Source organism: Ixodes scapularis, unplaced genomic scaffold (assembly GCF_016920785.2).
Source record: "Ixodes scapularis isolate PalLabHiFi unplaced genomic scaffold, ASM1692078v2 PGA_scaffold10__122_contigs__length_95168666, whole genome shotgun sequence".
Taxonomy (NCBI): Eukaryota; Metazoa; Arthropoda; class Arachnida; order Ixodida; family Ixodidae; genus Ixodes; species Ixodes scapularis.
The window spans coordinates 76,729,879-76,874,057 of NW_024609836.1; the positions used below are offsets into that span (position 1 = coordinate 76,729,879).

Genomic DNA, 144,179 nt, shown 5'->3' on the forward strand with positions numbered 1-144,179 from the left:
CCCAAATACCCACGAGATCAAAGGGACAAAGAAAAACAGTTGTTGAAGACACACTCTGGATTGCACCAAATGCAAATGTCTGAACCAGTCTTTACAGCGACTCAAACCTTCAAGCAGGCATCACTACGACAGCTGTGCACCGAAAGCACCAAGTGACATACTTGTGCACATAGCAGTGTATTTGGCAACCAAGACGCAACCCAGGCATCCAACAAACATTTATTCAACACTCTAAAACACGTTGGCTATCCTTTGTACACTCTAGGTTCACGCTGGTATGGCATGACACCACTTTCCTCGCTACGGTTTTCGACATCTCGTAGGACACTAGGCTAACAACACTAAAAAACTTGCATTTTCTTTTTTTCTTGCCACTACTTCATTCTTTCAGAAACAAACCCCGTCGATCACACGGCCCGAGGATGCAACGAAGATGCAGACCAAACGCCTCTCCAAATAACGGGCAAAAATTGATGGGACGACGCTTTGCGCGATTTATTGGTACGCGTAAACCGTAGCTCGGACATTTGCCTGCAAGAAAAAAAATTTTAATATACGAACTTCGAAGCTTTTGGAACAGTCATTTTTAACACCCCGCATTATTGTCTTATTGGCAAGCTAAACAAGACTAATTTATGAGTAACTTGGCACTGCTTTAGGGCAGAGAGAGACTAGCCTTTTGATTTTATGTTATGGCACGACCCGTCTTTGTTTTCTCGTAGGGCAAACAATAAATAAGTTAAGACCGTCTCTTAAAGTGACGACTGAATGCCGAGAAAAAAATAAATGGCGATGAAGCAACCCCCAACCTGCAACGATGCTCCCCGAAACGTTTTGTGAAAGCCCTGGAGCAAAACATGGCAGTGGATGCTAAAAGCAAAACGGAAACTGTAACCATTTATGGAGTTACAATAACTTTCCCGTGTTTGTGGTTATATTCCCCACGTCCGAGATTGCGGCAACATTCTTGCGCATCGGGTTACGGAAGTGTCTTCCGTTTATTGTTTTACTGCAACTTTTTTGCAAGTGGAAGAAACGCCACTTATATTGCTGTATGAAGAGAAACTGGTAGCTTAGCTAGACCAAACACCGGGGTAATGTAAACCAAAACCAACAATGAAGTAAACTTCCGACGGATGTGCACGCATCAGTGGTCCAAGATGCGCAGGTTGCCCGAAACAATCTTGTTCTCCAACACGGCGGACGCAGGTATGTCGATGCGGTCCCCGTGGTTGGCAATGATGATCACGGTGCCCTGAAGTCGAAGAAAAGTGTTAGAGAGATCTGGAGCCACCAAACCGTCTTCTCGGGTCCTTTTTTTTTTTTTTTTTGGCCATACAACACTATTGTACAGGCACACCACGACAACTTTTCCGAGTGTTTGTCGTGATACACAGGCGCAGGAATAGTACTTGTGTAGCAGTGTGGGAATACAAATTTCTGTGAGCCAATTCAACATTTTCAGCCAACCAAACAAACAATTTCGACAAAACGTTAAAGCTGTCGGCTAAATGGGGTACTCCTAATCGAATCTGGTGCCCGATACGCGGGTATTCAAAAGTTTCGAATATTCGTGCTTGCCTATAAGTATTACGTATGAATTGCCGTTGTCGATAGCACATCGGTACTTCTCTGCTTTCACGCTTGTTTCAATGCCCCAGAGCCAGCACGGCCAACCAAATTTTGATTTGATTACCCATGATAACAATGCGAAGGAAGCGTGCACTCACCCTCAGAGAAACTCCCTTCCCAAAGGTGACGTCGCCGGATACCGTCAGGTGGTCCAACTCCAAGATGTCCGGTATGCTCGCAAAGCGCTGGAGGAACTCCCGCACCTGCGGCACAGGCAGATCCACGAGAGTCAACCTCGGAGAATGCCAGCTACTGCCAAATTCACCAACCTCACTCCAATTGAGGGGCCCCTCTACTTCCTCGAGGAAGGCGCGAGGGCCGGTGCTGAATCAATGGCGACGACGGATCCGCCGTCGCGACTGGCCAGCACCAGCCCTCGTGCCTTCCTCGAGGAAGTGGAGGGGCCCCTCAATTGGAGTGAGGTTGGTGAATTCGGAGGTTAGAGTACACGAAACCAGCTACTGATCTGTGTACCCCAGCATGATGAAAAAAAAAAGATTACTCTGTTTTGTAATGGCATCTGGGGACACCGGTGAAGATGCGAAATTTAGACAGTGCAGCAAGACTACCGCCGGGGGCCATTGCCGTAAACCGTGCAGTAATGATTATACCCCCTCACGCATGGCATGCGCTGAATTCACACTAAACTTCTTTTCTCAAAGTTGCCAGACCTCTGGCTGCGTGGTGGTCGTGGAAAGTTTTTGCATTTGTTTGCCCAGCTGTTTTTCGTTTCAGGAATAGCAACCTTTTGCATAGAAATAAACGGAAAAATATTATATCGCGAGTTTTGTCAACAAAGACTGATAAAAAAAAGAACTGGCACTCGGTCTGCAATGCAAGCATCGTAGCCCCGAATCACGGTGTAAGATATATATGGGTGGGGACACGCAGCACGGCGAACGCCGAGACGCAACCAACCAGGTAAAGTCCTCTTCGTGTGTGCCCAAGCAGCCTCGACCGACGGCGTCTCTATTGTCCGGACAGCGCAAATGAGAAAAAAAGAAGCAAACAAAACCAAAGAAAGTGTCTTGCACCCAGGCGCATGCTCTTTCCATTCGGAGCGTCTGCTCTGACCTTGATGGACGCTCATTCGAACACCGCGCCAGAGATTTCTCAGCTTCAACGCATTCGTAAAACTGTTATTGCTGCTGGTGAAGCACGAAATTAAGCCCAATGATAAAGCAGCGTACAAGTAATGCGCGTAGCGCAAGCGTCAAGTTTCACATCACATGGTGCACCCGAAAAACGACTTTAAAGAAAAGCACATCTCCCATAGAGAAACGTTAGAAACCAGGCTCGCGACAAACTGCTGTTATACCTGGTGGCGTCGCTTGCAGGCAAGACGAGGAGAGGACTTTACCTGGAAGCCGCGACGCGCGCAGTGTCCACGCCCATATGTCTCGCACCGTGCTTAAAGGGACACTGACAGGGTATTTATGCTCGCCGAGGTTGTTAGTTGTACGTGACATATGAGGGCTCAACTACCCAGAACAGAATTTGCGGCTCGAAATTCAATTTCTTTCCGCCCGAAAACCGCCGATCAAGAATTGGCCGGTTCGAGTCTCGCTCACTCTCTTTTTCGCGGTCACGGGCCGTTTTCTAAGGTATCGATGCGACCACCAAATTTAATCAAAGTCGTGGGTCACTGAAGGCACACACTCAATATTAAAAATAGAAAAAAAATATGAAACCCATTTTTTGTGGCTTCTAAAAAACTGTAAATACGTTGATTGAAAAAAAAAGTTCCACAGACAACCGGAAGCATTCTGTGCGTTCGTCGTTTCGCGTATCGTGGGGCTCGCGGGGACGGCGATGGCAGCGGACGACGGGCGTGGGACCTCTATTTCAGAACTGTCGTTCGCGGTACCGGCGAATTCTGTCTACCGTTAAAAGAGAAATTTGGGACTGATCAAAAGAATTGGTATTCATCCCGTACGACACGCCCGGCCACCAAGCCGATTTGCACGAAGACGTCGCCGAGCCGTCGCTCCCTTCTCGTGGCTGAAGACAACGCTCGCGCAAACGTCAAGCACGACGTGTCTACTTCGAGTTGAATATGCACGCGTACGATTTCTTTACTAGGTGCGAATGTCCCCAAAGCGTGGTGCTTCCCGACTTCGACCCGGGAGTGCTTTTGCTAGAGAAAAATCGACAACAAACTTTCAAACTTACAGTTTACCGGCTGAATTATTACTAAGGAATGAGATCCACCAGAAACGAGATGCCCCAGTAGCTCAGGCGGAAAGACGTCCGCTTCACACGCCGTAGGTCCAAGTTCGATCCCCCGTGAATTGTTTTTTTTTTTTTTTGCAAACAATTTCTGATGTTTACATATCTTTTTCTTTTTTTTACAATCATCACTGAAGAAACAAATAAAAAAATAGCAAACAAATGTTGTGGACGATACTTCGCTGAATTAAACGGTATGGGATTTCCGTTTTGACACCTGCGAACTCAATGTAATCACTTTCCACAAAATGCAAGGAGCATATAAATCAGGTAGCGTCCGCTTTCCGAGGTGCCCGTAAATGTTCTACAGGAATTGCAGCCAGCCATTGGTCCCGATCCCGTTGATCTTTCGACAATGCCACTTTTTTTCGGATGCAGGACATGTGAGCCAGCTCTTCACGCAACATCTTGGGTTTATTCTTTTCGGAGCCGATCATGGAAATTCACCACGGGCACTCACTACTCATCTCTAACTCCTCAATGTACAAAACAACTCATCTTGGAGTACATAACAACGAGCGGAACAAACATAACTGCAAAAGAATCGCACGGCAAGCAGTTCCCGCACGCCGCATGTCGCGTTGTCTGCTACCGGAGAGGAGGAAAAAAAAAAAAAACGCACGGTCGGGTGTAGCCACGTAACTTCCGCCAGTCACTCTTTTCTCTCCACTTCTCCGACCTCCGTCGGGTTTCGGTTTCGGTTTCGAGCAGTTGCGTCTTTTGGCTTTATTAAAGAAATACGCTACTCTGTTGCAAAATATTAATTAGGTAGTCCTCCGACACCATAATAAAGCGCCTGGCAAAAAATAAAAAAAAATTTTTGGGGGGTGTCAGTGTCCCTTTAAACTAAGTTTGCACGAGCACATATGCTTGCCATAGATGCCGAAAGCCCAGAGCTCACACTTGAAGCTTAGTTCTGCTACATTCACACTCTGAACTTGTTCACACACTTGCATTTGCTTACAACAGAGTTCTTGTGATCTCTTACGAAGTGCTAACACGCTTGCGCCGTCTACGAGGCAACCCTGAAGCTGCATTTCACTAACGTCAAGGTTTTGCGGTTTTGCGAGATCAAATGTACATACCATCTACGAGAAATGGTCTTTTATGACATTGTCGGAAGTTTTTGACCCAAAAGAGAAAGAATGATGTGCCAAAGAAATAGGAAATATAAGGAAATGCCAAACGTTCCACGGTTACCCTTCTAGATGGCGCCGGTATGCTCCCTTGTCGTAGGCAATCACGAGATATTTAAAGGCATACAGTCGTAAGTAGTCGCAGGTGCGTGAACCGGCCTATAAAGTGATGTAAAGTGCATAGTAGAATACTGAGCGTGCACCCACGTCGCGGTAAGCGCCCATGCCTCACTCCTGAAATGCAGAAATATAAACGAAGGACGCATTGAGCACCCACCCCGGCAAAACATCCGAGCCCACCGAGCTGACCGAGGCGCTCCTCCGCTCCTGCTGCTTCCCCGAGAACCCGGTGTGGAGCGGTGAAGCTTTACGCGCGTCCGTTGGTGCAGTGCGGTAAAGCTTGACGGGACGGCGTTGACACAAAGGTGGTTCGACGATAGCGGAGCGGCTGCTTTTGAAATTGGGGCACCTCCGGGCCCCCATATCACCGCAGTTGTGTCTAGTTAACCCCTTAACCATTTTGGACGAGCCTAGCTCGTCAAAGTGGAGCCGATCCCAAACTGTTCCGGACGAGTATAAGTGGTGGCTCGTCTGCTTTCTCCGAATTCAGCGCTCGATCGTTTCCGGACGATCCGGGCTCGCTCGCGGCTTAGTTTGCTGCTGTGTCAACACATGGCAGCACAGACTATCTAAAATTTCGCAACCGTTCCGCTCGTGGCTAGAAATTCGATTTTGAAGGCAACAATTTTGATTTTGAAAACAACATTTACGCGGTTGAGGGTCAAAAATTCCCAAAAACTAAGAACGTTTAGAGGGTTAATGTGGACCCCATCAATATGAACACCCTGCTATACAGTGCAATTCCCTTATAGCGATAATAATAAAACACGAAAAATCAATCGTTATAACCAATTATAGTTGTACCTAGACTAGAAACTGAGTGCTTCTAGTCAAGAAACTCTAGAAACTGATTGTTATAAGCAGTACATTGTTATATAAGGTATCGTTATAAGTGGATTGCACTGTACAGACGAAATGTTAAACTGGGTGAATATGTGCATTTCCGTCTCTTTATTACGAACCACTCGCATTATGGAGGACGTTTGGCGGGACGTCATCGTCCACATCTAACGAGACGCAACTGTGCAAAGTTCCCTAGCCTACCATGTGCCCCATTTCGCTTTTCCGCTCTCGGAACTGACGAGCGCGCGCCCGTCTCCATTTTTTCGCAACCGTCTCCGACGTTTGAGCGTGAGCGCTTCCCCGGTTTTTTACGGCGGTCGAAACGAGCGGGCGGGCCGGCGGGCGTCACCTTTGCGAAGTGGTTGTCCCCCAGCTTGATGAGGGGCACGGTGGGGAAGGTGCGCTTGGGGGACATGACCAGGGTGCCGAACTTCATGTGGTACAGGTTGCTCATCACCAGCAGCAGGTCGGAGGTCTTCTTTACCGGAAGGAAGCGGCTCCGGGGCACGTTGATGCCTGCCACGGGGAGGAGCAAAGAGGGAAGCCGTCGGGAAAAACGCCGCCGTAGTCCAATGCCCATACAGCACGCAAAAGACGCAACGTTCACCGCAGGCACGATGACGCGAGCGTCCGGGGCCACGCCCCGAGCACGTTTGAAGGCTCCGTACGTACCGCAATGTCTCGAGAGATGTGCCACTCCCAAAAGATAACCCACCCCTATGTTTCGCGCAACTCGTTATTTTTTTTTCAAAAACGCCGAAAGACCTCTAGTGATTGTGGGGACCTGGCCAATGGTGACCTCGGCAGAAACGGTGTTACTTAAGCACAGCAGGAGACGAGCGAACATCACCGAATGGGACGGACGGCCGTCTTTGGTTCGTCGCCAACCCTCCCGGTGATTGCAAGTTTTGCAGGTCAGGGACTCTAAAGCTAGCATTTTTTAAACTTTTGTTTTGCCGCACAGCGAAAGTTAGTTCACTCCCTATTTTCGCCCAATTCGCCCTCGCTTTCAGGTGGGCTATCTCTCGGGATGTTACGGTAGACGTGCTCTGAGCATGTCTGCAGGCGGTTTTTGCGTGACCAATGTGGCGGAACTGTGGTACGAGGGAGGAACGTGCCTCAGAACACTGTTTCCACACTGTCTTTTGTATGGCGTGTTCACGAATTTAAGCCAGTTCACAGGTGCGTTTTAGCGTTGCAGCGACGCAAGGTCGTCTCCGACCCATCCCCCCCGTCGGCCCTGCGTTGCGGCGAAGCGACACGGATAATGTGTGCGATTGGGGTAGTTGGTTCACACTTAAAAGAACAAACAGTGCAAAGACACGGACAGGGTGAAAGAAGACCATGCTGCTGTTTGTCGGCCATCTTTTACTTTGTCTGTGTCGTTGCGCTGTTTGTACTTTTAAGAGCGACGCGCAGCGGAGCGCTGGTATAGCATGAAATAAGCACTGTGTTTAATAATGCCAAACTAGCGCACAAAAAAAAACCACAACATATCTGGGGTTTTGTGTTTTTGGTGTACCCCGACAAACTTGGACGAGTAACTCCCGGGCGGCTCTCATTGAAATCTGGGAAATCCGAAAAACCCAAAACTGGAGTTGTCCTTCGACGAGAAAAACCCAAGCTTTGCAGGACGTATTATTTGTCTAGGGTTTTATCTTGTGCCGAGCCCGAACACAGCCTGCACCAAACTGTGCACCAGGCTGCTTATCTCTTGGGGAAATCTTCCTTCTTACTTCGTTTTCTTATTAATACCAGGACGTTTTTCCTAGTGTCCGGGTCACATAGGTATGCATTCTTTGGGGGTTGGGGAGTTTCATGGCAGTGTCCCGTTTGTCTTCAAAAATAAACCCCAATAGATGCCAATTTTTTTTCGTTCGCCGCCGCAAATACTAGACATTAAAAAACATGGCATCCATGGAAAAGAACTAAAACCCCACAAAGAAACACCCCAGAAATTAAAAAATTAACTCTGAAAAGCGCTTTTCACTAATGGTTCTTTTTTTTTTTCTCCCTCCCGTTTGCTCGTACACGACTTTTCGCAATGCTGGAAGTTTACTAGTTCGGCTGTGCCTCCGGCGTGGTCTAGCTTACAATACATTAAAAGCGTAGTTGCTTCTTTTCAATCGCCGCCATTCCGTCGTCACTAGTATATTGCACGTCTGTTCCGCTGAAATCCTCTTTGTTTTTCTTCATATCCACATTCTTCTTGCCTAACGCACACAACTGTACCGTACAGATGCTCTCAGATGCACTCCACGTACAAATTTACTCCTACTTTGCTTCGTGCATACGCCTATAGTTTGTCCGTCTGCTCAAGGGACAAGGCTACAAACAACCAGATGAAACCAATGAGAGTAGTGGCGGTCCGACAACTGTTGCCGCAACCCGCTCCAGACGGAGCGGGACACAAAATAAGAGACACACCCATCGCCGGTGAAACACCAACCGAGCGGCCTGCCACGTGAAAGCAGTACGGTAAGCTCTTGTTCACGAAACACAAAGGAAGGAAACAAAATGGCTCACCGATGGCTTTGGAGAAGTCCTTCATAGCTGCCCCTGCTGCAGTCTCAAGCTGGACCACGTTCACCCCCGTATCGAGTGTCTAAAAGGAAGGAGAGAGTTGGGTGAGTCGGGTCCAGTTTCAAACCAGATCAGATTATATTTCCTCCAAGGTATCCCAACTGGGATACATTGCATGAGGGGTGGAATAAATACAACATTCAATGCACAAAAATAAAAGGTAAGCAGCAAAACATTGAAAAACATACGCTGATCACACTTTACAAATGGGATTTACAAATGTCGTGAAATTTCTTGGTATCAGTTTCATGGACGATGTGAGCAAGTAAGGAATTCCAGTTGGCAATAGCAAGTAAAAGGGGGCAATTTTGAAATTTGTTAGTTCTGGAGAAGAGAGGCTGAACTTTGAGTGGATGATCGCGGCACTTTGAAATGTAAGATGGATCTTAAAGATAGAGGCTATGAATTTCCGATGATGAGTAGTAGATGCCATGTTTGTTCACCCCCATTCTAACGCCTAGATGTTTCAACTCGAGGCTGGTTTTAATAACTGCGACACTCGAGGTTCGTGAATAGCAGTCATCCAAAATTTTTTCACCCAAACCTTAACGTTTCAGAAGCAAATGCTTGTCCGGAACATAGCGAACATTTGCGTTCGTTTTTGAAGTCGCTCATAACGCTGTTGGAATAACTAATTATTAAAATATATGCACAGGCCAGAATTGTTTCGGTGCTAACCGGCAGATGGCCCAATGAATGCGAGAACACTCAAACGTAAATGTGTGAACCAGACTTCACACGCCGTGGTGTAAGACACACGTTGCAAAAGATTCTGGCTACTCTCTTGATGGTGGCAATTTCCACCTAAATTGCAGCTGTTAACTATTCATATTATTAGAAAATAACCAGCTTATAAGTATTTAGTTTGCTTTAGAGTACATGGTAGACCTCTGGAAGTCATCAAATACAATTCAAACGCAACCTTGAGACCCTAGATACCTGCAAGAAATTACCTAATTAAGACGTTTTGCCATTGTTTTTTTTTGTTTTTTTATTAAAAGCTATATCTTATCTTGGTCCTCAGATTTCGAATTGGGGCTAAGAAATACATTTGTGTGCTGAATTTAAACAAGCTGTGTGACTAAATTTAAAAAAAAAGTACTTAAATATTTGCAGGTATTAGTGGAGCTGACACTGTCACCAAAAATATTCCATTTCACCAGAAATGTCACAAATAAAACGCACTGGTTGAATAGGAAAGAGAAAATAAAAGTTTAATTGGCAAAACTTGTGAATCTCACCAAAACAAAATGTATACACCACCTCCATCAAAATGTCCTGAATGACGATGTACAATGCTTTGCGTGGCAACTAAACCAGATCCAAACGCAGGCTTTTGTTTCTAAATGCACAGCATTTATAGGGCCGGCTCTCCGGGTTTTGGCATCCGCAGATGCAGCCTAAACTATGTCCCAAAGGCGCTCAAACACGTAGCAACTGTAGGTCCTCTGATGTTGCGTCACACCATAACGTCATGTAACATTAACTTCACGTGACACCATGACGGAACATTATGACGTCCCGTCATGTGACGGCATGACATTATGCGGCCTTGTGACATCTTGTCGTGTGACATTATGGCATGATGCAACATTGTGACATCCTGTCGTGTGAAACAATAACATGATGCAACATTGTGACACGTCAGGACTCCATGCGGCATTCTGTTACAGTTAAAGCTTCACGTCATGCGACCCCATGACAGTAAATGCTATGCATTTGAACACGTCAATGAGACAGTCAATTTCTTGTTGTTTTTTTTTTGGTTGATTGAGAACTACCACTTCAGAAAAAAGGGAGGGGAGGGAGGCAGTGTGGTCACCTTGTGGTTCACTATGACCTCCATGTCGATGCCATTGGACTGCACCAGCTCTGACATGGTGCTCAGCTTCATCCACAGGTTGTTGGTGTTGAAGATCCTGTGGGCAAGGACGAGGGCATGGCAGTTGCCGCGGCAACTGGCAAGAGGGTGGCCCGCTCCAAGGTATACTCACTTGAACTTCTTTATGCTCTTGAACTCGTCTATCTGAAAGGCATAAAAGCCACGCGAATAGTTTTAGGACTTGTCCTGTGTGCTTCTTCGTCCTTTTCTCCCGTCTCTTTTGCACTATTTTTAATATGGATTATTAGGAGTAGGCTCGACGTAACCAAAGACAAGGTGAAACAAAATAAGAACAAGAGCTGCTAACGACCGTAAGATCTGTACTGGGTTTAGTGTAAAGTACTCGTGCAAAACTGAGTCAGTAACGAAGGTACTATACTCCGTTTTACCTTATGTTGTACCGCAGCGAAGGCTAGAAGCGCGAGCTCATAGCGTTGGCAGCTGCCCTTCGTGCATAAGAGCTTGTGCCATAGAGCAAGGAGCTCGCGCTTGTAGCCTTTCCTGCGGTACAACGCAAGGTGAAACGGAGTATACCACCCTCCTCCATTAGTAAAGGATAGTTGACAAGAGATGCGAATGTCAGTAATGAAAGTAGCAGGACTAGTACTAGTTGAAAAACTACTAATGGTCCTATCAATCATCATAATTAAAATTTACTAGTACATTTTACTAATGATAGTGCTGAAACTGTTAGTATAAATGCATCTGCAATATAAAAGCACTCACACATTTCAGTGGACTAATAGTAGAAGTAATAAAAGCTAACTAGTACTGTCCGTAACAATTACCATATTATTCCGACAGATAGCCCACCTAAAATCGAAAGCAAATCGGTTGAAAATAAGGAGTGAACTAACTTTCATGTGCAATCAAAAAAAGTTGAAAAATGCTAGTTTTAGATTTTGTGACTTGCAAAACTTGTAATCGCAGGGAGGGGCGATGAACTAAAGACGAAAGTCCTTTCCAGTCCCGCCGTAGCTAAGTAACACTATTTCTGCTGAGGTCACCACTGGCCAGGGCCTTGGACTTGCTATAAGTGGGCCATCTTGTGGTGTTTTTAAAGAAATAGCAAATCGCATCAAAAAATAGGGGACGGGTTATTTTTCAAGGGTGGGGCATTTCTCTAGATTTCACGGTAGTAAATTACAACTGATTAGAGCTGTTAGTGACAATCAGGGATGGGCAGTATTTCAAATACAAGTATTTTAAATACGTATTTCAAATACTTTGTGTATTTTGTATTTGTATTTAATTACAAATGGGGTAATGTATTTGATGTGTGTATTTAAATACTAAAATGTGGGTATTTCAAATACAATTGTAATTAAATACAATTTTGTGAGCGAAAATACATCCCTCAAATTTATTGTCACTGTCCAGAGCAGGAAGAAAACTACGTTCTGCACCGAATGCAGTGTCTCTCAGTCAAGCACAAGCGTTTAGTGACTGTGATTACGGTGCTACTCCAGGGCAAGAATAGTGACGAAATCAATGTTCACAGGCAGACTGGCTAAATAAGTGCCTGTGACAACTTGTGATGCTTTCCAGCCTGATTTCCATCCATATTTTTGCCTGGAACATTCTAAATGCACGGGTCGTCCAGATTTTCGTAGCTGGTGTGAGTTGCAACAAAAAAAAAAAAATCTCTAGCTAGTGCTGCGCGTCTTGGTCCTCTCAGTTCTTTGTTGGTCTATACCAAAATGTATAATCGACAAAAAAAAAGCTGCTTGCAGCTCTGTACTTATTTCACCTAGTACGTCCAAGCTGATTACATTTTTTTTGTGATTATATTTCTATTATGTTACTATAGTCTGTTACAGGTTAAGAAGATAGCGGCAAATGCCCCTCAAACGGACTCGTATATCCCCCCGCCATCTCCGCATCCAATAGCATCCCATTGTTTCCGTGACGTTGCGGTCGACGCGCGAGGAGGGTTTTGCCTCCCTGTAAATATTTGCATTATCTTTCGACTTTAACTTAGCATTGTGGAAGCCACAAGAGGGAGATTAGAGTTTTCCCCCTCCGATGAAAACAAATATGACTTTCGGGGATTAGCTTCCCCCTTTGATGGATACAAAGGCTGCTTTCAGGGGCTCGGTTTCCCCTCCAATGAATACGAAGGTCATTTTCTTAAAAAGTGTAATCGGAGGCAAGTTGGAATCTATTGAAGCGGAACAAGGAGCGTTTCCAGTGAACTCTTTTTTCGACTGCGGAGAGATTTGAAACAAGCGCATGACGCTTGTGGGAGGAGCTTCTCCTACCTTCTTGAACTCCCGAGTGCGCGATGTAAAATTAAAATGAGATACCCAGAAACCCGTTGCAGGTGCCCTGAAATCGCTGACGCAAATTTCGAGGAATGCATTTGGAAAAGTATTTGGAGGAGACCAAATACATTTGGTTGTATTTGTATCTTGTACTTAAATGCTTTTTCGGAAATGTAATTAGATCTGTAATTAAATACATTTTTGACGAAGTATTTTGTATTTGTATTTCGATACATATTTGCATGTATTTTGCCCATCCCTGGTGACAATAATGGTTGGCTCTGGGACTATGATGGTACAAGAGCACCCCTATGGTAGTACTTGGATCAAAGGTTTACTGCTACTCTTATCAATTTTCATAATCATACAGGGGTGCTCTTGTACCCCTGTATGATCATACAGGGGTGCTCTTGTACCCCTGTCGGGATCATACAGGAGTGCTCATACAGGGGTGCTCTTGTACCCCTGTCGTGGGACTCGTACCCCTGTATGATCATACAGGTGTGCTCTTGTACCCCTGTATAATCATACAGGGGTGCTCTTGTACCCCTGTCGTGGGACTCGCACCCCTGTATGAGCACCCCTGTCGTGGGACTCGTGTGCACAGGGGCACACAAGTCCCACGACAGTTACAATAGCAGTAGATCCAAGATTAGCACGACTAGGAAGCGGCGAATTGAACTGACGTTTTCTTTGGGCACTTGAGCAATTTCCAACAGCCTGAGTCGGTTTTCGTACTGGATGAGGGTTCCTCCCTGCAAGAAAAGGCCACTGTCAGCATAAGGCGGAGGTGGTTGTCGAAAAACCGTGCCATTCACAACTGACACCCAATTGATCCCGCGATCTTTCAAATAAACGAGCAATTACCGCTGCCATGCTTCTGGCGGTTGTGTAGTTCATGGAGATAGCCAAACCAAGTGAGATCACTTTTTTGGAGCAAAATGGAGACCGACTTAGCACAACACAACCTCAAGGTGAGGACAACTTACCGAAACAATTCACAAGTGAAAAGGGCACGGGCGTGTGCTCCGACTGGCACTCAAAGTGTGCGAGCGTGCACTGCCGACCGCTTTGGTTGCATTGCCTCAGGAAGTTGCCCCACAGTAAACAGGACCCTACAGTCACTGACAGGATGAGCTCACAAGACGCCGAAGCTATTCTCTGTTCATCCTTAGGCCGAGACTGCAGCAAAAACTACAAGCGCAAGCCAGCCCGCGCTCCTGGCTTTAAGACGTGCATTTCTAGAGCGAGTACTCGTTCAGCGGAAGAACGCTTCAAATCTCTAGTGCTTGTAACACTGGCTGCAGTCTCAGCATAAGGACGAACAGAGTATAGTGTTGTGCGAATATTCGAATTTTCAAATAGTAGTTTCAAATAATAAGCTATTCGATATTTTCTTCGAGATGAACTGCGATATACACATTTTTCGAAGTGTCGATCGCAGCAGGTTAGCCCCGTTGAGTGCGCTTCTTACCAAGTACCAGTGCATTGCGGGAAAGCAACACCCGCAAAGCTCGCTTTTGCGAAAGTGGCTTCTCCGCAGTGCACCGATGCTTGGTTAGAAGCGCACTCAACGGGGCTAAACTGCCGCGATCAATGCTTCGAAACAAACAAATGCCGCGAAACTTTGGAAATGTTAATATCTACATTGCATTAAATTTTAAAAAATTAAACTGGCACACGTGAGTATATGTTAAGCAGAGATGCCCCGACAACCTGTGTTAATTATACCTGACTGAAGGAAAAATAGTTGCATGTTGCATATAGCAAGAATTTTTATAAATCCCCTCTATTAGCTTTAGCTGGGCATCTCTATAAGCATTGAAATTTCAGAGACCACAGTCAAGAAATATAGTTGTATTAAAATTAAAATTAGCTTGGAAATGGATGAGTGGGAGCTTGGCAACAAACTTCAGAAGTTCAACGGGGTCTTCGTTTAAGCGTTCTGCAGCAGTGCAAGGCTTAGAGAAACATTCAATATTTGATTCATAAGAATTTGGCCAAAATCACTTCGCTTCAAATTCACCTCGAACTCTAAATTCACTATTCACAAGCGCCTAGCCTAAGGATTATCGAAAGCAGAAAGCTCACGCTGGAGGCATAACTACTGAAAGACCCCCCCTCCTCCCCCCTGCCGTTTAGATCCTCTGTGATTATAGTAGTAAAATAGAGCCAAGAATACAAGGAGCAGCGATACACAGGACACCAGTGAGGACATATACCTGGGTCCTTTCATTTTCAGGTAAATCCCGATATATCCCTATACTTACACACTGAAAATGTTTCTTGAAATTTGGGTCAAACCAGATTTTTTTTTCCGAATTCGGAACAAAAGACTTACCATTTTCAGATTTTTAAGAAGCAATCCAAAATATATTTAAATAATGCTTTCTAGATAAAATTAATTTTTTGAGAAAACAATTTCGACAATGGAGTGCCACCCCAGACTAGCGAATGCAGCACTGACGTCGCTGTGCGTTGCAAAGGAAAGCTTTGATGTTGAGAAAACATTCTTTCGGTTAGGATATGTCTGAAGACTGGACAGGTATACTATCGAGGCAGAAATGCTGTGCATGCAGATGATTTTGTTAATAAAAAAATCAGATGACAATTTAGATCACCAAGTGAGCTCATATACTATGTTGTAATTCAACTATCAGCACATCAATGACTTGTTTGTGTAAAACGTTTTGTCCTAAAACTGATCAATACTTTTTATTGTTGTTTTAGTTATTGATTTTCACATATAACCTGAGAAACAGGATTTTTATAATAGTTGCTAGAAAAACCCGATTTCTCCCCTATTACGTACTCGTGAAATGCAACCCAATTTCTACCACACAGATTTTTTAAAGACGTAAAACCCCAAAACGAAGGGCCCTACATATATCCTAGAAAGTTGATTGACAAAATATTCTTCAGAAGGGCTGGAGGTCTTTCACTCTGTGCTCGTTACTGAGAGAGCGAGGACATAGATTTCTATGCACATAAAGTGAACAAAAAAAAAATTCACAAATGGCACCAGGGCGACACTTGGCAACACTGTTCTGCTGCCCTTTGTCGTCTTTAAAAAGGCTTTAAAAACGACACCCTTCCACATTCTTTTCCAGCCCCCAAAGACTCCACGGAGGCTTCACAAAGTTGGCTTAATCCCCTATGGCCAGAGATGGGCGGCCGGGAGTGAGAACGGCAAGTTGGCTCTCGACAGCCATTCCAACGTGCGAGCGGCCAAGCGAATCACCTTGACGTCTGCCCTCGTCTTGTCGGTCACCTCCATCACGAAGTCGGGGGCCGCCGGGGTGTTCGTGGAGAGAAGCAGGTTGAGAATGTCTGAACGCATTCGGCCGGAGTTGAGGAAACGACGTTGTCGACACGGTCGGGGCGCCCGTTTCTTCTGTCTACACCCTCTCACGTTTGTGCTCCGGCAAACGTTCGTGGTTTGGACATCTTTTCAATTTTTAGACAGGGCAGGGACAAATTTTGAGTAGTAGTATTTTCGAACATTACGCTATTCGATATTCGCTTCGAGATGAACCGCGATATTCATAGTTTTCGAAGCGTTGATCGCAGCGAATTGGCCTCGTTGAGTGCGCTTCGTACCGAGCACCCGTGCGCTGCGGGAAAGCGGTACCCGCAGAGCTCGCGGGTGTTGCTTCCCTATAGTGCGCGGGTGGTACTGGGTGAGAAGCGCGGGGCTATCCCGCCGCGATTAGGGTATAGTAAGTTAGGCAGCAATGTCTTGACGACCCGTACTCCTTCATTCGTGCTTGCTTTGTTTGTTTGTTTCTTTTGTCAAATTTTAAATTGAAGAAAGAATAAGTGCACATAAGCAAGCAGATTTATAGACCTCTCAATTGGAACAGCGCTGCAACAATTTTGTTGTTTACACGTCAAAGTTAAAAAAATATGGCTATACTAAAATTAACCAAGCTTAGAAGTGGACAAGTGGAAGTTTGGGAACAACCATCACAAGTTCACCTGAATTTCCGTTTAAGCATGGCGCACGGTAGTGAAAGACCTGGGGAAACTCTTCAATATTCGATTCTAAAATCTTTGGGCAAAACCACTATTTGCTTCGAACTAAAAAGTCCACTATTCGCATACAGGATAGGACGCTGAAAACGCTGGTCAGAGACGCATTCCACGCACTGTACCGGTACCCGAATCGTGCAACAGTTGGCATCAAACGGCTTCCAAACCGGCGTCCTCCGCGAGCCGAGGAGGCGGAATGCACGTTGCGAGTTCCGGCGGCAAGGATACTGAGGTCTACGGTGGCCCCGAGGTTGTCAATGTTGGAGATGAAACAGAACTCCCGCCCCTCCGACAGGAAGTGTTCTAGGAGCCCCGACTGGCAGAAAGACGTGTAGAAGTCCCCGTGGCCGGGAGGGTAGAACCTGAGAAAACATGTTTACCGCCGTTAATGAACCAAACGCTTCCACACCAACAAGGGCAGCTTCACCGTTTACAAGGACTGGCCGGCCCAAGGAAAATGGTCCTACTCACGCTTCTGGGTCTGGGTTGATGAGGGTGGAGGCAACGGGCATCAGCGTCTCCCTGTTGATTCTCGGGTACCTGCGACGTGAGAGAGCACAAATGTCTTTGTGCACTTAGGCACGAGCGCTCCCCAGCCCTCTAATCTGATTTCTAGAAAACTCAACGGGCTCTCTCTAGTTTTTCCGTTCTCTAGAGACCTCCAAAGGCACTGGAGAAGCATGTGTCGCTCCATTCACCAACTTCCGCTCAACATTCCCTCCGCAAACGCGTGCTTTCGCCCCCTTTTCGCCAAATCTCCTGGAGTATCTAGGGAGGAGCACTTCCCAACCCTGTGATCAGGTTCCCAAGAAAGAGTACTGACTCTCCCTAGTTTTGCTGTCTCTAGATGCCTTCAAAGGGCATTTCTCCAAATCTCCTTGAGTAACTATAGGGGAAAGCACTTCCCTACCTTTACCTAGTTCCCTAAATGAACTCTACAAACTCTCCCTGTTTCCCTGTTCTTTAGACACCTCTACATTCCCTCCACGCACACAAACACACACCCATAAATCTTTGTAAGTACTTAGATAGGAGCACAATTCCCAACCCTCTCACTTGGTTCCCTAAATGAACTCTATACTCCCTAGTTTCCCTGTTCCCTAGACAACTCAACATTTCCTTCACAGATGCACATTTTGTTTCCCCATTTTTCCAAAATCCTGTCAAGTACCTAAAGCAGACCGCTTCCAAGCTTTCTCAACTAGTTGCCTGAAAGGGCTATATGACCTTTCCTTTATTTCCCTGTTCCCTAGATGCCACAACATTTCCTCCACACACACACACATTTTCCTTATTTTTCGCAAAACTCGAGTACCCATAGAGGAGCACTTCCCGGCCCCCTTACCTGCTCTGGAGGAAAGTGTAGATCTTGACACGGAATCCCTTGTACTTGCGCAGCACCTTGGACGTGTCTTCGTCCGTGTTGAACGAATTCATCAGCACCAGGGGCATGGCAGAGTTGTACGTCCGATTGAGGTGCTGGAGACAATGTGCGGCCAGTCTTTAGATGGCGCCGAGCCCACCTCCGGCCCAGACGCACTGAACAGACTACGCTTTCAAGTAACAAAGTTTCTGCCATCTTGGCGTTTCAAGGGACCATTAAAGGATTCAACTTTTTCCTCCTCGGCTTTCCTTGTGAACTCAAAAGCGAAATGAGAAATCATCCAATCGTGACGTGATTGGGCACCGGATGCGATGAGTCTAAGCTTCCACTGCGCTTTTTAAGCACACCGTGGAGCTTGTCATTCGCGAGTGATGATAAGTGCTGTGCACCTCTATCAATGCACGGGCGATGCAGGCCACCGAACATGCCAGTTGAAGGTGCGTACATACCAGGTCCTGTGGTAAACGACTGAAGGGAGGTCATTCTCACCTCCATCTGCTGCACCGTCATGTCGAGAAAGGTGAGGTCGTTTCGGACCGGGATGACGGACTTGGGGCCCTTGCACCCCATGCTGGTGCCCAGACCGCCATTGAGCTTCACCACCACCAGCTTATTCAGCATGTTGCGGATGGTGTCGTCGTCCGGCGGCGGCTGCAGCAGGCCGTAGTCAATCACCTGGGAGAGCCGACAACATCGCCGGTGACGTCAAACTCTTTATTACTTCAAGAACTGTAGTAAGAAAAGCTAGGCTCCTTGCATAGCATTACTAAATCACCATTTACACGTTGAACAGAGATACTTGTATGCACATACAAGGTAAGTCACATGTTCTTTCATCCAAACATACATGTTTCAACGACAAATGCAGTTGTGTCTCGTTAATATGGATGCCCCTCTCTATATGAACAACATTTTCAAGGACGAACGGGTAAATACATACACTTTTGTCTCGTTAATATGAACAACTCGCATTACGGATGGTTTCTTCTGGGGTGGGGGGGGGGGGGGGGGGGGGGGGACGAAGGTGTCCACATTAACGAGACATTGTTGTAGCATCATCTCTTTCTGCAACAACAAGCTTTTATAACTCTTTTGCACAACGCATCAACTACGCACAAAGCCCGCTTTTTTCACGAGAATATGAGCACTACGGTGTACAAAGATACGAGTTTAAATGCCGCCGGAGATAGACCGACGCTCAGAGCTCTCCGAAAGAGCCCAAGGCAGAATCGAAGCCAGCGACTGGCGGGCGGCCACTCACCGCGTCAGCAGGCAGGGGCTGGATGTGCTCCCAGTTCACGGAGGGTCCCGTGTCCTTGAGGAATTTCTGGAAGAGCTTCTGGAAGCCTCGAAACTCTGTCTCCACGAGCTGCGAGGTACGCACAGGGAACACGAGACATTTGTAAAGACTCCTCAGTGCATAGAAGAACCTCCTCCGTTCGACTCAGATTGAAGGGCGGCTCCCGTCGTCTCGTGTCGACTTTGGGACGGCGTAAGAACTGGTCTGTAACTACACACCCATCCAGGTTTTCTCTCTATATTTGGCGGGGAAACTAAATCGCTATGTGTAGTTGGTCACAGGTTGTGAAAATGCTGCTCCCACCTCTCTCCACTTTAGCAGAGCAAACACTGGAGAGGAGAGGTGACCTCCTCTCTAGTGTTTGCTCTTCTAAAGTGGGAAGAGGTGGGAGGAGCTTCCCCCGAACTCTTGACCTGTCACCGACTATGGTTACACACCAATTCAGGCTTTCCCAGTATATTTAGTGGGGAAACACTTCCCGCCCCATTTAGGGGGGAAACTGAATTGGTGCGAAACTATACACCAATTCAGGTTTTCTTGCTAAGTTCAGCTGTTGAACTGGGAAGCACAGATGCACATAATCTCGTTGTTTAGTGGCCCTATAAAGACTATGGCGTTGAAATTTTAAAAAAAGGAGCGAATCGCAGGGTAGTGGAGAAGAGAAACATATACCGAGAAGGAGATAAACATTGGTAGGGGTGAGGCAACAATGCAATCCCATATCCTCCCCCCCCCCACACACACACAGTTGTGGCACAAAGCGATTACAAGCCCAACAGGTTTACTTTCTGTCCCAATTACTATATACTATACAAAAAGTGATGCAAAAAAAAAAACTGAAAACAAAAAGAGCTAGTTTAAAGTTGCACGAGTTGGTTGAAAACGAAGCAGACTTTGTTTTCAACCAACGGTCGGAAAGGGGGGGGTCATCACACTTGTTGAGGGTGACGACCCCCCCCCCCTCCGACCGTAGCCTTGATTTCATTTTTTAGCTAGTGGCTGGTATGGCTAGCAGCCACTCAAAACATTTGCAGATTTTCCCGACTCTCACAATGTTTCCCACAAAATTTTTTTATGCCCAGCGTTTTCTAGGCGAACTGGATCCTCCGGAAATTCAAGGATTTCCAGGTTATCTCGTCAACAGCCACACTGGTTTTTTGTCTCCCACATTTATAACTAGTGATCATGATTCATATTCATCATCGATCATGTTTTGTGTGTTGTTCTTTTCCTCCACTTCTGCAGTTGTCTCAGCAGAGCTGCTGTATTTGAAAACGAATGATTGAATGAATCAGCAGTAAGGGACCCAATATGACCTTGATGTGCTATTCCTGCATTCTGTCTAATTTCCTGTTCTTAAGAAAAAAAAAAGAAAACAGAAACAGAGCTTGTTTTTAGAAGTCCCATTTCTTGGGTTCCGATGATTTGTGCATGATACAGGCGACCATGTTGCAAATCGGGCCCTAAGAACTGCTCCTTTGACAACCTAAAAACGAGTTGAGCGAATAAACGAATTTACTCCTTCATATTTGGAATAATACCATGCTCGCAGTGTGGCCTAAAACAGCTGGTATGAGGATTCAAGTCAGAAAATTTTTTTTCAAAGCTTTTCTTTTTGGGGGGGGAGGGGGGCGTGGGGGGGGGGGGGTTGCACACCTATTCCCACATCTCCTCTTTCACCTTACTTGAGCCCTGTAGAGGGCCATGCTCTTGGGACATGACCGCAGTATCTACAGCAATCAGCTAACGCCCGCAAAAAGCAAGAACGGCAGCACTTCGTCGCTCAAAGACTACCTGTTAGGCTGTTTCACACATTTGTGTTTAAGTGTGATAGACTGTGCTGGGCTCCCTTGCAACCATTTACGGTGAAAAAGCACACTGGCACAATCTACCAAATAGCCCTGAAACAGTACCAATATATATATATTTTTTTTTTTTTTTTCTCTTTTACGCCTTATTTTCAGCCCGAAAAAATTCGGAAAACACTCTCCAGTAAAATTTCCATTTATTTGGATGTATCCGAAAAACTCAGAATTTCAAGATCACGATGGCAAAATAAATATAAAAAAAGACGGCATCTCACAAATAAATTTCGTGAGGGCACAGGGTCAGTGGCACCGAGGAGAGGCCAATTTAGTTTCCCTTGAAATCTCTGGCTACCGACAAAAGGCAATTTACCTTTTAGCTCGTGAAGGTTCGTTCGGAACAATGGGTCACGGTACCTCTGGGTCACGACAAACGCCATTTTTTAGGTTTCTAGTTTGGCAAGTGCTGATTGTTGGGCGAGTTGGTATGGTATGTTAGAAAACACGATTGCACTTTGAAGACAGGGACATAGGAAGAACAGACACCAAAGAGCACTCTGTGGTGTCTGTTCTTCCTATGTCCCCGTCTTCAAAGCGCAATCATGTTTTCTAGTTTGGACCATATTATTTGTGTCCTTCTTAGACAAAAGAGGGGCAGGGTTTTCATAACAGTGATACTGATTGCCATAAACCCCTATATTTCAATAAAGGGAGGCTGAAGCTTCCTGCTTCTCAGTGACTACATCAAGGAGTTTAGTTATTTCAAAGAATTGTCTGTTATTGAGGCAACACTTCTCTGCAATATTTTTTGTGAGATAGCTAGTATTTAAAATGGCAAAGCACCAATGCCAAATGTAGCTGGTAAAATATTATTCAATACAGGGGAGTTCTGATGAATTTAGAGTATGTTTAAGTCCAAATTTTTCTTATTTTTTATTTTGAATAACTGCAAACTGAGTAAAACTAAACTCTGAATTAAAAAAAAATATAACAAAAAACAAAAATGTTATAAATCCCAATTTTTTGGTGGATGTGTGTAGATTTTGAACTCGCTAGTAGTATGCAGATTTGAACTCGGAAATGCTGCAAAACTTTATACGCAGATTCGAAACGTTTCAGAGCTATCCAATAGATGGCGTTGGTATGATCTCTCGCTGTTAGCAGCCACAAGTACCTACAACGCTTTCGATCAAACACAAACGCAAATGAGTGAGCCCTTTAGTCTAGAGACGGAACTGAAAGTGATTGATTGATGGTGCAAAACGTGGAATAAAACGCATCTCCGATCAATCAATTTCGGAACTAGAGAGAAGTGGTAAGGCCACAGGAGTTGCGGTCTCAGCTGAAAAACAAATCAAGAGGGAGAAGAAGTAGGCAGCTGGGTCACCTCTCGTTCTGCGGCGCTGGCTGTGAGACAGAGCTTCTCCAGCTCTTGGGCCAGGTGGGTCTGAGCATCCACCTTCGACATCTCCTTAAACTCGGTGCTGTCGCTCTGCTTACGGCTGTGCCCAAACATCTGCAAGCAAGAACAGCCACGGGGTCACACACGTGCGTGGGACGACTCGATTCCTCGGAGCAGAAGACGAGACGCTACGCATCTTTAGTGGATCGTCAGCTGCGCATTGTGGGCCCTGCGTGCACGTGCTCTACCCGACGGCACGAGCTCCTGCTAGCAAAGCAAAGCTCCTTGCTTTGCTTTGCTTTGCAAAACAACCTATGAAAGGTTCCCATTAAGCGCCGGTTTCACCGTGCAGCGCGGTGCGGAGGTAACGTAAAGTTGGCGCTGTGTCCATAGCACTGAGCTACAGTCTGTTGTAAAGTAAGATAGGCAGCTATGCGTGCATCCAGCATGTACTTGTTGCCCTTCGGCGTGCTTGTCTTCACATGCACCGAAATGTTGTCAGAAGTAGAAAGCTCATTCTGGAGGAGGAGCATTGACTACTGATCTCATATTGTAACAAACCATAGCACTGTGATGTATGTGCAAGCAGGATATGAAGGGAGATGAAGCGAAGCAGAAAGAAAAGTGGTCAATATTCAGCTTGATGTAAAAACGCATATTCTTCAGTTCTTCGTTGAGAACACAAGCGTCCTCCTTCCTAATGTTTGGCCAGCGGGGAAGAAACATTGCCAACCGACGCATCCTAAATTCAGTGGTGTATAGAAAACGTCTCCCATAAACGCATCTCCGCGAACAAAATGCGCTTGCAGATGTAGCCACAGAACGGGTTCAAAATTGTACTCCATGGAAGTAATGTTTTCATAGCAGGCATGTAGCCAGGGGGGGGGCGGGGGTGTCCCACGGGGCCTGCCCCCCCCCCTCCCCCCCCCCCCCCCAAATCTTTGTCCCGACCAAAACTAGATGTCAGGTCAGGTCGCCCTACACATGCATCACGGACAAAACCAGATTGCATGGGTACACTTCGCTGTTCGTGCCAGCCCCCCCCCCAAAGCCTGCAACAAAACCTTGAGTTGAGCTGGAAAACACAATTCGTCAGACCGATGCGCGCACGCCGATTCGTACCTGAACTTTTGGCAGAAACATTTTACAGCCGCACCGTACGTGGAGGAGGATCTCTTTCGGAGCAAACAAGGATACTGCTCAACTCTCACTGTCGCATCACAACAAGCCGCTACCCAGCAAAGAAACGTAGCGAGCGCACGGCAGGCGATGAAATGTTCACCAGGTGTCGACAATACTCCCAGATTTGCACAAAGAGTATCTACAGCACAGTTTCGATTTTTTAAAAAAAAAGAAGAGCCCGATCACAGTTGGTGAGACAGCTGCGAGCAGAAAGGTCAATAACAATCCCCCCCAAGTCTGCGCGATCAAGGCTAGCAGCAGGTAAAGCCGCGCACGGAAGCTGCTTTTCTATACGCCAAATTACGCACAAAGAAGCGGGGGATGCAGTAGCTGACTGCCTTGCATACTTACGCGGCAAACACATAGCCAACGTCATCCCGAAGCTGGGAAGAGACAAATCACCAGTCACAAACGGTGAACGTGTGTCTCCAATCAAAGGTGAACGCGCACTAAAAAAGAAGCCCAGACTCCACCACAGACTCATTTCTTTTCTTTTCTATTTCTCCTCTTTCAATGCCTGCACTGCACAAACGAAAGCCATCATCACAGATGATGATGTCATCAGTCTTCTGCTACAAGCTCCTAGTTGGTCACGTGACAAATGTTAGAAGGCAGGAAATGAGACTGGAGGGTATAGCAAATATTTATAATGGTAGTGCAAGGTATTACGACAGACTAGTTGGCAAACCCTTTTAGAAAAATGGACACAAGGTAAAAGTGGGCACACAAGATGCCTTGTTTATGCACATCATTCCTCCTTTGTCCTTTTTAGCGCTGTCTTGTTTTTTTTAATTTATATTACCCTATTTTACAGCCTACAAATCACCCACCTATAAATAGAATGTGTATTTTCCGGTGCTTATTAATGAGAAAGATCGCCGGATGCCTTTCTGTGTTTATTCATTTTTAAAACACCATTGCATTTTGGCTGGACGAGTCGTGACGAGGATAAAAACAGTAATTATCAGCAAAACAAAAAGCAATTTATTTAATTTATTTTTGTGCCACATTTGTTGCTGCCGTGTTTCTGAAAAAACAAATCTCATAAAAAGTAAAAAATATAATGAGACAACGTGAATAAATGCTGCTACTGTGAGAGTAATTAAGGTTTGTTACTTTAAAGAGATACGTTCTCCAAGGTCAGTGGCCCTGGACGACACTGGTGTTGCCTTCCAAGAACCACTAACACCTCTGAGCAGACGCCGAAATGACGCAGGATCCACGAGATAACATGTTCGACGAACCTCTACAGGGAGGACTTTCGAAGAAAATAGCTGTCGCTAGGGCGGAAACATTTAACAACTGGTGTTTTTCGGGTTTCGTCAGGGCAAAAATATTCAACCACAGGTGTTTTTCGGTTTTAACCAATCTAGTATTTTCGTCCCCGGTGCATGTTCATCGGAGTTTCTCGGTTAGAAGCGGAAAGTGCACATCCTACCTATAAACAGCCATTTTTCCAAAACATTTGAACATAAAGCAGGGAACACATAAGAGGGGAAACTGCGAGCGCGTGACCTTCGCCGCTCGCCGTTAGGTGCACCACAGGCGCACCGCGAGGCATTATCTGTATCGGCCAGATCCGAACTCCGCGGCACCGCAAGGAAGTGACGTAATAATAATAATAATCATTTTATTTGCACTTAGAGGGGCGTAGGTGGTGGTGTGTGAGGCTGGACAGATAGGCGAGAACCGTTACGCGGAGAGTCTGCCAGACCACCACCGTCGGCACCGGTTGCTATGCATACTGCTGCTCAGCATTTGTTTTCTGTGCTCATGTGTCCCCCTGCTTAAAGGGGCCATGCAATCATATTTAAGCGTCTACCTTTTTTGCAATTTCCACGTCTCTTGGGGTTTGGGCAACCCAGCGGGCATGGAGAGAGTAAGTAAATATCAGTGTGTCATATTTTAACCGGATGACGCGGAAACCTCCTCTACCTACGGGTGCAACCCGCGGTGCCGAAAGCGCGCAAAATGTAAAGTCTTCGGTCCTGGGCTTACTACTGGTCAGAGCCGCTAAAAGCTTCTTTTTAGTCGAAACACAAAATATAAGTGGCACGAACCATTTCAATTATTTATAAAAGTAGTTTTTGTTCAGTATATTAGGTCAGAAAAGAAACAACTGCAGTTCCTAAAATATGGAAGCAAGAAATGACCCGTCGACACACCCACCACCAAGCGGTTGAAAAGGCGGCACATACTAGAAAGAGGTAGTGGGATCAGGCACCGCCGAGCGCCAAGCATAGAAAGATCCCGGATGTACGCGGCGGCGCTTCGACTGGTTCCAAGCGTTCCGAAGGCCTTCGACGGTTAGGTTTGGCTTGTGGTTTGGCCATTTAGTTGTATGGCAGCGCGAAGTAGCTCCCGTTCTGAACTGATCTTTACCCCGCGTTTGCTGTCATTTGTGGCGAATGAAGTGTCATGCCGAATTAGTGTTTAATCGCGCAGCAAATGCAATGCGAGCCATCCTGGCTGCCCGCTTCATACGGCCTTTCCAGAACATGCTTGAGTGGCGCCCTCTCGAGCCGTCGACACGGAGTGCGGCAGCCGTGAGCGCTCGCTGAGCTCACTACCCCGTTACTCTAGTTCACGGCCACTCAAGCAACCAAAGACGTCATGATGGATGTTATTTCTTGATTGTTTTTGTAATTTTAATTTGCCTATAACTTTTAAAATAAAGCGAAATTCGAGAAAAGAAAAGTCTCATTAAGTTACTACGTTCAGTGCACTCAGGTTCGGTGCAAATTAAAAGTCAGTAAAAAAAGTCCTTACCTTTGTATAAGTTGCATTTATACAGGGTGTTTGACTTTAATTCCAACAGATTTTTTTTTTTTTTTTTTAAAGCAGTGCAAGGCAGATTAATATGATCTGGCAGGGCGACATAATATAGGAAGCTAATCCTCGCGATAAGTTGTATAATTAACCAAAATTTGTTGATTAACTTTTTCATTTGTGCAAATAAACATACGGTTTCAATTAGGAACTTGACGGGCGTCACCTAAAAACACCAAACCAGCCAGTTTTAGAAATGTTTGAAGCATAGGGCAAGCGTGGAGATGCACGAGAGTTTCTACTCATGCGCACGATGCAAAGACGCGGACAAAAGAGTCAACATCCGCGCTTTCGGACTGCCAGAGTTGCACCTGTCGCACATGTGGAAACTTTAGCGCACACTCCGTGTTCCTCGAAGCTTTGTAAAATTGACCGATTTATTGGTTTTAGATAGTGCTCTGCAAGCGTTTAATTGGAACCATAATTGAAATTTTTCGCAAATAAAAAAGTTGATTAACAATTTTTAGCATCCGACTAGTCGTGAGGATCGGTCCACTATATTATGTCCACCTGGCCGTGTAACTCACTTGCACAGACCACATTAGCTAACCTTTAACAGCTACTGTTGTAATAAATCCGTTTGAATCAAAATCCAATGCCCTGTATATTAGTATGGTCGGCGTGGCAAAACTGCTCCGATTAACAAGTTCATGTCTATTGTAATCGCCATATATGCGTAAGCATAAGTCAGTTTTAATATTTTTGGCCAGCAAATCGAACGAGAAATGTAATCCCCATGGCAAATTTTCTCAGCTAAGGCCCATGCCTACAGAAGAAAAAAATGTGTAAAGTCACAGCAGTTTAAAATGCACCGACAGAAATTTAAATAAAAAATGCCATTTCTACATTGGGAACTACGGTAACAGTAACGGGAAAGTCAGATAGTATGCGCCGGTCCCTATCGTTTCATCGAAACACGTTTCATGGACAACTTCCCATGAATACAATTTTCGTCGACACTTATGTTTCGTGGACGCATGCTTCTGCGACATTTCGTCAGCTTATTTTTTTACTAAGTAGGTTAGATTGGGGGGGGGGGGATTACTGGATTCATTTCGTTCGCTGGAAGCATACTGGAACAAGATGCGGACTCATCCAAGCAACTCCGGTAGAAAAATAAAAAACAAATTTGCGAGCCCTAACTTTTCAAACAGTCCGTGCTACTCCACGGACATCCTTTGCTTCATTCGGGGAACCTTTAATGTAATCTCAGGCCCGAGCTTGCACCAGGCCTCATTGGAACCGCTACGGGTTCGGCAAGCTAGGCTGCCATCGGATGCCGGCAACAGAGGTGGCGTGCACGGTAAGACGCTTTCGACAAAACGCCGCAAGCTGTATCGACGAAATGACTGAGAGAACCATTCGATGAAACAAACCGTGGACGAAAAGTCGCAGCGTAGACAAAATGATCTGAAACATCGCTCGCCGAACTGATTGCCACCGGTATGCTCCCCGGCAAGACTAGACTATTATCGCATAATTTTTTTTTGCTTCTAAGCATCTTGATGACGTCATAAATAAGATCTGAAAACGTGGAGCCACCTGTAGCGTGCATCCAGGTTTCCAAAATCATCACTCATCTACGTGTCATTCAACAAAAATTGAAAGCTGGGTGACAGTGTCGTCAAAAAGAAGTGTATTGACAGCAGGCTTGCTATGACACACTTTGCTTGGTGTCGATGGCTGGCGTTCGCAATGGGAAATCATCGCTTAGTAAACACGGTGGCTCAAGCCAAACGGTTTCTTTCGTAAAATGCATCCAACATGATTAGATCAGAAGGGCTCGAGCCACCCAATAAAATATAATACAGCTATACGCTGCATCATTTCAATGTGGTTGGTGGTAGTAGAACGCTTATACACTAGTAAAACTGCTTAACGTAACTTGATACCGACTTCCAAAAGCATGTGCCATAGTTCCCGGGCAAGGGATACACATATCTTCCCATATTAACTCGAGGCACCCTTTGAACCGCGTAAACACAGGGTGTAATCGAAGTTGAAGAGGTTTATAAATCTGGAAGTGTGGAAATTAATGACATTTCAAGCTAAACCAGATTCTCCTCAAATGTTATTTGCTTGCGGTCACACGGGACCATTCACCGAGATCCGGCAAAAATCACTTATACCGCCAACTGAAGGCAGGGGACCTCCTTCGTTTTGGATTTTTAATTGAATTGGTAATCTCGACGGCAGAGGTGCAGCAAAGAACAGCAATGTGAAATAGTAATAACAAAAAGATCTAAACTATGTGTTGTTATTTTAATGTCTCAGTATAGATACTTTTTTGCTCTTCTGTCGTTCAGAGTTATTCCACCATAAAATTTCAAAGAACTACTTCTGTGCGTTGAAATAGAGAAAAGAGCCATTCTGATTTGTATCAGGCTTCAATCCAAATCTGATATTTGGTGCCTGACATTCTGATGACCATCTTAATGCCGAAGGCGCTGTTTATCTTCTAACTTGTCGCCAACTGGCATCGAATCTGAAGATGATGACAGCACTAATAAATGCAACTAATACCATCCACAGTATAACCTGCATACTATTACAGTGCACGTAGCACAGCCTTGAAGAGTAACATCATTTGTGTAGACAGGGACATTGTTTCATAACCCTTTCAGGTGTGCCACAGTTGTGCAATGTTGGTGGGCTGCTCGTAAAATATATTCTTGGCGTTAATTATTTTGTTCACGTTGTCAAGGTTAATAGCGTGCCTTCCTCAGTGCTCCAACTCTGTCAAAGCTAGTTGCAGGAGCAGTGTGGTAGCTACGCCAGCCTTGACAATGGTGGGACGTCCTGGTTTTACCAGGACATCCCACCAAAAATGAGTACTGTCTCAAGCAGAAAAGACTTGAAAGAAAACTTCAGTAGAACACAGAGCAAGGTAAAGGCACACTGCGAAGCCGTGGAGCATCTCATTACGGACGTTTTAGTGCGACTGGGAGAAAAAAGGAATGCATGCCCCAAAATGCACATTTTGCGAAAACCTGCCCGGCTAAAGAAAAACTGATGTTTGTTCGACGAATGTGATGCATTAATTCCAAACACTAATTAACCCAAGAAAAAGAAAAAAAAAATTATCTGGACAGTGGGACAAAGTGCAATATTTCGCAAGGCATCACCATGTAACCCAGTTGCTTGTTACGAATAACAATAACTACCCAAGTGTACAATTGTACCGTGGCAGCGTCGTTACCTGGAAACATCCAGGCATTTCTGCTCTTATCCGAAGAACGTCGTTTTGCTGCAGTGTAGAGACTGTAACCGCCGTCATGACGAACTGCTAGAGAAGCAACCAACCGAGAAGTGTGCAAAGAACTGTATGTATTCAACAACTCGTATCTTGCCCTTTTTTACTTCGCATAAGCAGCTGCTGTTTGGTTTCAAGCTAACCTAAATACAGACTCATCTACACTGAAATAAGCCACATGTCGATTGGATCGTGCCCTCGTTGCTTCCCGTCGCCCTCATTTTATTTTATTTCATCTATTTTATCATTATTTTACACCTGCGTATTGGCCTGTGTTCCACTTGTTACAAACTACCATTTCTTTGAGTTATTTTTGCATTAGTATGTCTAGAGTATGAATGCATATATTTCTGTTTCTTACTTAGTGTTCTTGCGGACGTGCATCAATTAAAAGACGATTGCATTTGTTCTGGGGTACTTTAAATAAAGATTATTATTATTACTATTATTATTATTTTTCTCTCAGGGACCAAAGGCATTCCAGAGAAGAGTGGGGCACTGTACAACTCACAAAAAGTAAAAACGACGAAAACGCAAAAAATACAAAATTATCACAAACCATCATTTTAAAATAAAACACAGCTGTTGGGGATTTTCTTTACAATTTTTCTGCCCCGCCGGATGCCCCGAAAGAGCCTCAGCATCCAGAAATAGCTGAGCCAGCCGGGGTGGCATATGATCGACCTTGAGGGAGAGGGGGAAAGGTTGCGCTTCCGCTGCCCTCATCAAGAGCCTGATGCAGCTGCAGACAGGTTGTCGGAGCTACGAACCTTGCCACAGTTTCATCGCTAAAGGGAAAACAGTATTCCTGAAGCTTTCTTTTATTTTGTATTAGTGACTCAGTTGAAATTGAACTCTCTATGTCCTGAATTCAAATATGCACTCGAATTTGATATGAGGGACATTCATTAGTTTGGACACTGTTGAATATTTCGTTTGACGAGATTATGGGAAAGATTAAGACAGATTCAAACATCAAAATCAGAAAATAATCAAACTTCAATAAATTGGAAAATTACGTAACTTTATAAGTTTGGCTAATAAAGATTTTGTTTGCCAAGATAATGGACAAGATAAAAACAAATCTAATAATAAAATTTAAAAAAAATTTTCATACTTCAGTAAACTGGAAGGTCAATAGAATCAATAACATATATAAATGAAAACTGTGGGACAGGTTATAAGCTTCTATCTTTTTAAACCTTTGTCTACATGAAATGCTGGATGCCTTAAAAAAAAATAGCCTTAATCAACATATTTAGACCCCTTATTGGATACCTTAGTTATACTTCTACCAGAAAAAGTGACAAAGATTAGTTGCACACAGATGGAGACATGGCTTCCACAAAATAGCAACACAGCATAAAAAGTTTATTGCGAAGTAATAGAAAAAAAAAAAAAAACATTTGCAGACCTATTTTGTTCCACTTTCATGTCAATAAATTGTGCATTGCCAAACACTCATCCTCTGTCCATATGTAACGCTAGGGATCCGAAAAAGACGCCAAAGTTTCAGCACTAACCATTATTTTATTCGAAGGTTACAGTCGATTTTCTGAAATTTTCTATGTGGAAATGGCGGCTGACAGAGTTCTAATCTTGCTGTTGAAATTTTCAGAAAACCACTTGTAACTTGTGAACAAGATAACGGCAACTGCTGAAGCCAGTGCTACATTTGAACTGAGAATGAGTACTCAGCTATGAAAAGAAAACCGGTACACTTCTTGATTAAACGTTGTACATAGTCCCGACTTATTTAACGATAATACGCGGACAAAATGAAGATATTCCATATTAAAAAAAATTATGCACGTAGAATATACATGTTTGCAAGTCCGGCCTCAGGGCGCCGCATTCTTGCTCAATTGGGGTGCGCTTGGATGTGTCGTAATCCAATTAGGAAGCCTTATCTTGCTTCTTTGGGGTGCGCCTGGACGCATCATAATTCAATTACGAGGCCTTGCTCGGCTTCGTAATCGCATTATGACGCGTCTGAGCGCAGCCCAACTGGGCAAGGTGGCGGCGATCCTAAGGCCGGACTTGCAAAAGTGTATATACTTGATAAACACGGAGACGCAAGGTATGTGCTGCGTATGCATGTGACGTCACGTGACATTGTGAGGTCACGTGACTTGACACTAACTTTGGGTGTCATCGTGCAACCTTGTCATATCACGTGACGTCACGGTGTCACGCCAAACAACGACGTCAAGGTGAAGCGTGACGATCGAGCGTTCTGTGCTAAAAGGAAGCCGTATACATGCAGGACTATGACGTCAGTGCCCGGTTACTGCCATAGACCGAATAAAGTCATTTCTGGGTAGACTGGGCGCTCAGCAGTGCTTTTGTGGTCGGAGTCGCTCATTGCTGCAACGAATCGGCCATTCATTGCCCTAGCGATACATTGCGAAACTAAAATATGAAGCAAAAACCATGTGCATAAAATGGAGTACGTGCTAACGTTTTAAGTATGACTCCTGACGCCGTCGAACTGGGTTGAGCGGCTTCCTAGCCATTTGCGAAGACGAAGCCGCTCAAAATTATACATGGTGCAGGCCCTCCACCGTGCCCTGCTGCTGCTCCCTGCCACGGTACCGGCGGTGTCGCTCCCACGGTAGATTTCGTTTGAAAATTTGCGGTTTGCGCGTGACATAGCACTTGTTATGGCAAAGATTTGCACGTTCTGCTTGCCTACTTTGCGTCGAGCAGTTGACAACTATTGTCAGCACCTTCCAGGGAATCAAAACAGTGCAGCATCTTTCGCGCTTGTTGACGCATTTATTCAATCATTTGCATGACAAAGAAAAATAATCTATGCTGCCACTTTAAACAGGTGTTGCAATGCGGAAAGAAATAAGAATGCACGCAGTGTTTACGTTAGCAAAAGGTTCCACAGTGAAGATACAATGCGCGAAACGATTAGCGCAAACACGACATAGTGCTTTTTCACTTCTAAAGGCTATCGGCGGGCACCAAATACTTCTGCTTAGGATGGTTCATCAAGTGACTGTTTAAAGTTTCTTGGACTCAGATGCAACTATGGCGCAAGAACATACGTCTTCATGATTTAAAAACACACTACAGCCATGTCTCGTTGATTTGGTCCATCCTTTTGGTCACACCGCTATATTGCCCATATTTTCGGGGATTAATGTGTACCCATACAATTCTAACTTGTTACGTTAAATACAGACAGCCGGAGTACAGACTATGGACAGCTAGTTTGGGAACGAAATGGGTAAATATATGTTGTTCCCTTTTTATTGTGGTCTTTGTAAAGACATACTACAAATGCAAAAAAGGGAGAAAAAAAAGCTTGAAGCTCTTCAGTTAGAGAATTCACCCAGAGCTTCCCTATTGTCAGATAAGACCTGGGCACGACAATGGTAAACATTTTCACCTGGGTTTCCACCCTGAGTCACTTGCCCTCTTTTCCCTATCATGGTTGCAGATGACAAAAATGAACAACATACCGCTTTCATTGTTTATTACTTGTAATCTTGGTATTGATTCATGATTATGGATGACCAACATTATGGACAATTATTTTGGGGAATGGAGATGTCCATATTAACAATATTGTAAAACACAATAATTATAATTTCTGATATGTTTTACATAAAAGCAAACCCAGGGTGAAGTGAATATGTAGCCCTGGCGGAGTATTGTATGCAAAGAGCCCTATCAGTGAGACATGTCTAAAAATATATTTAAATGGTTATTGGTTGTGGAATCTCAAATACCAACTGGAATGTATATTACGATAAAACATCAATTGTTCAACCTGTGTAATAAAACACTAAAGCAAATATCAGTGTGTCAGATATTGCTCAGCAAAACGTGACATCTCAAAAAGTGAAACTCTCCAAGTAGTTTTAATTCTAGCTGCCAAAGGTCCTGTTATTACTGGTTCAAGGCAACAGATCTTCCCCCCAAAAAAACTGCCTAAAAGTTGTTGGCCACCAGCAAGCTAAGAGCTTGTCTGAACAAAGTGGATGCTCAGGGGCTTCTGTTAGTCTATGACCTTGCTTTATAAAAATCATGCCAGGAGAAACGAAACGAGCTGACATGTGAACAACATTGTCTCTCGAAAAGCACAGCCGAAAGATTTCAAGCCCAGCTGAAAGCTCATGTCACTCTGACTGGTCCATGAAAATAAAAAGTTAACACAATGCATTGTTACTCGGGCAAACTTATTCCTTACTTGCTAACAGAACTAAGCCAAACCTTTCAAGTGTATACCTTACTGTCGTAGATCACTTTGGTATTTCTCATTTCTCTTGGCCTCTTGATGAGCTTCCGACACCTGTCGCTTGTGCCGTCAAGTTGAACCAGGTTTTCTTGGTGTGGCCACCGAGTTCCCATGATGCCCAAGAAATGGACCAGCCACTTCATTGTTCTTTCTCATTTTTGCTGTATATGCGTTTTCTATCCTCTCAGGATCTGTACAGGACAATGTAAGAACACATTAGTTTGTTTTGTTGCAACGCACACATTTGCAGAAGAGAAACAGGGCTATGAAACATCCCGGCTGCTCCTAAGCTTGAGACTATCTTTTTGTTTTGGTTATCACCCTCTTTGCCCAAGCTATTTTCGTTTGACATTACAGTTGACTGTAGATTAGACTGCATAGGTCACAATGGCAGAACCTAGCATGCTGATGGTTACATATTCAGATTGATAGGTTGGCCGACAATCAAGTGCACTTCAGAAAAAAGTGAATATAGATACTACCTTTTGTTTATTGGGGTTCCCTGTCGGTAAGTTTGTTGGAGTGATTTCCATGCCTTGAGAACCTGTATGGATACATAAAAGGAAAACATAATGCAAATGCTGCTATTTTGTGTGAAACAAAAAAAAAAAAGAAAGAAGCCTAACGTGAGTTTTGATTGTTTTGAAGGGAGTGTATTGGTAGGTGTGGTCGTGACGTGGGCGAGTTGGTTCATGGTAATCGGAAATACATAGAAGGACAGACAGCACATCTCACGAAAGCTCTGCTGTCTGTGCTCTGCCCTTCTATGCGTAAATCATTCGTGCATTTAAAAATGTCTTTCGAAATGAAGTTATTTTACTACCCAGCTCTCTATTTATTTCCGAAAGAAATAAAACATGATAAACCAGTTGCAGGACTATCAAAGCATCTATGTGAAAAAACGGTTAAAGTGCAGGCGAGGTGGTGTAAGTTATACATGATGATTGAAAACCTGAGACTGTGGTTTGAAAAACGGAAAATCATGAAGTAGAAAGAAAAAGGGACAGACGTCTCAAAAAAAAAATAAAGAAGATGTTGTCTGTCCCTTTTTTTTTCTACTTCACGATTTTTCGTTTTTCAAACCACAGTTTCAGGTTTTCGATCATCATGTACATCTATGTGAGGTACATCTTTTTAAAAACAGGCAGATATTATAGGATATGCACTCTGTGAAATATAAAACTGGCAGAACAATATTGATATATAAACTACAATTCACTTGACGAGGATTTACATCGTTGTGCACGACATCGACGAGAGGTAGAGGAGGTGAGATTGCGCCAACGGATCGTAAAATATTTGCAGGATGGTCTTCATCCATTTTTAAAAAGCTTGCTGAAATGTGTGCAGCGTAATGAAATCACGGTGGCATTTTGTGAAGCTCAAAAATGAAACGATATATCTAATTACCTCAAAAAGTACATAACCCACAAATGGTACAATTTGTGGCTGGAAGATCAGCTTAGGAAAAGTTTCAATTGGGGTGGAAACTTTCAAACTCACCGCCATCAGTTGGGATCCGAGTGAATGGGTGCTTCTTGTCCCAGACGCTGCTTGCACACCCGTTTGCGTAACCGCACGAATGAGGTAGTTCAAACACACGAAAAACTTCACTCTCTCCCGAAATTATGAGGCTCACGCAGTACGATGATTGACGCGTCGGCGCTCGACGCACCGAAGGCGAGTGAAAGCAGCGAGGAGACGCACAGACGCCACCGCAAAGGTGCACCAGTTTTGGAAAGCGCAGAGCGCAGGCGTGCATGCGCACAGGCAGCGGTTCCGTTTTAGACGCGCAAAAAACAGAAAAAGACAATGTCTAGGGTGTGTGATGTTGACACAAATTTAGAGGGCCCCTGAAAAGAAAAAAGGTGTTTTTTTTTTAAACAGTCTGGTTGGGTCACGTGTGTTGAAAAATTAATTTTACGCAAGATTTAAATTCTGTGCGCAAAGTCCATGACGTCACGGAATGGTCATTCGCTCTTTCCCCCTCAATGAGACGGTCATACACTCTCTCCACCTCGACGTGATGGCCCAGAGCCGTATATGTAGAGAGTTTGGCCATTCGTTGGGAAGTATAGGAGACAAATGCGGAGGCGCCATTGGTTGAAAGCGGGCTGGGCGTGTTCCAGGGCGTCTTCAGAAATTCGAATATGACCAACCAGAAGCCGGAAATAATACCCTGGCGGTGGTTGCGAGAAACAAACCTGATAACTGCATTGAAGTAACTCTCTATGGCTGAAAATATGGTACACGTGATGTTTCAATCACGCTCATCCAAAATGATGGTGGAAGAGTGCGACTTGCGGAACGATCGACATAATCCGTACGCCAAGCGCCGAGGGCCGGGAATCTGTCGTCCGAGCGGCCACACTGTCCGCGCAAAACAGAGTTGAGCGGCGCATTTGTTTCTTACATCTTTCTGCATGATCATGATGAAAACAACACGTGCACCCTATATTCAACCACGAAGAGTTACTACACTTCACTCTTACGCGCTTATTAAAACCATATACGAACATAGAGCTTTGATCAGAACTGTTTCTCGCTACCACCGCTAGGGGATTCTTTTTGGCTTCTGGTTGGTCAAGAGAGCATGCCAAGCTCTCTCTCCGAGTCAGACGCACGCCCTGGCTCTGCCCGCGCCTCCCATTGACCAAACTCTCTACATATATGGCTCTGTGATGGCCAAGCCGATCCACCTCTCCTCCACACACCCGAAATGCAGATAGAAAATACAAGTGGAAAGGAGGTGACTACCAACTAAATCGCGTCTCACGCCGTCAGTATTGCTCTAAAAAATTTTTTTATGCAAAAAAAAAAAAAAAAACTTATGCGAAAAAAAAAAAAAATTTTGTATAAAATTAATTTTTTTTGCATGCTTGTCCCAACTAGAGCACTATATAGCTCCTACGGAGCAGAGTAGCGCAATCCTTTGAACCTCGTGTTTTGCCGACAAGATGGCCGACAGAGCGGCTCGGCGCGAGTCACGTGGTACTCAGGGTTCCAAGAGGCGGCCCGCCCTATGGGAGAATACATGGAGATCGATACAACACGGCTGATTAAAAAATGAACGGCGAGTTCACACTTTTCAAAACTAGTCTGTCGTGAAGTTAGTAAAGCACTAAACACTTTATCAAAATTTTAATAATATCGGATGCGTGTGCAAATTTTGAGAAGGCAATTTCCAAGGCAATGGCGTTTGAAGCAGACGATTTTTGCTCGCAGCGGAGATGGGCTTTTCGGGTTGGCCGGAGCGGGTCACGTGAATGGTGTGACGTCGCCGTGTCGTCTGCTGCATGATGCCGCTCAGGCAATTTTTTAAAAAAAGTTACGTCCTTGTATGGGACAAAACTTATCGCATATTATTCTAAAATGTTTCATTATTATGTCAAAAATGATTTCCATTCCGCACATCCCCACAAAACTGAAGAAACAACGATTTTCTCACGTTCTCCATGCATTTCTGACCGCAGTTGGAACCTCCGGGCGTTCGCCGCTAGTCGCCGAGAGACGGCGTTCTAGATTGCGCTACTCTGCTCCGAAGGAGCTATATAGTGCTCTAGTCCCAACCAGATTGTTTATAAACATTTTTTTTTTCTTTTCAGGGGCCCTTTAAAAAGAAATTATGTAATGTATTTAAGAATACATAATTTGTATTTAGTGAAATAGTTAAAAACAGAGCTAAGCAAAGTTTAATTAATTACTGTTCTTTTGTTGTTGTTTTTTTTTAGTAATGAGCGTTTTTCACCACACGAGCGCTGCTGTACACCTTGACGGTGGCGCCATCCGTGTTCGCGCAGCGCAACTCGCTTTTTGTCCAGAGGCTGATGAGTTCGACCGGTTCGACCACTGATCAGAGCCGTATATGTAGAGAGTTTGGCCATTCGTTGGGAAGTATAGGAGACAAATGAGGAGGCGCCATTGGCCGAAAGCGGGCTGGGCGTGTTCCAGGGCGTCTTCAGAAATTCGAATGTGACCAACCAGAACCCGGAAATAATACCCTGGCGGTGGTCGCGAGAAACAAACCTGATAACTGCATTGGAGTAACTCTCGATGGCTGAAAATATGGTACACGTGATGTTTCAATCACGCTCATCCAAAATGATGGTGGAAGAGTGCGACTAGCGGAACGATCGACATAATCCGTACGCCAAACGCCAAGGGCCGGGAATCTGCCGTCCGAGCGGTCACACTCTGTCCGAGCAAAACAGAGTTGAGCGGCGCATTCGTTTCTTACATCTTTCTACATGATAATGATCAAAAAAACCACGTGCATCCTATTTTCAACCACGAAGAGTTACTACACTTCACTCTTACGCGATTATTAAAACCATTTACGAACATAGACCTTTGATCAGAACTGTTTTTCGCTACCACCGCTAGGGGATTGTTTTCGGCTTCTGGTTGGTCAAGAGAGCATGCCAAGCCCTCTTTCCGAATCTGCCGCACGCCCTGGCTCAGCCCGCGCCTCCCATTGACCAAACTCTCCACATATATGGCTCTGCCACTGATCTCTATGTCTATTTGCTGGATCGCGTTTGACCAGCTCCTCCTATGGACCGGAATGCGGTCACTGGCGGCCATCTTTAGGTAGAGTTATATCATCTCTAGCCATCATAGTAATATGGCGGACAGCGCAATGGCGGCAGGCTGCCATAAAATAGCCGTAGATCTAGTACACTGTACCGTGGGTGACATTTCGTGCTTGATTGAAGTTGTTCGACAAAGCAGATTCTTGAAACCAGGCGTGAACGGTAGCCTCATCTTTGAGGACCCGGCAAAAGTTCTACGAAAGCGCAGCACCGGGGGAAAGCAGCGCAGCTCGCATCAAAAGCAGACTCCGTACCGTCGTCTGCTTTCGATGCTTCTTTCGATGCGACTTTCGATACGTGCTGTGCTGCTTTTCTCTTGGTGCTGCGATTTTGTGAAACTTTTAGCAGGTCCTCAAAAACCGGACTACTGTTCACGCCGGGTTTCAAAAACATGTTTCGTCAAATAATTTTAATCAAGCACGCAATATCACCCACGCTATTTTGACCGCAGCCTGCCAACCCACCTGCCAAAACGCTATCTGACATGGATGGATGATAGCGGCTGCAGCAGCTTACATTGGCTAGAGGTGATATAACTCTACCTAAAGATGGCCGCCAGTGACCGCATTCGCGGAGCGGGCAAACGCGATCCAGCAATTGTCATAGAGATCAGTGGGTTCGACCAACGAGGTAGGGTTCGGCCACTGAGTTCGACGACATGTTCCCCTTTCCTCCGTCCTGTACGTGCGCCGCCACCGACATGATAGATTTAAAGCGCTTTAGGTAGATTCACGGGCTCGTTCGTTTGAGCACGTCACGGCGCATTCAAACGCTAGAAGACATTCAAAACGGCCTGAAAAAAGCACAAGGTCATGGCGCACTCCTTCGCGCCTGATTGATTATATTAGCCGCCGATAACAGACGCATCGCGGTCCGTCACCGTACTTCACAAAAAAAAAAAAAAATGCTGTTTGTTTACTTTGGGGTGAAGAGAAAAAGGGGGGGGGGGGAGCCAGGAGATTGCATTGTGGCAGAAACATCACAGGTCTGATTGGTATAACAGACGACAGATGGGGGCAGTGGTCCATTAGGGGGGTAGGTAGCTGAGTTGCGCATTCAGCCTCGGCGGGTGGCCGTAGCGCCGGCTTTTCCGCGCGCCCTAGATGCTTTGCTCCTCACGTGACTAAATTTGGCGAATAGCGGCGCCGCGCGCGGCGCCGCGCATGGAAAACAGGAGAGCAGGAAAAGGAGGCGGAAGGCAGGGAAACATACGCCGCCGGCATGCGAGAAACGTCGGCGGAGGGAAAGGTGGCTTTCTTGCACGGCGCCGGATGCTTTGCTCCTCATGTGATGGGTCTCGGCGAATAGCGGCGTGGCGGCGCGGGGAAAACAAATGCGCAACTCTGCTCCCCCTTCGGGGGGCATATCGAGGAACTCTAATTAGGGGTAGGGAGCCTAGAGTATGTAGGCTCTAGACCTGTGCGCCGATCAGAGATTGCGTTCGACCTCACCACGCGCTTGTCGCGCGCCCCGTGCCTGACAAGTCGACCGAGCACGTCCTTCGATTTCTAGAACTCGTACTCTCATTCGGTGTGCCGCAAGCCGTCATCACCGACAACGGCAGGGTCCTAACCTCACGTTCGGCTTCGCGGTACTTCATTGACAGGCACATTCAGAACATGCTAACAGTACCTTATGCTCCCGAAGCTATCTTTGTCGAACGCACCAACGGAAAAATCCTTCCATGTCTGCGCGAAAGAACGTCAACGGCGACATCGACCATTGGAGCGACTATCTCCGGGCAACCAGCTTTCAAGTGAACCAGCAGCCGGACTCCAGACATCACCGTTCGAACTCCTGTTCGACTTTGTCTCACGTCGACCAATGAAATTTTCCCCGCTTCCCGACGAGGTCGGCGACGTCCACGCAAACTGCGACGCTGCAAACGCGAACCTCCCTTACCTTCACGGCATGACGCGTTCCTACGCTGCAAAACACCGACCAGCTCCATACAGCGTCAGGGACAGGGTATGGTACACGAACGGCCTTGGCCCGCTTTTCCACGGACCGTACGTTGTCACTTAAGTCATCACCAACGTGGACAAGCAAACCTACACCATTTCCGGGTTTACCCCGCAAGGCACACCGGATTGCATGCCGCCAAGCTGCCGCGCAACAGCTCTTTTTTTTTTTTTTTTCTTTTTCCCCCGAACAACTTGCAGTGATTGACATCGATTTCAACCAACTCGCCGAGGCAGATCCTCCGATTACACGCGTTTCACGCCGACGCCGCCCTCCACGATGGCTAGACGCATAACAAAAAATCACAACATTAAAAAGAAAAAAAAAAAAAAAAATCGAGGACGGAAACATTTTGAGCTCGGGAGTGTAAGCGAATACGCTGGCGGCAAAGACTCGTAAGAAGAGCCTCCCCGCCTCGATCGGATGGGAGCTCGACTTCGACTCCCGATGCTGGATCCAGGCATGTGAATGAGAAAGGAGGACCCCTAGAAACACGATGTGACAGGAACGAATACGGACGCGAATAAAGCCCTCTCGTATCAAATTATTTTACAAAGTTTTTATTAAATCGTTTTGCAGTCTACAAAACCGTTCAACCCGTTATAACACAGGCGAGCTCGTGAAGAACTTGTAACCAGAGACACGGAACGATCAAAATAACGGACAAGACAAGTCTCAAACACAGCTTTATACCCGTTTTCACGTCAAGAACCCTAGTAAAAAAAAGTTCGACTCCTCGCGAACCATTAATGATTTCCACCTTTACTATTATCATGACGTACACGTTCCAGCGGCAAAATCATCGCATTTTTCTCCGACAACCAAATCTCGTAAGACTTCGCGTCGCGTCGAACAATGCTCAAACCTTTCTTTTTTTTTTTTTTTTCTTGAGAAAACAGGTATAGTTTATTTGAACAACGAACGCTCTTATATATACCTCAAGACCCTCACCACCAAAAAAGAAACACTTCACTCTAAAAAAAAAGGGTATCGTCTTACACCCTTTTGTCCCATATAATGCACCCCAAAACTTCAGTTCGACGTAGAACACACTATAGTCAAACAGACGGCCAAACATTTTACGAGGGGCTTGATAATGGTGCCAATAAAGTATTAAATAGTTAAAGTATGTATCGAAGACCACAGAAAGTAAACACTAAGGTTTTGCAGTAAAACAACAAAAAAAAAGCGTTTTTTTTTGTTTTTTTTTTAGTCAGTAGGACGTACAGCTATTTTAATAAGTTGTACCACATGGCTATCAAGGCTATCAAGCCTCTCGTGAAAGTTAGTACTGTCAGATCGACGTCATTGAGCTGCACGTCGAACTGAAGTTTCGGGGTGTCTTATACGGGACAAAGGGTGTAAGAATACACCCTTTTTTTAGAGTGCAGGTCATTGAAAACCGGACACTCAGACAGATCCAAATGATCCATGGTCACGCCAACCAGCCACGCTGACGACCTCGCTTGATGACTGACCAGCCGCATGCGATAACAGGCAACTCCGTCACAACCTTTACTATATATAATATGATACACGCGTGACGAGATGTCCCTACACTCCTACAGCGTGCGATTCGCTTAACGAGTGTCGATGAAACGATCGTGTTGACAAAACGTGTATCCGTGAAACGTGTGCCCATGAAAAGTTGTCTGCGATACGTAATTCCACGAAATGAGAAGGTCCCGTTCATCACTCCTGCCTGAAAAGTTACATCTGGGTTCTAATGCTTTTTTTCTGGCACCCCTGAGGACCACCAGAAAGGGGGTTAATTTTTCTAGTTTGTGCTGAGCTTTGAAAGCTAAATTTACGCCGAACCTATTTGCCACTGATATAAAGTTATGAGAGGTTCCATGCTTAAGGCACACACAACATTCTTCACAACCGGTTTTTCCACAGGAGCCGGCACCTTGAGCACAACTCAAACAATTACATCGTGGTGATGGCCCGCTTCCAAACGACGCATCTTTTGCAACTCAACTGCCTCACCAACCCAAAGCATGCGGGATTCTTTACAGGCGTTATCCATCGCAGACGCAATTACACCACTCTTAACTCAAGTGACAGCTGTCAGCAGCCAACAGAGGCTTGGCTGATTCCTTGCCGTACCTCCAGCACGGGCCCTTTTCCGTGTGCAACAGTAGGTCTATAAGTACTTAATTCGACTGTTGCGATGGCAGGGTTGTGCGGTCCATTCGACAAGGCCCGTACAACCGTGTCAACGTGAACATAAGTCTCGTTTAAAAAAAAAAAAATCTCGGACAACACTGGAGCAATTCACGACCCGATACAGACACCTTGTTTTTGAATAAAAAGAGAACCATCAAGGTCTACGGCAGTGGACTCTAAATGAAACTCCAGATCGAATGCTGATAAAACTATCTACAGGGTGTCACAAAAGAAAATTTACACGGTCTTTTTTACCTCAAAAATAAACTAGGCATCGCCGAACGCTTATTCTCCGCCCAAAGGTCGAGCTAGAGGTCACAACCAGATGCCAAAGTTTCAGCACGATCCGATAACTTAATCAAAAGTTATAAGTAATTTTCTGAAAAGTTCAATGGGAAAATGGAGCCCATTTTTGCCTGTTTTCGGTTTCTGGTGCCATAGAGCCCCATGTGTTTGAGAACTCCGTCGGCCGCCATTTTCCCATTGAAATTTTCAGAAAACCACTTATAACTTTTGATTAAGTTATCGGATCGGGCTGAAACTTTGGCATATGGTTGTGACCTCTAGCTCTACCTTTGGGCGGAGAATGAGCGTTCGGCGATGCCTAGTTTATTTTTGCGGTAAAAAAGACCGTGTAAATTTTCTTTTGTGACACCCTGTACATCAATCCCAGTGGCAGACTGCAACTTCACAAGATTATCATCACACCACCTCCTGACCCTTATTAACAGCTCCGACTTATCCACAGAGTAATATAAGTCCTTGATGTCTACAGTTGTCACATCGCACCTTCTCCCATGATGCGGATTCAATATTTCAATCAATTGCTCAGAGTTTTTGAGTGACAAGGGACTCTTGCTCCCCTCCTGTAAGGCATTTCTGGATAAAAACCGACAAGACCTTCTGCCAAGCTCAATTTTCATTCACAACCATTTTAACAATTACACCAGGATGTGATTGTTAGAGTTGTGCTCAAGGTGTCAGGAACGTTTAATCCGGCTCCTGTGGAAAAAACCGGTTGTAAAGAATGTTGTGCGTGTGTCTTGAAATCTCTGATAACTTTAAATCAGTGGCAGAGAGGTTCGATGTAAATTTAGTTTTCAAAGCTCAGCACAAATTAGAAAGGTTAACCTCCTTTTCGGGTGGTCCTCAGGGGTGCCAGAAACAAACACGTGTACAACACGTGCCGGAACTATTGATGGCGTCCGCCTCAATTATCTCTCTAACAGTCTTATCTTTGTGCCTAGCGAGAACAGTGGAAGAAGCAAATAATGGTTTGCACCTGTATGCAGTCATGCGTGGTTTCAATTGACTTTGCAGAAAAAGAGAGTGTATTTGCGGTCCGCGGCGGGGCCACGGATTGGTTGAGTTCTGGTGCGGTGACGCAGTGTGTATCTACGCTGAGGGATTAAATCAGGTGAAAGTTAGCGCTTTAAAGCGCAATCATGTTTTGTCACGCACAATACACACTCGCCCAACAATCAGCAATGGTAGGAGAGTTCTGAGGGAGACCATCCGTATTTTGACCTCTGGTAATTGTGTAAGCACACCGTCCTTGGCAATGGACAGTGATACGAAGCGGTTTTCGTGTCTCTATAATGTGTTGTTTTGTGGGTTTTCTAAGAATTGTAAGGGCTGTGCTGGAGCTGGAGTTGCCGTTATCGCATGTGGCTGGTCAGCCCTCAAGCGAGGTTATCAGGGTGGCTGGTTTGTTTGAATCATTTAGATATGTCTGAATCATGAATCATATGGGGTTCTGTCTGAGTATCCGGCTTTTGGTGACCTAGTGAAGAGGAGGTGTTTCTTTTTTGGTGGTGAGGGTCTTGAGGTATATGTACAACGTTCGTTGTTCAAATAAACTACAAACTGTGTTTGAGACTCATTGTTTTGTTCGCTTTTTATCGTTCCGTGTCCCCGTTTTCTATGGAACTTCTACATTTATTGATATATTTACAGGAGTAAAAATGAAAGGGAAAAAGCATACAGACACAAGTGTATCTATTAATTTTTTATACATAATGTAGTAGGTAAAACTCATACAGAAGCAGAAAAAAACAATACCCCCCCCCCCCTCAAAAAAAAAAAAAAAAAAAAAGATGGCGGTGCCGGCGGCGCGCCGGATTTATTGTGCGGCGGCGGCGCGGCGCGGCGGCGCACAGGGGCCATAATCTGGACACTTGGCGAGAAAGACGGCGAGAAATCTGACGGCTATGATTGGCCGGCGCCAAGGTCAAGTGCGGCGTCGGCCAATCACAGCCGAGAGATTTCTCGCCGACTTTTTCGCCAAGTGTCCAGATTAGGGCCCCAGGTCGAGTTCGACGGCATGTTCCCCTTTCTACCGTCCCGTACGTGCGGCGCCACCGACATTATAGATATAAAGCGCTTTAGGTAGATTCAAGGTCTCGTTCGTTTGAGCAAGTCACGGCGCATTCAAACGCCAAAAGACGCATGCACCCATTTAAAGCGGCCTAAAAAGAGCGCAAGGTCATGGCGCACACCTTCGCGCTTGATTGATTAGATTAGCCGCCGATAACAGAAGCATCCCGGTTCGTCACCGTACTTCACTTTGGGGTGAAGAGAAAGGGGGGAGCCAGGAGATTGAATTGTGGCAAAAACAGCACACGTATGATCGGTGTAACAGACGACAGATGGGGGCAGTGGTCTATTAGGGGCGTGAACATAGCCAAGAGAAGGTCGCGGCCACAATAACTTGACAAAGCTGACAAACTACAATTTTTATTGATATTGTGTGCATTCACTATGTTTTATAGGGGATAATAGCAGAATCATGCAGTGACAACCAACACTAAAGAAAAAAATGAAAAAAGAAAAAAAAATACGCACCGTTTATCGTCTGTTTTCGGCAAAGGGACCGCTGCCGCCATCTGTGGGCTATTGCATCAATTAGACACATGTCGTGGTCACGCGGCTCGTGGAGTGAAAGTGGTGGTGGGGGTAGTGGTGGTGACCACGGTGTAAGTATTTCTATCACCGTGGTGGTGACAAAGTTGCTAAAGAGTCAAAACGACAAGACAACTTCCCCCGCTCGGCGCAGCGAGCAGACGGTCACGGCAGTCGTCTGCTCGCTGCACCTATCGAAAAATAACGCCACATGTTTAGGAAACAAAAAAACAAAAAAACATCGTTAACCTGCACGTTTCTGAACACGTCCGCATTTTTCGCAGGAAGGGTGCTTCGCTAGGTAAAAGCCACCACTTTGCTGCACATTCGGTGAAAGTTTGATCCATGTGCAAGCGCCGACTTTCCCGCTCGTTTTAGAGCGCAGATATTTATTGTGGACAAACCATAGGGTGTTTTCACGGGAAGATATATTGTTGGACGTTGGCAGGCTCGGAAACTAGTTGTGATTTATCGTACTCCAAGAACAGCGATCCTGACTGTGTGAAATGGACGTTGAATGTGTATACTCGTGCATTCCTCCCAATCAAGATATCTACCTGTTCTTTGTAGTTGATGTCTTCTGGCTGTGAAGCCAAAGCTGTGGGGGTACCCGTGCACTCGCGCACCTAGAGCGCCGATCAAGACTGTGCACGCGCGGTCTTGACTACTTCTGAAATGCCAGAAATAGCTCAAACCGAGTGTAGTTCTGAGCCGGGGAGTCTCGTAGGGCTTGGCCACCCGAGACTCCCCGATCCTTCCCCTAAACTCGTCGTAGACCGGACCATGCACGCACCGCTGTTCCACGATGATCATCCACATGACAGTCATCGTCGGTAACAGGTTAAAGGGGAAGCTCCTCCCAGCTCTTTTCACTTTCGCAGAGCGGAGGCTGGAGAGGAGGTCGCCTCGTCTCCAGCGTTCTTTCTGCTAAAGTGGAAAGATGTAAAAAAAACTTCCCCTGAACTCTTAACCTGTCCCTGAGTGTAGTAGGCGACTGCTCCCCGTGCATGCTCGGGATGAGTTCTTATGTAGTATGGTCTTCCAAAGAAGACAATCGAGATGGTGTGCAATGTGCGTGTTGGAAGCGTCGTGGAAGCTTGCCGCCAACACCTGCTCAGCGGCAGCGAGCTCAGCTGGCCGCCAATGAAGACCTTGGGAGGCCCCGAGTTTCAATCCTGGCTTCGCCGTTTATTTTGACTTTCGTCAATTTCGTAATGACTCATTCGATCAAGCACGGTTCATTCATTCGCATATTTTCGATTATTTCCTCTTTGGAAACCACGTATCTGTGAGCGCGGCTGCCGAGCGCGTGCTAACGGTGAGCTTCTGCAGTCCTTTCGCAACGTGCATTCCGCACCATCAAGATTGCCGGCCTGCTAGTATTGTGAGCTCCTAAACACCCTTTTCACAAGGGCGCAGCCATCTTGAATGTCGTCATTTCTGGTATTCGGTAAAACATCGTTTTGATCTCTCCACGCCGCTGGAAGGTGTTCACGAAAAATGCATGATCGTCACACATTCTTGTTTTGCCTCACCTGTACTTCAAGGATTTACATGACCCATCATATCCGTAGAGCGTAGAAGTTTATGTCTCACCACGCGGACATCTCCTCAACAGATTGCGATGTAATCCTTCAAATTAATCAATGTCTTCGAAAAAAAAAATGGCAAAGCTGCGAGTGGCGTTGCTTGTCATGTGAATCCTTGGATAGTTCGCCTTCGGCACGCGTCAGACAGCTCACAGTAACAAAATGGTGGACAACTATACGTCAGTGAATAACACCGGAATGCTTGGAATACATTACGTGGTCTCGGCGCTGCCTGAGTGGTCGAGCCGCCGCCGCCGCATCACACGTGGATTTAGGTCAGGATTCGTACGTTGAGGTGACCTAGACAAAGGCAACGCACGTTCCCGACATTGCACTCGGAGATGGCGTCATTAATTTTGCGTCCTCGTCGAAAATCGACCCCCCCGGGGCCGCCGGGCGCTCGAGAGATCGCCATCCTTCCACCCGGGGCGGACGACAACTTTCCTCTTCTTCTAATTCCTATATTAGAGCGACAAAGGAAACCAAACCTGGGTTCGATTTCCCCACCCCTGCCCGTTTCGAGCATTGCATAACACGTCAGTTTCTAATCTACAGAGTTTACCAAAATTGGTGCGTGTATGGTTTACAGCTGGAAGTTAGCCTGCCTCAGTGGACGTCTGTTGGTGTCTCAGCTGTAGATGAGCAATTTAGCCAGTGCGGTACAGCGTACAGCCGCAAGCCCGAGTTTTTAACGTGCGCCCCGCAGTAGTGGTGGTACAACGAACGCACGCCGGGACGATGTTCGTCCAGATCGAAACGAGCAAGGGTGGGGATAGACCATTTGCTATGTTACCCAAGCATCAAGGAGAATGCAGGGATTGGTATACCACGCGCCACACGCGCACGCCTTCCCCGCAGAAGATTCGAAGTAACTAACCGAAATAAAACGTTGACGAACGCGCGTGCATGATGCCCCTTGCATGATGCCCCTTGTTTTAGGTATTTGCTTTAGAAAAGTTACTACTGCTGAGGCCAGCACGTGTGGCGCGTGGAACACCAATCCCTGCATTCTCCTTGATGCTTGGGTGATATAACAATAGGTCTACTTAGGGTGGGGTGGTCTATTGAGCCCAGCATCCTTGGTCTCTGCAGCGCGAGCTTTCGCTCCATGTGCCCCCAGCTGCTCATTACATGACCATTACAAACACCGTTGACCTTGTCGTTTGCAAGGTAATAGCATCACGAGAGGGAACCGTAGGAGGGCGCCACCAAAACATCTCCAGGCTAACAGAACCGAGTGCGGTAGTGTCTCACAAACAGGTAGACAAAAAAGATGAGAACGACAGGGAGGAGCTTCGTACCTTCGGCGAGCGGATGCTGGGGCTCGGGCGTCCGAAAGACATGCCCTGCCGACGGCTGCCCTTCTCACGCTTTCACTGACGGGATTTCGTCCACCATGCCGAAGGCGTGCCGAAAGCGAGCATTTCAAGGATTCACATGTCGAAGGAACGAAGAAACAATGCTTCTTGTCGGGCACGTAGCCAGGATTTTGTTTCGGAGGGGAGGGAAGAGGGGGGGCGCCCATGACAAAAGCCTGTATGAGGGGAAAGGGGGAGAGGTTGTCCCAGCAAAATGTAAAGGAGCGGTGCAACGATATTCAATTGGAATGTTTTTCACTTTACACGAGCTTACTGGCACTAGTGGGACTCAAGGATACTCGCACGCAACGCCACTGGCCAAGAAACGCCTTTGTTGCGGTGTAATTTCAAGGACAAAAGCGATCATTTTCATTCAATCTCTCCTTTGCAAAGTTTGATGACGTAACGTGGGGATCGCAGTACACCCAAGTGACGATATTTGAATGCGGTTCATAGATTGGACCCGAGCATTGCGTGGACACTCGATTTGGGCTCGTGAGAATCGATAGCTCGAGAAGCATTCGGGTAATGGCCCATGTCCAATCGCTGCAACGACGACAATAGCCGAGCTATAACAATGTCTGGAACTCAGCGCGTGTCCAGTGCTTTGCCAACCCCGGCGCGTGGCTATGATGAACATTGGCGGCATATAATCGGCTCCAGATCACGCGGCCGCTTGTTCTGGCTGCGAGTTGAGGGGGTGAACGCTGCTCGTTTTTCTGTAATTTTTTTTTCTGGGACTTCTATTGCGTGGGGTGAAAAACGAACGCGTGTTTCATAGGTCATTAACGTCAGGGATCTGTTCTAAGCGGTATTTGCGCAAAGTACAAAAATTGTTGCATGGGGGGGGGGGGGGGGGGGGGGGGGAGCATGCCGCCTTCCCCCCCTCCCTGGCTACGTGCCTGCTTCTTGTGTATAAAACATTTACGTACTGATAAAAAGAAATCTAATCTAAGATGCTGCAAAAAAGCAATCTTATTTTCTATTTTTGTTAATACGGCTTTTGAGATGAATACGAGTAAGCTGTAAGGTGTGTTTTTGTTTTTTTAAATGAGTTAATTTTTTTTTCGTAGTTTTTCCTGTAGAATCTAAATACCACCATCATTCATTCCCAAAACGACACTAAACCTGAAAGAAATCAAATAATACGCAGCCGCTCGCCGCCGCCGAACGTCATTGGTTGGTCGAGCCGATGCCATAAAAGGAGCAGGCGCGATTCAACTGGAGCGTAAGCTCCTCGGATTCGCTGAGGTGCTTATTGCATCTTTTCTAGAAAGATGCTCGGAACTGCTAGACTAGCAACCATTCACTGGAGATAAACCTCTTCTTCTTCCACAACCATTCGTTCCGAGATAAGAAACGGATGGGTGTGGAAGGAAATCTTCAGTAAATGGTCGCTAGTCCAGCAGTGTGTTTGTCCTCTTTTCTCTCTTCGTATATCTTCCTATGTTCAGCTGGCGTCTTTCAGAAGCATGAATCATGAACTCAGTATAGACGATGCACGCTGGCTCTGCGAATCGAGGAGCACGCGCGAGGAACCTTTCGTGACGTCATGCTTTCCCTTCTCCTTTTACTGTCCCCTCCCGCTCCCGCGGAGGGGCGTGGTTTCAATGCAACTTCAAAAGCGCCTTTCTATACTCTGTTTCACTTTAAGATGTACCGCAGAAAGGGCTACAAGCACGAGCTCCTTGCCCTGGGGCATATCTCGGCGGCACAAGCTTTCGTGAATTAAGAGCAGCTGCCAACGCTATGAGCTCGCGCTTCTAGCCTTCGCTGCGGTACAACATAAGGTGAAACGAAGAATAGGTGATGCAGGCATAAAATAGCCTTTTTTTTTTTTGATAATTGTGATGCTTGGAGTTGGATTATTACAAATGAAGTGTTTTTAATCAAATTCAAAACCTCTTCAGCTTCCCCTTAACAGTACAAAGTCGTCGAAAATCGAAAAAAAAAAAAAAAAAAAGGATCGAGCATGTTTTGATTATATTTGATAAACTCGTAGACGCACATAATGGGTTGGGAATAAACGGGGCGCATGCTGCGCGTGCGTAACGTCAGCATGAAAGCATGAGACAATGTCGGTAAGGCCAGACTTTTGCTGTGCCGCGGTTCTTCTGAGCTAATTGTCGTTATTATTATTAGTATTATTTAGACGAGTGCTATTGCATCGAAGAACTGGATAAGTTTAACTCCTGCCGTCGGAAGTTTGACAAACATATTAACTCCAGTTCGAGTCGGCACGGAGCTAAGTAACACAAATTATTCGAACTGATAACCTCAATTTTTTTTTGCCTGTGCAGTTGTTTCTCTTTGACATATATGAAGTGTATTTACCTTACGGTGCTGAAAGGCACTGAAATCAACACTTTATTCCTTTCAGTCTTGAAGCCCCCTGCTCAATGTCTTGGACTTTTGTACTATGTCGTAAATGATTTCAATTTAGTACTACTGCCAATGCGTGATCGCTATTTTTTTATGTTCATGCCGTGCACTTTGAACTGTGTTTTATACTCTGTGTGTGCAATAGTGTAAATGTGTATGTATTGTCAATGCATTCGTTGTGTGCTTTTGTTTTGGTGTTTTTAGTTTATAAGTAATTTGTAGTGTGCCTAAGCTTCGGTCTGTCGACACCGAGACTGCAAGGTTGTTCCTGGGCACATAATGAAATTCATTCTTGATTCTTAAATATTATCATTATCGTCATCATCATCATAACTCTCTTCCTATTAGCTTCTAAATTCAACGGCTTGACACCACGAGACAAGACTGTTATGCAAAGCAGAAAGAGATATGACAATAAAAGGAACGCAGGATTACGTATTCCTCGCCGGTACCGAGATCGCCGTCTGCATTCGTGTTAGCTCTTAACCAACTGGTTACGAAAGCACCAATGCGAAGCAGACCGACTAACGCAACATCTAGAACGGTACCATTCAAACACATTCCGCCGTCAAGTTGTATACGAACAAATTATTTAAAAAAAAAACACGTAAATTACAATATAAAACACAGTTCGCAGACGAAACATTCGGTTACATCGCGCCTAATACTTGTTTCACTTTTCAATATTTCACTTTTTTCCCCCTTTTTTTCCTTACGTGTTATTTTGTGCTTTGAATTTTTAGTGCCCATGGGGTCATGCAGCGAAAACCGCGCTGTTCGTTTTAAATGCGATATGCTTCTCGAAGTGACATGCGGTGAAGCCAACTCGGGGAATGGCGTTATATGACTTACGAGTCGCTTCGCTCCCAGGGACGACATCCTCGTGACGTTACTGACATTACTGGTGTTACTGTCGTCCACCGACGGTTTCTCGTCGACGTTTTCGACCGAGGTTATCACGTCCGCCATGGTACAAATACACGCGCACAGAACAACCGCCGGACGACCTCCAAAGCTGTCGGACGATCAAGACCGCTCTTTTTTTGGCTTTATTGTAGCTTTATACGCCCTCAGCTGACAAACATGGCGTCCTCAATATGAAGAGATTGCGTAAAATCACGACCACATAGACGCGCGCTCGCTCCTCTGTTGCTTTCGAAGCTCACTCGGAATTTTCTTTTTCTTTACCTCTTTAAATATTATTTACGATGAGGTTACGATGATTCTAAAGTAATCTAAGAAATCAGTAAATTAATATATAAACAAACGAAAACGACCTTGAAACCGAAACCAACGGGGCAGACTCGTCTGCAAGTGGACTGGTATCTGTTACGATACAATTATCAGAAAGAGAGAGAGAGATAGAGAGAAAAACGTATTTTAATTGTTCGGGTAATCTTCCAGCGAACACTACGTTTAGATAAACCCCCGAACGTCAAACAATTAAACAAGAGCAGAAGGCAATATTACAGAGCGAGTGCCAACTGCGGCCAGAACAAACCGGCCACGCGGAAAAAGGCCCGTCACGCCGCAGCATAGAGATCACGCCGCAGCTAGTGTGGCTAGCGTCGTCTGCTAACTCTGCTAACGAGCAATCCCGCGACAAATCCATCCTTTTAAAACAAATTTACCAAACAAACGATAAAACCCTCCTTCGGGATAAAGCATGCGAGTGATGTCGGTTTGGGGGTCTTGAAAGGCTTGATACAGACCTAAACAAGCCAAAGAAATCGTGTTTAAATTGTAATTTAAACATTAAAAAAGAAAGAAAAAGGCGGAAGTTTAACTGAATACGAAAGTACGGCCAGACATGCGCAGCTGCCCCTAATACGTCACTGCGGTCGTGCGTCGTCTGCTAACAAAACGAAAAATCGATGGAGGGCACTGGCCAGCTGCTCGCGTGCCGAGCGGAGCGTAAGCCCGGTGGCCGTCGGAGTTCGCATTCGTAGGCCTCTAGGCGTAACCACTGTAGCTTGCCGCCAGCCGCGTCGCTACGATTTATATCCTTTGTTTTTTGCCGACAAGCGGCGACAAAACGACAGATGCGGCGACACCACAGCGGGCAAGTCAGGCACCTCTGATAACGCCGCGGTGATGGTACTACGCAAGTCGGAGTACCGCAAGAACTTCAAGTGGATCTCCAGCGAAAAGCGGCACGCCCTGTGGCTGGAGAACGCGCTGTACCGCCAGGACCGACGTCTGCGGGAGTTCGGACACCAGCCGCTCGGATGGGACTCCGACCCCGACGATGTTCCCGACTCCGAGTCCGAAGACTGCGGCCTTCCGCCGACGAAATTGAGGCAGCGAAGGCTCCAATTGCTGGAGATCGCGAGCGAACGAGAGACGCCACCGCCTCAGCGTCGGAGACGCCAGCCGCCCGAGCAATCGCATCGGCGACCGGGCACGTTCGTCGGCGGCGACCAAAACTCCGCGGCGTCGAGTAGGACCTCGCCAGACAGCGGTAAGGAAGCCCTCGTGAAAGAACCGCGCAATCAACGACATCAATCATACAAACCGGCGCAACCATGATGTCCTCGACACGATTTCCGCTGTAACTAAGGGAAACGCCACAGAGCGAGAGAGGGAGACGCACACTACTGTATTCGATGACGCACTTTTAGAGACAAAAACTAAAGATAAAATCTACGTACCCCCTGATCGTGCCGAGAAAATCGCTGCATGATCTCGGAGTTGACGTAGTCACAGCAAACGAAATAAACGCGATACTGAAGCACACGTTGCTACGTAGGCGTAATCGCACACACACACACGCGCGCACACGCAACAACCCTCATCAAAAGCAGACGACACGTTGGAGCGAGCAGGCGGTTAGTAGCAGACGTAGCAGCAGACGCACGTCGTAGCAGACGACGACTGGCCGAAGCTCCGCCCTCGAAAAACCCTCCAAATCAAAACCGTTCGTCGTAATCTGCTTGCTCGCAGCCGTCGTTAACCTTGCGCGTACGATCTACGCTGGCCCGTTTGTATCTTTTTTTGTTTTTCTTAGGTTCTCTTTATCTCTTTCGTTACAGACAGGAGACCGCAGGAAGTCTTCACGAGAAATACTGCGACGCAGACCGAGTGGGACTGCGGACGCGAGAGGGGGCCCTACGTAACTGACGGAGGAAAAGAGGCTGCGTCGTTACCAGGAAGGCAAAGCAGACACAGAACAGGTGAGAATCGCAGTGTACAACACCCATACTGTTTTTCCTCTCTATTGTTCCCAGTAGTGGCAAAGAATGGTCCTCTAGCCGGGAGTATTTTCTGCCTTTCGGCTTCTAGTGCCATTAGTGAACCTGGGCGGCTATGTTTGACGAATGTTTTGTTTCTCCTAAAAAGAAATGGAAGTGACGGAACTGACGATATCGCATATGATTGGCTAGAGGCTCAAACGACGAAAGAGGGAACTTTCGTCATTTGAGCCTCTAACCAATCAGACGCAATATCATCACTTCCGTTTCTTCTTAGGAGAAACAAAACATTTGTCGAGGAGAGAAAGCAGAACTGAAGGTAACCAACGGTGAACAGAAGTTTCCCTCTGTGTTTTTTGCTCGCATACACCCACACACAATGCATGCTTTGATGCTTCATCTGGCCTTTTGCCACTGCTGCAGATCCCCATTAATCTCCATTATATTTGGATTGGTCAAATAGTTCGGAGATTGGATCCTAAATTTGAAATTCATGCCCTGGTTTGCATCAGAGAATCTTGAAAGATTGGCAGACGCGTCAAATGTGCATGAAGGGTTAGGCATGCCCACGCCATTCGCGATGGTGCCTGGCACATTGACGAATGCTGGATAGATTGAGATCTATTTGCGACCTGTAGGGTACGCCACCGTCGGGCAAGTATGGCAGTCTAAAACAGGTCGTGTTGTGTTGGCTCAACGCTTGGGTTTCAGCAGGCTGACATTGGGCTCCAGATAATTTGCCCCAAGTTCTATTCATAACTTTTCAAACCTGCGGCAATGTGTTGGCGTAAGAGAGCTTCCAGAGGCTCAACCTTCTTTGGGGAAGCGACGAAAGGACTGCGGTGCCGACGAACGTCAATAGACGCACAGTGTCTGGTTCACGCGGTAGCGTAGGTTACATTCAGAGCAACCTGGGCCACACGCCGACATAACATTAACGGCAGAGTCACCAGCACAACTGTTTTGTCGCGTCAACGGCCAACATGTAATCACGGAAGCCACAAGGGACGAGCAGAAATCGCGAAAGGACCTGTTCTGTTTGGTCCAGTGTTTACCCATTAGGTGCCGTCCGTTTGGCTGGAGTCGCGAATAGTCGGTGACAAGAGACACTCCACCTCGAGCGAAAGCTTTCTGCTTTTTGTAAAACCTCATCGCACGAGCAGCCAAAGTCCGGCAGAAGACAACGAGCATGCGCTGGAGGCGGGGCCTCTACTAGGTTCCTAACCTGTCACAGACTAGAGTGAAACGGCAATGTCGGCGCCATCCGACCTGAACTCGTGCGACTACTCTAAATTATTTTCAATGCCCAGTGTCCCACGGGGCCGGCGGTGCTTCCCAGAGAGAACTTCGCGTCCACTGTCCCTCGCATGGACCCTTCGAGAACTACGGCTGGGCGGACGAAGTGGACACTGTGTCGGCCAAACGTACCTTCAACGTCGGCGCCTCCACGACGGAGGTACGTCGGCTCCTGACATTCTGCACGCCGTAACCTCCCGTCGGCGACGTGCAAAGGCACCGTTGCGTGTCACCGATGGGAGGTCACCCCACGTAACCATTAGATTTGTGGCTCTCGGTGTCAATGTGAGTATAGAGGCATATTCTGACGAACGAGAGTGAAGTACGCTCGTACGTAATGGGAAGCAGAAGGACAGTTAAGCAAATAGTAACTTCGGAACTAACATTAAAAATTACGTCCGTCAGAAAAGTGTGAACTTTCCGATACGCCTTGTTTCGGCAAGAAAGCGGCGGCCCGCAGCTTCCTAATGCAAGTCGCCGTGACCTACAATGTGCCTTTTCTGTGCCGAAAGTTCCTTGACCACTTTACGTGGGGAACCCAACAGTTTTGCTTAGCTCTTTTTGAGGATATGCCATTGCAGAGCAAAGTGCGTCACTAAAACAAAGCCTCCCCACCCGATCCATATGACAAACGTATCTATACCTATCTCGATTTTGCCATAGGAGCGGCACAATTCGTTGGCCGACAATCTCCAAGCCGCATTTTTTATCTCTTTCTCTGGCGTTGGTAACAATCCACCGCACAATGGGTACGCACACGAGTGTTATCAAGCGCTAGATAACCATAGCAATGAGGTCAAGATGAGTTTACGGGAACACGATTAGATAATGTCCTGTCTGCCACAACACAATTTTATAGAGTAGCACCGTCGTCCTCCTGTCTCATGGCGGGTTCTTCCTATCGCAGTCCGCTGCTGGACACGAGCCACTTTTACGCAAGATCTGCGACAACTGCTTCTCAAAACACGTCGCGATATTCCGGGTCTTGCCTCACGTACGCTAATGCGATGCAAGCTCCGAAGGCTTCTAGGAAATCATAGCTCCGCAATTGGTTGCCTGTGTTGCACGATCAGAAGTTTGTCTCTATGTACACATGGATGCGAGCAGAACATCTCGACTACTGTTAATGTGCCATGAACGTGGCGTGAAAACTTGAGATGCAATATTTTATTCTGCGGTTCCTTCAAGTATACACCGCCTGTAGGTTTGTAGACTTTACTGTAACATCCAGCACAGGGACACAGCATCTAGAGGTATCCTAGAAAAATTATGCGAATAGTCTGCTTACAAGTACTGTACACAACTTTATTTTTGCAGGCTCAATATTTTGCAAATTCGGCGAAGTGTGGATTTTAGGAATATTCCACAGGGCACGAAATTCTGCAAATCGGCGTGGCATGCTATGTTGCTCTTGCCATAGAAAAACATGTTTGCAGGATCTATTTTTCGTAATAAAAGTAAATTCACGAAATTCGCGAAAATTAGGTTCTCGCAAAAATTCAAGTCATTTACGGCACCTTTTTTTTGTTTGTGGTTTACTGGTTATTAAAGTCTTAATTACCAATTAACTGTTTTATTTTCATATGTCCACGGTGAAACATTTGTAAACCTCTGCAACAGTGCACGTGTCTCATGCGACTACGAACAGGTTAACAGGACTTTCAATGAATACATGGCTTATGCGTGTCGTCATCGCACCACGCTGGTGGTCTTTCCAACTTGTTCTCAGAATAACGAATTCGGCAGTGCGAAATATACGCTGCAAAAGGTACACGTTTGGAATCAAGGCCCCCCACAATGGCCACTGGTGTGTTGTCAATGGAAGCCATGTGTAACCCAAAGAACTTGGTAACAGGCTTTAGTTGAGCTAGCTGGCGCATATCGGTAAAGGGTCAGCTTGAACTTAAAGAAACTAAGAAAAAGCGGAGAGGACAGTTAACTCACTCTTTCGTTTCTGCAAAATCACGCGTACCCTTCATCACTAACCCAAAGGCACCCAACTTTGTCTGTCAGCACACAAACCAGCCGTGTCATTGCTGTGTACTATCAGTGAAAAACAGCGTGGTTATACAGAGGCAGGTACAAAATCTTAATATGATCTATGCTTTCAGCGAATTCACTTTTGGAAGGAGGAATAAATTGGCGAACCCTTCTCAATATAAAACAGAACCTGACGGCAAACGCACGGCGCATCTCTGCCACAAACAGGTCTATCCCTCGGCTCTGATGGCAGCAAGGCTGAGACATCGTTCGCCAACGCCGCCACCAAAGAGGAAGACCTTTCGGCCACAAAGGCCGCGATCGGCACCGCCGAAAGCACACCACCACGTCTGGATCTCGGAATACAGGGACCAGTACCAGTGAAACCGGCATACTGTCGATTCGCCCGCCACTGTAACAGCGGTTGTACTTAGTAACCTAGTGACTGCCGCGACCAGATACTGGTGGGGTCTATTTTTTCAAGTAAAGGAGTATTTACACCTCCGATGGTCGCGCGGCACCCCAGGTTTATGGAGCGTCTGCAACCTTTACGGAGACATGTTGGAAAAACAATTTGCACTGCACGATAAAACTTGCAGTACCTCCAAGCTTTGTTTCAACCTAGAATGATCCTCACGTGAAGCACGCGAGCACACAGGGAAAGGAGACCGAGTGTGCAGGCGAGCTGGTGAACACTTGACATGACTGAACTTTACCCCGGGCTCAGTTATGTCGAGCTTGTATGCTCCACTTCATCTTACAATGTACCGCAATAGATGCTACGAGCCATGCCAGCGAATTCTACACTGTGAACGTATCATCTGGCTATGTGCCTAGAGAGCACATGAGCTCGCGGTTGTAGCCCTGATAGTGGGTCATGCTAAGCTGAGACTGAGTGTAGGTCGACAGCATCACTGCCATTTTATACTGTCACAAAATTGCACCTCTCTGGAATTTCGTCATGCCGGTTAATGTGGTGTACTGGTTAGACATGCATTTGAAGGCTGAAAAGGTGAGAGGCATATGGAATTCACCATAGAAAAGCCATGTCTGCGCTCCATGGTGGGTGGAACAGCTTCAAAAAACGAGGACGATAAAAGGAATAGACACGACAGGACAACAGCTGTTCTTTTTATCGTCCTCCTTTTTTGAAGCCGTTACACCCACCATGTCAAAATTCTACCAACTCGTCCAGTTCAACACCTTGTTACAGTCTATGCTACATCTTGACCATATATATTGTAACCTTGGCGTGTAAGCTTGGTAGCCTACAAATGCGCCAGTCTGGTGCAGGTTCAGAATTACAGTACAAACCCCAACCACAAAGCTCTGTTCACTGCAACTGACAGTTCTCTCCAATCAGAGGGAAAGAATGGAGGGTTTGGTGGGAGGAGCCGTTCCCACTTTTCTTGACCTGCAACAGACTACCATTTGTGATCAATGTTTACACGAGGTAACTTAACAACCAGACAGAACCAAAAGGTGCGAGTTTCCGAGGAAACCGTGTTCCATGTGCATTATTTAAGACCCTGCAAGCGCGTGTCAAAATTGTGCTCTAAAGAGTGACGGACCAGCACAAAACGATAATGTCTGGCTTTAACACACACCAGTCATCTGCAAATACCAAAGTATATTTTTTTCTAAGCACATAAACAATGCAAATATCCTAGCCATGTCCTCCCTTTGGTAGCATTTTACAACAAAATAGGCAGGGATATTTTTGTACCACTGCCTCTCTGTATTTACTACGCGTTTTTTTTTATTAGCCTTTATAAGATATGATGCCAATACTTCAAAGTGCCAGCCAGTAACCCAGAAACAAGTTTTTTTCCTTCTTTTTATTATTTTTGTTAGCTGTAAAGCAGCACAGTGCACAGGAAAGTGAGTTTCAAGCTCTGTCAAATAAAAATAATTCCAAAACTATTAAAAATAATATTTTATTTTTTGTGCGAGAAGTTGAACCAGAAAAGTTGTTCGTGCGAGATTGTGACTATGCCAATGAGTTATTTATTCCGCTTGCGTGTTTTATACTAGAACAAACGCCTACCGTCCATCACCATACAGAGTTTGATAATAAACGACTTTTCTTTTTACGGTTTGGTGTCTTTACTTACTCTTTTGGGGAGTTCATGCTGAGGATCGCTGACGTCGCCCCCCGCACCTCCGTTCCTTGAAACCCCGTTCTGAGAATAAAAGATGTAGTAGATTTTTGTTTTCTTTAATGTCTGACCGTTTACGAGAAAAAAACAAAAGAAAAATGCAATGGTCTCGGACGAGTATGAAGTTGTGTAACCCTGTCTTTGAAAGAAAACAAGGGGGAAGAAGAAAAAAAAGTTGACAAGTGAGACGCAAGTGGGCAGTTAAGGAAATTCGACGCTTACCATTTTCAAGGATTTTGGAAACCCGGCAATGTAGTTGGACGCGGGTGGGTGCTGGTTCGCTTGTTGCAGCGAGGTGATGGTGTGAATATGTCAAGCAAAAAGGCCAGAGATCAACAAAGACGGCTGCCAGCAAGGGGGCCGCCGGCGATTTTGGAGTGAATGAACGGAATGAACACCAGAATGATGATGATGATGGCGACGATGCTAACGTCGTCTGCTACCTGCTCCTGCTACATTTGTTTGCATGGGCATTTGACATTTATCTTTATTCATTTGTAATTGAGATAAAAGATATGTAATATTCCCTTAGAGACGGAAAATTTGGCTTGATTGCTTCGTCGGACGACGACGTGTTCTCAGGTAAGAATCAGAAGAACCGTGCAACATGAGATGCAAAAACATGTCCCCCGCGCTCTGTCCTGTCCCCTCTTCTTTTCCTTGGTGTTTGCGCTTTTGAATTTTTATACAATGTGTAGCCAACTAGCCCAACAGTTAATTTTGATTCATGTCCCCCGCCCGAACAAATGCCATGCCATGGGCAACGTTGGCCATGGGTTGGGGTAACCACGGGGTAACCCACTGGGGTAACCATGTTGGAACATTTCATAAAGACGTTAAAATTGTTCTGATTGCTTTCTCAGTAAATGTGTTCAGTTTCACATCACGTGCCAAAATAAACTACGCCTCGCCGAACGTTCATTTTCCCCCCAATTTAGCGCTAGAGGTCCTCAGTCACGAGACCGGCCAGAGTTCCATTCAGCTTCGGCGGGTGGCCGTAGCGCCGGCTTTCCTGCACGCCCTGGATACTTTGCTCCTCACGTGACTAAATTTGGCGAATAGCGGCGCCGCGCGCGCCGCCGAAAACAGGAGAGGAGGAAAAGGAGGGGAACATACGCCGGTGCGCGAGAAACGTCGGCGGAGCGGTGGCTTTCTTGGACGGCGCCGGATGCTTTGCTCCTCACGTGATGGATCTCGGCGAATAGCGGCGTGGCGGCGCGGGGAAAACCGGGTAAAACAAATGCCCAACTCTGCTCCCCCTTCGGGGAAGCATATCGAGGAACTCTAGACCGGCCCAGAGTCTGGACCGGCCGCAATCGACGGTTCACAACTCCTACACGCGCGAAGAGTGGCTTTTCCGCACAACTTGGGATTTCAAGATGGCTGAACGCGCAAAAATAAATAACTTTTGATTAAGATACCGGTTAATGCTGAAACTTTGGCACTTGGTTCGAACCCCCAGCGCTACATTTTGTTAAAAAAAAAAAAAAATAAGCGTTCAGCAATGCAAACGAGAAGAAAAAAAAAAAAATCATTTTATTTTTGCAGATGTACTGCCCAGAAGTTGAACACGCCCAAAGTGGAGAAATTAGTCTTCCGACTGTTTAACATGTGCAAAATTTCTTCGGCAACTTATTCCAGGTACTAAAGGAGCTACCCATCAGTAAAGCCAGCTTGTTCTGTTCGAGTCTCTCATGATACTCACCATCATAAAGCTATTACTACAATTAAAAAAATATATATATATTCTAATTAAACCAATTTTTGTATGTAAATTGAAAATGTTACAGCCAAGTGTTCAAGAACTTGGAAGGACGACATCCAATTTCCAAAAACAAACTTGATGTATTTTCCTAAGAACTCAAGAAAGTGCAAGAAAAATCACTGGGAAACGGCAGGCAGTCAAGGATCAGACAACGCCCCGTGTGAACTGCTAAATTGCTTTATTAAAAGATAGATCTTATATACAGAACATCAGCTGCAGCTTCGACTATATCTTAATATTTATATATATATATAGATGCTTAAAAACAGGATGAGAACAATTAACAATCACTGACTCGCTTGTACCCAAGTACCAATATACAGCAGGGAGCAAACATACCAGATCGTAAAAAAAGGAGCTCTGCCTCACGAAAACATCCAAAAAGCACAGTGGAAGGTAAAAGGAAAAAACCCCGCAAGGTTCAAATCGCAGCAAAAAAAAAACAGCAATTAGTCATCACAACCAAAAATCCAAACTCCCAAACGTTGCTTTACAAACATCCCGACAAGGTGCAAATGCTGTTACATGAATTTATTCCTAGGACAAACAAAGATCATAAAAACAAAAACGGGCCTAAAAAAAACGACGGCGTTAAATCAGTATATTTTATTCCCCTAAGGAAACTGCACTCCTCCCAGACGGACAACTAGTAGTTACTACGAGAGGTGTTCAAGTTAGCGTGTTAACTTGAGAAAGGCAACAAGTCTCCAAAGGGTGGGGTTTTCTCGATTGACATATTTACGGCACGTCCAACTACACTGTGCAAAAACACGAGAAAGTATTGCGATGCATGTACTTTGTTCCAAAGGGCGCAAAGAATTTTAAGGCGCTCGATGGAAATATGAACCAAACATTAGGTGGAATGTTAAAAACAAACTTTTGTGGGCTTCTTTCTTTTTTCTTTTTCTCTCATTGCCTGAAGCATGTTGCATTGAGGGCTGAAAAAAACTGTGGGAAGTGCAAATGCTTCTGAGCGATACAGAAAATTTTTAAAAAAGCTTCAAATGCAGAAATAAATATTTGTGGCTCCGCCAACGCCTTTAAAGCGACTTCTTGGACGCGAGCAAACCACTGTTGCCGGCCTTTCGCCGTGTTCCGGACAAACTCGGTTACGTGGAGACAATAAATAGGGGAGCGGGAGGTTGCCCCAAAGCTCGTTCAAGTACAAAGGGCATGACTAGACAACGAAAATAAACAAAAAAAGAAAAAGAAAAAGCTGTTACGAAAAAAAACAAAAAACGAGAGAGCCGACCAGAGTAACACACATGGCAATTGGAGCTTTGCACCCGCAACCCCGATATAAATGAGAAGGAATTCAAAAAAGAAAAATGTCGAAGGCTCGCATTTTCTTCTTGAAAAGCAAGATGAGAAGTCCTTGGCTATTGTGCATCGACAGGAGCGGATTACGCTGCTCAGCATGCCGTCGAGGGACGTCTCAAACCAAGGGATCGGCCAGCATCGCACGTCAACAACGAGCACAATCCCGCGATCCAGAAGCGGCATTGGAGTCAGCTCGCTAGTCGCCGAATTGGCTCTAAATACTCTAGACTGCAAGGTTACAACCGTTTAATAAACTCTTTCAGACAACCTAAACCAGTGTTCGTGATATGCAGGCAAAAAGCCTACCCCCCTAAAAAAAAAAAATGACAGGGATTTAAGAAAAAAGTTAAAGAAATGTTACGAATTTGGATTTCTCTCATGACACTGTTTGCAGATTGAAAATGAAAAAGAAAAAAAAAAGGGAGCCGTTCACTACTCGCAACGTTTTGTCTGCATTGCCAAAAAAAAAAAATCCTAGCTCAAACAAAGGGATTACTTCAACGAAAAAAAGATAGCGATGAAACCAGAACACGCAAAGGAAGGGTATGTCCCCGAGGGAGGAGGAAGCAGATATTTCGCGACGACGTAGACCCGATGCTTGACCGACGCTGGGCCGGTGTCCTGCCGGACTCAGCCCGACGTCCAGGCGGTCTAGGTTCAATCAGCAAGCGCAATCGGCGGGGGCACGCCTTTGCTGCTGGGTGCGGTTCAGCTTCCGCAGGGTCGCCTCACCGTACTGGATGCCGGAACCAATGCGCTCAGGATCCAGCTCTCCTGAAGGGAAAAAAGAGGTCAAACGTTAAAGGGACACTGACAGGGTATTTATGCTCGCCGAGAATTTTAGTTGTACGTGACATATGAGAGCCAAACTACCCAGAACAGAATTTGCGGCTCGAAATTCGGTTTCTTTCTGCCCGAAAACCGCCGATCGAGAACTGGCCTGTTTGAGTCGCGCTCACTCTTTTCCGAGGGCACGGGCCGTTTTCTAAGGTTTAGACGCGACCACCAAATTTAATCAAAGTCGTGGGTCATTGAAGGTACACACACAGTCAAAACTAAAAATAGAAAAAAATATGAAACCCATTCTTTGTGGCTTCCAAAAAGCTGCACATACGTTGACAGAAAAGAGGTTGCACAGACAACCAAAAGTATTCTGTGCGTTCACTGCATAATTCTCAACATGGCGTCATTTCGCGTATCGTGGAACTCGCGGATGACGGCGGACGACGGGCGCGGGACCCCTACTTCAAAACTGTGGTTCATGAAACCGGCGAATTCTGTCTTCCTTTGAAATAGAAATATTGCACCGTTCAAAAGAATCGATATTCATCCCGTACGACACGCCCGAACAGCAAGCCGACAGCAAGAAGACGTCGCCGAGCTGTCGTCCTTTCTCGTCGCAGAAGACATCGCTCGCTCGAACGTCAAGCACGAAGTGTGTACTTAGTGTTAAATATGCTCGCGTACAGTTTCTTTACTAGGTGCAAATGTGGCCAATGCGTGGTGCTGCCCGACTTCAAGCCGGGAGTGCATCTACTGGAGGGAAATCGGCAGCAAACTTTACGACATACAGTCGACCGGCTGCATTACTACAAACGAAAGAGTTCCTTCAGTAGCTCAGTGGAAAGATGACTGCTTCACACGCAGCAGGGACAAGTGCAATCCCTAATGGGCGTACCTTTTTTTTTTTTAGGCATTTTGCAATGTTTACATTTATTTTTTTACAATTATCTGAAAAAAAAATTGTTGTGGATGATACGTCGCTGAACTAAATGGTATGGGATTCCATTTTTGACACCTCTGCCGCACAATGCCACTTTCAGATGCAGGACATGGGAGGCAACTCTTCACGCAACATCTTGGGAGTATTTTTGTCGGAGCCGATCACGGGAATTCACCATGGGCACTCACTACTAATTGCTAACACTTAAATGTAGAAAACAACTCATCTTAACTACAGAACAGCGAGCGGAACAACCATAACTGCAAACGAATCGCACGGCAGACGGATCCCGCAACGCGTTTCGTCTGCTGCGCGCAAAAGAAAAAAAAAAAAAAAAATTGCACGGTCGGGTGTAGCGCGTGCCTTCCGCCACTCACTCTCTCCTCTCCACTGCTCTGTGCGGTGCGGGGGTTCTGGCTCCGAGCAGTTGCGTTTTTTGGCTTTATTAAAAAAATATGCGACTCTGTAGCAAAATATTAATTGAGTAATATTCCGACACCATAATAAATCGCTTGGCAAAAAATGAAAAAAAAAAACTTTTTGGGAGGTGTCAGTGTCCCTTTAACATCATCGGTTAAATCAGGTTAGGTTAAAATTATGTTAGGTTAGCGTTAAAGGGACACTTACAGGGTATTTATGCCCGCTAAGGTTTTTACAGCAAGCTGTTAAAGGTTACGTTCCCCAGTTTTGTGTCCGTGGACAAATGGATCTCAACGCAACCCTGTGGACAGCTACCGCCATCTATGAGCGACGGTGGCAACCAGACAACTGGCTTGCCAATTGTCTGATTGCCGCCGTCGCTCATAGATGGTGGCAACCTTTCCAGCCCTTCCACCAGAGTGGAAAGGCTGGAAGTCATCGTTGAGGTCGTCCTAGACCTCAACGATGTGTATTATTATCACGGAAGGTTACCGCCAATATTACGGTAGTAATTTCGCTGATGACCTCTCTATTCTAACAGGAGGGGAAAACGGTGACAGCTTCATTAAATTAAAAAAAAATTCTCCAACCACAAAACTAAAAAGAAGTCCCAACGTTTCCAAGCCTACTTGGCTCCTTCAGTGGTGGCTATAGGTCGTACGAAGCTGTCACAGCTTCAACCTCTTCGTCTTTGTAAATAAGAAAGCATTATTTCCTCTTTTTAAGCAGGCGGTAAGGCACCTAGGGATCTGCTGATGTTTCCTGGCATCTGTTAGATGCGCCAGGATCCCAAGAGAAGCCTTTTTCTTAAATTTGGCTCAGTGTCAATCACGTGCGTATGAGAGAAGTCAATCGGATAGTCCCGTGCTTTGCAGTGTTCGGCAACTGCGATGCGTTTGCGGTCGAAGTTACGCATGTCGCTCTTGTGCTGTGACTAAATTAGGAAGTTTTAGAACAGTACACGCTAGAGCTTTGCATACGCAAAAAATGGCGTCATCGCCACTGCGCATGCGCCGAACGCTAACTAGGTTTTCTGTGTGCTATTTTAGCGTATGCCATTTTTTTTAAACTGCGTGCGTATGCATTCTTTGTGCTCCTCCAAAAAGGATTCGCAATGAGAAGTTGGCTAAAGCCAAGAAGAGCAGTTAAAAAACGGTGGCTCCCAGGCCCATGGCTGCAGGCGCTTTGGCGGTGTCGTGAGGGTGACGTCAGCGGCATCTTCGGGACTCTGATTTTTACAGGACGACATTGCACTCGGTTTGTAAAACCCAATAAGGCGGGCAACTATCACCGGCAACTTGATGCTTGCGACGCGCAAACATTTTTTGGCGAAGGTATGGTGTGCGAAGGTCAGTACCCGAGACACCTCTTGCAGAGGTGACGCAAGCGACACGACCAAACGACCGGTCGCGTCGCAATTTCATGTTGAAACAGATCTAAAATATGGTAAGGGTGCAGGCGAGATGGTGAATGTTAACCATGTTGAATTAACCTGAGACTGGGGTAGAGAGGAAACATCAAAACATAGAAGAGACAAAAAATAGACAGGACGACGTCTTGCCAGGAGTGGGCGCGACGCCAATTTCTCCGATCTGAACCTACTGTTCTAACCATGTGTCGTGTGCTATTCTCGTGTTGGTGCGCATATTTAATGTTTGCGCGCTCCACTAGGCGAGTGTGTGCGTGGACGACTGCTCCGAGGATGCGCTACACCCGAAGCATGTTAGGCCTATAGGTCGAGCCGACGGTGGTCGGCTGCCAGCAAAAGCTGCAAGCTCCACGACGTGCCAAAGGTAGAGTTAATTAGAACTAAGGATGGCCTGATGCGTGTGCTATATACGGTCATGTGCTAGTCGTACGCACAGACACGACAGCAGTTTCCGATCAAAACAACAAGCGCCGTCGAATGAACAGGAACGGCGGACCAAGTGAAACATCTGAACTATTGAGCCGAACAGAAATTTTCCACTGGGGTGTCTCAGCTTGTAAACATTAGTAGCAGTATGCGATGAGAATGGAAGTGAATAGTGCATTGTTTGTATGGGCTCCGTAAAGTGCGCTACAATTTCGGACGCGTAAATCGTGTAATTTAGGCATCGTACGCTCTCTTCGGTGGTAGTTTCTTGGGTCATCGTCAAAGTTTACTTTGATGGTGCACCGGCCCTCTCAGGGGTGAGACAGGTGAAACAGGTTTTGGAGCAATTTTTGGAGCAGAAAAATCTGGAATTTGGAGCAGCTTAGGAGCACAAAATTCTCGTTTTTGAGCAGCAGTTTATGCATCTTGGAGAAACTTCGAAGCAGAAAAGTCTACAGTTTGGAGCAAATTAGGAGCAGAAAATGTTAGAGCAGCTTATCAGCAATTTAAATCATAAAAAAATTTGGTTTAAATCACATCAATCCAATTTTCCTTTTTTAATTTTTTTTTTTCATCGATTTTAATAAGTCATCAGTGCCGATACGCACAGAGATAAAATACAAAAGAACAAAAAAATAGAAAAGGCAAACCCGAGTTCAATGCACATAGATGAGGACAAGAAACACAGGCTTGCTGCGAAGTTAGGCAGGCACCAGGTCAGGCATGTAGCCAGGGGGAAGGCCCATGGGGCCCGGGCCCCCCCTGAAATCTTTCATTTTGCTGGGACCTCCTCTCCCCCTCCCCCTCATACAGCATTTTGTCATGGGAGGGGCCCCCCCCGAACCAAAATCCTGGCTACGTGCCTGCACCAGGTACTTCAAGCTTATACGAACTGGTGCCAAAGAGCAATTGTAGTGCAAAACCTTTTAAAGCGGTGATTCGAGAGCATGAACAGGGGGTTTACTACAACCAGAGATCGATCGGACGCTCGTAAAAGCATGTGCAGATAGGAAAAACTCCCCACATAAGCGAGTCCCAAGGTAAATAGTGAATTGGTAGAAAAACTATAAGCAGCACATGCACGCTGAATACGGGTGTGTGACCGATTCATTCGATTGTTCACGCACTGGAAGCATGTGCGGGATAACCGAAAGTACTCATGGCGACGGCGCCATCCATTTCGACGAGAAAATTACGGATACGAATGAACGATTACACATTGGAGGCACTCAAACGCAAGAAATACTTGCTGATCTTGATAGCCTGTGCGTTGTACCTCCTGCGGCCAGACAGCGAGACTGCGTGACAGCACACCGGTAGCATGCGGTCACAAATGACAGCGAAAAATAGTAGGAAAATCGGGAAAAAACCATGTATCATAGGTAGAAAAAAGCACGACAGCTGAAATCTTCGAATGCGGTGGTTGCTTGCGCCACCCTGTACCCGTGCCGTGTACTTTACTACGACGAGATTGAATGTTACCAACCAAGCTCTCGTTTCCCGCTAAATCTAGCATCGTCGCAAACGTTTTTTTAGTTTTTGAGTTACTTTGGTGAAGTGGGGCAGTTTCGAATGATTTTGCGCTTTTGGCGCAACTAGGCACAGAAAATTGGGTTTGTATCAAAATGGTGCAATTGGCACAGATGTCACACCCCTGCCCTCTGTCAGAAAGAAGTTGCTGTGGAATATCAAGTGCATAGATTTTATCGAGGCATCCCGACAGAACCACCGGAGTCGTTTGGCACGACTCCGGCGAACCTGCCAAGCAGCTTGCTTTAATGGACGCGATATTGTGATTTTTTGTTTTTTTGTTGACATTTTTGCGACATTTTGGAGAAAATGAAAGCTGGTTTGCACTCGTTATCCCTCATCATTTTCTTGCATTCGTACTGCCAACCACTGCTCCGAATCGCTGTTTTGAAGGGTGACCGCGTGATTACGCAACGAGGCCGAACCACATTGACCGACTGCACAATTAGTACCAACCAGGAGGCAGAATTATGGAGCAGAGACGATGCGACTGTCATGGAGATGCACATGCGCAAAGTGGAGCAGTTTGTCAGGGCACGCTGGACTGCGCTGGTCTTCACTGGACCGTAAACACAGCCGTTCGGGCGATTCTCGGCGCAGCATGACGTGGCGCAGTGGTCGACGAACGTATGTTTGCACAGGCGCGCGTTGCATTCGTCGACGTTGCGGCAAAAACAGCTTTTTAGGCAGCAGGTAAAATGAAATGTTGCGCTACCGACCGGGACTTCACAAACTCCCAACATATTTTTCTGCAAAATTCTCGAGTGCCAAGGAATGGGCAGCACGTGTAGTTACATGCACTTCACACGCTAACTCCTGCAACGCAGGGCGATAAGAATGCTGCGTGCTGGGACGCGATACGGACGTATACAGAGTGCTGAGACTGCCTACGGAATAGAAGAGCTTGCGTAGAAGTTCCACTCACCCGATTCTATCTTGGCCAGTATCGTTTTGGCGCACTTGAGAAAGGCCTCCTCCACGTTCTCCCCGGTCAGGGCACTGGTCTCCAGAAACATGAGCTCTGGAGAACAAAACGCACAACGCAGCACGTGAATCCCATCTGAAATATTACACGCACTGTGCTACACTAGTCGGCAACCGGTTAAAAGGTCAAAGTCCCCCCTCTTTCCTTCTTAGTAGTGCAAACGCTGGAGAGAATGCGACCTCCTCTCCAGCGTCCCCTCTGCTAAAATGGAAGGAGGGGGGGAGGAGCTCCCTTTGAACTCTTACCCTGTCGCTGACTAGACACATTTTATATTTGCCTGCAAAGTCTTTACCCTGTGCACACCATCGTATTCAATTTACGAATGCAGCCATTGTCCCTCATTTTCTTCATTTCTTGTTGTCTTTTTCTTTTTCACCCACTCGCGATCATTATTGTCCCAAGACAGTAGGCGGCATTTCCGCGTTGGGTTGAATTGCAAGTCGAAGTGCAGTCGAAGACTAAAAGACACAAACATGTGCATGCACAAAATAAGAGTGCATTGTCACTGTGCACTTTCTGGACGCGATTGGATTAGCCACGAAGAACACGCACAAATTAAGGCGCCGAGAGCTGCGACACTGTGCTTCTGGCGTTACTTGATTGGGGCCGTCGGCTCATAGACTCCACTGCGCTCTGAAGGCACTCCACCTTCCTCCACTGATCACTCCTCGTCCGCACGCACTCTTATCTCTATTTTTGGCTCGCCCACAGTCATGATCATCCCAGGGTAGCGAGCAGCGCTCTTCAAAACATGTCATTACTTTTACTTACAGAGGGGCTTTACGAGACGTGAGGAGAGGGAGTGGGGGGCAGGCTACGGTAATTTGGTTATCCACTGTGCGCTTTTTGCAAAAGACGTATTGGTTGCTCGAGTGTTTTCCCTAATTTCTGGTGTTACTGCAAGTGAGGCTAACAATCTTGTGTTTGTCCTCTAGTCAACCAAGCAGGTTATCTGGTGCCAGGAGATAATCTTCTGCCTGTATTGACAGAGGTTATGACCCTCCGATAAACCTTCCCAGAGATAAACGGTGGTCGAGGGAAAAAAAGATGTGCGAGCCTCGTGCTGGCCCTTGTGACCTCATACCGATCAACAAGAATAAAAACCTCTACTCTCTCCATGTTTTAGGAATTTGAAGCGTTCAGCCTAAACACCAAATTACCAAATGCAAAAAAAAAAAAAAAAAAAAAAGAAGTGTCACGGTGTTTTTAGGTATTTGTTGAAGCCAATTTCTACCTTCCGGCAGTTGCCGTGCATTACCATTGCGAGACCCCTCGGAGAAAAGGGAAGCAGGGCGGGCGGCGCCGTTCCCGAAATCGTGCAGCTAGTACTTTTGTTGAACGGGTATTTAAGCCCCACAACATTGAAGATCAATTGCTTGATTCATTTTCCCGAAAATAAGAGCAAAAATAATGGTGCTCCGACTCCAAACTGCTGGAACTTACGCGGACCACCAAGCGTGAACGAGACCTGCGGCAGAAGGGTCACATCCACCTTTGTCGCCGTATCACAGCCAAGGATTGCGGAAGGCAGCAGCATGACAACCACGCACCACGTGTGAGCAGCTCACCGTTTTCCTGGGCGAAGCGGCTGGCCTCGAGGAAGGTGACCTCTCGGTCGTCTTCCAGGTCCTTCTTGTTTCCGACCAGCAGGATGACGATGTTGGGGCTTGCCAGGGTGCGCGCATCCGTCAGCCAGTTGGTCAGCGCATTGTATGTCTCACGGCTGCACAGCCAAAAAAGGAACAAGCGCCGTGGGGTGTCGGTGGGTGCAAAGTGCCCGCAGCTGTGGTCAAGGACATTTCGTCCAGACGACGCGTGTTCCGCGTTGTTGGAGCCAGACCGAGAGAATGTGTGTCGGAGTCCTTGGTGACCAAAACCGTCCGATTAGCTCCAGTGGCTCAGAAATTCATCTGACGACCTCTTTCTTTTGAACCCCTTTACGCTCGAGAAGGTTTCTGTTTTGGGGTGAAACTAGATTTACTTGGTAGCAGCTTGTTGGCCACTGCTAGCAATTGCGAGCTCAATGGTAACACAAAGGCAAGAAAACAGACACAATGTTGAGCTATAATACCTTTTAAATAACACTGCCACAGCTACATCCGCAATTTCGGACACTCACAATCCTGGCCCAATGCAAATAGAAAAAAAAAACTATAGATCGACTAGCTGACGTAGGCAGCATGAATGCAAAACCCCCAAAGACATAGGCCAAGCGCTGATAAACAAGATCACGAGGGAAGCACACAAAACGGAAACGAGCCAGAAAAGCAGCTCAGTATAAAAACACCCACCTGGTGATGTCGTACACAAGCAATGCTCCCGCAGCTCCTCGGTAGTAGCTCCTGGTCACAGACCTACCGGGAAGACACCGACCGTTCGATCACTAATCACCCGTGGACGCCGCACACTCCCCTCAACAAAGTCGTCACCAACGAAACACCCGACGGGAGGAATCCTTGTTTGTACCACCACCGAGCCTCACAACAACCATTTGTGTCAACCGAAAAGTGTGCCCCTTCACACTTTACCCCAAACTCTGCCGCTCACCTGAATCGCTCCTGACCAGCCGTGTCCCAGATCTGGAGCTTCACTGACCGTCCCCCGACGTTCACCACCTTGGATCCAAACTCCACTCCAATCGTGTGGTTGGACTCCGCCTTGACTGGAGTCGTGCAGCGCAACACACAAAAACCACAGGTCAAGCAGGCTCGCTCGACGCTGTCCGATCATTTCAGAATTGCAAAAGTGCGATGAAAGGCGTTCAGAATAGGCAGGTAACAAAATACAGCAAGAGAAAGATGGAGATAGCCCGGGGTGAGGTCAGACCTGGTCTTTAGACTCGTCCTATCCAGTCACCAAACATTCCCAGGCTCCGAAAAATTGGAGCCAACCGACAGCCACATTGATGCCGGCACGGAGAGCCGACAACAAGGTTCTGTTCACAACCGTGGCAAACTACCCATAAATCAAATGCAACAGGCAGGCATTCTCAATAGCTGCACATTATTTTGCGAAGAATCATCGCTGGTAAACTACATCCTATTTATATCGTCGGTCTCACTAGCTCCACCGACTCCTTTCCAGCACCGAGGCTAGATTCATGTAGGGGCGTTAAATAACCTTGAGAAGCTGGGTTGGACAGAGGCGCCCCCTGAGCCACGGGAAGTTTTAGCAGCTACAGTGAAGGGTGATCCTGGGCCCTGCCCGAATGCGGCATACTTACACTTGTTCTCAATGAACTGGTGCAGGAGGCAGGACTTGCCCGTGCCAGCACTGCCGATGACTAGAAACTTGAAGAGGTAATCTGCGAGAAAAGGTGTCTGTCAATTCCGCAAACACAGAAGTCAATGCCACCATTTCTGTAGGGCCTTTCGTTGACCGACGAAAGCCAACGTCCATCCACTTCCTGAAAAACCTTGTGCAACGATGCTGCTACACACACGCATGTTAACTGGCAACCATGACACACTGCCAGACTGCACGGGAAGCACTGCTAAACAATGGGCGTGTAAGCTCACCTAATCCTCGCGTTTTAGTCACCCTCTCCCATAGCACACTGCAAACAACTTGTGCAGTACATAATCAGTATGCTGAAGAATTGGGAGCGAACCAAATACCTCCACCCCGGTGAACCAGTTTCCAGCGATATTCCTCTACACATGTAGAAGCTAGTAACCAAATGCAGCCACACGAAGCGTGCCAATCCCTGTTGCTGATTCGTCGACACATCCCAAGATCGATCGACAGCTGTTTGCCTATCGGTAAAAGCAAACCGAAGGCCAATCGGATACGAGGCCAGGGATAATGCTACTCGAAAGTCAATCATACACAATTCGTTTGCAAACTTTTTTTTTTAACACTTTAGCGTTGCTAGTTGGCCACGCACTTCTCCAAAAAGTCGCCAAAAAGCTCGATTTTGCTCCGTAACCCGACAAAGATGTGCCTTTGACAGCGATAGCCCAAACTGGGCCATGCACCAACATAGCAACACATATCATGGTGGTTCCAGCCAAACTCACCGACAACGGGCGGTACCATCGCGCACAGACCACGGACACCTCTCGACTCAGCTCGAAATTAAGTCGAAGTTCTCAGAAAACGAAGGCACGCACGCAAGCAACGGACTTTGGCTTTTCCAGCCGAGAGCAAATGTCACTCCCGACAACGTTTCAGACGCACATTGCACAGCGGCGAGCCATCGAATCGTCGAAGCCTACGTTTAACCAAAACACAAAAACAAAAAAAAAAACTGCGGCGATGACGCATTTCGGCGTTGAACGTAAGAAAACAAGCATAAATTGAGGGACGGTTGACACTTTCCTACCGGATTTCCTACGTTTGAGCATTGCTTGGTCGGCGGGCGAATCGGCGAACACGACCACGACACGGGACAAAACACGCACGAAAACGCAAGTACGAGATAGACGTATACAGATATGGGTTCAGCCGGGCTCGATTGCTAGCTCGAACAAAGCTCGTCGCCAACTAGGATCACTAAATGCGATTAATTACTGAGCGACGGCAGAAGAGGCTTAGGCCTAGGATGATGGGCTTGGGCCTTGCCGAAAAGCTTCGAAGGCGACGGTGTTCTCACTTTTTTTCTTCTCGAAAAAGCACACGCGGAGCGTTGAACGAGGAAGTACTTACCGTAGGATTCTGACATGCTTGGCAATGTCAGATATGTGGCTTAGGGGCATCAAATTAGAGCGCGGCTACGCGTACGAGACTGCATCTACTTTGTTTTGTATTTTTGTTGGTCCAGACGGCTCGGTCGCCTCCTGCGAAATCCCAACACCTGATAAACAACTGAATACGAGACAGCAGCAGCAGTCACCCCTGTGGTGACGTCACAGCTGTCTGGTCGCGTTCGGTTATTTTCTACTCTTGTACCCAACGATACTGACTCGACTGACTCGGATCGCGCATTACTAACCACGTGATAGCAAATCAAAGCAGTTGGAGGCTCTGCTTGAAAAGGTTGAAAAGGGTGGAAATGGCGGAAACGTGACGTCCGGTGCTAGTTTCCGGCCGGTTCGAGCTAACTCCGAGGACAATTGAAAACTTAGAAACATCATGTTGCTGGGCCAGCTGAGCATCTTTTGATGTTTGAATATTACCGCTTTAAAGAACCACAAGACCCATTTTCGTCACATTTTGCATCTGCAAATGTGCGCTCCAAATGCAGACGACACGGGGTCAGGGAACACAACACGAACTATGCACACATGCACTCAGGCAAAGCCACATTTAATAAAATTTGTTAGGAAAAAGCGTCATCTCTTCGGCCAAACACTCGTGGACGAAGTTGACAGTTGCCTTATCCGGATCCGCCAGATTGCAGCTCACAAACACTTGACAGCCCGTCCGACTCGCAAGTTTGGACGCCAACGAAGTCGACGTCAGGTCCGATGGATCACCGAGGAGGCCCGTGCTCGTCGGAACTTTGTCGTAGGCAGTCTTCATGGCGACGGCTATGTTGGACAAGTTCGCTCTGCGGGATCCGATCCACAGGAAGAAGCTTTTGTTCATTTTGAGCACGAGGAAATGCACAACGGCTTCGCCGAACTTTCGGGAGAATTCGTGAGTCGAGAACCGTGGCTCGAGCTGCGTTGTTTGGCCGGGTTCCATGGCCTGCAAGTCGACGACACCGACGATACACCGAAAACGCAACACGAATGATGAATGCACGCCGTAGAAGCGTAGAAGTTGGTCCAGTCCAGTCGTCAAGGTAAGGACGCGGATCTATTGGCGGCGTCCATGTTGTTTGGAACGGCCTCAAATAAAAACCAAAGTGTACAAAAGTGACAAAAGCGCCTGGGAAGTGGCGCCACGTTGTGTTGGTGGAAGGAACCACTCTTGGAGCCTGAACATGGTGGCGGGAAATTTGAAAAAATAATTCTGCAAAGATAAAATAAAAATAAAAAAGGACGACGGCAGACACGCACATGTTAATCACTGCCTCCTGTTCTTTTTTTTTTTTAGTACGGTTTTTAATAAGTACACGGTCCAAAGCACGCACAACGCGGTCTATCATACACAAACACGCTCGGTCGTTTTGGTGATTCTATCATCACTGTCCTATCAGTATGGTGCCTGAAGCTATTTTCAACGCTATTCAGCACGCGGCGTTGGCATTGATATGCCCGCAGCACTGTGAACACTAAAGAAGAAAATGTCTTCACCGGTGACCACACAGTTTCTTAGAGTTTCCAAAAACAATCTCGCAGTCTTTGTGCTCGCACACTTTATTAACCGAAAACAACACAAGGGGAAGAGAGTTCACGAGTTCAAGAACATTGAGCAAAAACTATAGCACAAAACAGAGATACCACCAAGGGACAACTTCGAAAAGCCGTTCATGCGCACGTAGACCGACCGGCAGGCTGTTTCCACGATTGCGTAGTTGGTGTACAACAAAACAGACATCAGCAAAGTGTGTATAACTTACAATAAGAACTTGACATCCGACATGAGTACGTTTCGATTAGAGATGAAGTCTCGTAACATAAATTTAAAAACATTTTTTCTTTTTTTTTTTTTTACGTTTGTGTTTAGAGACAGCGTTAGGCGTGGTCTATCTTTGAGGTATGGTGACATCGGTCCACGCTGTAGATGAGACAAATGATTCAGAGTTACATTCATTATAACACATCCTATCTAAGAATTTGGCTTTATAAACAACGCTTTCGAGGAATCTAAAAATATTAATGAAGCCACGTGGGCACGCATACGCTTACCTTAAACAACAGGCAAGAGTAATCAATAAAACCGACCATTGTAAAAAAAAAATAAACGATTTGTTTTATTTAATGTACAGATGGGCAGAAACCTTTTTTTTTTTCTTTTTTTTTTTCCACGGGTTCTAGTTGTACCTAGTTTGTTTAAAAAATGTTATGATCCACACAGCAGAGGCGCACTGTAACTGGGATTTAGTTAACCAAATTGGATTACCGGCGTCTTCGCTGTACGTGATTGGTATTTAGTCGGTGATAGCAAAGCATTGAGGTAGTCGAGACCAGTTATAACGAAGTTAACGGGAATCGGAAATCACTTTGCTATAACCGCTATTTCGTTATAACCGACTTCGGTTAACGAAGTGCAAAAGGGAATGGGAAATTGTGACCGCTTCGCTGTAGTCGCTATTTTTCTGTAACCGACTTCGATAACGAAGTGCAAAAGGGAATGGAAAATCGTGATCGCTTCGCTGTAGCCGCTATTTCGTTATAAGTTATAACCTACGAAAAGGACTTGGCGCCAACTCTTTTTCGTCTACTAGCGTCTCTTGGTTTTGCTTATTGTTGGGGTAGTGTCCCTCTCCACAAAGTCATGTCACCTCCAGAAGCCTCCTACCTCCTTGTAGCAAAAGTACAACCCTTAAAAAAATTATCAATGAGTTTCAATTGAATTTTTTTATGTATTCTATACGATAACATTAGAAACTCAATTGAAAATCATTGATAATTTTTGTAAGGGAAAGGACAAGCGCCCATCCTCGTCGGCGGCTTCTCCGAGCACTCCGGTGCGAAGTGGTGAAGCCTACCCTACCATGCACCTCATCCGCATTTTCGCAGTCGGACCTAACAAACAACCTTACCCTAAGTTTTTTTTTTTTTTTTTTTTTACTTATTTTTAAAATTTTGGTGAGTGTTTGCTTGGTGCTTTACGGTATAGTAATTATGTCTCGAAACTGCGACTTCCTGAGATACGCGGTGGCAGGGAGCTCGGATGATGTTGCTTAAAACTAAAAGTGTGAGAGATAAAAGACGTGCAAAAAGAAGGGGAAAAGAAACAAGCGACCTTTCGGGCGCACGCCTTTCCCTGTCGTGGACTGCTCTAACATTTCTGGAGGACGGAGCAGCGTTTTTTGCAACTTACAGACAAAGAGCTTCACTCAACTGCGCCACGATGAGTTTAAAAAGCAAGATGGCCGAAATGCCATTTCTTCGAAGCAGGGTTGGGCAGAGATACTCTAAAATGTACTTCGAAATGCAAAAACTGATAGATGACGAACACAGATAAAATACTGATACTGAAATACGTTCGTACAAATGTATCGCGACACGTACTAGAAATATATTTGAGGAAAAAAAAAATAAAAGTGTTTGGAAATACAAATACAGGAATACGTTCTGCCGGGGGCACAAATACTCACATACATATTTTCTTAAAAGAGCTTTGTGTGACGTGAACTCTTGTATTACCTGAAAAAACTACTATTTGTAAAAGAGAAATGAAACAACGCTTTGCTACATATTTTATCTTTTCATATGAAAGCAATACAAAACAAAAGTAAACATACGACTTTGCTGCTACACTCGACTACATTTGATGAGAAGTATCTTTCCGAATGTCTCGTCGGTCAGCCGCTACCAATATGAGCAAATAGTCATGTTAGCGAACGAGATTAAGCGTCCCACAGGTGTTAAGGGGTTCATATTAAGACGGACCAAGACCACTTTCACAATAAACAACTCTAAAAAAAAAAAAAAAAAAGGTTTTTCATGTGTATGAAGACCTCGTTTGAAGGCTTCGTTGGCAGGGTGTATATCTAAGGCGAAAAAAGAGTCCTCCAGTGAAAACAAGAACTCATACTAACCGCGACGAAAAAGTTGAAGGGGACGTGCTTGAGCCCCAAATGATTTCCGCGTAGAATCGCCATTTTCCTTTTAACATAAAGCTGTGGGAACTAAGCGAGCCTTCAGTAGGTTGGAAATACTTTCCGTCCAGAATGCAGTGCAGTTCTCCTTTAGACATACTGCACGCCTTCGAAGCGGTATCACACGAACCCCTAGATTAGTTTTATATCTACCCAAATATCCCTGAACGGTCAGCACCATCTAGAGTCCTAGACCAATGTCTCTACCTTTTCTGCAGTCACTTCAAGACGTCGCCTTTAAATGAAAGAATGCTCTTTTATCTGATGCTCTGAAAAAATAAACTTTGCGCTCGCCCTAGTCAATGTGGCTTGGAGTGCAATGTACAGTTATAAAGCTCGTACTCACAGTGCCTTCAAGGTTTTTGATTCTACAAAAAATAGTAGCCCAACTGAAGCACCAGATAAATATATATGTTATATTTTGAAAATAGTGAAAGGAGTCTCCAATGTCGGGGCCATAATGTTCGAAACAAACCTTGGTCTGCAGGATAACAAAGTTTCAAGGTACTGTATTTTCCACCCCTTTGAAGCACAAAAGAAGAAAGGAAACAATCTCTTACGCCTTCGCTTGGGGGTCACTGGTCATTGTAACGAGTTATATTTGGCCGGGATTGTATCGCGCGCGATACAAGGAATACACCAACAATGTATTCCGATACTGAAATACAGATACTGACCGAAGAATTGTATCGCGATACAAAAATATACATACTAAAAGTAGTTCTTAAATACAATCGCGATTCTGCCCAACCCTGCTTCGAATGTAGCTTATTTATAAATACTCTAATTACAACTGGCCTGTTTCAAATCAAACAGTCACCGAAGCTATGTTGTCTATAAGCAAACCCGCTCGTTATTTTTCTGTTTGAAGTGTGAAATCTCTGCGTTCAGAATGATTTCTGATATTCGATTGTAAAACGTTTCTGACCCGTAACACGCGGCCTTGCCACTATAAATATCAGCCAAGGATAAGGCTATTGAACATGCATAAAAACATATTGTATTTGAAAACAGCACGTCCTAACTTCTTATTTTAACATGACTTTTTTTTTTTTTTTTTTAGTGGCATTTAATAAGCTACGTACTAGTTTACAACGAACCGTCGCTTATCATATTTGGTGCACGCGTGCATGCAACAACTTTTCATTGACAGTCTGGCGCTTTTTGTTCGACTTTAGGCTCCCCAGTCGAGAACGTAAAACACGTTACGCGATCATTTCTAAATCACTCTGGCAGAAACTGTCTCGTTCGAGCTTTCGTGGAAACGAACGAAGCAGACGAATCTTTCAACGATAGCAGACAACTGTGAATCACGACCCTTAAAAAAATACCAGACGGTGAGAACACAAGCAAAGGGTTCTTTTCGCCCACTAACGGAAGGTGGGAGACAGAGACGCGACTCTCGATCAATTAGTTACCTGCGAAACAAAAACGCAACCACGAAATAAAACATCAAAGAAGAACCGGCCTCATCACAAGAGGGCGCCACCGGAGCGACTTCCAGTTGCCATAACAACGGCGTTATAATGTGCCTAGAGTTTAGAGTGTTTTCAACCAAGCGTCTCTAAGCTCAAGCCAGCATCTTCACCTACTGTTCTCCTCGTCTTGCGGGGAGCATACATGTGACCGAGGAACCAAACTGCGCCAGTTTGAGCAGGTGACGTCCGCCATTAAACTGCAAACACTTAATATGGTTTTAGTTGCTTCCGCTCCTAAACTTGGGCTCTCTACGTACGGTTGCCATAACAACGGCTTTGGTCATAACGTGGCGCCATCTTTCAACAATCATAGGAACTAAACGCTTTCGCTCTCCAGCGGCTTTTGGCTAACCAGCTCAAAGGCTCAAAGCGAAAACACCCGAACTCTCCCACTGTCCAAAGGAGAGATTGTGTTTACTACGCCAGTAGGTTTCTAGTCCCTTGGAAATGGAGAATTGAGCAGCGTCGACTCCACGGACCAACGGCGGAATGAAGTGAAAGTGCTTTAAATCGCGCTAGAATATATATATATATTTTTTAATCGGCGGAGCAGTGAAGTGTGCTCGCTTCCGTCGTCGGCTCCGGGAAAAATGGTGGCCCTCCACAGTGGTCGGCGCGCTCGACTTCGTGCGCTGAGGAAAAGCGTAGCTCTGCTCGGAGTTCTTGTCGTCTGCTTTCTGGTCTCCGAACTTCGAGCCGGTAAGTTTCAGTTTTGTTTTGCCATTCGTTCTCTTCTTTCGAACGATACAAATTTACCCCTTCTCGACGTCGCGCGCGTTGTGCGAATATGAGTTCGCGGTTAATATTCCGACGAATATAACGCGTTCTATACCAGAACCGGTAGCCACACACGAAAAGCAGATAGCTTATTACATAAAATAATGATACTAATAATGCTAATATAATACGAAGCATCGAAAACGGTAAAGAGTCTAACTTACTGTATTGAGTTAGGGGTGTGTGATAACTTCTCTTATCGATTCGATAATTTAATTTTCTTGGAAAAGAAGCGCGCTATACAAGATGAGATATTGTGAATACCAATCATAATTTTACTAAGTATAATATTACTGGGAAAACATAATAAAAAAAGCGAATTCAACTAAACTGCAGGTAATATACTTTATTACTTTTCAAACGAAGGAAAGAAGAATTGGAACACCTGCCGTATAGGTACGTTTGTTAATAAAAAAAAAAAACAATAAAAAAACACACAGACACACAGCTTTTTGAACTGGTTTCCGGTTAGATGTCAGTGTTTTAAAATTTGAAATTGCGAAATTAAAAAAAAAGAGTGTGAAGCGATTTTGGCAGTTTTAACTGAGATAATGTCGCTCGGAGGAGTCCATATTAAAATGAGTCCAACTTTTGAGTCAGACAACCGCCAGATTTGAAAACTTTGGCGTCTGATTCCAACCGCTAGTGTTTGTCAGGGAGTGGAATCATCGCGAGCGCTTGTCGAGCCTTCGACCTTTTGACAAAGTTCGACCAAGTTCGACCCTTTAAACAGTAGTGCCCGATTTCAACGAGCAAATTTTAAATTTTGAGTAAGAATTATACACAAAACAGCAGGTTAAATATTTTACAGATCCCCCCCTTTCCCCTTTTTCCATTATTACAACAATACAAAAACAAACGCACAAGCTTTTCATTATTTAGTTGGTTAGATAAAGGGGCCATAATACGCGTTTTAACGTATTTCTCCTTAGATTTAATCCGTCGCGACGGCACTGATTGGCCACGAACGCGAGTGCAATTTGCAAATGTTCGTCGACGGACGGACTGTTGACAAGCTCGCACGTCCGAATGACGCAGCGTTCCTGTCCAATGCGTGAGCTAGGGCCGGCTGACGTGCTTCGGGGCTTTGGGTACCGCGGGTGTAGGTATACATGTATCACAATGAAAAGGCGGAGGGCTTCCGAAGAAAACGAGGTACGAAGTAGCACGCTATATTTTCTAATTATCGTAGCGAAAAGCAGGCCTTCAACGTTCTACTATCTTTCTTTGGGCCCACTAAGCGATATGCGAATAGGAAGATCCCAATCTGAAGTAATTTATCCCAGCCCAAAATTAATTTCATAGCCCCTTTAGAACGTTGCATCCATCCTCCGCCAGGCGGTGCAAACTCGTTTTTTTAATTCGCGCGCGCACGTTTAGCGGTCAAACTTTGTGTTAAAAGTTTGAACAAGTCGAACTTGGTCCAACTAAAAACCTCGGCAGGCTCGCGACATCCCTCGTCGGAAGTTTGCGGCAATGTGTAGAGTTTGTTTTCGCGGCAGTTTTCGTAAGAAACAACTTTTTTTAGAGCCATGTTGACACGCGTGTATTTTTTTCTCACGGGTGCATTTTTCTAGTAGACGTGACTCCTCGTGCGATGTCGTAGCCGAAGATAATTTAAATACCTCTTTCATCGAACGCGAGCTGAAAACTTGTCTCGGCAAGCACCATATGTGAGCACTGCACGCTCGCAGACGTTCGAGTGACGTGAAACTTCTGCATATGCGCAGTGGAGACACGCGACAACGTAACGCAAAAGCCAATAAAAAACAAAAAAAAACACGCGATATTAGTAGTGCACCGTGATTTCTGAAATGCGGCTGTCCCAATCACCGCTTCCTAGAATAAACGGATAAAAGTAAGACGCATGCAGACACACTCCAACCATACGTGGGCGCAACACACAAACATCTGTGACACCCTGCATGCCAGCTGAATACCAAGACATCCGCGGCACACGTCTAAACACGACGTCTTGGTGAAACGCGCAAGAGTCCTTCCGCGCAAGTTGCGTCTCGAAACGTCTTCTAGCGATCCGAGCGCTGTAAAACGAGCCGGAAAATAAAAAAGCTCGGAATATCACCGGAAGCGCCGATTTCTCCGGTTCGTTTTGTACAGCGTCGAATCTGCAATTGTGCCGCCCAATACGAGACGCCCGGAACGACAACCTGTAGACTTCCCGCACCAATGCGGAAAACAAGTCGTCTGCTTCTTTTGCGGGGGTTGCGGCGACGGTCAGAACGACGCCGAGTTAGGATTGGCTCTGGTTGAAGGATAGTGGGTAGACTTCAAGGCAGCCTGCTTTGAGGTCTCGGCGTCTTTCTGACGTATCCATAGCCCAACGTTACTAAAACACTCAGTTGGGAAACTCCCATAGAGACAGCTTTGAAAAAGCGGCCCCAATCTGTCTCCGAGCACCGAGCTAATGACGAACACAACGCCACCATTTCTCCCGCAGCGGCCTCTCGAAGAGAGGCCGCTACAGGGGTGCCACCCCAGTCTCCCCGGCGGACGCGCCGCGGTCAACTAGTGACGTTAAAATGCACCTAGGTCAGGACGTGCTACCTGAAAGGCCCGCTGAGGCATGGTTGTATGAAAACAATATTAATTGTTCCGCAAAACCTTGCGAACTAAAGATGATAAAAACATCACGCGCCCATCATTTGGTACTAAACTCCAATAAATTCCATACAAAAAGAGTCTTTTCCGTTTGTTTTTACGCAAAAACAGGCTTTCAAAAAGCTCAAGGGGACCACAGTACAGACGAACGATGAAGAGTGGCGCTGTTGTCGCATTTAGCTCGGTCTCGGTGGACGCCAGCGGCCCAGGTTTCGACGGCGAGTTTCCCAACTGAGTGTTTTAGTAACGTTGCCATAGCCCCTGCAAAAGAAGCAGACGAACTATCAGCTTCGGCGTGTTCGCCGCTTGAGGGCGAGACATTTTCCACAGGAGCGCCGCCATCTTGAATTGTCGTCACTTCCAGTATGGGCGACGATAAAATAGTAAAACGTTTCAACCTGTAACTAGTAAAAAAATAGAGGGGAGCCAAAACAAGAATGTGTGACGGTTAGGTTTATATTTTAAATGTCTTCTATTGGCGTGGTGACGGCAGAGTAATCTTTTCGCCCATACTGGAAGTGACGACAATTCAAGATGGCGGCGCCATTGTGGAAAAGGTCGGTCTTTGTCTTGCTCATTCGTCGCTACACTTGGTCTATACAAGACGTCTTCCGTCTATCCACGTAGATTTTATTTAGACGTCCAGTGAAGATTTCGTTTTTATGTGGGAGATTGCTTCGCGCGCGCGCCGCGAACAACGCGTGCAGATATGGCGTTTAGTCGACGTTGTGAGGGTCGTAGAATGTTCACAAGTCGGCCAAGCATATAGTCCAGGGTGGGTTTTAGTGGTCGAGAGTTTTACTTTCTGAAATGTCGGTGGAATCGTCGTTCCGATTCTCTTGACTACAAAGTGCTCTCACAAACACTCGCATGCAATAATGACAAAGGCACTGCGGCTCGTGAAAAGTGCCTTCTGTTCTCGCACAAACAAAGGGAATCTGTGGAGATAGGATCGCGCGCCTGTGCGTTGCATCTGCACGGAAACATTACCGATTTTTCTTGAAATGAACCGTTTTCGAGTCAGATGTTTTTTTTCACAAAAAAAAAAATCACATTAAGAATCTTCAATTCAAATGTGATGGTTTACAAAGCGTACAATCTAGCTACGTAATAACACGCAAGGCACGGCGACTGAAAGCATAACGCAACACAAGCGGAACTAAAAATGTCTCATACACATTGCTACAAACCCAATATGAACGTGAACGTTTGACTATACTCCGCGTCTCTAGTTGCGTGCAGTACAGACGAAGGCAACGACAGGCGAGGCGAGAAAGGGCAAGCACTAGGGAGGCTGGGGAGGAGGAGAGAAACATCCTCCTCTCTAACGTTCCTAGTGCTCTCCCTTTCTCCCCTCGCCCTCCATTATCCTCCTGTTCCTGATCCATTATCCTCCTGTTCCATTATCCTCCTGATTCGGCCAAAGGCCGAATCTCACTGACAGCCAGAAGTATCCTAGAAAATGTTGCCGAGACATCCCCCCTCCGAGAAATTGACCTGGTATGGGTCCCGGCGCACGCCGGAAACCCCGGAAACGAGGCTGCCCACGCACAAGCCCGAGTTCGAGCCGGCCGAGCAGTGGACAGTCCGATTCCGGAGGCAACCGGTGAACCGCTTACCTCCTACCACGACCACACCACCCATTTCAAACTCCGACGAAGAAAATTCCCGCCGCCGCACCGCTCTCTCTCGAGGGAGCAGCAGGTAGCGTGGAGAAGACTTCAGACGGACTCCTTCCCCAACCCAAATGTATACTCGCACATATTTGCTCAAATCTCTAGCCCGAACTGCCGCTTCTGCGGTGAAAAAGCTACTTTAGATCATATGATCTGGGACTGCAAAGCGCACCCTCCACCACCAGATCTCATGGCTGCTCCCTCACTCGACGCGTATGTGGCTCTCAGTAAAGGCCAGCGACGACCCAGACACTCAAGTCAAGGCCGTCGAATGGGCCTATGCAGTCCGAGACCTACATGGTCTGGACATCGCATACTGACCACATCCTACTTCTCCTTTTAATAAAGTTTTCACTCACTCACTCCTGTTCCGTCCCGCCTTTCTAGTGCTCGCCCTTTCTCTCGTCACCCTGGCGTTGCCTTCGCCTGCACTGCACGCAACTAGTGACACAGCGTGTATTGATGTTTTCTGGCGTAGTTTGAACGTTGTCATGATTCTAAATTCTAATAAAAGCCTTTGCTTATGCCACACCGGATTCCCCCCCCCCCCCCCACCCCACACACACACACACACACAATTAAAGAGGGAAGTGTTATGTGCGGGATTCCTAGCGCGGATTGTCCAGCCAGGGACATCCGCGAAACCAAGGACTTTCAGGAGACGATCCGCCAGTACCAAAACGCTGAACATTGCGTCGTCAAGGACCACCGGAGTGACTTCAAGAATATCCGCATCGACGTACACCTCGGTTTTTGTGCAAGGGAGAATATCCTCTTAGTGCTCCCTCTCTCCTAAGCTGCAAGGGGAGACAAGTTGGGGCAAGGTAAAAAGGCGGAGAGGATACAGGAAAGAAGGAGGCGGGCAAAGGTGGAAAGCGCGAAGTGTACGTCGGTCTTTGACGTTGAACCTAGCCACCGACAAAGACATTCTTAGAATCGTTGGACATTCAAATCCACGACCTGCCATCGCAAAAATAAACTTTTTTTTTGTTTTTTTGTTTTGCAGTCAGTCTTAAAACGTGATTGCCAGTTATTCGCTATCTAGCTAGACTGGAATGTAAATGATCTCGGAAATGATTTAAGAGGGCTATCCACAGTGACACACAACTTACCTGAGAGGGTACGTTATCCTACAGTGCACTATGGAACAATCCAAAATGGCGACACGCATAGACGGAAAGTTCTCGATTTCCCGGGGGGGGGGGGGGGGGGGGCGACGAGTTCGCCTCAATCTCTCCCCCCAACACACACACACACACACACACACACACACACACACACACACACACACACACACACACACACACACACACACACACACACACACACACACACACACACACACACACACACACACACACACACACACACACACACACACACACACACACACACACACACACACACACACACACACACACACACACACACACACACACACACACACACACACACACACACACACACACACACACACGCACGCACACACACACACACACACACACACACACACACACACATGTATATATGTCATTGCAGTTGTGACGAGTAAATTCCGTGGTTCGAGCGCACTGACCGTAATGAATCATTTCAACGTTTGGGAAAACAAAATGGGGCTTACAAAACATTTTATGTCGTTTATTTACGTAGGCTGCAGGTCCGCTAGAGGTGCCACTGTCGTCATTCGCAACTACTTTCAATGGCTTTCGAAGGAATTTCGAGCACTAGCCTTTATCGTATTTGCTCATACTACGTAGTTACTACGTAGTATGAGCTTATACTACGTGGTTAGAAAAAATGATCCACTCATCAACTCTGGTCACTTAGTGACCAGAGATGGTGAGTGGACGACCCTGCAGCTCAGTTCCGACTGCGTTATCCAACTCGCTGCGGTCACAAGAGCCGAGCAAGTCGCCGCCCGGCCCCGTCCGCCCGGCCACTCTGCAGGGGAGGCACCACGCCGGCCGTAGGAGTAGGAACCAGGGTGTCGAACCGGAACCGAACCGAACCGAAAACCGGAACCGAACCGTTATTTTTAGCCGAACCGGAACTGAACCGAACCGAAATCTTTGCCGCCATCTTGGAACTGAACCGGAACCGAACCGAAAAAATATATAACGGTTACCGGTTCAAAACGGTTCAAGGTAATTTTTTTAATTTTTCGTTAGCATCAGAAAATGAATATATGGGAATAAAAAATTGGCAGATTTATTTCTATCTATTGATCAAATCGTCACAAAGAGAATTGCAATTTATGATACATTGTGGGTTTTCGTGGCGCTTTTGTATTGACACTATGATTAACCATGTGTCACATTGTCACGTGACGTCATGGTGTCAATGCATGCTGACAAATGTCACGTGACCCACTGCGCCAAGTCAATTTAATTTGAGGATGTCACTAGATGTATTAACCGTGTTGACAGCGTGACGTAACATGACATCACGACTTCGCACCGCGAGTCAGGTGACGCCCGTAAGTGATTTTCATAACCCCGAGTCGTGTGCTCGGGTTCATGACAATCAGCATCGCCAAACATTCGGGTAACGGCTCATGTTGAATTAAATTTGATAATAACCGAACTCTAACAATATCTGAGGCTCCATCCCAAGTTTTTGCTTTCCAAACCCTAGCGCATGACTATAATGAACACTGACGGTATATAATTAGCGTCAGATCACGTGGCCGCTTGTTCTACTTGGGAGTTGGAGGCGATCGACAGCTGTATCTTTTCTTTATTTTTTCTGCACCTGCTATTGCGCAGAGGGAAAAACTAATGGATGTTTTCGCAAGCTATCAACGTCAGGGGTTACTTCTTAGCAGTATTTACTGAAAGTACAAAAAACGTTGCACGAGTAATTTTACATCATTGAGCCTCCCAAATCTTTTTTCGCGGTTGCTGAACTGCATCCGAAGGATGTCCCCGAGAGTTAGAAGTATTGAAATGACTAAATGTGTCTCATTAATATGACGTTATATAGAACTACGTGTGCGTACAAGAGAAATGACGAAAAAAAAAAAAAGATCCTAGCGATTTTAGGGGCACAGCCGAACGAACGTTGGCAGTCGCTCCACGTCTCACACGAGTATCGTTCTGAAGTTATTGCCGAAGTTTCAACCACCTCTGTATTTTCCTTAAAGGAACCATAAAAATGTTTCATACATTCACGTTTACTACTTAGACTCACTCCCTAACGTTAATAAGTGAATAAACTTGGCTTTGATCTTCTGTCTAGGCAATGGCAGTGGCCAAACAAATTGGAGAAATATGAGCATCGTTCATCACCTCAACTCGGAGCCAGAAGCGGCCACGTGGCCTGGTGCCTATCTTATGCCGCCAACGTTAATCATACCCCCGTGCTGGGGTTGGAAAGGAAGAAAGCGCGTGCTGGGGGGGGGGGGGGGGGGGGGGGGGGAGCTCGAGGCATTGTTAGAGTTCGGCTGTACTCATAACTGCAGTGGTTGGACACGAGCCACTACCCAAGTGTCCGCCCAGGCATTGATTGTTACGAGCCGATTTACAGTGCTCACGCAGTTCTCGTGTCCAATCCATGAGCCGCGCTCGACTGTCATCAGGCGGGTGGTTTCGATCCCACAATTACGTCATCAAGCTTTGCGAAGGCAAGACAGAAAAAAATAATCCCCTTTTATCCTGGCAATTTCACCGCGACAAACAAGCTTCTGAATCAGTGGTGGTCATTTCCGAGTATAGTTGGGCCAGACCATGACCAATGCGCCTCTGCGAAATCATGAACGTTCTAACACGATATCATTTTATGACCCCTTTAATCTTCACGGTGTGCAAAATAAAAGCAATGGAGGGTTGCTGCCAGCAAGTGACAAATAAAATTGTCGATTTAGCACGCTCAAACGGAGGCGGCAATTCCTCAGGAATACATTTATTCTCTGGAGGAGCAACAAAAAAAGAAAAAAGAAGTTTGTGTGTGCATGTGTGTGTGTGGGGGGGGGGGGGGTAGTTATAAAAAAACATGCTGTGATGTAAAGGTTCCTCTTCCCCGCATCTTCGACGCAGACCAAAAAGCGTAGCCCCGGAAACTACTTTGTTTGCAAACAACACTCTTGCCAAAAAGCACCTTTTGGTCGTGCCAGACGCTTGCGCAGTTCCTCACGAAGATGCACTAAGAATAATAATACGCGCCTTTAAAATACTTAGATTTCACTGCGCGCGAACCTCCTGTAGCGAGCGTTTTGCACCATCGAATTTGATTTTATCAGCAAGGAAAAATCACAATGACCACCAGCATATAGTGTGATGACGTCACGTGCATACCATGTTAAACAGTTCAGCTTTCTGGTGAAATGCGATGTTCGCAACACTAGCAATAGATGTCCTAATTGTAAAGTTGTGCAGTATTTATAGCAGTCTTGCGATGATGTACGGCAGCCTAGAGATATTGTCACGGGTGGTGACTAAAAAACAATAAATAAACAGGAAGAAATAAACGTTTAATGTGGCGAACGTGTGCCAAATAAAAGGGTACAAACGATAATAACAGAGCGTCGCGGGCGTCGAAGTCGGCGTAGCAGCAGAGTCGAACGCTGGGGCGAAACTGTCTCCGGCTTGCCCGCGGAGCCGCTTTTGTACACACGTTGGCTTCTGGGGCATTCGACGTGAAAGGTTCGACGCGTAGAACATTCTAACCTCGAACCAGCTAGACGATTCTCGATTTCACCAGAACATCACACTACAGTGTCAACAAAAATGCGTAGCCGCGGCCAGGAATCGGACCCTGGCCCTTCGCGTGGGAGGCAAGCGCGATAACCGTTAGGCTACGGCCGCGCTGCCTACTTGGCTCGCGGCAATATGTTAAAGCGTGACTGTTGAAGCATAGTTTTGTAAAGTGAGGGCCCAAAACAAGTACAGGTAAAACCGAATATAGCATTAGCCTCCCGAGGCAGTAATTCACGAAGTTTTGAGCTCATGCAAATTGATAAAATGTGATTTATATTAGGATTGAAGAATCTTTGTCTGTCCTTCGTGCTATTTATGTATAATTAGAAATTTCATTGCATGCATCTTTATGCATCTCTTTTTGCAGTAAGGCGTACTGTAAGGGATTGTTCGGAAAAATACAATTAATTATTTCTCTCTTTTTGAACATTTCGTGTATCTGCCTGCCGATCTATCGTGCGAGCACAGAGTCCTTTTTGGCACAAAACAATCCCCCCCCCCTCCCCCCAATAATTTGAAAGGTGCTCTGCAAATTTTTTTCGGCGTTTTTATCCTCGACAGGCACGTTGTAAGGGATTTGGCACAGTCTTACACACGTTTCTTATTTTGAAGCTAATTTAAATAACTGTATGTTCCTCAGACATATAACTTCCCAAACATATAGAAGTCTGTTATTGCAACTTTTATGCGGTGAACATAACTTTTATGTCTCTGTGGACTGGACAAAAACAAAGTACACAAGGGCGCTCGGCGGAACTATGACGATTACGCATGCAAACCGTCAGAAAGTGTCCAATTAAGGAGATGCCATGTCGAGTATAACATGGAATACTACCTCGTTTTACTTAACGAAACAAAAACTTGGAGGCCGCTTAAGCTTCGCCCTTAAAAGTTGAACGCGATAGCGTTAACGGGCCTCGTTCGCATCACCTTCTCATTCGCCGTGCAAGCGTGCCTCATGTGGCCTATTAAGGAGCGTGTCTGACTCGCAACCGAAAGGTCGTGGGTTCAAATCCCGCCTAAAATTTTTACATTTTTTTTTCTTTAAGGCAAATTAATTACTTTTTAAAATGAAATAATTTGAGACATACGGCAAACTTTAATTCGCACTACAGGTCATGTTTCGATCACTTTCGTTCCACGCGTGATGTCACTTTTCACGTGAGCATTGTGGATTGTTTGAAATTCCTGCGCGAGGGCATGTAGCTGTGACGTCATAATTTTATCGACCAATCAGGATTTTCTAGTCAGGCCACAGACATCGACTTTTCTGCGACATGAGCTCCTTCACGCTGTCGCGTTAAATAATCAATTAGCAAGAGTGATGCTCATTTGCAAATTAAATTTACCGGCATCCTGTCAAGAACAAAGCTCAACAGCCAGGCTATGCCAGCTCATCCTGTATAAAAAAATGTTTACTTGGGCCCACGCTATGTTGGGCCAGATTCAATCTGAGTGCTAAGGTGCGTATAGATTAAAGTGAACAATTTCGATTACTCCTTTCTGCGTGATTAGTCGCATGCATCGCGGTGCTGAGGGTAAACAATGTTTTGTTAGAAAAACAAGCATTGTGATTGCCACCCGGTGTTTCTATAAAAAATAGACTCAAAGGAATTTTCCTAAAACTTCCGTGACGTTTTGAAAATTTCATTGCTTTAGCCCCTAATATATATATTGTGAAACATATTTCGTAAACCATATTTCATGATATATATAGCCAGGAGGTGCCCATTTCATTTTGTTAGTGCTGTAATTAATTTCTTTGTTCAAGGACACAATCACGATTTAACTTCTAATACTGCGACACAAAGTTGTACCAATTACGGGTATTTTATGCGACCTACTACACTTTCCGACAACATTCTTTACCGTGTAAATAGATCAGCTCGAACTTTACAATTTTACTTAATCCCGAAGAAAGAAAGGACGGAAAAAGACAGCATATAGTTCAAAATTTTAAGCTGATCTATTTACAAGTATGTACCAACAAGCTCAACTCTTTACTGTGTTGTACTTAAACATTTTGATTCAGGTAAAATACACGTGCCTGGTAAACAAAAGGGATCTTGAGTCGTATGAAAACAACCTGATGTACGTTAATGTAGTTCTTTTAATTTTTTTACTGTTGCGGAAAAATTAAATAACTGAATTTTATATTTTTGGTACTTGAAGACAAAATTGAATTGCACGGACGATAGAAGAAACTTTATAGTTAATCGTTTCACGATGCAAATAGTGTCTGTTGCCAGAACAACGTGGAAAATATTTTCTCAATTTTGCGGTTCAAACCGGTTCGAACCGGTTCGAACCGGTTTGAACCGTTATTTTATGCTCCCCGGAACTGAACCGGAACGGAACCAAAATCCGTGAGCCCGAAACCGAACCGAACCGATAAGAATTTCGGTTCGACACTCTGATACCATTACTGCCAGCTCTTGATATTAGTAGAGCGGTCCGACAAGATATACACTCAACACGCTGCTGCCCCGGTCGCGCATTCGGAGGTGCTTGCGAAATAAGTCAACGGGTCAATATTGGCATTTCGATTTATGCGTTCTTATGAATTTTATATCACCTGGTTTACGGAGGTAGAGAAAAGCGGGGGAAGAGGGTAAGATAAACACACCTCAGTGCACACTCCAGCCTTTGGCTGTATACGAGATTTGCTTATCCGATCTTTGTACACAACTTTTAGAAAAGTTTCTTTCGTCGTCCACAAATAATAGTCTTAAAATAAACATTAAAATCTAAAGCAAACGTTTGTTGACCTCTAAATAATCACGTTACTAGTAATTAGGATCTAAAGATTTGAAACAATTAGATTTAAATAGTCAAAGAGCACAAAAACGCTAGGTGTACTTTTTGCTGAACATATGCAATGGAATAATCACGTAAAATACCTAGTTAATAAAATGTCAGAGGTTGTTGGAATTGTATCTCGCTGTCGCTTTATGTAGGCTGTAAATGTATAAAATGAAAATTTATCACGTTCTTTTTAGCTCACCAACTATAACTATTGTCATTTCGTTTGCGGTACGACTAAATATAACGTTAAAAAACTTACGATCCTCCAAAAAAAAAAATGCTGAGTTTTATTGCAAACGTGCCTTACCAGACTCCATACCGAACCACTATTTTTAAAACTCAACGTCATGAGAATTTCTACTTTATACAAGTTTCGTTTGATATGTTTTTTTATTTAATTTCCACTCATGAGTTCATTACTTTTTTTCTGATTTATCCCACCTGGCAAAACGTCAATCTTCTTTCCATATATCCAATGCGGAGATTTCTGCAATTTGATCATCTTCGTACCAATTATGCACTGCAGTCAGTAACTCAGAAAATGCGCAGATTAGTTATCACGTTTATTAAAGACCGCATTGATATTTACTGTTTAACAAAAAAAAAAAGGATGTACGCGCGTGTATCGTTCGGATAAATTATATTGTATAGTGTTTTTTTATTACCATGCCCTGTAAGTGCAGGGGCACCTGACCCAGTCAAGCTACCTTGTTGACGCTTTTTGTCTGGTGTCCTGAGCACAACAGGGCTGAAATGGACAAAATCAAGTTTAAGTTCGAGTTCAAATGCAAACCCCTGGAGGTGCCTAATCGCTAGCCCGTGAACCATTTGGGCGTTTTTACCCAAGCCTCGCCCCCCCCCCCCCCCCCCTTCCTCCTTTCCCGCTCCGCATAAACCAGGCGAACTGACGTCTATAAGATATGTGCCAATCAGTGTGATGAAATCGACTTGTTACCATACTTCACAAGCTTTTTACAAATAAGCGCCCGGGGCCCTGTGCCGCACGATAGCGCGGTGTCTTGTCGTAAGCGTGCACAAGACCCACGAGCCCGTCACTCACCGAGCAAATAAAAATTCGCTGCTGTCGATACGCTGATTCACAACGAAATGCATTAGAATTAAGCGCAGGGGCTCTGACTCAGCGAAGAATTGGAATTTCAACATCGCGACGGTCCACATACTTTCGTCTTCGGAAAGCCAGTCTGTTCTCCCGAACGTACGCGCTCGCGGATGTAACCGCCACAGCTTCCGTTAATCGCCCCCTACGGTCCGCATACAGCTGTCTTCAAAGAGACAATTTTCCATCCCGGGTGCCGGTGGTTTCGCGCGAACGACGTCATCGCTGCGCCTTTGTTTCACGTTGTCACTTATGTTGTTCCACGGCCGCTCGATCTCCTCCTATCCCGCTCCCGCGGTGCGTCATTGGAATCGTGTGAGAAGACTCTTTTGCCCTTACGTAAGAGGGAAAGTGGACATAACGTGCGAACAAATGTAGCGAAAGAGCTCGGCGGGAACCGTTCCGCGGCCTCACTAAACCAGTTCAGCCCTGTTCAACACAGCTAAATCCAATCACGACCTTCCGAAGCAAAGAGGACTGCACGCACCGGAATAATAAATGCTAACGCATTTAAGACGTCTCGCATTTTGAAAAAAGACGGCCACCCCGTCAACAACCTCCGTCGTCATGGAAACGACAAACAACCCGGCGTAAGCAGCTCTCCCTCGTGCTCCGCGCCACCAGTCGTAGCCGATCATGGGGTCAAATGAGTGCTGACTTTTACTTCAATTCTGGGTAGCGTTCGTCACTGATTTGCTTAAAACGAGCATGCCTGTGGCGCCAAGGCACACATATCGAACGAGTGATCTCATAATACTTTCACTGGTACGAAATAGTTTTCCTAGCTTGTCTATACAAAACGGTTAAGTCTCACTACAGCATAGCTCGTGTTTAGGCGAAGAAACATGCGGTAATTCATTTTCAAACCTCCTTGATCTAATATGTCGTCGGGGGGAACCAGGGAGCCTTCATGTGCGCTTTGCTAGGGTGATGCCACCCTTTGTAATACCACTCGCCGACAAACCAGCAGCCATTTTGTTCCTCGGCGATAATCCGTGGGGCTTATAACCCTCCAGGAAACAAGCACCTTATCTCAGAAGTTCGGAGCAGCGTTGTGGAACCCACGGAGGGAGGATTAGCATTTTCCCCCTTGGATGGGATTACCGGTGGACACAAAGGCCACTTTCCCGCGCACGGGGAAACAATGAGAGGAACAAAATGGCGGTGGAAGAGGGTGTGGGAAAGGGAAACAGGCAGTTGGCATCACTCTATGCAAAGCACACATGAAGGCACTCTAGGGGGAACGGTTGCCGAGTTAATCAACGCACTGCAGCTCTGGGCGTGTGAAGCGAGAGCTCACGCTCTACAACCCGGGATCCTGCGTTCAGTCGTAACCCCTGCCCGTTCCGGTCTGGATGCGCATCGTACTGGCGTGCGGTCGTCTATCACTACAACCTGGTGCATATTAAAAACCCCGAGCTAGCGGTTGTACTTCTCTCGTCGACAGCTGAGACGCGCCCATTGAAGCTAACTTAACTTAAAGGGAGGGCACTGAAGTCCTTCTTGAAGGAAAAGGTCGTTTTTGATCTTATCTTTTTTAAAAGGTGTTAATTCCCGCATATACTAAGTCCTATGTTACAAAATCGCCTATTCAAATTAGGCCAAGAGGAAACCATGCTAACGCTTTTTTTTCTCGCGGTCTACACTGTGTGGACCAATGAATGCCCTACAATACGCGCAGATTCCGAATGATTTTATTATAACTCGTTTTGAAAAGAGTCTGATAGGTATACATTCGGATAAGACCCCTCTTTTTCTCCGTGAGCGAAGTCATCCCTTGCAACTCGCCGGCAAGCGTCCTTCATTCCTTCATCGACCACTTCACTGGGAAGAGGATGCTTTGCAAAAAGGGCGTGCCGCGATCTTCAAACACGCTTTTAACGAGGAAATAAGTTACGCACGATTGTAATTTCGGGTTTGTTGGGATGCTTAGAGCGTCTAGATTGAGTTGTCACCACAAAAGGACGATCTCGAAAACGACTTCAGTGCCCTTTTAAGCACAACACTTCATTATATGTAATCAATTCATCTTCTAAAACTGTTATTAACGAGTGAAATAGCCTACTGATCGTGGCGGTGACGACACAAGCGCATCTTCAATTTGTTTTAGAGCGCAGCTCTTAGGTGCCCGTTTCCGGCTTGAGCGGCGTCGCCGTCGGCGTGACCGCGCGGTGCATTACGGGACGCGTGACGTCACTCAGGACGTCACTGTTGACGTTACCAGTGACGATGACGATTACGTCACGTGACGTCATACGTGATGTCACAAGAGCCACCAGTGACGCAACGTGACGTCATCGTGATGACGTCATCAGTAACGTCACGTGTCACGTCACTAGCGGAACAAATTGCCGGCTAAATCTAGCGAGAAAAATTTCCCCGGTAATTATAGCGGGAAATATTCCCGGCTAAATTTAGCGGAAAAAATTTCCCCACTACATCTAGTGGAAACGATTCCCCGTTAAAGTTAGGGAAAAGATTGCCCTTGTAAATTCCCGCCAAATTTACACGCAGTGCTCTCACCAAAGACGTGCATTTTCTGTGACTTGCGTTAAGCACACGTCGATCCACACCCATGTTAGTAGTGGGGGGACTTTCCACCTCCTCCCCTCAGTACCCTTCCCTCCTCCTCCTGAGGAGCTGCGCTCTAATTCGTCGTTATAGAGGATTGTAAACGTCTTTCATTTTTTACTCCGTACGTTCGTAACTTTTCGCGTGCTGTTATTTTTATATTCCCATAAAAATAACAACCCGCATTCACTAGTTTTAAACGCTGACGACATGAAAGTATTTTGTGTGTGTGTGTTTTTTTCTTCTTGTATGGCATCGTTAAGGTAAAGTAACGTATATTAATGAATTAAAAGCTAGCAAAAAAAAGGGGAGGCTGCTCAAATGATTATGAGTCTATGCCATATAGTATGTTTCTTTAGTAGCGGTTGTGCTACTGCGCCTACAGCGACATAATTGGACGACAGGCAGGAGCACGGAGACAAAAAGGTACGAAACACGAAGTTCCGCAACATTACTCTCCGCGGTTCCATCGAGCAATCTGTTCTATCGTTGTGATTTCTATTTTTAGAGAGCAGGTCTTCGGCGCCCGTTTCAGGGTTCAGCGGCGTCGGCGCCCGCGTCAGTGCCGGTGTCGCGTATCCGCGTGTTGCATTACGGAACGTTTCGCCGCTAAAGTTAGCGGCGAAATTTTCCCACTACATTTGACGGGAAAAGTTTTGTTCAATTTAGCGGTGAAAGTTTTCCGCTAAATTTAGTGGTTCCCGCTAAATGTAGTGGCGAATGCCCCCGTTAAATATAGCGAGAAACTTTCCACGCCAAATTTAGAGGGTTATGTTTACCCGCTAAATTTAACGAGAAAACTTAAGTCACGTGACCTCAACACCAATTCAGTTTCCCCACTAAGTATAGCGGGGAAAATGACGCCACGACTTCGTGTCATGTCACCCATTAACCAATTCAGCGGCAGGAGGAGAGGACGAGGAAAGGAGTAGAAGGAGGGAAGGAGGATGAGGAAGAGGGGGAGCATAAGGAGTAAGATAAGGAGGAGGAAAGGAGCAGGGGAGAGGAGAAGGAGGAGGAGGAGGGAAGGGTACGGAGGAGTAGGGGCATACCCTCCCCTCCGTACCCTCCCTCCTCAAGAGTCAAGTCAAGTCAAGAAGGTAGGAGAAGCTCCTTCCACAAGCGTGAAGCACCCGTTTCAAATCTCTCCGCAGTCGAAAGAAGAGTTCACTGGAAATACTCCTTCTTCCGCTTCAATGGATCCCAAACTTGTCTCCGATCCCACTTTTTAAGAAAGCGACCTTTGTATTCATTGGAGGGGGAACCGACCCCCTGAAAGCAGCCTTTGTATCTACCTAAGGGGGAAACTAATCCCCGAAAGTCGTATTTGTTTCCATCGGAGGGGAAATTTCTAATCTCCCTCTCGTGGCTTCCACATTGCTCAGTAAAAGTCGAAAGATAAAGCAAATATGGGTACAGAAAGGCAAGACCCCCCTCGCGCGTTGGCCGCGACGTCACGGAAACGATGGGACGCTATTAGATGCGGACGTGGCGGAGGGATATATGGTTCCTTTTGAGGGGCATTTGCCGCTACATTCTTAACCCGTAACCGACTATCGGTTCGCATTGAAAAATTTAAAAAAAAATGTTTCTTTTTTCTTGTAAGTACTGTTTGTAATTATGTTGAGCACCATCCCACGAGTCCAGATAATTGCTGACCCGGAGTTCTGTTTCAAAATTGACGAAGAATCTCGCATCTGGCGTCCCTGCCAAAAAAAGCAACCGCAGTCATGGTCATGTCTAAAGTCTGGGTGCTATGCACGCTTTCTAGTTTCTGCAAATAAAGAATAAATTTCCTTTGCACCAGTCGCACTTCGCAAGCCCGCAAGTATGCCTTCAAAAGCATACCGGTCGCAGCCCCTGTCTAAAACCGGTGTACCTAGTTCCGAAGTCGAGCTCAAAATTCCCCTCCCTCCTCGTTTGCTCGGCGTTGACCGCGGCACTCCCTGCTCCCAAGCTACGACTTTGGCCGCTCCCTTTGACTATAAACGCCTTCTCAAAGCACAGGTACCTCGCCAAGCTCGACTTCAGCGAAGCGTTCTACTACATATCACCACAACGGTGAACAAGGCCGTTGACTGCATTCAACCTCAGCCTATATCTGTTTCACACGACTGGTCTTTAGTATTCGTTCGGTCCTGTTCTACATGAAACTGCTTGCTACAGCAGTCGCTCGCGAGGCCCGTACTCGAGGACTTCGGGTGTGAAAGCACATTGACAAATTTTTTCTAACGCCCCCAGGCTCAGAGGTATTCGCTGCATCAGTGATTTTCATTGTCACCGGAATGATATCTACTGTCTTTCGCATGAACGAAATTGCACGAAGTATTTTGTCGTCAATCGATCAGCGGTTTGTGAAACAGAACGCAACGTTCCCGATTTCATTGCAGCTGGGTGATTTCAGATAAGATCGACCAAAGGATGGCTAGTCGACATTTTCAAATCAACTGATGTTTTTATATGTTATTGTCTAGTGTCTGGTATGAACGAATCCAAACTTAGTTTTGACTAGAAAAAATACTTGGGGACAGGAAAAATCGTAAGGCATGAGGTGGTGGACAGTTGCATTAACGCGCACTGATGGAGGGGGCCCGTTTGAGAGTGAATAACTAAAGCGATAACATTAGGAGAACTCTAATACGTTTTAGGCGCGAACTATGGGTATAGCTTGCTTGTAATAAAAAGTAATCATATTTATTTAAAATTTATTTATTTTTCTAAAAATTGACAAACATGCCTGCTCGAACGACAAATGGCAAACTTTGGAGGTCTGTATCTCATGAAATAATTTAATCATTACGATATAATTTGCAGATATTATTCTACTAATATATAGCTAATTTTTAAAAAATAACTAAGGTATCTGTGTGATACAATAGTTAGGATATATTTAGTCAAACATGGAAAAAAAATCAAACAAAGAAAAATTCCGATGCGAATAAAAAAAAACCACCACCCTCGATTTTTTTTAAAATTTAGGTAACCTGTTATACTCTATTTCGGCATTCATTTCCATTAAAAACATGTTGCATCATTTTATTGAGAAAGAAGATACAACTCCCCAAAGTAGGGTCCTTTTTCAAAGCCTCCACTTAGCAGTGTTTTATACAAGAACTGACTCTGAGTTCCAGTTTCATGAAACCAACACACATCTTTTATATATTTTTATTCAGATGAGGCCAATGATAACTAAAGAAATCGTTCACACACTTACATTAAGGAGAAACTACTGTGTACAAAGAGGTATCATATTACGGACTAGTGATCCGAGAAAAGATCATGCAGCCATCGGCCACTAGGAACTTTGTTTACTTTATTCTCCTGCGACACTACATGCTATTCCCTCTTCCGCTCTACCTTCATCTCTCTCTCTCTCTCTCCCATATATATCCCTGATACATATCCAGAACAAAACATGTTCAAGCATTCCCTTTCTGCGTGGTAGTGTTCTGTGGCTAGCAAAAATCATTTCCTCGCTAAGCTCACGATTATGGCAAAATAGTTGCCGGAAACCGCAGACGACACTCGTGGCTAGTTCTGGCAAGACGGCCGATACAATCTTTTTTTCGCATTTCCCTGCTCGCTGTCAAGGACAAGGGGGTTCGCTTCAACCAGCAAAACATGGCCGCCGACGCCTGTTTACTGAGCAGTCATGCCTGTCGCCATCTCACTCGCTGGCGTCACGGGCGATAATATCAGGCGCAAAGAAGCACACCAACCGGCAGCATTATCCCTAAATACTCGAGCCTCGCGTAAATACATAGAGTGTAAACGCTGTCGCCATGCTATCGTAGTAAGACCGCCCCCCCCTCCCCCAACGGGGGACTGCAGTACGCGACGGCGTACTAACACAACGGCGACGATATCGACATCGCGGGCTCCGAATTTTCCCATAGTTCAACTCCACGGGCATTTCTCGAAACGCTTGATATTGTGTACGCCCGCCTGGAAGGATTTCAGGCGCGTAGTTAAGATAAGGCGGTTCTCCGCGGCAAAAGAAAGCAATTTCACAAAAGCTTAAAAGCGGCGGCGACGCGTGTGCGGTGAACGCTTGTAGTTTTGGTGTAGACAGGGTGTGTGTGTTCTCGTTGTTGACACCAGCCGGCGATAAGGCACTGCAGGCGGTAGCTCAGTACAGCAAGGGCTAATCCGAGTGACCATCAACGTAACCCCACCGCCAACCCCTCGCGAACCGGTCGCCGACATGGCTCAGGCTGTGTCATGAACCACGTGGTAGAAGCTCGGGTGCTTTCATATCAGCGCGTGGAGGGACGACAGTGCGATTCCGGAAAGTCTTTTTCAAAGGCCGCTGACCACAATTTTTTGTCTGGAGACTTTCCCTCTTTCTTCCTTTGACGTGGATCAAGCTTTGCCGACAGCCTCAGTTGTGACCTCTCTTTTCAAATGTACGTTTGCAGTGAGTGAGCTCCTCAGCCTCGGACTTGTCACTTGTGCACCCAGTAGTTCTTTCACTTGGCAATTATATGCCATCAGTTGGGGTTTAATTTCTATTATTTATGTATACATTATGAAGACGTCCTGGAGCTCCGAACGAGTGTTTTGTGCAGATTACTTTTGCAAACACAAAAAGACTATACCAAAGCAGCGGAATTTTCGAAGTGTTGGCGAGTTGGACCTAAACTCGTTGAAGCAAATTCTTCCGCCTGACTGTTCCACCAAAGTGAGTGCGACGGACTACCTGTGCTACCATTGCTTTATGCACATCACTAAGGAGATCTCGATGCGAAGCTCAGAGCAGTGCACTGACATATTTGTGCCAGCTGAAGAAGCAATTGAAGATCTAAATCGCCGCATACTACCTACAGATGTGTCGCCGCTGAGACAACCAAGCGTCGTAAGAAGTCGGGACAGGCCTGCTTATGTCAAGAGAAAGCAGACAGAACTGGAGCAGGTTGCTGTCAAGCATATACGCTCAAGGCTACGTATTGCGTACGACAGGGACGCACCATCGGGGTCGTCCGAACCAACATGCTCCACATGCACTGAGTGGGTGGACAACTTTCGGCAGGCCTTTGAAACCGCCACCTCTCTCCGGGAACGTTGTCAACTGCTTACACTCCTGCCGTCAACACTGACGAAGAATGAGGTTCAAAAGATGATTCCACAGGCCTCAATGTACCTCATCAGTAAATCCCGAAAACTCAAGGAAAAGCATGGCGTGTGGTATGAGCCGGATCCTTACACGAGGTGCAAGGTGAGCCCTGAGAACCTGTCTGCTGCCCTAGAGTACTTCACGAAAGACGAGCTACAATGTTCGCGCCAAAGTCCCAACCAGAAGGACGTCATCTCTGTCATGCTCAACGGAGAGAAAACGTTCGTGCCAAAGCGCTTCATGACACGCTCAATACGAGAGGCCTTCCGTATATACAAAGACAAGCATCCCGATTCCGGCGTTGGGCTAACGAAATTTTATTCGTTGCGCCCTAGAGGGGTCCAATGTATTCCACACCAGGAAGTGTGCGTTTGTGTGCGCTGCGCCAATTATTATCTTTGTATTGCCGCTCTAGAGAACGTTACAGGCTCAACATTCAGTTACAGGCAGTCCAGCGGAGTGCACAGCACGGTCATAACTTCTCCGTTTTGACCCACAGGAAACGAAGCTGGGATAATCTGCAACTACATCGTCATCGCAGCCACAGCAAGGCAGTGCATGGGCCGACAACAGGCCACTATCAAGAACGACGTCACTTCGTCGCCGCCCAACAACATCTACCAGGCGGCGCACACACACGGCATATAAGCGGCGCCAGGCGAAGGAAAGACGCAGTCCAGCGGAGTGCACAGCACGGTCATAACTTCTCCGTTTTGACCCACAGGAAACGAAGCTGGGATAATCTGCAACTACATCGTCATCGCAGCCACAGCAAGGCAGTGCATGGGCCGACAACAGGCCACTATCAAGAAACCCGTCACTTCGTCGCCGCCCAACAACATCTACCAGGCGGCGCACACACACGGCATATAAGCGGCGCCAGGCGAAGGAAAGACGCAGTCCAGCGGAGTGCACAGCACGGTCATAACTTCTCCGTTTTGACCCCCAGGAAACGAAGCTGGGAAAATCTGCAACTACATCGTCATCGCAGCCACAGCAAGGCAGTGCATGGGCCGACAACAGGCCACTATCAAGAACGACGTCACTTCGTCGCCGCCCAACAACATCTACCAGGCGGCGCACACACACGGCATATAAGCGGCGCCAGGCGAAGGAAAGACGCAGTCCAGCGGAGTGCACAGCACGGTCATAACTTCTCCGTTTTGACCCCCAGGAAACGAAGCTGGGAAAATCTGCAACTACATCGTCATCGCAGCCACAGCAAGGCAGTGCATGGGCCGACAACAGGCCACTATCAAGAACGACGTCACTTCGTCGCCGCCCAACAACATCTACCAGGCGGCGCACACACACGGCATATAAGCGGCGCCAGGCGAAGGAAAGACGCAGTCCAGCGGAGTGCACAGCACGGTCATAACTTCTCCGTTTTGACCCCCAGGAAACGAAGCTGGGAAAATCTGCAACTACATCGTCATCGCAGCCACAGCAAGGCAGTGCATGGGCCGACAACAGGCCACTATCAAGAACGACGTCACTTCGTCGCCGCCCAACAACATCTACCAGGCGGCGCACACACACGGCATATAAGCGGCGCCAGGCGAAGGAAAGACGCAGTCCAGCGGAGTGCACAGCACGGTCATAACTTCTCCGTTTTGACCCCCAGGAAACGAAGCTGGGAAAATCTGCAACTACATCGTCATCGCAGCCACAGCAAGGCAGTGCATGGGCCGACAACAGGCCACTATCAAGAACGACGTCACTTCGTCGCCGCCCAACAACATCTACCAGGCGGCGCACACACACGGCATATAAGCGGCGCCAGGCGAAGGAAGGAAGCAGTCCAGCGGAGTGCACAGCACGGTCATAACTTCTCCGTTTTGACCCACAGGAAACGAAGCTGGGATAATCTGCAACTACATCGTCATCGCAGCCAAAGCAAGGCAGTGCATGGGCCGACAACAGGCCACTATCAAGAAACCCGTCACTTCGTCGCCGCCCAACAAAATCTACCAGGCGGCGCACACACACGGCATATAAGCGGCGCCAGGCGAAGGAAAGACGCAGTCCAGCGGAGTGCACAGCACGGTCATAACTTCTCCGTTTTGACCCCCAGGAAACGAAGCTGGGATAATCTGCAACTACATCGTCATCGCAGCCACAGCAAGGCAGTGCATGGGCCGACAACAGGCCACTATCAAGAACGACGTCACTTCGTCGCCGCCCAACAAAATCTACCAGGCGGCGCACACACACGGCATATAAGCGGCGCCAGGCGAAGGAAGGAAGCAGTCCAGCGGAGTGCACAGCACGGTCATAACTTCTCCGTTTTGACCCACAGGAAACGAAGCTGGGATAATCTGCAACTACATCGTCATCGCAGCCAAAGCAAGGCAGTGCATGGGCCGACAACAGGCCACTATCAAGAACGACGTCACTTCGTCGCCGCCCAACAACATCTACCAGGCGGCGCACACACACGGCATATAAGCGGCGCCAGGCGAAGGAAGGAAGCAGTCCAGCGGAGTGCACAGCACGGTCATAACTTCTCCGTTTTGACCCACAGGAAACGAAGCTGGGATAATCTGCAACTACATCGTCATCGCAGCCACAGCAAGGCAGTGCATGGGCCGACAACAGGCCACTATCAAGAACGACGTCACTTCGTCGCCGCCCAACAACATCTACCAGGCGGCGCACACACACGGCATATAAGCGGCGCCAGGCGAAGGAAAGACGCAGTCCAGCGGAGTGCACAGCACGGTCATAACTTCTCCGTTTTGACCCACAGGAAACGAAGCTGGGATAATCTGCAACTACATCGTCATCGCAGCCACAGCAAGGCAGTGCATGGGCCGACAACAGGCCACTATCAAGAACGACGTCACTTCGTCGCCGCCCAACAACATCTACCAGGCGGCGCACACACACGGCATATAAGCGGCGCCAGGCGAAGGAAAGACGCAGTCCAGCGGAGTGCACAGCACGGTCATAACTTCTCCGTTTTGACCCCCAGGAAACGAAGCTGGGATAATCTGCAACTACATCGTCATCGCAGCCACAGCAAGGCAGTGCATGGGCCGACAACAGGCCACTATCAAGAACGACGTCACTTCGTCGCCGCCCAACAAAATCTACCAGGCGGCGCACACACACGGCATATAAGCGGCGCCAGGCGAAGGAAGGAAGCAGTCCAGCGGAGTGCACAGCACGGTCATAACTTCTCCGTTTTGACCCACAGGAAACGAAGCTGGGATAATCTGCAACTACATCGTCATCGCAGCCACAGCAAGGCAGTGCATGGGCCGACAACAGGCCACTATCAAGAAACCCGTCACTTCGTCGCCGCCCAACAACATCTACCAGGCGGCGCACACACACGGCATATAAGCGGCGCCAGGCGAAGGAAAGACGCAGTCCAGCGGAGTGCACAGCACGGTCATAACTTCTCCGTTTTGACCCCCAGGAAACGAAGCTGGGATAATCTGCAACTACATCGTCATCGCAGCCACAGCAAGGCAGTGCATGGGCCGACAACAGGCCACTATCAAGAACGACGTCACTTCGTCGCCGCCCAACAACATCTACCAGGCGGCGCACACACACGACATATAAGCGGCGCCAGGCGAAGGAAGGAAGCAGTCCAGCGGAGTGCACAGCACGGTCATAACTTCTCCGTTTTGACCCACAGGAAACGAAGCTGGGATAATCTGCAACTACATCGTCATCGCAGCCACAGCAAGGCAGTGCATGGGCCGACAACAGGCCACTATCAAGAAACCCGTCACTTCGTCGCCGCCCAACAACATCTACCAGGCGGCGCACACACACGGCATATAAGCGGCGCCAGGCGAAGGAAAGACGCAGTCCAGCGGAGTGCACAGCACGGTCATAACTTCTCCGTTTTGACCCCCAGGAAACGAAGCTGGGATAATCTGCAACTACATCGTCATCGCAGCCACAGCAAGGCAGTGCATGGGCCGACAACAGGCCACTATCAAGAACGACGTCACTTCGTCGCCGCCCAACAACATCTACCAGGCGGCGCACACACACGGCATATAAGCGGCGCCAGGCGAAGGAAGGAAGCAGTCCAGCGGAGTGCACAGCACGGTCATAACTTCTCCGTTTTGACCCACAGGAAACGAAGCTGGGATAATCTGCAACTACATCGTCATCGCAGCCACAGCAAGGCAGTGCATGGGCCGACAACAGGCCACTATCAAGAAACCCGTCACTTCGTCGCCGCCCAACAAAATCTACCAGGCGGCGCACACACACGGCATATAAGCGGCGCCAGGCGAAGGAAAGACGCAGTCCAGCGGAGTGCACAGCACGGTCATAACTTCTCCGTTTTGACCCCCAGGAAACGAAGCTGGGATAATCTGCAACTACATCGTCATCGCAGCCACAGCAAGGCAGTGCATGGGCCGACAACAGGCCACTATCAAGAACGACGTCACTTCGTCGCCGCCCAACAAAATCTACCAGGCGGCGCACACACACGGCATATAAGCGGCGCCAGGCGAAGGAAGGAAGCAGTCCAGCGGAGTGCACAGCACGGTCATAACTTCTCCGTTTTGACCCACAGGAAACGAAGCTGGGATAATCTGCAACTACATCGTCATCGCAGCCACAGCAAGGCAGTGCATGGGCCGACAACAGGCCACTATCAAGAAACCCGTCACTTCGTCGCCGCCCAACAACATCTACCAGGCGGCGCACACACACGGCATATAAGCGGCGCCAGGCGAAGGAAAGACGCAGTCCAGCGGAGTGCACAGCACGGTCATAACTTCTCCGTTTTGACCCCCAGGAAACGAAGCTGGGAAAATCTGCAACTACATCGTCATCGCAGCCACAGCAAGGCAGTGCATGGGCCGACAACAGGCCACTATCAAGAACGACGTCACTTCGTCGCCGCCCAACAACATCCACCAGGCGGCGCACACACACGGCATATAAGCGGCGCCAGGCGAAGGAAGGAAGCAGTCCAGCGGAGTGCACAGCACGGTCATAACTTCTCCGTTTTGACCCACAGGAAACGAAGCTGGGATAATCTGCAACTACATCGTCATCGCAGCCACAGCAAGGCAGTGCATGGGCCGACAACAGGCCACTATCAAGAAACCCGTCACTTCGTCGCCGCCCAACAACATCTACCAGGCGGCGCACACACACGGCATATAAGCGGCGCCAGGCGAAGGAAGGAAGCAGTCCAGCGGAGTGCACAGCACGGTCATAACTTCTCCGTTTTGACCCCCAGGAAACGAAGCTGGGATAATCTGCAACTACATCGTCATCGCAGCCACAGCAAGGCAGTGCATGGGCCGACAACAGGCCACTATCAAGAAACCCGTCACTTCGTCGCCGCCCAACAACATCTACCAGGCGGCGCACACACACGGCATATAAGCGGCGCCAGGCGAAGGAAGGAAGCAGTCCAGCGGAGTGCACAGCACGGTCATAACTTCTCCGTTTTGACCCACAGGAAACGAAGCTGGGATAATCTGCAACTACATCGTCATCGCAGCCACAGCAAGGCAGTGCATGGGCCGACAACAGGCCACTATCAAGAAACCCGTCACTTCGTCGCCGCCCAACAACATCTACCAGGCGGCGCACACACACGGCATATAAGCGGCGCCAGGCGAAGGAAGGAAGCAGTCCAGCGGAGTGCACAGCACGGTCATAACTTCTCCGTTTTGACCCCCAGGAAACGAAGCTGGGATAATCTGCAACTACATCGTCATCGCAGCCACAGCAAGGCAGTGCATGGGCCGACAACAGGCCACTATCAAGAAACCCGTCACTTCGTCGCCGCACAACAACATCTACCAGGCGGCGCACACACACGGCATATAAGCGGCGCCAGGCGAAGGAAGGAAGCAGTCCAGCGGAGTGCACAGCACGGTCATAACTTCTCCGTTTTGACCCCCAGGAAACGAAGCTGGGATAATCTGCAACTACATCGTCATCGCAGCCACAGCAAGGCAGTGCATGGGCCGACAACAGGCCACTATCAAGAAACCCGTCACTTCGTCGCCGCACAACAACATCTACCAGGCGGCGCACACACACGGCATATAAGCGGCGCCAGGCGAAGGAAGGAAGCAGTCCAGCGGAGTGCACAGCACGGTCATAACTTCTCCGTTTTGACCCCCAGGAAACGAAGCTGGGATAATCTGCAACTACATCGTCATCGCAGCCACAGCAAGGCAGTGCATGGGCCGACAACAGGCCACTATCAAGAAACCCGTCACTTCGTCGCCGCCCAACAACATCTACCAGGCGGCGCACACACACGGCATATAAGCGGCGCCAGGCGAAGGAAGGAAGCAGTCCAGCGGAGTGCACAGCACGGTCATAACTTCTCCGTTTTGACCCCCAGGAAACGAAGCTGGGATAATCTGCAACTACATCGTCATCGCAGCCACAGCAAGGCAGTGCATGGGCCGACAACAGGCCACTATCAAGAAACCCGTCACTTCGTCGCCGCCCAACAACATCTACCAGGCGGCGCACACACACGGCATATAAGCGGCGCCAGGCGAAGGAAGGAAGCAGTCCAGCGGAGTGCACAGCACGGTCATAACTTCTCCGTTTTGACCCCCAGGAAACGAAGCTGGGATAATCTGCAACTACATCGTCATCGCAGCCACAGCAAGGCAGTGCATGGGCCGACAACAGGCCACTATCAAGAAACCCGTCACTTCGTCGCCGCACAACAACATCTACCAGGCGGCGCACACACACGGCATATAAGCGGCGCCAGGCGAAGGAAGGAAGCAGTCCAGCGGAGTGCACAGCACGGTCATAACTTCTCCGTTTTGACCCCCAGGAAACGAAGCTGGGATAATCTGCAACTACATCGTCATCGCAGCCACAGCAAGGCAGTGCATGGGCCGACAACAGGCCACTATCAAGAAACCCGTCACTTCGTCGCCGCCCAACAACATCTACCAGGCGGCGCACACACACGGCATATAAGCGGCGCCAGGCGAAGGAAGGAAGCAGTCCAGCGGAGTGCACAGCACGGTCATAACTTCTCCGTTTTGACCCCCAGGAAACGAAGCTGGGATAATCTGCAACTACATCGTCATCGCAGCCACAGCAAGGCAGTGCATGGGCCGACAACAGGCCACTATCAAGAAACCCGTCACTTCGTCGCCGCACAACAACATCTACCAGGCGGCGCACACACACGGCATATAAGCGGCGCCAGGCGAAGGAAGGAAGCAGTCCAGCGGAGTGCACAGCACGGTCATAACTTCTCCGTTTTGACCCCCAGGAAACGAAGCTGGGATAATCTGCAACTACATCGTCATCGCAGCCACAGCAAGGCAGTGCATGGGCCGACAACAGGCCACTATCAAGAACGACGTCACTTCGTCGCCGCACAACAACATCTACCAGGCGGCGCACACACACGGCATATAAGCGGCGCCAGGCGAAGGAAGGAAGCAGTCCAGCGGAGTGCACAGCACGGTCATAACTTCTCCGTTTTGACCCCCAGGAAACGAAGCTGGGATAATCTGCAACTACATCGTCATCGCAGCCACAGCAAGGCAGTGCATGGGCCGACAACAGGCCACTATCAAGAACGACGTCACTTCGTCGCCGCACAACAACATCTACCAGGCGGCGCACACACACGGCATATAAGCGGCGCCAGGCGAAGGAAGGAAGCAGTCCAGCGGAGTGCACAGCACGGTCATAACTTCTCCGTTTTGACCCCCAGGAAACGAAGCTGGGATAATCTGCAACTACATCGTCATCGCAGCCACAGCAAGGCAGTGCATGGGCCGACAACAGGCCACTATCAAGAACGACGTCACTTCGTCGCCGCCCAACAACATCTACCAGGCGGCGCACACACACGGCATATAAGCGGCGCCAGGCGAAGGAAAGACGCAGTCCAGCGGAGTGCACAGCACGGTCATAACTTCTCCGTTTTGACCCCCAGGAAACGAAGCTGGGATAATCTGCAACTACATCGTCATCGCAGCCACAGCAAGGCAGTGCATGGGCCGACAACAGGCCACTATCAAGAACGACGTCACTTCGTCGCCGCCCAACAACATCTACCAGGCGGCGCACACACACGGCATATAAGCGGCGCCAGGCGAAGGAAAGACGCAGTCCAGCGGAGTGCACAGCACGGTCATAACTTCTCCGTTTTGACCCCCAGGAAACGAAGCTGGGATAATCTGCAACTACATCGTCATCGCAGCCACAGCAAGGCAGTGCATGGGCCGACAACAGGCCACTATCAAGAACGACGTCACTTCGTCGCCGCCCAACAACATCTACCAGGCGGCGCACACACACGGCATATAAGCGGCGCCAGGCGAAGGAAAGACGCAGTCCAGCGGAGTGCACAGCACGGTCATAACTTCTCCGTTTTGACCCACAGGAAACGAAGCTGGGATAATCTGCAACTACATCGTCATCGCAGCCACAGCAAGGCAGTGCATGGGCCGACAACAGGCCACTATCAAGAAACCCGTCACTTCGTCGCCGCCCAACAACATCTACCAGGCGGCGCACACACACGGCATATAAGCGGCGCCAGGCGAAGGAAAGACGCAGTCCAGCGGAGTGCACAGCACGGTCATAACTTCTCCGTTTTGACCCCCAGGAAACGAAGCTGGGATAATCTGCAACTACATCGTCATCGCAGCCACAGCAAGGCAGTGCATGGGCCGACAACAGGCCACTATCAAGAACGACGTCACTTCGTCGCCGCCCAACAACATCTACCAGGCGGCGCACACACACGGCATATAAGCGGCGCCAGGCGAAGGAAAGACGCAGTCCAGCGGAGTGCACAGCACGGTCATAACTTCTCCGTTTTGACCCCCAGGAAACGAAGCTGGGATAATCTGCAACTACATCGTCATCGCAGCCACAGCAAGGCAGTGCATGGGCCGACAACAGGCCACTATCAAGAACGACGTCACTTCGTCGCCGCCCAACAACATCTACCAGGCGGCGCACACACACGGCATATAAGCGGCGCCAGGCGAAGGAAAGACGCAGTCCAGCGGAGTGCACAGCACGGTCATAACTTCTCCGTTTTGACCCCCAGGAAACGAAGCTGGGATAATCTGCAACTACATCGTCATCGCAGCCACAGCAAGGCAGTGCATGGGCCGACAACAGGCCACTATCAAGAAACCCGTCACTTCGTCGCCGCCCAACAACATCTACCAGGCGGCGCACACACACGGCATATAAGCGGCGCCAGGCGAAGGAAAGACGCAGTCCAGCGGAGTGCACAGCACGGTCATAACTTCTCCGTTTTGACCCCCAGGAAACGAAGCTGGGATAATCTGCAACTACATCGTCATCGCAGCCACAGCAAGGCAGTGCATGGGCCGACAACAGGCCACTATCAAGAACGACGTCACTTCGTCGCCGCCCAACAACATCTACCAGGCGGCGCACACACACGGCATATAAGCGGCGCCAGGCGAAGGAAAGACGCAGTCCAGCGGAGTGCACAGCACGGTCATAACTTCTCCGTTTTGACCCACAGGAAACGAAGCTGGGATAATCTGCAACTACATCGTCATCGCAGCCACAGCAAGGCAGTGCATGGGCCGACAACAGGCCACTATCAAGAAACCCGTCACTTCGTCGCCGCCCAACAACATCTACCAGGCGGCGCACACACACGGCATATAAGCGGCGCCAGGCGAAGGAAAGACGCAGTCCAGCGGAGTGCACAGCACGGTCATAACTTCTCCGTTTTGACCCCCAGGAAACGAAGCTGGGATAATCTGCAACTACATCGTCATCGCAGCCACAGCAAGGCAGTGCATGGGCCGACAACAGGCCACTATCAAGAAACCCGTCACTTCGTCGCCGCCCAACAACATCTACCAGGCGGCGCACACACACGGCATATAAGCGGCGCCAGGCGAAGGAAAGACGCAGTCCAGCGGAGTGCACAGCACGGTCATAACTTCTCCGTTTTGACCCCCAGGAAACGAAGCTGGGATAATCTGCAACTACATCGTCATCGCAGCCACAGCAAGGCAGTGCATGGGCCGACAACAGGCCACTATCAAGAACGACGTCACTTCGTCGCCGCCCAACAACATCTACCAGGCGGCGCACACACACGGCATATAAGCGGCGCCAGGCGAAGGAAAGACGCAGTCCAGCGGAGTGCACAGCACGGTCATAACTTCTCCGTTTTGACCCCCAGGAAACGAAGCTGGGATAATCTGCAACTACATCGTCATCGCAGCCACAGCAAGGCAGTGCATGGGCCGACAACAGGCCACTATCAAGAAACCCGTCACTTCGTCGCCGCCCAACAACATCTACCAGGCGGCGCACACACACGGCATATAAGCGGCGCCAGGCGAAGGAAAGACGCAGTCCAGCGGAGTGCACAGCACGGTCATAACTTCTCCGTTTTGACCCCCAGGAAACGAAGCTGGGATAATCTGCAACTACATCGTCATCGCAGCCACAGCAAGGCAGTGCATGGGCCGACAACAGGCCACTATCAAGAACGACGTCACTTCGTCGCCGCCCAACAACATCTACCAGGCGGCGCACACACACGGCATATAAGCGGCGCCAGGCGAAGGAAAGACGCAGTCCAGCGGAGTGCACAGCACGGTCATAACTTCTCCGTTTTGACCCACAGGAAACGAAGCTGGGATAATCTGCAACTACATCGTCATCGCAGCCACAGCAAGGCAGTGCATGGGCCGACAACAGGCCACTATCAAGAAACCCGTCACTTCGTCGCCGCCCAACAACATCTACCAGGCGGCGCACACACACGGCATATAAGCGGCGCCAGGCGAAGGAAGGAAGCAGTCCAGCGGAGTGCACAGCACGGTCATAACTTCTCCGTTTTGACCCCCAGGAAACGAAGCTGGGAAAATCTGCAACTACATCGTCATCGCAGCCACAGCAAGGCAGTGCATGGGCCGACAACAGGCCACTATCAAGAACGACGTCACTTCGTCGCCGCCCAACAACATCCACCAGGCGGCGCACACACACGGCATATAAGCGGCGCCAGGCGAAGGAAGGAAGCAGTCCAGCGGAGTGCACAGCACGGTCATAACTTCTCCGTTTTGACCCACAGGAAACGAAGCTGGGATAATCTGCAACTACATCGTCATCGCAGCCACAGCAAGGCAGTGCATGGGCCGACAACAGGCCACTATCAAGAAACCCGTCACTTCGTCGCCGCCCAACAACATCTACCAGGCGGCGCACACACACGGCATATAAGCGGCGCCAGGCGAAGGAAGGAAGCAGTCCAGCGGAGTGCACAGCACGGTCATAACTTCTCCGTTTTGACCCCCAGGAAACGAAGCTGGGATAATCTGCAACTACATCGTCATCGCAGCCACAGCAAGGCAGTGCATGGGCCGACAACAGGCCACTATCAAGAAACCCGTCACTTCGTCGCCGCCCAACAACATCTACCAGGCGGCGCACACACACGGCATATAAGCGGCGCCAGGCGAAGGAAGGAAGCAGTCCAGCGGAGTGCACAGCACGGTCATAACTTCTCCGTTTTGACCCCCAGGAAACGAAGCTGGGATAATCTGCAACTACATCGTTATCGCAGCCAAAGCAAGGCAGTGCATGGGCCGACAACAGGCCACTATCAAGAAACCCGTCACTTCGTCGCCGCCCAACAAAATCTACCAGGCGGCGCACACACACGGCATATAAGCGGCGCCAGGCGAAGGAAGGAAGCAGTCCAGCGGAGTGCACAGCACGGTCATAACTTCTCCGTTTTGACCCCCAGGAAACGAAGCTGGGATAATCTGCAACTACATCGTCATCGCAGCCACAGCAAGGCAGTGCATGGGCGGACAACAGGCCACTATCAAGAACGACGTCACTTCGTCGCCGCCCAACAACATCCACCAGGCGGCGCACACACACGGCATATAAGCGGCGCCAGGCGAAGGAAGGAAGCAGTCCAGCGGAGTGCACAGCACGGTCATAACTTCTCCGTTTTGACCCCCAGGAAACGAAGCTGGGATAATCTGCAACTACATCGTCATCGCAGCCACAGCAAGGCAGTGCATGGGCCGACAACAGGCCACTATCAAGAAACCCGTCACTTCGTCGCCGCCCAACAACATCTACCAGGCGGCGCACACACACGGCATATAAGCGGCGCCAGGCGAAGGAAAGACGCAGTCCAGCGGAGTGCACAGCACGGTCATAACTTCTCCGTTTTGACCCCCAGGAAACGAAGCTGGGAAAATCTGCAACTACATCGTCATCGCAGCCACAGCAAGGCAGTGCATGGGCCGACAACAGGCCACTATCAAGAACGACGTCACTTCGTCGCCGCCCAACAACATCTACCAGGCGGCGCACACACACGGCATATAAGCGGCGCCAGGCGAAGGAAAGACGCAGTCCAGCGGAGTGCACAGCACGGTCATAACTTCTCCGTTTTGACCCCCAGGAAACGAAGCTGGGAAAATCTGCAACTACATCGTCATCGCAGCCACAGCAAGGCAGTGCATGGGCCGACAACAGGCCACTCTCAAGAACGACGTCACTTCGTCGCCGCCCAACAACATCTACCAGGCGGCGCACACACACGGCATATAAGCGGCGCCAGGCGAAGGAAAGACGCAGTCCAGCGGAGTGCACAGCACGGTCATAACTTCTCCGTTTTGACCCCCAGGAAACGAAGCTGGGAAAATCTGCAACTACATCGTCATCGCAGCCACAGCAAGGCAGTGCATGGGCCGACAACAGGCCACTATCAAGAACGACGTCACTTCGTCGCCGCCCAACAACATCTACCAGGCGGCGCACACACACGGCATATAAGCGGCGCCAGGCGAAGGAAGGAAGCAGTCCAGCGGAGTGCACAGCACGGTCATAACTTCTCCGTTTTGACCCACAGGAAACGAAGCTGGGATAATCTGCAACTACATCGTCATCGCAGCCACAGCAAGGCAGTGCATGGGCCGACAACAGGCCACTATCAAGAAACCCGTCACTTCGTCGCCGCCCAACAACATCTACCAGGCGGCGCACACACACGGCATATAAGCGGCGCCAGGCGAAGGAAGGAAGCAGTCCAGCGGAGTGCACAGCACGGTCATAACTTCTCCGTTTTGACCCCCAGGAAACGAAGCTGGGATAATCTGCAACTACATCGTCATCGCAGCCACAGCAAGGCAGTGCATGGGCCGACAACAGGCCACTATCAAGAAACCCGTCACTTCGTCGCCGCCCAACAACATCTACCAGGCGGCGCACACACACGGCATATAAGCGGCGCCAGGCGAAGGAAGGAAGCAGTCCAGCGGAGTGCACAGCACGGTCATAACTTCTCCGTTTTGACCCCCAGGAAACGAAGCTGGGATAATCTGCAACTACATCGTTATCGCAGCCAAAGCAAGGCAGTGCATGGGCCGACAACAGGCCACTATCAAGAAACCCGTCACTTCGTCGCCGCCCAACAAAATCTACCAGGCGGCGCACACACACGGCATATAAGCGGCGCCAGGCGAAGGAAGGAAGCAGTCCAGCGGAGTGCACAGCACGGTCATAACTTCTCCGTTTTGACCCCCAGGAAACGAAGCTGGGATAATCTGCAACTACATCGTCATCGCAGCCACAGCAAGGCAGTGCATGGGCGGACAACAGGCCACTATCAAGAACGACGTCACTTCGTCGCCGCCCAACAACATCCACCAGGCGGCGCACACACACGGCATATAAGCGGCGCCAGGCGAAGGAAGGAAGCAGTCCAGCGGAGTGCACAGCACGGTCATAACTTCTCCGTTTTGACCCCCAGGAAACGAAGCTGGGATAATCTGCAACTACATCGTCATCGCAGCCACAGCAAGGCAGTGCATGGGCCGACAACAGGCCACTATCAAGAAACCCGTCACTTCGTCGCCGCCCAACAACATCTACCAGGCGGCGCACACACACGGCATATAAGCGGCGCCAGGCGAAGGAAAGACGCAGTCCAGCGGAGTGCACAGCACGGTCATAACTTCTCCGTTTTGACCCCCAGGAAACGAAGCTGGGAAAATCTGCAACTACATCGTCATCGCAGCCACAGCAAGGCAGTGCATGGGCCGACAACAGGCCACTATCAAGAACGACGTCACTTCGTCGCCGCCCAACAACATCTACCAGGCGGCGCACACACACGGCATATAAGCGGCGCCAGGCGAAGGAAGGAAGCAGTCCAGCGGAGTGCACAGCACGGTCATAACTTCTCCGTTTTGACCCACAGGAAACGAAGCTGGGATAATCTGCAACTACATCGTCATCGCAGCCACAGCAAGGCAGTGCATGGGCCGACAACAGGCCACTATCAAGAAACCCGTCACTTCGTCGCCGCCCAACAACATCTACCAGGCGGCGCACACACACGGCATATAAGCGGCGCCAGGCGAAGGAAGGAAGCAGTCCAGCGGAGTGCACAGCACGGTCATAACTTCTCCGTTTTGACCCCCAGGAAACGAAGCTGGGATAATCTGCAACTACATCGTCATCGCAGCCACAGCAAGGCAGTGCATGGGCCGACAACAGGCCACTATCAAGAAACCCGTCACTTCGTCGCCGCCCAACAACATCTACCAGGCGGCGCACACACACGGCATATAAGCGGCGCCAGGCGAAGGAAGGAAGCAGTCCAGCGGAGTGCACAGCACGGTCATAACTTCTCCGTTTTGACCCCCAGGAAACGAAGCTGGGATAATCTGCAACTACATCGTCATCGCAGCCACAGCAAGGCAGTGCATGGGCCGACAACAGGCCACTATCAAGAAACCCGTCACTTCGTCGCCGCCCAACAACATCTACCAGGCGGCGCACACACACGGCATATAAGCGGCGCCAGGCGAAGGAAGGAAGCAGTCCAGCGGAGTGCACAGCACGGTCATAACTTCTCCGTTTTGACCCACAGGAAACGAAGCTGGGATAATCTGCAACTACATCGTCATCGCAGCCACAGCAAGGCAGTGCATGGGCCGACAACAGGCCACTATCAAGAAACCCGTCACTTCGTCGCCGCCCAACAACATCTACCAGGCGGCGCACACACACGGCATATAAGCGGCGCCAGGCGAAGGAAGGAAGCAGTCCAGCGGAGTGCACAGCACGGTCATAACTTCTCCGTTTTGACCCCCAGGAAACGAAGCTGGGATAATCTGCAACTACATCGTCATCGCAGCCACAGCAAGGCAGTGCATGGGCCGACAACAGGCCACTATCAAGAAACCCGTCACTTCGTCGCCGCCCAACAACATCTACCAGGCGGCGCACACACACGGCATATAAGCGGCGCCAGGCGAAGGAAGGAAGCAGTCCAGCGGAGTGCACAGCACGGTCATAACTTCTCCGTTTTGACCCCCAGGAAACGAAGCTGGGAAAATCTGCAACTACATCGTCATCGCAGCCACAGCAAGGCAGTGCATGGGCCGACAACAGGCCACTATCAAGAACGACGTCACTTCGTCGCCGCCCAACAACATCTACCAGGCGGCGCACACACACGGCATATAAGCGGCGCCAGGCGAAGGAAGGAAGCAGTCCAGCGGAGTGCACAGCACGGTCATAACTTCTCCGTTTTGACCCCCAGGAAACGAAGCTGGGATAATCTGCAACTACATCGTCATCGCAGCCACAGCAAGGCAGTGCATGGGCCGACAACAGGCCACTATCAAGAAACCCGTCACTTCGTCGCCGCCCAACAACATCTACCAGGCGGCGCACACACACGGCATATAAGCGGCGCCAGGCGAAGGAAGGAAGCAGTCCAGCGGAGTGCACAGCACGGTCATAACTTCTCCGTTTTGACCCCCAGGAAACGAAGCTGGGAAAATCTGCAACTACATCGTCATCGCAGCCACAGCAAGGCAGTGCATGGGCCGACAACAGGCCACTATCAAGAACGACGTCACTTCGTCGCCGCCCAACAACATCTACCAGGCGGCGCACACACACGGCATATAAGCGGCGCCAGGCGAAGGAAAGACGCAGTCCAGCGGAGTGCACAGCACGGTCATAACTTCTCCGTTTTGACCCCCAGGAAACGAAGCTGGGAAAATCTGCAACTACATCGTCATCGCAGCCACAGCAAGGCAGTGCATGGGCCGACAACAGGCCACTATCAAGAACGACGTCACTTCGTCGCCGCCCAACAACATCTACCAGGCGGCGCACACACACGGCATATAAGCGGCGCCAGGCGAAGGAAGGAAGCAGTCCAGCGGAGTGCACAGCACGGTCATAACTTCTCCGTTTTGACCCACAGGAAACGAAGCTGGGATAATCTGCAACTACATCGTCATCGCAGCCACAGCAAGGCAGTGCATGGGCCGACAACAGGCCACTATCAAGAAACCCGTCACTTCGTCGCCGCCCAACAACATCTACCAGGCGGCGCACACACACGGCATATAAGCGGCGCCAGGCGAAGGAAAGACGCAGTCCAGCGGAGTGCACAGCACGGTCATAACTTCTCCGTTTTGACCCCCAGGAAACGAAGCTGGGATAATCTGCAACTACATCGTCATCGCAGCCACAGCAAGGCAGTGCATGGGCCGACAACAGGCCACTATCAAGAACGACGTCACTTCGTCGCCGCCCAACAACATCTACCAGGCGGCGCACACACACGGCATATAAGCGGCGCCAGGCGAAGGAAGGAAGCAGTCCAGCGGAGTGCACAGCACGGTCATAACTTCTCCGTTTTGACCCACAGGAAACGAAGCTGGGATAATCTGCAACTACATCGTCATCGCAGCCACAGCAAGGCAGTGCATGGGCCGACAACAGGCCACTATCAAGAAACCCGTCACTTCGTCGCCGCCCAACAACATCTACCAGGCGGCGCACACACACGGCATATAAGCGGCGCCAGGCGAAGGAAAGACGCAGTCCAGCGGAGTGCACAGCACGGTCATAACTTCTCCGTTTTGACCCACAGGAAACGAAGCTGGGATAATCTGCAACTACATCGTCATCGCAGCCACAGCAAGGCAGTGCATGGGCCGACAACAGGCCACTATCAAGAAACCCGTCACTTCGTCGCCGCCCAACAACATCTACCAGGCGGCGCACACACACGGCATATAAGCGGCGCCAGGCGAAGGAAAGACGCAGTCCAGCGGAGTGCACAGCACGGTCATAACTTCTCCGTTTTGACCCACAGGAAACGAAGCTGGGATAATCTGCAACTACATCGTCATCGCAGCCACAGCAAGGCAGTGCATGGGCCGACAACAGGCCACTATCAAGAAACCCGTCACTTCGTCGCCGCCCAACAACATCTACCAGGCGGCGCACACACACGGCATATAAGCGGCGCCAGGCGAAGGAAGGAAGCAGTCCAGCGGAGTGCACAGCACGGTCATAACTTCTCCGTTTTGACCCCCAGGAAACGAAGCTGGGATAATCTGCAACTACATCGTCATCGCAGCCACAGCAAGGCAGTGCATGGGCCGACAACAGGCCACTATCAAGAACGACGTCACTTCGTCGCCGCCCAACAACATCTACCAGGCGGCGCACACACACGGCATATAAGCGGCGCCAGGCGAAGGAAAGACGCAGTCCAGCGGAGTGCACAGCACGGTCATAACTTCTCCGTTTTGACCCACAGGAAACGAAGCTGGGATAATCTGCAACTACATCGTCATCGCAGCCACAGCAAGGCAGTGCATGGGCCGACAACAGGCCACTATCAAGAAACCCGTCACTTCGTCGCCGCCCAACAACATCTACCAGGCGGCGCACACACACGGCATATAAGCGGCGCCAGGCGAAGGAAAGACGCAGTCCAGCGGAGTGCACAGCACGGTCATAACTTCTCCGTTTTGACCCCCAGGAAACGAAGCTGGGATAATCTGCAACTACATCGTCATCGCAGCCACAGCAAGGCAGTGCATGGGCCGACAACAGGCCACTATCAAGAAACCCGTCACTTCGTCGCCGCCCAACAACATCTACCAGGCGGCGCACACACACGGCATATAAGCGGCGCCAGGCGAAGGAAAGACGCAGTCCAGCGGAGTGCACAGCACGGTCATAACTTCTCCGTTTTGACCCACAGGAAACGAAGCTGGGATAATCTGCAACTACATCGTCATCGCAGCCACAGCAAGGCAGTGCATGGGCCGACAACAGGCCACTATCAAGAAACCCGTCACTTCGTCGCCGCCCAACAACATCTACCAGGCGGCGCACACACACGGCATATAAGCGGCGCCAGGCGAAGGAAAGACGCAGTCCAGCGGAGTGCACAGCACGGTCATAACTTCTCCGTTTTGACCCCCAGGAAACGAAGCTGGGATAATCTGCAACTACATCGTCATCGCAGCCACAGCAAGGCAGTGCATGGGCCGACAACAGGCCACTATCAAGAACGACGTCACTTCGTCGCCGCCCAACAACATCTACCAGGCGGCGCACACACACGGCATATAAGCGGCGCCAGGCGAAGGAAAGACGCAGTCCAGCGGAGTGCACAGCACGGTCATAACTTCTCCGTTTTGACCCCCAGGAAACGAAGCTGGGATAATCTGCAACTACATCGTCATCGCAGCCACAGCAAGGCAGTGCATGGGCCGACAACAGGCCACTATCAAGAACGACGTCACTTCGTCGCCGCCCAACAACATCTACCAGGCGGCGCACACACACGGCATATAAGCGGCGCCAGGCGAAGGAAAGACGCAGTCCAGCGGAGTGCACAGCACGGTCATAACTTCTCCGTTTTGACCCACAGGAAACGAAGCTGGGATAATCTGCAACTACATCGTCATCGCAGCCACAGCAAGGCAGTGCATGGGCCGACAACAGGCCACTATCAAGAAACCCGTCACTTCGTCGCCGCCCAACAACATCTACCAGGCGGCGCACACACACGGCATATAAGCGGCGCCAGGCGAAGGAAAGACGCAGTCCAGCGGAGTGCACAGCACGGTCATAACTTCTCCGTTTTGACCCCCAGGAAACGAAGCTGGGATAATCTGCAACTACATCGTCATCGCAGCCACAGCAAGGCAGTGCATGGGCCGACAACAGGCCACTATCAAGAAACCCGTCACTTCGTCGCCGCCCAACAACATCTACCAGGCGGCGCACACACACGGCATATAAGCGGCGCCAGGCGAAGGAAAGACGCAGTCCAGCGGAGTGCACAGCACGGTCATAACTTCTCCGTTTTGACCCCCAGGAAACGAAGCTGGGATAATCTGCAACTACATCGTCATCGCAGCCACAGCAAGGCAGTTCATGGGCCGACAACAGGCCACTATCAAGAACGACGTCACTTCGTCGCCGCCCAACAACATCTACCAGGCGGCGCACACACACGGCATATAAGCGGCGCCAGGCGAAGGAAAGACGCAGTCCAGCGGAGTGCACAGCACGGTCATAACTTCTCCGTTTTGACCCACAGGAAACGAAGCTGGGATAATCTGCAACTACATCGTCATCGCAGCCACAGCAAGGCAGTGCATGGGCCGACAACAGGCCACTATCAAGAAACCCGTCACTTCGTCGCCGCCCAACAACATCTACCAGGCGGCGCACACACACGGCATATAAGCGGCGCCAGGCGAAGGAAAGACGCAGTCCAGCGGAGTGCACAGCACGGTCATAACTTCTCCGTTTTGACCCCCAGGAAACGAAGCTGGGAAAATCTGCAACTACATCGTCATCGCAGCCACAGCAAGGCAGTGCATGGGCCGACAACAGGCCACTATCAAGAACGACGTCACTTCGTCGCCGCCCAACAACATCCACCAGGCGGCGCACACACACGGCATATAAGCGGCGCCAGGCGAAGGAAGGAAGCAGTCCAGCGGAGTGCACAGCACGGTCATAACTTCTCCGTTTTGACCCACAGGAAACGAAGCTGGGATAATCTGCAACTACATCGTCATCGCAGCCACAGCAAGGCAGTGCATGGGCCGACAACAGGCCACTATCAAGAACGACGTCACTTCGTCGCCGCCCAACAACATCTACCAGGCGGCGCACACACACGGCATATAAGCGGCGCCAGGCGAAGGAAGGAAGCAGTCCAGCGGAGTGCACAGCACGGTCATAACTTCTCCGTTTTGACCCACAGGAAACGAAGCTGGGATAATCTGCAACTACATCGTCATCGCAGCCACAGCAAGGCAGTGCATGGGCCGACAACAGGCCACTATCAAGAACGACGTCACTTCGTCGCCGCCCAACAACATCTACCAGGCGGCGCACACACACGGCATATAAGCGGCGCCAGGCGAAGGAAAGACGCAGTCCAGCGGAGTGCACAGCACGGTCATAACTTCTCCGTTTTGACCCACAGGAAACGAAGCTGGGATAATCTGCAACTACATCGTCATCGCAGCCACAGCAAGGCAGTGCATGGGCCGACAACAGGCCACTATCAAGAACGACGTCACTTCGTCGCCGCCCAACAACATCTACCAGGCGGCGCACACACACGGCATATAAGCGGCGCCAGGCGAAGGAAAGACGCAGTCCAGCGGAGTGCACAGCACGGTCATAACTTCTCCGTTTTGACCCCCAGGAAACGAAGCTGGGATAATCTGCAACTACATCGTCATCGCAGCCACAGCAAGGCAGTGCATGGGCCGACAACAGGCCACTATCAAGAACGACGTCACTTCGTCGCCGCCCAACAAAATCTACCAGGCGGCGCACACACACGGCATATAAGCGGCGCCAGGCGAAGGAAGGAAGCAGTCCAGCGGAGTGCACAGCACGGTCATAACTTCTCCGTTTTGACCCACAGGAAACGAAGCTGGGATAATCTGCAACTACATCGTCATCGCAGCCACAGCAAGGCAGTGCATGGGCCGACAACAGGCCACTATCAAGAACGACGTCACTTCGTCGCCGCACAACAACATCTACCAGGCGGCGCACACACACGGCATATAAGCGGCGCCAGGCGAAGGAAGGAAGCAGTCCAGCGGAGTGCACAGCACGGTCATAACTTCTCCGTTTTGACCCCCAGGAAACGAAGCTGGGATAATCTGCAACTACATCGTCATCGCAGCCACAGCAAGGCAGTGCATGGGCCGACAACAGGCCACTATCAAGAACGACGTCACTTCGTCGCCGCACAACAACATCTACCAGGCGGCGCACACACACGGCATATAAGCGGCGCCAGGCGAAGGAAGGAAGCAGTCCAGCGGAGTGCACAGCACGGTCATAACTTCTCCGTTTTGACCCCCAGGAAACGAAGCTGGGATAATCTGCAACTACATCGTCATCGCAGCCACAGCAAGGCAGTGCATGGGCCGACAACAGGCCACTATCAAGAACGACGTCACTTCGTCGCCGCCCAACAACATCTACCAGGCGGCGCACACACACGGCATATAAGCGGCGCCAGGCGAAGGAAAGACGCAGTCCAGCGGAGTGCACAGCACGGTCATAACTTCTCCGTTTTGACCCCCAGGAAACGAAGCTGGGATAATCTGCAACTACATCGTCATCGCAGCCACAGCAAGGCAGTGCATGGGCCGACAACAGGCCACTATCAAGAACGACGTCACTTCGTCGCCGCCCAACAACATCTACCAGGCGGCGCACACACACGGCATATAAGCGGCGCCAGGCGAAGGAAAGACGCAGTCCAGCGGAGTGCACAGCACGGTCATAACTTCTCCGTTTTGACCCCCAGGAAACGAAGCTGGGATAATCTGCAACTACATCGTCATCGCAGCCACAGCAAGGCAGTGCATGGGCCGACAACAGGCCACTATCAAGAACGACGTCACTTCGTCGCCGCCCAACAACATCTACCAGGCGGCGCACACACACGGCATATAAGCGGCGCCAGGCGAAGGAAAGACGCAGTCTAGCGGAGTGCACAGCACGGTCATAACTTCTCCGTTTTGACCCACAGGAAACGAAGCTGGGATAATCTGCAACTACATCGTCATCGCAGCCACAGCAAGGCAGTGCATGGGCCGACAACAGGCCACTATCAAGAAACCCGTCACTTCGTCGCCGCCCAACAACATCTACCAGGCGGCGCACACACACGGCATATAAGCGGCGCCAGGCGAAGGAAAGACGCAGTCCAGCGGAGTGCACAGCACGGTCATAACTTCTCCGTTTTGACCCCCAGGAAACGAAGCTGGGATAATCTGCAACTACATCGTCATCGCAGCCACAGCAAGGCAGTGCATGGGCCGACAACAGGCCACTATCAAGAACGACGTCACTTCGTCGCCGCCCAACAACATCTACCAGGCGGCGCACACACACGGCATATAAGCGGCGCCAGGCGAAGGAAAGACGCAGTCTAGCGGAGTGCACAGCACGGTCATAACTTCTCCGTTTTGACCCCCAGGAAACGAAGCTGGGATAATCTGCAACTACATCGTCATCGCAGCCACAGCAAGGCAGTGCATGGGCCGACAACAGGCCACTATCAAGAACGACGTCACTTCGTCGCCGCCCAACAACATCTACCAGGCGGCGCACACACACGGCATATAAGCGGCGCCAGGCGAAGGAAAGACGCAGTCCAGCGGAGTGCACAGCACGGTCATAACTTCTCCGTTTTGACCCCCAGGAAACGAAGCTGGGATAATCTGCAACTACATCGTCATCGCAGCCACAGCAAGGCAGTGCATGGGCCGACAACAGGCCACTATCAAGAACGACGTCACTTCGTCGCCGCCCAACAACATCTACCAGGCGGCGCACACACACGGCATATAAGCGGCGCCAGGCGAAGGAAAGACGCAGTCTAGCGGAGTGCACAGCACGGTCATAACTTCTCCGTTTTGACCCCCAGGAAACGAAGCTGGGATAATCTGCAACTACATCGTCATCGCAGCCACAGCAAGGCAGTGCATGGGCCGACAACAGGCCACTATCAAGAAACCCGTCACTTCGTCGCCGCCCAACAACATCTACCAGGCGGCGCACACACACGGCATATAAGCGGCGCCAGGCGAAGGAAAGACGCAGTCCAGCGGAGTGCACAGCACGGTCATAACTTCTCCGTTTTGACCCCCAGGAAACGAAGCTGGGATAATCTGCAACTACATCGTCATCGCAGCCACAGCAAGGCAGTGCATGGGCCGACAACAGGCCACTATCAAGAACGACGTCACTTCGTCGCCGCCCAACAACATCTACCAGGCGGCGCACACACACGGCATATAAGCGGCGCCAGGCGAAGGAAAGACGCAGTCCAGCGGAGTGCACAGCACGGTCATAACTTCTCCGTTTTGACCCCCAGGAAACGAAGCTGGGATAATCTGCAACTACATCGTCATCGCAGCCACAGCAAGGCAGTGCATGGGCCGACAACAGGCCACTCTCAAGAACGACGTCACTTCGTCGCCGCCCAACAACATCTACCAGGCGGCGCACACACACGGCATATAAGCGGCGCCAGGCGAAGGAAAGACGCAGTCCAGCGGAGTGCACAGCACGGTCATAACTTCTCCGTTTTGACCCCCAGGAAACGAAGCTGGGATAATCTGCAACTACATCGTCATCGCAGCCACAGCAAGGCAGTGCATGGGCCGACAACAGGCCACTATCAAGAACGACGTCACTTCGTCGCCGCCCAACAACATCTACCAGGCGGCGCACACACACGGCATATAAGCGGCGCCAGGCGAAGGAAAGACGCAGTCCAGCGGAGTGCACAGCACGGTCATAACTTCTCCGTTTTGACCCCCAGGAAACGAAGCTGGGATAATCTGCAACTACATCGTCATCGCAGCCACAGCAAGGCAGTGCATGGGCCGACAACAGGCCACTCTCAAGAACGACGTCACTTCGTCGCCGCCCAACAACATCTACCAGGCGGCGCACACACACGGCATATAAGCGGCGCCAGGCGAAGGAAAGACGCAGTCCAGCGGAGTGCACAGCACGGTCATAACTTCTCCGTTTTGACCCACAGGAAACGAAGCTGGGATAATCTGCAACTACATCGTCATCGCAGCCACAGCAAGGCAGTGCATGGGCCGACAACAGGCCACTATCAAGAAACCCGTCACTTCGTCGCCGCCCAACAACATCTACCAGGCGGCGCACACACACGGCATATAAGCGGCGCCAGGCGAAGGAAAGACGCAGTCCAGCGGAGTGCACAGCACGGTCATAACTTCTCCGTTTTGACCCCCAGGAAACGAAGCTGGGATAATCTGCAACTACATCGTCATCGCAGCCACAGCAAGGCAGTGCATGGGCCGACAACAGGCCACTATCAAGAAACCCGTCACTTCGTCGCCGCCCAACAACATCTACCAGGCGGCGCACACACACGGCATATAAGCGGCGCCAGGCGAAGGAAAGACGCAGTCCAGCGGAGTGCACAGCACGGTCATAACTTCTCCGTTTTGACCCCCAGGAAACGAAGCTGGGATAATCTGCAACTACATCGTCATCGCAGCCACAGCAAGGCAGTGCATGGGCCGACAACAGGCCACTATCAAGAACGACGTCACTTCGTCGCCGCCCAACAACATCTACCAGGCGGCGCACACACACGGCATATAAGCGGCGCCAGGCGAAGGAAAGACGCAGTCCAGCGGAGTGCACAGCACGGTCATAACTTCTCCGTTTTGACCCCCAGGAAACGAAGCTGGGATAATCTGCAACTACATCGTCATCGCAGCCACAGCAAGGCAGTGCATGGGCCGACAACAGGCCACTATCAAGAACGACGTCACTTCGTCGCCGCCCAACAACATCTACCAGGCGGCGCACACACACGGCATATAAGCGGCGCCAGGCGAAGGAAAGACGCAGTCCAGCGGAGTGCACAGCACGGTCATAACTTCTCCGTTTTGACCCCCAGGAAACGAAGCTGGGATAATCTGCAACTACATCGTCATCGCAGCCACAGCAAGGCAGTGCATGGGCCGACAACAGGCCACTCTCAAGAACGACGTCACTTCGTCGCCGCCCAACAACATCTACCAGGCGGCGCACACACACGGCATATAAGCGGCGCCAGGCGAAGGAAAGACGCAGTCCAGCGGAGTGCACAGCACGGTCATAACTTCTCCGTTTTGACCCCCAGGAAACGAAGCTGGGATAATCTGCAACTACATCGTCATCGCAGCCACAGCAAGGCAGTGCATGGGCCGACAACAGGCCACTATCAAGAACGACGTCACTTCGTCGCCGCCCAACAACATCTACCAGGCGGCGCACACACACGGCATATAAGCGGCGCCAGGCGAAGGAAAGACGCAGTCCAGCGGAGTGCACAGCACGGTCATAACTTCTCCGTTTTGACCCCCAGGAAACGAAGCTGGGATAATCTGCAACTACATCGTCATCGCAGCCACAGCAAGGCAGTGCATGGGCCGACAACAGGCCACTCTCAAGAACGACGTCACTTCGTCGCCGCCCAACAACATCTACCAGGCGGCGCACACACACGGCATATAAGCGGCGCCAGGCGAAGGAAAGACGCAGTCCAGCGGAGTGCACAGCACGGTCATAACTTCTCCGTTTTGACCCCCAGGAAACGAAGCTGGGATAATCTGCAACTACATCGTCATCGCAGCCACAGCAAGGCAGTGCATGGGCCGACAACAGGCCACTATCAAGAAACCCGTCACTTCGTCGCCGCCCAACAACATCTACCAGGCGGCGCACACACACGGCATATAAGCGGCGCCAGGCGAAGGAAAGACGCAGTCCAGCGGAGTGCACAGCACGGTCATAACTTCTCCGTTTTGACCCCCAGGAAACGAAGCTGGGATAATCTGCAACTACATCGTCATCGCAGCCACAGCAAGGCAGTGCATGGGCCGACAACAGGCCACTATCAAGAAACCCGTCACTTCGTCGCCGCCCAACAACATCTACCAGGCGGCGCACACACACGGCATATAAGCGGCGCCAGGCGAAGGAAAGACGCAGTCCAGCGGAGTGCACAGCACGGTCATAACTTCTCCGTTTTGACCCACAGGAAACGAAGCTGGGATAATCTGCAACTACATCGTCATCGCAGCCACAGCAAGGCAGTGCATGGGCCGACAACAGGCCACTATCAAGAAACCCGTCACTTCGTCGCCGCCCAACAACATCTACCAGGCGGCGCACACACACGGCATATAAGCGGCGCCAGGCGAAGGAAAGACGCAGTCCAGCGGAGTGCACAGCACGGTCATAACTTCTCCGTTTTGACCCACAGGAAACGAAGCTGGGATAATCTGCAACTACATCGTCATCGCAGCCACAGCAAGGCAGTGCATGGGCCGACAACAGGCCACTATCAAGAAACCCGTCACTTCGTCGCCGCCCAACAACATCTACCAGGCGGCGCACACACACGGCATATAAGCGGCGCCAGGCGAAGGAAAGACGCAGTCCAGCGGAGTGCACAGCACGGTCATAACTTCTCCGTTTTGACCCACAGGAAACGAAGCTGGGATAATCTGCAACTACATCGTCATCGCAGCCACAGCAAGGCAGTGCATGGGCCGACAACAGGCCACTATCAAGAACGACGTCACTTCGTCGCCGCCCAACAACATCTACCAGGCGGCGCACACACACGGCATATAAGCGGCGCCAGGCGAAGGAAGGAAGCAGTCCAGCGGAGTGCACAGCACGGTCATAACTTCTCCGTTTTGACCCACAGGAAACGAAGCTGGGATAATCTGCAACTACATCGTCATCGCAGCCACAGCAAGGCAGTGCATGGGCCGACAACAGGCCACTATCAAGAACGACGTCACTTCGTCGCCGCCCAACAACATCTACCAGGCGGCGCACACACACGGCATATAAGCGGCGCCAGGCGAAGGAAAGACGCAGTCCAGCGGAGTGCACAGCACGGTCATAACTTCTCCGTTTTGACCCACAGGAAACGAAGCTGGGATAATCTGCAACTACATCGTCATCGCAGCCACAGCAAGGCAGTGCATGGGCCGACAACAGGCCACTATCAAGAAACCCGTCACTTCGTCGCCGCCCAACAACATCTACCAGGCGGCGCACACACACGGCATATAAGCGGCGCCAGGCGAAGGAAGGAAGCAGTCCAGCGGAGTGCACAGCACGGTCATAACTTCTCCGTTTTGACCCCCAGGAAACGAAGCTGGGATAATCTGCAACTACATCGTCATCGCAGCCACAGCAAGGCAGTGCATGGGCCGACAACAGGCCACTATCAAGAAACCCGTCACTTCGTCGCCGCCCAACAACATCTACCAGGCGGCGCACACACACGGCATATAAGCGGCGCCAGGCGAAGGAAAGACGCAGTCCAGCGGAGTGCACAGCACGGTCATAACTTCTCCGTTTTGACCCACAGGAAACGAAGCTGGGATAATCTGCAACTACATCGTCATCGCAGCCACAGCAAGGCAGTGCATGGGCCGACAACAGGCCACTATCAAGAAACCCGTCACTTCGTCGCCGCCCAACAACATCTACCAGGCGGCGCACACACACGGCATATAAGCGGCGCCAGGCGAAGGAAAGACGCAGTCCAGCGGAGTGCACAGCACGGTCATAACTTCTCCGTTTTGACCCCCAGGAAACGAAGCTGGGATAATCTGCAACTACATCGTCATCGCAGCCACAGCAAGGCAGTGCATGGGCCGAGAACAGGCCACTATCAAGAAACCCGTCACTTCGTCGCCGCCCAACAACATCTACCAGGCGGCGCACACACACGGCATATAAGCGGCGCCAGGCGAAGGAAAGACGCAGTCCAGCGGAGTGCACAGCACGGTCATAACTTCTCCGTTTTGACCCCCAGGAAACGAAGCTGGGATAATCTGCAACTACATCGTCATCGCAGCCACAGCAAGGCAGTGCATGGGCCGACAACAGGCCACTATCAAGAACGACGTCACTTCGTCGCCGCCCAACAACATCTACCAGGCGGCGCACACACACGGCATATAAGCGGCGCCAGGCGAAGGAAAGACGCAGTCCAGCGGAGTGCACAGCACGGTCATAACTTCTCCGTTTTGACCCACAGGAAACGAAGCTGGGATAATCTGCAACTACATCGTCATCGCAGCCACAGCAAGGCAGTGCATGGGCCGACAACAGGCCACTATCAAGAAACCCGTCACTTCGTCGCCGCCCAACAACATCTACCAGGCGGCGCACACACACGGCATATAAGCGGCGCCAGGCGAAGGAAAGACGCAGTCCAGCGGAGTGCACAGCACGGTCATAACTTCTCCGTTTTGACCCCCAGGAAACGAAGCTGGGATAATCTGCAACTACATCGTCATCGCAGCCACAGCAAGGCAGTGCATGGGCCGACAACAGGCCACTATCAAGAACGACGTCACTTCGTCGCCGCCCAACAACATCTACCAGGCGGCGCACACACACGGCATATAAGCGGCGCCAGGCGAAGGAAAGACGCAGTCCAGCGGAGTGCACAGCACGGTCATAACTTCTCCGTTTTGACCCACAGGAAACGAAGCTGGGATAATCTGCAACTACATCGTCATCGCAGCCACAGCAAGGCAGTGCATGGGCCGACAACAGGCCACTATCAAGAAACCCGTCACTTCGTCGCCGCCCAACAACATCTACCAGGCGGCGCACACACACGGCATATAAGCGGCGCCAGGCGAAGGAAAGACGCAGTCCAGCGGAGTGCACAGCACGGTCATAACTTCTCCGTTTTGACCCCCAGGAAACGAAGCTGGGATAATCTGCAACTACATCGTCATCGCAGCCACAGCAAGGCAGTGCATGGGCCGACAACAGGCCACTATCAAGAAACCCGTCACTTCGTCGCCGCCCAACAACATCTACCAGGCGGCGCACACACACGGCATATAAGCGGCGCCAGGCGAAGGAAAGACGCAGTCCAGCGGAGTGCACAGCACGGTCATAACTTCTCCGTTTTGACCCACAGGAAACGAAGCTGGGATAATCTGCAACTACATCGTCATCGCAGCCACAGCAAGGCAGTGCATGGGCCGACAACAGGCCACTATCAAGAAACCCGTCACTTCGTCGCCGCCCAACAACATCTACCAGGCGGCGCACACACACGGCATATAAGCGGCGCCAGGCGAAGGAAAGACGCAGTCCAGCGGAGTGCACAGCACGGTCATAACTTCTCCGTTTTGACCCCCAGGAAACGAAGCTGGGATAATCTGCAACTACATCGTCATCGCAGCCACAGCAAGGCAGTGCATGGGCCGACAACAGGCCACTATCAAGAAACCCGTCACTTCGTCGCCGCCCAACAACATCTACCAGGCGGCGCACACACACGGCATATAAGCGGCGCCAGGCGAAGGAAAGACGCAGTCCAGCGGAGTGCACAGCACGGTCATAACTTCTCCGTTTTGACCCCCAGGAAACGAAGCTGGGATAATCTGCAACTACATCGTCATCGCAGCCACAGCAAGGCAGTGCATGGGCCGACAACAGGCCACTATCAAGAAACCCGTCACTTCGTCGCCGCCCAACAACATCTACCAGGCGGCGCACACACACGGCATATAAGCGGCGCCAGGCGAAGGAAAGACGCAGTCCAGCGGAGTGCACAGCACGGTCATAACTTCTCCGTTTTGACCCCCAGGAAACGAAGCTGGGAAAATCTGCAACTACATCGTCATCGCAGCCACAGCAAGGCAGTGCATGGGCCGACAACAGGCCACTATCAAGAACGACGTCACTTCGTCGCCGCCCAACAACATCCACCAGGCGGCGCACACACACGGCATATAAGCGGCGCCAGGCGAAGGAAGGAAGCAGTCCAGCGGAGTGCACAGCACGGTCATAACTTCTCCGTTTTGACCCACAGGAAACGAAGCTGGGATAATCTGCAACTACATCGTCATCGCAGCCACAGCAAGGCAGTGCATGGGCCGACAACAGGCCACTATCAAGAAACCCGTCACTTCGTCGCCGCCCAACAACATCTACCAGGCGGCGCACACACACGGCATATAAGCGGCGCCAGGCGAAGGAAGGAAGCAGTCCAGCGGAGTGCACAGCACGGTCATAACTTCTCCGTTTTGACCCCCAGGAAACGAAGCTGGGATAATCTGCAACTACATCGTCATCGCAGCCACAGCAAGGCAGTGCATGGGCCGACAACAGGCCACTATCAAGAAACCCGTCACTTCGTCGCCGCCCAACAACATCTACCAGGCGGCGCACACACACGGCATATAAGCGGCGCCAGGCGAAGGAAGGAAGCAGTCCAGCGGAGTGCACAGCACGGTCATAACTTCTCCGTTTTGACCCCCAGGAAACGAAGCTGGGATAATCTGCAACTACATCGTCATCGCAGCCACAGCAAGGCAGTGCATGGGCCGACAACAGGCCACTATCAAGAAACCCGTCACTTCGTCGCCGCCCAACAACATCTACCAGGCGGCGCACACACACGGCATATAAGCGGCGCCAGGCGAAGGAAGGAAGCAGTCCAGCGGAGTGCACAGCACGGTCATAACTTCTCCGTTTTGACCCCCAGGAAACGAAGCTGGGATAATCTGCAACTACATCGTCATCGCAGCCAAAGCAAGGCAGTGCATGGGCCGACAACAGGCCACTATCAAGAAACCCGTCACTTCGTCGCCGCCCAACAAAATCTACCAGGCGGCGCACACACACGGCATATAAGCGGCGCCAGGCGAAGGAAGGAAGCAGTCCAGCGGAGTGCACAGCACGGTCATAACTTCTCCGTTTTGACCCCCAGGAAACAAAGCTGGGATAATCTGCAACTACATCGTCATCGCAGCCACAGCAAGGCAGTGCATGGGCGGACAACAGGCCACTATCAAGAACGACGTCACTTCGTCGCCGCCCAACAACATCCACCAGGCGGCGCACACACACGGCATATAAGCGGCGCCAGGCGAAGGAAGGAAGCAGTCCAGCGGAGTGCACAGCACGGTCATAACTTCTCCGTTTTGACCCCCAGGAAACGAAGCTGGGATAATCTGCAACTACATCGTCATCGCAGCCACAGCAAGGCAGTGCATGGGCCGACAACAGGCCACTATCAAGAAACCCGTCACTTCGTCGCCGCCCAACAACATCTACCAGGCGGCGCACACACACGGCATATAAGCGGCGCCAGGCGAAGGAAAGACGCAGTCCAGCGGAGTGCACAGCACGGTCATAACTTCTCCGTTTTGACCCCCAGGAAACGAAGCTGGGAAAATCTGCAACTACATCGTCATCGCAGCCACAGCAAGGCAGTGCATGGGCCGACAACAGGCCACTATCAAGAACGACGTCACTTCGTCGCCGCCCAACAACATCTACCAGGCGGCGCACACACACGGCATATAAGCGGCGCCAGGCGAAGGAAGGAAGCAGTCCAGCGGAGTGCACAGCACGGTCATAACTTCTCCGTTTTGACCCACAGGAAACGAAGCTGGGATAATCTGCAACTACATCGTCATCGCAGCCACAGCAAGGCAGTGCATGGGCCGACAACAGGCCACTATCAAGAAACCCGTCACTTCGTCGCCGCCCAACAACATCTACCAGGCGGCGCACACACACGGCATATAAGCGGCGCCAGGCGAAGGAAAGACGCAGTCCAGCGGAGTGCACAGCACGGTCATAACTTCTCCGTTTTGACCCCCAGGAAACGAAGCTGGGAAAATCTGCAACTACATCGTCATCGCAGCCACAGCAAGGCAGTGCATGGGCCGACAACAGGCCACTATCAAGAACGACGTCACTTCGTCGCCGCCCAACAACATCTACCAGGCGGCGCACACACACGGCATATAAGCGGCGCCAGGCGAAGGAAGGAAGCAGTCCAGCGGAGTGCACAGCACGGTCATAACTTCTCCGTTTTGACCCACAGGAAACGAAGCTGGGATAATCTGCAACTACATCGTCATCGCAGCCACAGCAAGGCAGTGCATGGGCCGACAACAGGCCACTATCAAGAAACCCGTCACTTCGTCGCCGCCCAACAACATCTACCAGGCGGCGCACACACACGGCATATAAGCGGCGCCAGGCGAAGGAAAGACGCAGTCCAGCGGAGTGCACAGCACGGTCATAACTTCTCCGTTTTGACCCACAGGAAACGAAGCTGGGATAATCTGCAACTACATCGTCATCGCAGCCACAGCAAGGCAGTGCATGGGCCGACAACAGGCCACTATCAAGAACGACGTCACTTCGTCGCCGCCCAACAACATCTACCAGGCGGCGCACACACACGGCATATAAGCGGCGCCAGGCGAAGGAAGGAAGCAGTCCAGCGGAGTGCACAGCACGGTCATAACTTCTCCGTTTTGACCCCCAGGAAACGAAGCTGGGATAATCTGCAACTACATCGTCATCGCAGCCACAGCAAGGCAGTGCATGGGCCGACAACAGGCCACTATCAAGAAACCCGTCACTTCGTCGCCGCCCAACAACATCTACCAGGCGGCGCACACACACGGCATATAAGCGGCGCCAGGCGAAGGAAAGACGCAGTCCAGCGGAGTGCACAGCACGGTCATAACTTCTCCGTTTTGACCCACAGGAAACGAAGCTGGGATAATCTGCAACTACATCGTCATCGCAGCCACAGCAAGGCAGTGCATGGGCCGACAACAGGCCACTATCAAGAAACCCGTCACTTCGTCGCCGCCCAACAACATCTACCAGGCGGCGCACACACACGGCATATAAGCGGCGCCAGGCGAAGGAAAGACGCAGTCCAGCGGAGTGCACAGCACGGTCATAACTTCTCCGTTTTGACCCCCAGGAAACGAAGCTGGGATAATCTGCAACTACATCGTCATCGCAGCCACAGCAAGGCAGTGCATGGGCCGACAACAGGCCACTATCAAGAACGACGTCACTTCGTCGCCGCCCAACAACATCTACCAGGCGGCGCACACACACGGCATATAAGCGGCGCCAGGCGAAGGAAGGAAGCAGTCCAGCGGAGTGCACAGCACGGTCATAACTTCTCCGTTTTGACCCACAGGAAACGAAGCTGGGATAATCTGCAACTACATCGTCATCGCAGCCACAGCAAGGCAGCGCATGGGCCGACAACAGGCCACTATCAAGAAACCCGTCACTTCGTCGCCGCCCAACAACATCTACCAGGCGGCGCACACACACGGCATATAAGCGGCGCCAGGCGAAGGAAAGACGCAGTCCAGCGGAGTGCACAGCACGGTCATAACTTCTCCGTTTTGACCCACAGGAAACGAAGCTGGGATAATCTGCAACTACATCGTCATCGCAGCCACAGCAAGGCAGTGCATGGGCCGACAACAGGCCACTATCAAGAAACCCGTCACTTCGTCGCCGCCCAACAACATCTACCAGGCGGCGCACACACACGGCATATAAGCGGCGCCAGGCGAAGGAAAGACGCAGTCCAGCGGAGTGCACAGCACGGTCATAACTTCTCCGTTTTGACCCCCAGGAAACGAAGCTGGGATAATCTGCAACTACATCGTCATCGCAGCCACAGCAAGGCAGTGCATGGGCCGACAACAGGCCACTATCAAGAACGACGTCACTTCGTCGCCGCCCAACAACATCTACCAGGCGGCACACACACACGGCATATAAGCGGCGCCAGGCGAAGGAAAGACGCAGTCCAGCGGAGTGCACAGCACGGTCATAACTTCTCCGTTTTGACCCCCAGGAAACGAAGCTGGGATAATCTGCAACTACATCGTCATCGCAGCCACAGCAAGGCAGTGCATAGGCCGACAACAGGCCACTATCAAGAACGACGTCACTTCGTCGCCGCCCAACAACATCTACCAGGCGGCGCACACACACGGCATATAAGCGGCGCCAGGCGAAGGAAAGACGCAGTCCAGCGGAGTGCACAGCACGGTCATAACTTCTCCGTTTTGACCGACAGGAAACGAAGCTGGGATAATCTGCAACTACATCGTCATCGCAGCCACAGCAAGGCAGTGCATGGTCCGACAACAGGCCACTATCAAGAAACCCGTCACTTCGTCGCCGCCCAACAACATCTACCAGGCGGCGCACACACACGGCATATAAGCGGCGCCAGGCGAAGGAAAGACGCAGTCCAGCGGAGTGCACAGCACGGTCATAACTTCTCCGTTTTGACCCCCAGGAAACGAAGCTGGGATAATCTGCAACTACATCGTCATCGCAGCCACAGCAAGGCAGTGCATGGGCCGACAACAGGCCACTATCAAGAAACCCGTCACTTCGTCGCCGCCCAACAACATCTACCAGGCGGCGCACACACACGGCATATAAGCGGCGCCAGGCGAAGGAAAGACGCAGTCCAGCGGAGTGCACAGCACGGTCATAACTTCTCCGTTTTGACCCCCAGGAAACGAAGCTGGGATAATCTGCAACTACATCGTCATCGCAGCCACAGCAAGGCAGTGCATGGGCCGACAACAGGCCACTATCAAGAACGACGTCACTTCGTCGCCGCCCAACAACATCTACCAGGCGGCGCACACACACGGCATATAAGCGGCGCCAGGCGAAGGAAAGACGCAGTCCAGCGGAGTGCACAGCACGGTCATAACTTCTCCGTTTTGACCCCCAGGAAACGAAGCTGGGAAAATCTGCAACTACATCGTCATCGCAGCCACAGCAAGGCAGTGCATGGGCCGACAACAGGCCACTATCAAGAACGACGTCACTTCGTCGCCGCCCAACAACATCCACCAGGCGGCGCACACACACGGCATATAAGCGGCGCCAGGCGAAGGAAGGAAGCAGTCCAGCGGAGTGCACAGCACGGTCATAACTTCTCCGTTTTGACCCACAGGAAACGAAGCTGGGATAATCTGCAACTACATCGTCATCGCAGCCACAGCAAGGCAGTGCATGGGCCGACAACAGGCCACTATCAAGAAACCCGTCACTTCGTCGCCGCCCAACAACATCTACCAGGCGGCGCACAAACACGGCATATAAGCGGCGCCAGGCGAAGGAAGGAAGCAGTCCAGCGGAGTGCACAGCACGGTCATAACTTCTCCGTTTTGACCCCCAGGAAACGAAGCTGGGATAATCTGCAACTACATCGTCATCGCAGCCACAGCAAGGCAGTGCATGGGCCGACAACAGGCCACTATCAAGAAACCCGTCACTTCGTCGCCGCCCAACAACATCTACCAGGCGGCGCACACACACGGCATATAAGCGGCGCCAGGCGAAGGAAGGAAGCAGTCCAGCGGAGTGCACAGCACGGTCATAACTTCTCCGTTTTGACCCCCAGGAAACGAAGCTGGGATAATCTGCAACTACATCGTCATCGCAGCCACAGCAAGGCAGTGCATGGGCCGACAACAGGCCACTATCAAGAAACCCGTCACTTCGTCGCCGCCCAACAACATCTACCAGGCGGCGCACACACACGGCATATAAGCGGCGCCAGGCGAAGGAAGGAAGCAGTCCAGCGGAGTGCACAGCACGGTCATAACTTCTCCGTTTTGACCCCCAGGAAACGAAGCTGGGATAATCTGCAACTACATCGTCATCGCAGCCAAAGCAAGGCAGTGCATGGGCCGACAACAGGCCACTATCAAGAAACCCGTCACTTCGTCGCCGCCCAACAAAATCTACCAGGCGGCGCACACACACGGCATATAAGCGGCGCCAGGCGAAGGAAGGAAGCAGTCCAGCGGAGTGCACAGCACGGTCATAACTTCTCCGTTTTGACCCCCAGGAAACGAAGCTGGGATAATCTGCAACTACATCGTCATCGCAGCCACAGCAAGGCAGTGCATGGGCGGACAACAGGCCACTATCAAGAACGACGTCACTTCGTCGCCGCCCAACAACATCCACCAGGCGGCGCACACACACGGCATATAAGCGGCGCCAGGCGAAGGAAGGAAGCAGTCCAGCGGAGTGCACAGCACGGTCATAACTTCTCCGTTTTGACCCCCAGGAAACGAAGCTGGGATAATCTGCAACTACATCGTCATCGCAGCCACAGCAAGGCAGTGCATGGGCCGACAACAGGCCACTATCAAGAAACCCGTCACTTCGTCGCCGCCCAACAACATCTACCAGGCGGCGCACACACACGGCATATAAGCGGCGCCAGGCGAAGGAAAGACGCAGTCCAGCGGAGTGCACAGCACGGTCATAACTTCTCCGTTTTGACCCCCAGGAAACGAAGCTGGGAAAATCTGCAACTACATCGTCATCGCAGCCACAGCAAGGCAGTGCATGGGCCGACAACAGGCCACTATCAAGAACGACGTCACTTCGTCGCCGCCCAACAACATCTACCAGGCGGCGCACACACACGGCATATAAGCGGCGCCAGGCGAAGGAAAGACGCAGTCCAGCGGAGTGCACAGCACGGTCATAACTTCTCCGTTTTGACCCCCAGGAAACGAAGCTGGGAAAATCTGCAACTACATCGTCATCGCAGCCACAGCAAGGCAGTGCATGGGCCGACAACAGGCCACTATCAAGAACGACGTCACTTCGTCGCCGCCCAACAACATCTACCAGGCGGCGCACACACACGGCATATAAGCGGCGCCAGGCGAAGGAAGGAAGCAGTCCAGCGGAGTGCACAGCACGGTCATAACTTCTCCGTTTTGACCCACAGGAAACGAAGCTGGGATAATCTGCAACTACATCGTCATCGCAGCCACAGCAAGGCAGTGCATGGGCCGACAACAGGCCACTATCAAGAAACCCGTCACTTCGTCGCCGCCCAACAACATCTACCAGGCGGCGCACACACACGGCATATAAGCGGCGCCAGGCGAAGGAAAGACGCAGTCCAGCGGAGTGCACAGCACGGTCATAACTTCTCCGTTTTGACCCCCAGGAAACGAAGCTGGGATAATCTGCAACTACATCGTCATCGCAGCCACAGCAAGGCAGTGCATGGGCCGACAACAGGCCACTATCAAGAACGACGTCACTTCGTCGCCGCCCAACAACATCTACCAGGCGGCGCACACACACGGCATATAAGCGGCGCCAGGCGAAGGAAGGAAGCAGTCCAGCGGAGTGCACAGCACGGTCATAACTTCTCCGTTTTGACCCACAGGAAACGAAGCTGGGATAATCTGCAACTACATCGTCATCGCAGCCACAGCAAGGCAGTGCATGGGCCGACAACAGGCCACTATCAAGAAACCCGTCACTTCGTCGCCGCCCAACAACATCTACCAGGCGGCGCACACACACGGCATATAAGCGGCGCCAGGCGAAGGAAAGACGCAGTCCAGCGGAGTGCACAGCACGGTCATAACTTCTCCGTTTTGACCCCCAGGAAACGAAGCTGGGATAATCTGCAACTACATCGTCATCGCAGCCACAGCAAGGCAGTGCATGGGCCGACAACAGGCCACTATCAAGAACGAGGTCACTTCGTCGCCGCCCAACAACATCTACCAGGCGGCGCACACACACGGCATATAAGCGGCGCCAGGCGAAGGAAGGAAGCAGTCCAGCGGAGTGCACAGCACGGTCATAACTTCTCCGTTTTGACCCACAGGAAACGAAGCTGGGATAATCTGCAACTACATCGTCATCGCAGCCACAGCAAGGCAGTGCATGGGCCGACAACAGGCCACTATCAAGAAACCCGTCACTTCGTCGCCGCCCAACAAAATCTACCAGGCGGCGCACACACACGGCATATAAGCGGCGCCAGGCGAAGGAAAGACGCAGTCCAGCGGAGTGCACAGCACGGTCATAACTTCTCCGTTTTGACCCCCAGGAAACGAAGCTGGGATAATCTGCAACTACATCGTCATCGCAGCCACAGCAAGGCAGTGCATGGGCCGACAACAGGCCACTATCAAGAACGACGTCACTTCGTCGCCGCCCAACAACATCTACCAGGCGGCGCACACACACGGCATATAAGCGGCGCCAGGCGAAGGAAGGAAGCAGTCCAGCGGAGTGCACAGCACGGTCATAACTTCTCCGTTTTGACCCACAGGAAACGAAGCTGGGATAATCTGCAACTACATCGTCATCGCAGCCAAAGCAAGGCAGTGCATGGGCCGACAACAGGCCACTATCAAGAAACCCGTCACTTCGTCGCCGCCCAACAACATCTACCAGGCGGCGCACACACACGGCATATAAGCGGCGCCAGGCGAAGGAAGGAAGCAGTCCAGCGGAGTGCACAGCACGGTCATAACTTCTCCGTTTTGACCCACAGGAAACGAAGCTGGGATAATCTGCAACTACATCGTCATCGCAGCCACAGCAAGGCAGTGCATGGGCCGACAACAGGCCACTATCAAGAACGACGTCACTTCGTCGCCGCCCAACAACATCTACCAGGCGGCGCACACACACGGCATATAAGCGGCGCCAGGCGAAGGAAGGAAGCAGTCCAGCGGAGTGCACAGCACGGTCATAACTTCTCCGTTTTGACCCCCAGGAAACGAAGCTGGGATAATCTGCAACTACATCGTCATCGCAGCCACAGCAAGGCAGTGCATGGGCCGACAACAGGCCACTATCAAGAAACCCGTCACTTCGTCGCCGCCCAACAACATCTACCAGGCGGCGCACACACACGGCATATAAGCGGCGCCAGGCGAAGGAAGGAAGCAGTCCAGCGGAGTGCACAGCACGGTCATAACTTCTCCGTTTTGACCCCCAGGAAACGAAGCTGGGATAATCTGCAACTACATCGTCATCGCAGCCACAGCAAGGCAGTGCATGGGCCGACAACAGGCCACTATCAAGAAACCCGTCACTTCCTCGCCGCCCAACAACATCTACCAGGCGGCGCACACACACGGCATATAAGCGGCGCCAGGCGAAGGAAGGAAGCAGTCCAGCGGAGTGCACAGCACGGTCATAACTTCTCCGTTTTGACCCCCAGGAAACGAAGCTGGGATAATCTGCAACTACATCGTCATCGCAGCCAAAGCAAGGCAGTGCATGGGCCGACAACAGGCCACTATCAAGAAACCCGTCACTTCGTCGCCGCCCAACAAAATCTACCAGGCGGCGCACACACACGGCATATAAGCGGCGCCAGGCGAAGGAAGGAAGCAGTCCAGCGGAGTACACAGCACGGTCATAACTTCTCCGTTTTGACCCCCAGGAAACGAAGCTGGGATAATCTGCAACTACATCGTCATCGCAGCCACAGCAAGGCAGTGCATGGGCGGACAACAGGCCACTATCAAGAACGACGTCACTTCGTCGCCGCCCAACAACATCTACCAGGCGGCGCACACACACGGCATATAAGCGGCGCCAGGCGAAGGAAGGAAGCAGTCCAGCGGAGTGCACAGCACGGTCATAACTTCTCCGTTTTGACCCCCAGGAAACGAAGCTGGGATAATCTGCAACTACATCGTCATCGCAGCCACAGCAAGGCAGTGCATGGGCCGACAACAGGCCACTATCAAGAACGACGTCACTTCGTCGCCGCCCAACAACATCTACCAGGCGGCGCACACACACGGCATATAAGCGGCGCCAGGCGAAGGAAGGAAGCAGTCCAGCGGAGTGCACAGCACGGTCATAACTTCTCTGTTTTGACCCCCAGGAAACGAAGCTGGGATAATCTGCAACTACATCGTCATCGCAGCCACAGCAAGGCAGTGCATGGGCCGACAACAGGCCACTATCAAGAACGACGTCACTTCGTCGCCGCCCAACAACATCTACCAGGCGGCGCACACACACGGCATATAAGCGGCGCCAGGCGAAGGAAGGAAGCAGTCCAGCGGAGTGCACAGCACGGTCATAACTTCTCCGTTTTGACCCCCAGGAAACGAAGCTGGGATAATCTGCAACTACATCGTCATCGCAGCCACAGCAAGGCAGTGCATGGGCGGACAACAGGCCACTATCAAGAACGACGTCACTTCGTCGCCGCCCAACAAAATCTACCAGGCGGCGCACACACACGGCATATAAGCGGCGCCAGGCGAAGGAAGGAAGCAGTCCAGCGGAGTGCACAGCACGGTCATAACTTCTCCGTTTTGACCCACAGGAAACGAAGCTGGGATAATCTGCAACTATATCGTCATCGCAGCCACAGCAAGGCAGTGCATGGGCGGACAACAGCCCACTATCAAGAACGTCGTCACTTCGTCGCCGCCCAACAACATCTACCAGGCGGCGCACACACACGGCATATAAGCGGCGCCAGGCGAAGGAAGGAAGCAGTCCAGCGGAGTGCACAGCACGGTCATAACTTCTCCGTTTTGACCCCCAGGAAACGAAGCTGGGATAATCTGCAACTACATCGTCATCGCAGCCACAGCAAGGCAGTGCATGGGCGGACAACAGGCCACTATCAAGAACGACGTCACTTCGTCGCCGCCCAACAAAATCTACCAGGCGGCGCACACACACGGCATATAAGCGGCGCCAGGCGAAGGAAGGAAGCAGTCCAGCGGAGTGCACAGCACGGTCATAACTTCTCCGTTTTGACCCCCAGGAAACGAAGCTGGGATAATCTGCAACTACATCGTCATCGCAGCCACAGCAAGGCAGTGCGTGGGCCGACAACAGGCCACTATCAAGAAACCCGTCACTTCGTCGCCGCCCAACAACATCCACCAGGCGGCGCACACACACGGCATATAAGCGGCGCCAGGCGAAGGAAGGAAGCAGTCCAGCGGAGTGCACAGCACGGTCATAACTTCTCCGTTTTGACCCCCAGGAAACGAAGCTGGGATAATCTGCAACTACATCGTCATCGCAGCCACAGCAAGGCAGTGCATGGGCCGACAACAGGCCACTATCAAGAACGACGTCACTTCGTCGCCGCCCAACAACATCTACCAGGCGGCGCACACACACGGCATATAAGCGGCGCCAGGCGAAGGAAGGAAGCAGTCCAGCGGAGTGCACAGCACGGTCATAACTTCTCCGTTTTGACCCCCAGGAAACGAAGCTGGGATAATCTGCAACTACATCGTCATCGCAGCCACAGCAAGGCAGTGCATGGGCCGACAACAGGCCACTATCAAGAACGACGTCACTTCGTCGCCGCCCAACAACATCTACCAGGCGGCGCACACACACGGCATATAAGCGGCGCCAGGCGAAGGAAGGAAGCAGTCCAGCGGAGTGCACAGCACGGTCATAACTTCTCTGTTTTGACCCCCAGGAAACGAAGCTGGGATAATCTGCAACTACATCGTCATCGCAGCCACAGCAAGGCAGTGCATGGGCCGACAACAGGCCACTATCAAGAACGACGTCACTTCGTCGCCGCCCAACAACATCTACCAGGCGGCGCACACACACGGCATATAAGCGGCGCCAGGCGAAGGAAGGAAGCAGTCCAGCGGAGTGCACAGCACGGTCATAACTTCTCCGTTTTGACCCCCAGGAAACGAAGCTGGGATAATCTGCAACTACATCGTCATCGCAGCCACAGCAAGGCAGTGCATGGGCCGACAACAGGCCACTATCAAGAACGACGTCACTTCGTCGCCGCCCAACAACATCTACCAGGCGGCGCACACACACGGCATATAAGCGGCGCCAGGCGAAGGAAGGAAGCAGTCCAGCGGAGTGCACAGCACGGTCATAACTTCTCCGTTTTGACCCCCAGGAAACGAAGCTGGGATAATCTGCAACTACATCGTCATCGCAGCCACAGCAAGGCAGTGCATGGGCCGACAACAGGCCACTATCAAGAACGACGTCACTTCGTCGCCGCCCAACAACATCTACCAGGCGGCGCACACACACGGCATATAAGCGGCGCCAGGCGAAGGAAGGAAGCAGTCCAGCGGAGTGCACAGCACGGTCATAACTTCTCTGTTTTGACCCCCAGGAAACGAAGCTGGGATAATCTGCAACTACATCGTCATCGCAGCCACAGCAAGGCAGTGCATGGGCCGACAACAGGCCACTATCAAGAACGACGTCACTTCGTCGCCGCCCAACAACATCCACCAGGCGGCGCACACACACGGCATATAAGCGGCGCCAGGCGAAGGAAGGAAGCAGTCCAGCGGAGTGCACAGCACGGTCATAACTTCTCCGTTTTGACCCCCAGGAAACGAAGCTGGGATAATCTGCAACTACATCGTCATCGCAGCCACAGCAAGGCAGTGCATGGGCCGACAACAGGCCACTATCAAGAACGACGCCACTTCGTCGCCGCCCAACAACATCTACCAGGCGGCGCACACACACGGCATATAAGCGGCGCCAGGCGAAGGAAGGAAGCAGTCCAGCGGAGTGCACAGCACGGTCATAACTTCTCCGTTTTGACCCCCAGGAAACGAAGCTGGGATAATCTGCAACTACATCGTCATCGCAGCCAAAGCAAGGCAGTGCATGGGCCGACAACAGGCCACTATCAAGAACGACGTCACTTCGTCGCCGCCCAACAACATCCACCAGGCGGCGCACACACACGGCATATAAGCGGCGCCAGGCGAAGGAAGGAAGCAGTCCAGCGGAGTGCACAGCACGGTCATAACTTCTCCGTTTTGACCCCCAGGAAACGAAGCTGGGATAATCTGCAACTACATCGTCATCGCAGCCACAGCAAGGCAGTGCATGGGCCGACAACAGGCCACTATCAAGAACGACGTCACTTCGTCGCCGCCCAACAACATCTACCAGGCGGCGCACACACACGGCATATAAGCGGCGCCAGGCGAAGGAAGGAAGCAGTCCAGCGGAGTGCACAGCACGGTCATAACTTCTCCGTTTTGACCCCCAGGAAACGAAGCTGGGATAATCTGCAACTACATCGTCATCGCAGCCACAGCAAGGCAGTGCATGGGCCGACAACAGGCCACTATCAAGAACGACGTCACTTCGTCGCCGCCCAACAACATCTACCAGGCGGCGCACACACACGGCATATAAGCGGCGCCAGGCGAAGGAAGGAAGCAGTCCAGCGGAGTGCACAGCACGGTCATAACTTCTCCGTTTTGACCCCCAGGAAACGAAGCTGGGATAATCTGCAACTACATCGTCATCGCAGCCAAAGCAAGGCAGTGCATGGGCCGACAACAGGCCACTATCAAGAACGACGTCACTTCGTCGCCGCCCAACAACATCTACCAGGCGGCGCACACACACGGCATATAAGCGGCGCCAGGCGAAGGAAGGAAGCAGTCCAGCGGAGTGCACAGCACGGTCATAACTTCTCCGTTTTGACCATCCAGGAAACGAAGCTGGGATAATCTGCAACTACATCGTCATCGCAGCCACAGCAAGGCAGTGCATGGGCCGACAACAGGCCACTATCAAGAACGACGTCACTTCGTCGCCGCCCAACAACATCTACCAGGCGGCGCACACACACGGCATATAAGCGGCGCCAGGCGAAGGAAGGAAGCAGTCCAGCGGAGTGCACAGCACGGTCATAACTTCTCCGTTTTGACCCCCAGGAAACGAAGCTGCAACTACATCGTCATCGCACCCAAAGCAAGGCAGTGCATGGGCCGACAACAGGCCACTATCAAGAACGACGTCACTTCGTCGCCGCCCAACAACATCTACCAGGCG

General features: G+C 49.2%; 4 protein-coding genes across 8 annotated transcripts; 1 reads left to right on the plus strand and 3 right to left on the minus strand.

Annotated features, from left to right (window-relative positions):
• Positions 1 to 201: 201 nt before the first annotated feature.
• LOC8035087 (UTP--glucose-1-phosphate uridylyltransferase) lies at positions 202 to 60,107 on the minus strand. Of its 4 annotated transcripts, XM_029989854.4 has the most exons (16): positions 59,930 to 60,107; positions 59,663 to 59,731; positions 22,598 to 22,726; positions 19,367 to 19,474; positions 18,595 to 18,780; positions 18,067 to 18,200; positions 17,193 to 17,261; positions 16,950 to 17,083; positions 15,931 to 16,019; positions 13,376 to 13,444; positions 10,538 to 10,569; positions 10,366 to 10,462; positions 8,487 to 8,565; positions 6,310 to 6,476; positions 1,731 to 1,835; positions 202 to 1,255 (listed from the first exon to the last, which is right to left on the minus strand). In XM_029989854.4, exons 1-16 carry the CDS (start codon positions 59,930 to 59,932, stop codon positions 1,148 to 1,150), a joined length of 1,578 nt encoding a protein of 525 aa, XP_029845714.2. In that variant the 5' UTR covers positions 59,933 to 60,107; the 3' UTR covers positions 202 to 1,147. The 4 variants fall into 4 exon arrangements, with proteins under 4 accessions (XP_029845714.2, XP_029845715.2, XP_029845713.2 ...); XM_029989855.4 differs by lacking the exons at positions 59,663 to 59,731; positions 59,930 to 60,107 and adding an exon at positions 53,733 to 54,056; XM_029989853.4 differs by lacking the exons at positions 59,663 to 59,731; positions 59,930 to 60,107 and adding an exon at positions 51,934 to 52,201.
• LOC8035083 lies at positions 52,894 to 59,641 on the plus strand. Its single transcript, XM_029989858.3, has 4 exons — positions 52,894 to 53,542; positions 54,114 to 54,254; positions 55,583 to 55,728; positions 57,777 to 59,641. The coding sequence occupies exons 1-4, from the start codon at positions 53,176 to 53,178 to the stop codon at positions 57,930 to 57,932; spliced, it is 810 nt and encodes a 269-aa protein (XP_029845718.2). The 5' UTR covers positions 52,894 to 53,175; the 3' UTR covers positions 57,933 to 59,641.
• A 1,526-nt stretch (positions 60,108 to 61,633) lies between the features above and the next one.
• LOC8035084 (ras-related protein Rab-4B) lies at positions 61,634 to 74,272 on the minus strand. 2 transcript variants are annotated; one of them, XM_002411016.4, is made up of 7 exons: positions 73,953 to 74,272; positions 72,529 to 72,609; positions 71,853 to 71,967; positions 71,597 to 71,659; positions 70,874 to 71,028; positions 69,246 to 69,341; positions 61,634 to 63,566 (listed from the first exon to the last, which is right to left on the minus strand). In XM_002411016.4, the coding sequence occupies exons 1-7, from the start codon at positions 73,966 to 73,968 to the stop codon at positions 63,454 to 63,456; spliced, it is 639 nt and encodes a 212-aa protein (XP_002411061.2). In that variant the 5' UTR covers positions 73,969 to 74,272; the 3' UTR covers positions 61,634 to 63,453. The 2 variants fall into 2 exon arrangements, with proteins under 2 accessions (XP_002411061.2, XP_029845712.1); XM_029989852.4 differs by lacking the exon at positions 73,953 to 74,272 and adding an exon at positions 73,325 to 73,537.
• Positions 74,273 to 74,533: 261 nt separating this feature from the next.
• Positions 74,534 to 75,086, minus strand: LOC120841055 (proteasome assembly chaperone 4). Its single transcript, XM_040211889.3, has one exon. The coding sequence runs from the start codon at positions 74,931 to 74,933 to the stop codon at positions 74,553 to 74,555; it is 381 nt and encodes a 126-aa protein (XP_040067823.1). The 5' UTR covers positions 74,934 to 75,086; the 3' UTR covers positions 74,534 to 74,552.
• Between the last annotated feature and the right edge of the window lie 69,093 nt (positions 75,087 to 144,179).

Coding starts and splice junctions, on each gene's coding strand:
- LOC8035087 (XM_029989853.4), bottom strand. CDS start 52,050: ATGGCGGACGTGATAACCTCGGTCGAAAACGTCGACGAGAAACCGTCG. Junction 16,020..16,949: donor CGGGGCCACCGTAGACCTCA/GTATCCTTGCCG, acceptor GAATGCGTTCAG/ACATTCTCAACCTGCTTCTC. Junction 8,566..10,365: donor AGGTCATAGTGAACCACAAG/GTGACCACACTG, acceptor CCTTCCTTTTAG/ACACTCGATACGGGGGTGAA.
- LOC8035083 (XM_029989858.3), top strand. CDS start 53,176: ATGGTACTACGCAAGTCGGAGTACCGCAAGAACTTCAAGTGGATCTCC. Junction 53,543..54,113: donor TAGGACCTCGCCAGACAGCG/GTAAGGAAGCCC, acceptor CTTTCGTTACAG/ACAGGAGACCGCAGGAAGTC. Junction 55,729..57,776: donor TCGGCGCCTCCACGACGGAG/GTACGTCGGCTC, acceptor TGCCACAAACAG/GTCTATCCCTCGGCTCTGAT.
- LOC8035084 (XM_029989852.4), bottom strand. Junction 71,660..71,852: donor GCTGGTCAGGAGCGATTCAG/GTGAGCGGCAGA, acceptor TCTTCCCGGTAG/GTCTGTGACCAGGAGCTACT. Junction 69,342..70,873: donor CCGCTTCGCCCAGGAAAACG/GTGAGCTGCTCA, acceptor TTTGTTCTCCAG/AGCTCATGTTTCTGGAGACC.
- LOC120841055 (XM_040211889.3), bottom strand. CDS start 74,933: ATGGAACCCGGCCAAACAACGCAGCTCGAGCCACGGTTCTCGACTCAC.